Source organism: Melanotaenia boesemani, chromosome 3 (genome assembly GCF_017639745.1).
Source record: "Melanotaenia boesemani isolate fMelBoe1 chromosome 3, fMelBoe1.pri, whole genome shotgun sequence".
In the NCBI taxonomy this organism is placed as follows: Eukaryota; Metazoa; Chordata; class Actinopteri; order Atheriniformes; family Melanotaeniidae; genus Melanotaenia; species Melanotaenia boesemani.
The window spans coordinates 16589655-16733833 of record NC_055684.1 but is presented as its reverse complement, the minus strand read 5'-3'; the positions used below and the strand labels follow the sequence as shown (position 1 = coordinate 16733833).

The window sequence follows — 144179 nt, the reverse complement described above, 5'->3', positions numbered from 1 at the left end:
TAAGAACAATGAAGAGTAGCTCCCCACTGCAACTGTGGACAGAAGGAATACTCCAACTTCCTGAACATTAAAGACCACCACTCCCTCAATTTGCGACACCCTAATAAACACCACCACTGGAATAATGAGTTAAGAACAATCAATCCCTTAACTGACGACGGTGATCATGGGATAAAACTCTTTGTCACAGCATGTAACCTACTTCAACAAAATACTTAAGTTTGCAAGTAATTGTTACTGTTCTGTAAATATATTCATGTCAGATAGAAAGAGCATTTGCATCTACAGCTACTCCAGTTATACCAGTTCTGAGAAAACCAAAATTTCAAATTGTAACCAAAATATTTTTTGTGCCTAAAACTAAACAAACCATAAAATGGCACAACCCAAACGAAACAATGATTTTTTACATATTAACTCTAATTAAATGCTGCTATGGGTCACATTACAAATGTCATCAAAGAAAAATGAACAACTGTTTCAAGTTGGAGGAGTGTTTGACTGCAATGCAAAATGTGCCTCACATTTATCAACAAAAAGTATTCATCAAGTTCACATCCTTAAATCTGTAACACAAAACCATGACTTTAAACAAATTTTCAAATGTAACCAAAATGTTTTATGTATATTTTTTTGTGTTTTTATTGCAGTAAATTAAAAGAGCTTTCTGTTTTAGAGAATAACAAAATGAAATAATAGCAGTTACAGGCAGTGATTTAGCACCTTTTCTTACCTGTGTGTTCTTGTCATGGACCCACATCATGTAAACAGTGAGAGACAAAACAAACAATATGAATAAAAGGTTGGTTATTGGGGTTGCAGGAACAGCTCCCACATTAACCTCCTCATCTTAACTCATCTCCTCAAACCCTCTATAAATGACCTCTCAGGCTCTCCCGAATCCTGGGGAATTGCGTCTGGCAAAATCCATGTGGGATTTGAATGCAGTGTACACTGCATGAACTGGGATGTGAAGAATATTTTCACAAGTACTGGCTAGCAGAAATCGGGATTGTGTAATTAACTCAAAGCTTGGCCTTGGTGAGAAACCCAGGGGTGGAATGTTGTCACATCCAGTAACGAACACAAGAAAATCCTCCAGAGTGACTTCACTTTTACCTGTAAACATAATAAAAAAACACATTAATACACTACCTACTGGTATTTTTATAAAATAATTATTATAGCACTGGAGTGATGCAAAAGAAGCAAAATAGTAGTAGTTTAACTGTCTTAAACAAGCATTCATTCATTTATTGAAAAGATGCTGTAATTTGAAAGTGTTATGTTTATATGACAGAAGTAGTGAAGCGTTTAACAGTAAATAAATGAAAGAAAGAAGAAGAAAAAACAGGAGACTGGAAAGCAAAAACAAATGTGGACAAATCTTGCTCCAAGTCTGTTGGAAGCATAAATTAGCTCTTATTATTTATTTATCAGTAAAGATATTGTGGTGGACATGAAGTTTGTTAATATTTTACATGAAAACTTGTGGGCAAAATGAATGCATGTTATATTAAAATGTAGTTCTAAAGTATTTATGTTACATAAACTATTTTACAAAGTAAAGGAGAGTGATCTAATTAAAACGTATTATTGTCATGTACCACTATGGAAGAATGCAGTCAAAACAATTGAGAAAAAAATATCCTCTGTTGAAACATTCCCAACACCAAACTTACATTCAGCATCTTGAAGATAGTCTTTCCAGAAAGCCAGGGTTTGGCACTCTCCTTGAAATGCATTGCTTCCTCTTTCAGAGTGAATGATCTGGAAGAGATTCTCCACTTCAGATGCTGTTAAACTTGTTTCACCTTTTACGAAAAGGCACTTCAACTGTAGAGGGTATCTCTGAAGAGCATCTAGGAGACCTATAGACCTTAAGCCATCTCTGAACCTAGTAAAAAGGAACGAAACTGTATTCTGTAATGTGTTTTGGAAGGTGTGGTGCCAGTTAGTTTGTTTTTACATGTTATATTATTAAGGTCCCACAATAAATTTCAGGCCGAAAGACTCACACTTTCACTTCCACTGGTACTGTATGCTATGGAACTCTATATCAATTAACATAACATAGTCTGTACGGTAGGATGTACTGGTTGGTTGTACAGTATGGTATCTCATGTATTTCCACCATTTTGTCACCAAAACTAGACTATTTTTTGTCAGACAAGGTTGTGCTCAGACATAACTGCCTGGCCCGCGGTCGGTCTTCTGCGATGAAAGAGAGCCTGAACTTCTTCTTCAGCTGAATTGAATTATGAATTGTGGACGTTTATATTGTTTTGGTTTGCTCATGCATTTGCCAGCGAGTTCAGGACCGTTTCATTTGAAAGAATGGCTGCCACTAAATTTCTTGCTGTCTCACTCATGCTGACATCTTTCAGCTTCGACACAGGATGGCGCATGCACCTTGATGGCCTCATGACTTTCCATTCAATATATTCCATCTTTATTCAATCAATATAGTCAGACTTTCATCATTATTCTCAAGTTTCATTCAATATACTATAGTGTGTAGCCAAGTAGATCAAAAGTTATTCTGAGCTAAATTTTCATGTTTGGCACAGACCAGGAAATTATTTTAATTATTTCATGTAGTGCATTTGCAGGCATTACATACATCATATTTAAATAAAAAATGTAACATCATCGTGCTTAGTAAGTAAAATTTTGTGGCACAATTTTACAATTATAACAATAACACAGAACTAGACATTTCTACCACATCAAGATGCCTTTTATATGCATCATTTCAGATACATACTGGATGGAATCTGTCAGAGGTTTTGTGTCTACTTACCAATTATTAGCAACAACACATACAGGTGAGGTGTAATAACCAGTGATGTAATCAGAATAAGGACTCCCCTTGGGATACTTTCTTCTGTTATATATCTGTTATATCTATAAAAGGCAAAAGAAAACATATGTTAGAATGTAATATCATTAATTTGTCAGATAGGTATTAATGTTAAAAACGGCTAAAACTCACTAAAGTAAAAAAAATTAATTTAAATAAATAATAACAATAAATGTGAAAATTAAATAAAAACCCTGATTCTGTAACCCAGGGGTGTCCAGCTCCAGTTCTCGAGGGCCACAATCCTGCAGGTTTTCGATGTGCCCCTGCTCCAAAACCACCTGACTCAAATTAATGAGTAATTGTGCAAAACTTAATAGGCTGTTGGATCAGTTAATTTGAGTCAGGTGTGTTGAAGCAGGAAACATTGAAAACCAGCAGGACAGCAGCCCTTGAGGACCGACTTTGGACACCCCTGCTGTAACCAGTTCCAAGTGGGAGCACAGTTTCCTTCCTAAAGACTGGGTTTTACTAAGTGTTGGTGAAAGTAAAAGTGGTCCTGTAAAAGCATGAGGAGTGATAAAAATGAAACAACACAATACACTGTGTAACAACACATCCCTATAGTCTTTACTTGTGTACGTTCATGAACTGAACTCAAAAGGAGGAAAGAAACAAGTTTGAATCCTGTAGACTATTTTACCACACAGCTGCTCAAGCATTGTGTAAAGAGAAGGTTTATCTAAATGAAAAGTCTGAACAAATGCTACAGAGTCTTTGATTTAGTGTAATGATTGCTAATACAGTACTTAAATCAGTCATGTCTGAAGTGAGAGAACCCCTCTTGACGAGACTCGACCTTTAAACTGTTCATTTTGACCTGAACAGCCGTTATTATAATGAAGGCCAGCATCGTACAGGAACACTTCATACTGATGATCCTTCTTCCAGTCAAACAGTATCTGTATTGTTCTTGGTGCTGAGAGAGCAGGGCAGACCTACATCACTGCCTTCTTCTATGAACACTTTGATGACTGCTGGCCCTGGAAGATAAAAACATCATAATGTTTACAAGCAGCAAAATCACCTAACGGACACACAATGTGTAAGATTCATCAAAGAACATGACAAAAATCAATAAGTGGAGCCTTTTGGATCATGGCTTTGTTTACTACTGCATTGTGTTTGCAGCATGTGACAGATTTGAAAATGATGTCAATCATATAATTTGACCGTTTCATTTGTCACTGAGCTATACTCAGATCCAGTAGATAAAGAAATGTACAGCTTTTCCACTGCTGCAGCTCCCGAATTACAGCAATGACAGACTGGACCTTGATTGTGTTTTAAAAAAAAAACAAGATGACAAGACAGAAATAAATTAAACATCCTGATTATTTCCATTTATTATATAGCTACCAATACTTTGTAGGTGGAGGTTATGTTTTTGGTGGCGTTGGTTTGTCTGTTAGCAACATAACTCAAAATGTTATGGACACATTTTGTTTAATTTTTCAGAAAACATCAGAAATGGAATAAGGAACAAGCGATCTGGGGGTGATTTAGATCATCATCTGGATCCAGGATTTTTTTTTAAGGATTCTTTACTGTGGGGAGATCGGGATGATGCCCAGAATCATTGGCAAAAAACAAACAAATTAACAAAAAAAGACATGATGACATCATGGTAGTTGTTAAATACACTAACAGCTAAACCAGATTACAGCCATTAGAAAAAGTGTGAATTTCTTCAATAACTTCAAAAGCCATTTGCTTCATCTTGGTGTCCAAAGGTTTCCAGGGTCAAGGATTCTAAATAAGATGTGGTATCTATCTGATGATGGAAGTAGGTAGTGATAATAGTCTGAAGTATACATGTGTGTCGGTATGGGATTGGCTCCTGGGTGGGCTGTTGGGCCTTTCTCAGGTGAGTGACCCTATGGCTTGGCGCTCTCCGAGTTCTTCAGTCCATGTTTGAATCAATCCAATAAACACAACTAAATGTTACATCTGATGAGACGTGAAACCTGTTGTGACTCCGTCTCTGTCTCCTGCCCAATAAAACCATCCAACCTCTTAGTAAACTTCATGCTGTTCATGTTTGACCAAATGATTTCTTCAGAAACTGCAACGTTTTCATCTGCAGGATGGAGACACCAAGTTGTCTTTGTCAAATTGTGCAGGTTCTTTTGCAGAATTTTCACTGTAAAAGCCTCTTTGTGATGAAATGAAACTGAATGAAAACACGACTAAATCTGTGACGTCTGAATTTAAGATAAATTAAATCCAGGATTATTTTTATTTTCCCCCCAATAAATATATTTCACTTTTGTTGTAGTATGAAAATCTTAATGTTATAAAACAAAAATCAAATCAAAGGAACACTCACCTGTTTCCTGGAACAAACACAATTTAAACTAAAACAGAAAAACACAATAAACAGCCTGATGTTTGTCATTTTCACGATTTATTTACACTTTTCTATAGAAGCTAAAGACTTCCTGAATATGTCAGTCTAAAGTGCATTATCAGTAAAAACATAAGAGCAACAATAAAACATCCAACTCTTCTCTCCAAGCTCTTTTAGAGCTAAAATCTCAGCGTAGATAAGCCCTAAAGCATTTCCTTTGTACGTAGAAAGCGGTGATGAAAAATAAGTCAGTGGGTTACTTCTTTCTACAAACAGTCTTGTGGCCGGCCTTCTTGCTGCATACTGTCTCCGTCTATATGATCCAGATAGTCCAAACTGCCCAGCAAATATTTCTAAACATAAGTTAAACTTTCACATTTGAAGGATTAATTTGAAAATCAATTTATTCCAAGTCTCTACAAGCAACCTTGAATTAAGAGAGCTAAAGCAGACATTTTAGTCTGGGACTAGTCTTAAGTCCTGTCTCTGAAACTGGCCCAGAGTCTCTATGAGTGCCCTGGTAAAGACCGGTAGCAGGTCAGACCTGGAACAGCTTCAACAATATAAACACATAAAATTATTACGTGTACACATCACATAAACTAAGCAGACAAAACCATCAAAACCATAAACATCACAAACTAAGACAAAAGCATCAAACATCAGTTTGTTGTCATTAAAAACAAAAGTTGCAATGATCAATCTGAACATTTACAGCCAGATGTGCCACATCAATGTTCAGTGAAAGCTTTAGACATTGTGTGTGTGTGTGTGTGTGTATATATATATATATATATATAGTTATGAATGATTACATAATAACAAATTAATATAAGTTTATGCATGATAAGACTGCATGTGTGTTAAGACTGTGATGGTTTCAATCTTTGGCTTTAATGAATTTTACATTCAGGGTTTTGTTAAAACAGCTTGAAAACCTTTTCAAAAGGCCAAACAGCACACAGATGAGAAGGACTGCATCTATCTAATGGTATTACGATACAAATGGAGGAAATAATAATTCATATTTCATGATGGGTGTCAGGATGTCTACTGTCTTTATGGGCTGCAGATAATCTCAAGCAGACCTCAGTTTTAGCAGTTCAGGAGCTTTCTGTCTGATATGGTGGTGACACACTGAAATGTAAAAATACTGGAATGTGACACTTTCTGTATTTTGTTTATATAAATATACCAAATAAATGACTGAGGGGAATATCTTATAATGTTCACAGGACATGAAACATGTCTTCTTAGTGAGAGCAGGATGAGCTACATGCAGTTCCAACCTTTACTTCTCTGATCACATCTCAAGGATCCAACAAACTGTTTTTCTGTCCTGAACTTTAAAACTTATCTGAACTCTAAAACTGCCTGAAATAAGCAGAAATGTCCTCTCGTGTCTTTTGTCCAAGAGTAAACTGATTTAGACATATTAGATGTAAAACATAAAATGCACTTAAAATTTTATCCTTGAAAAGGTTGTTGATCAAGAATTGAATCCAGGTTGAGGCTTGTTGGTTGTTGTCAGCCTGCTGGAAGAAAACGTCATATTAGAGAAAGTCACAACCGAATTTGATCATTAAATATAAACAATTATGTAAATAAACTCAACTTCAAGACATTATACACGACATACATGCTGTTAATACAAATTTTAAACTTACACTGTCGTCTGGTCCGAAGTTTCCTAACAAGTACACCAATGACAACCAGCAAAACAAGACAGGCAATTATGGCAACAACAGCAACAATCCATCCAGTGGAGGACCCTGAAACTGATCATAAAAAGTTAATAACACTCAGAATAGATGCACAACAGATTCAACATAAAAATGTCTGTATGTTTCTGATATCAAAGCTGACTATTTATCTCTAGATGTAAACATCCAGACTCTCCAGGAACCTCCTGCTTGACGTCACTGTAAGGTTTTAGTTTTGGTCTCAGTGAGAGAACTGATGTTACATCCTCCTCTTTCTGAGACATGTTGTTCATCAGTATAACCGATGTTCCACTTTCTGTTCTGCTTTACTTTTAGCTTTCTGTATTCACATGTGGGATCAGTTTGAGGAACACATTTAAGAAATAAAGGATCATAATTAATACATAATGTGTTAGAAGGAAACAACAAACATCAACCTCATCAAAGAAACAAGCTGCTAGATTTTTCATCAACAGATAACACACCCTACAGTTATGCTACAACATCTTACTAGATGGTGTTTGAGGTGTTTGATGTCTCCATCTTGGCCACTAAATGTCAGTATTGTTTTGCTTTTCTTGCACAGTGTTACTTTTAGAACAGATTAATCTAAAATTTCTACATCACTTCTGTCTACAAGTTAAAATTTTAGTTTTATTTAGTTTATAACAAAATATCCAGATTTCTTTACAAATGTCTGAATGTGATTTAGTGAGTTAGATCCACATTCACTTTCACTGATACAAGGTGTGGTACATTTCTACTGAGCCAAACTTTCACTTCAACTCATTTATTACCGTTTCTTTCTTTTTTTCTGCCATGTTTTTGGGGTAAGAAACTGCCCACTACTCTCCACAAGTGCAAAGGTTTTGTCACACACACAATGCTGCCCTTTGAACTAGGTCATAGTTCACCTAAACTTCACATATAATAAACATTTTTTTATTCTTTTATTTTGAAGACATTGTCATTTTCAAATCTATATAAATACAAGTGTGATAAAAAAAAAAGCCTAAAAAAATTATATTTTAGACGTAGCTCACATGCAAGTTATGCTAGTTTTAGAACAGGCCTGCAGGCGACTTGTTGGTGACTCCTGGTTTACAGTAACTGAATCTGTATTTTATATTTAGGAAATGCTGAAGACGGTTATTTATTTTTCTCTGTCACAAACTAGAACTGCTCTATCTGCTGGTTTCTACTGGAACATCTTTATTAAAAATATATTTGTTTATTTGTTTGCTATTTAGCTAAGAGACGTAAACACACACAGCTGGTCTGATTTCATCGTCTTAGATATATTTCAGACATGTAATCTTTCTCTTAAAGACGGACTATTTTACACACCTTTATCTCATTACTGCTGATTGCTGCAGGAACATTTTACTCATCTAAACAAACTAAAACCTGTTGATGGGACTCCAGACTGGACAGAAACCAGCTGACAGACTTTAAACCAGAACCAGGAGGTGAGACCACACTGGTTCCCAGTATGATTTACAACTGATTTAAAGGTTCATTTGAAGACTTTATGTGGTCCAACATGTGCTCTGAGACTTTGATAAAAGAAGAAGGAAGGAGCTGGCAGAGAGGATCAGGATGACCGAGTCAGGAATTATGTTTTCAATCTTTCATTTATCAAACTTTTTTTCTTTGGAGGGTGAATTAGAAACTATTTTGCTGTCCAGTTAAAACAAACTAACCTGAGGAACATAAGATATTTTACAAAGAAAAACATAAAGTAAACTAAACAATATCAGCTAACAAGAACTGCAGTAAAAAGAAAAAAGAAATCACTTAGTGTGGAAAAAATCTTTTGATCTTAATAAAAACCTTTGTGTAGTTTTCATGTGTCTTCTTGGGATGATGTTGCTCCAGCTGTTAATAAATCTATACATACTCTCATCAGACCATATTGTATATCTTTAGTGACAGCCGCCTCTTATTTCAACCCAGAAACTGTTTGACAGAGGGCAGGAAAAAACACGCTTGAAGAATTCTACTACAAAGAGCATGGGTTCACTTTAAATTAAATCTACAGTTTAAAATGTCTGATACTGGATAGATTTTATTTATACTTTTAAAATATGTTTCTCTGACTTTGGCTCTTACAGGCCATTTTATAAAATTAGACTTAAGAATCTGCTGTTTGTCAGATGTGTCGATGGAATATCTGAGATTTAAACAATGTAGTAATCAATTTCATTAAATTAAGTCTTCTGACTGCAGTTTCTGTTAAACTTGGTTTCAGAAGAGAAAATGGCAAACCATCGTGTAAGACAATAAGCAGGGGACAGGAAGGGTTTGCAAACTTTAATGAGTTCTATTTTAGGAAAATAAAAAATATATTTAGTGGAAAAATGTTGATATAATATTTCCATTCATGTCCAAAATGTCCATTACAAAGACGATGCCTTTTTCATACCGATTCTGTTTAAATATTGGCTTCCTATTAATGGTTATCACTCTATTATTCCATAAAGTGGAAGCATACTACAGACTCCAAGATAATCAAATCCTTTAAAAAATCATTTCTAAATAAAATTTAACACCATTATGTTTATGAAGAAATATTTTGTTGCATATTTTTAGAATCATAACTCAGAACTACACATTTCTACCACATCAATATGCCTTTTATAAACATCAGTGCATCATTTCAGATACACACGGGATGGATTCTGTCAGAGTTGATGTGTCTACTAATCAGTTATTAGCAACATCACATACAGGTGAGGTGTAGTGATCAGTAACGTAAACAGAAATAAGACTCACCTGGTGTATTTTCTCCTGTTCTGTCTTTTAAGTCACCATCTGAAAGAGAAGAAAAAATGTTGTACATGTTTGTATTTTATCATTAAATGGAGGGACACAAAACATGCTAATGAAAATTAACTGTATTATCCTTTTGGGAAACTGCTCCCGAAAGAGAATGAGAAACTTAAACTTATTTATTATTTTTTTAAATAAATGCGGCTTTAATTTATGCAAGACAGCAAAGGTAAGACATATTTTCTGACTTTTACAAACGTAAAACATAAATCAGGCCTTCTTCTGCCTCTGGTTCGGTGAATCTTGAAACTTCCAGCTGTGGAATCTGTGAGATGTGAGCTGTCAGTAGAGGAGTCGTTTGTTCGTGTTCATGGGGAGACACCATCTGTGTTTACATATTTTTTAGACTTTGCTTAGTTGGTATTTGAATTGTTTGTTGTCTAAACTTCTGTGTATTTAAAAAATTCACTTAATATGGAAAAAAGTCACTTGATCTTAAAAAATAATAATAATAACTTATGTGTAGTTTTCATGTGTCTTCCTGCGACGATGTCGCTCCAGCTGTTAATAAATCTATCACATACTCTCATCCTGCCTCCTGTCTCTGTTTACAGAGTTTAATAGAGTCTCAGAGCCTCAGCAGAAATCAGACTTGAGAAATTTTCATCTTAGTCAGCTTTGCTGTCAATCTAAAAACATGAACCACTGAAATTATTCACATTCAAATTATTCTTATTGTAAACATCGCACATCACAACATGATGAGCTCACATTACTAGACTACAATAGTTAGTATTAGTGGAATATATTAAAAGTAGTGATTAAACATCAAGGAAAGAGAGTATTTATAAATCTATGCTGACTTAATTGTTGGTATTGTTTCTTTTTCTTATTCAAATTTAAAGTTTAGCATTTGATAAGTGCTTAACAAAAACAAATGAATATCTTTGTTTTCCTTGTTAGTCTAAGTCCTGTTTCGCTGATTCTTCTTAATATTTCTAACTTGCTTTGTGTAAGAACTAGGAATTTTAAATCTGTAATGTAAAAATCTTTAAGATGTGAAGTAGTCTGATGTATAAATGTGACATTTTTTTAGTATTTATAATTTCACTTCTGTCTCCTTGTTCTACTGCATTGAAAAACTGATTGTGCTAAGCTAAAGTCTGAGTATTTCCACTTTAAACATTCTCTTTTTTTTTTAAACATTTATCTGATTTAAAACAAAATGGCCTTCAAATTGAGCATGTACTTACATGTTTACATTAAAAAGTAATTAGTACACATAACTATATACATTCATAAAATACTGAGACCAAAGAGGAAACTCACCAGGGGGATTGACCCAGATATAATTAGAAGAAATCTCGTGACAAATTTCTGGTTGTTTCACAACACAACGATAGTTGCCTTCCATGGTCACAGTAGCAATGAGGATAATGTTGTGGTGGTCTCCATTAGAGTTCTGATGCTCTTTAGCATCAACACGACTGCCATCACTGCCTTGAATCTCTACTTCAGGTTGTGGAGAAGCACCCAGAACATCACACTGCAACAGCACTCCATCATCTGTTTTACGTGATTCAAGAATTGGCTTTGGACAGGCACCTATAACACAATAAAAACAAGATACCAAAAATAAATTACAGTGATAAAAACATTCTTTTTTATTTAAATTTATTTGAAGATCTGTGAAAATGAGGATGAAGAACAAGCAGAAAAAACACTATACTCATATAATGACAAATACATATAGAGCATATACAGTAATATGGTAAATAAATCCTAAAATCTCTTTGGAATTTAATTTATGGGAAAATTGTGCAGTGTTATTTTTCTTTTTCTGTTTTGTTTTGTTTTCAGAAAAACAAACAAAAGACAAAAAAAACAAAAACAAAAATCAAATCAGAAAGGGCAAATAACTGGGGCTATGGAGTGTGTGGATTGTATAATAAAAGTAGCTCAAAAGAACCAGTTTCCAAAAAAAAAAAATAAAATAAAATAAAATAAATAAAAATGAAATAATAAAATTAATAAAAAAATCATTCATACCTTTCTAAAAAGCACATTTTAACTATTAATACAAGTTATGTGGTGCTGTGAATTATAACACAACTTTCCAAAATGGGTGGACCTATGAAAGTGTGTTTGCTTGAAATTAGGAGTGAATAGCTTTAACACTTTATAACAGAACCAGACAGTGGACAGATTGCTACTGGTTTGCAGTGGAAAAGATGATGAACATTTTCTAACAGCCATGATGAAGATAAACCATTAATACACCATTACATATAAGGTGTTTGTGTATGTCTACTTACAAGTTGTGATCTCTGATCAGTGAAGTAATCAGAATTAAGACATACTTGTTTTCAGGTCTTCTGTCTCACTGTATAATCTTAGATTAAGTCCTGCATCAGTCTAGGTTCATTACAAAATCAGTGACCAATAAAACTACTTTACATATAAAGTACAAACTAGTATTTTACCACTTTATATGTACTTTTTCATCTATTAAATTTTGACACATAGTATTGTAAGATATACAAGTTCAGGAGATGTAATTAATTAGTTTCTGATTATGAATGCTTCGTCACAATACATACAAGTGAGATTATCGATGACGTAATCAGAATCGCGACTCACCTTTTACATTTTCCTTTGTTCTGTCTTTTAAGACACATTCTGAAAGAGAAGACGAAAAATATTTTTTAGTTGTTTGTGTGTTATCATTAAATGAAGTGACACAAAACATGGTAATGAAAATTAACTGTATTATCCTTTTGATTTTACCTTCTTCTTTTAATCATCAAAATGAAAGTTTAAGAGTTCCAGACTTCATTTTCATAAATACTGCAGCTGCTTTACAGAAGAGACCAGCTTAGTGAGTCCTGGATGGGTTATTATCACAAAGTTGGAACAAATGTTTCAATTAATCTTTTTATCGTCTTGATGTGAATCAAACAAGAAAATTCTCAGTCTGCTGTTGTTGGAGTGGAGCTGGTGTGGAAGGTTGTATCTGACTGTTGTCAATAATTGGGCCTTCTGAGTAAACAACTAAGAGATAAACAGATCAACACATTCTTTTATCCACTAATGCCTGAATAAAACATGTAGTTATGCTTTTTAGGCTGAGGGCTTAACGAGCATTATGAAGCTTCAAAATCAACCAGCTGAGGTTCAGATGTAGGACTAGATTGTTCACTAACCACAAGGCTTCCGGTTTGTTCTCTGACCCTCCACCAAAGTGTCCTTACACAAGGTACATGGTCCAGAGCTGTTTCTGATGCTGGTATAGAAGTTCTTTATCTACTTTTTGATAATAAACATGAAGTGCTTGGTTGAACTGCTTGGTATGAAATGTGTATAAGTGAATCCCATATAAGAGAAAAGAGGCTTCTAGCTGAAGTTTCTCTGAAACCTGCTATAAGGCAGGACTTTATCCAGTTTAAATGTGTTATTTCATGTAGAGCTGAATTAACTTAAGCCCATCTGGGACATTTGAACTGATCTCTTCTGTAAATAATCTTTAACTGATCAATGAAAGTACTCACCAACAGTAAGCTGAACTCTGGACAGTGTTGTGGGGGGAGTAGATGCCTTAATACAGGTGTAAGTTCCACTGTCGTCCACTTTTGTAGTTTTGATTTGTATGGAGGCATTACCAGATGTGAGCTGGTCGGGAAAATGAAAGACCCGACCTTTGAACTGCTCAGCTTGTCCTGTAAGTGGAGAACCATATATGTTGCCACTTTCATACAAAAACACCTCCCTTTTATTATATGTCACGTTCTCTTTCTTCCAGTCGAAGGCCATGTTTGTAATGTCCATAGCTCCAAAGGAACAAGGTAGAAGTACATCATCATCTTCCATCACAGCAATCTCGGTGACAGGTGGATCTGGAAGACAAAAACATGTATTAATGAAACACAATTTTGTAAATATTTGGTGGAAAATCTAATTATTCCTCCACCATACTTATTCCAAATTTATTGTGGCTGAAAAGATTCATTTAATAACTCAGTAATTATTCATTAGTAAATAGAAAATGTGTTTAATCAGTGCAAATATCTGCAGTGAAATACTGAATCTTGGATAGGAGACTTGAATAGTAAACAGCAGGGATTCTCAAAATATGAAAAGTTCATGTACACTCCCACTAGTTCCCACTTCTCTGAGTCTGATGCTGAGTAACCTGTCACAGAGAAATAGACAGAATGAGACGAATCACACTGAAATGGAGCTGCTCCATCTTTATAGACTCATAGAGCTTTTGGAGAAATGCTTCCATATTTACAGTAAACTCATTGTTTAGTCTGTCCTTCTGCACAAAATAATAATAATAATAATAATAATAATAATAATAATAATAATAATAATAATAGTAAACTATATGAGAAATTTTATAAAATGTGGTCAGGAGATTAGGTGTGAGCAAAGAAAGGACTCCTTAAATTCTGGTAGCGATTTGAATTATTTTCTTTAAATTTAAACTTCACTTCTAGTTTTTGGTTGTGAAACTTTAAATACCAGCTCAGGAGCAGAGACATCTGTGACAGCTCCTAACTCTTATCAGATCGTCTCTGTTACACCATCCAGAAGCAGAAACACAAACACAGGGTTTGCTGCTTTGTGACAAAACAAACTAACAAGGTGTGTGGGTGACAACGTGGGAAAAACAGGAAAGTGTTTAATTAAAACTTGACTTTGTTTGGCTCACATTTAAATATTAAATAAAGAAAAAGACAAAACAAAAAACAATAACATTTTAACATTAGATGTTCTACTGCAGTACACGTTTGGGTAAATGAAATAAATAAATAAATAAAATAAAATAAAAACATGACATTTCTGTGGTTAAAAGTAAAACAATCACCAAAACTAATAAAAAATATCACCTGGAGAGTTTCATAGAATTTGTAAGCAAACTACAAAATAATCTTTAAAGAGCTGGACTAATGTTTGAGCTTTGACTGCAGCAGATCTTAGTCCTGTGACTTTTAAAATTATTTAAACATGAAGTTTCACTATGACCTTTAATCTGGAAACAAACATCTACAGATTTAGTTAATTTCAAGGCACAGACAAGAAATTTAATCTCAATGGTTCTGAGATATAAAATTATTATGAAAATATAAGAATATGTCTTCATCATAACTAGAATGAAACACACACAGTAAAACTTGACAATTTTCTTTAGTACATCAGAGAGCAAACAACATCCTCATAACATGAACCAGTAAAACCAGCGTTACTGAAGCCATTCTACAGATGAGTAACTGCTGCTACAGAAACGAGTCACAACAGTCCTGCTCCTGATTTAGTCATGATGCTGTAGAACCACTACATGTGGCCTCTTCATGCTGAAGTGACAGTGGCAGAAAGTTTCCAGAAATGGAGTAAAAAATCAACCAGGTTAAGTTCACTTGATTGATAAGACAGACAGGGCGAGTAACTTTGAGAACGATGCGCTGCTAACAGAAATGATAATATTAAAACAAAGTTAGTGAAAAGTGCTCTCTTTTACTGTTGTTAATATCTATTTTTCTTTTTTTAAACGTGTTATTTGAAAGTGTAATGGATTAATTTTTCACTCCACAATGAAACTCGTTTTATGAATAACAAATAAATAATTAGATATAAAAGCTGCGTGACGGAGGCTACAGATTGTCGGTGATAGGGTTTGTTTAAAAGGAAGAGGCTTCCATCCAGTCCTCATATCTCTTGTTACCATCACGAAGCCACACCCAAAGTTAAAAACATCTCCCACTTTTAATAAACAACTAAATACATCTCATATGTTTAGAAACATGAAGATAACATCTCTTCGTAATGGAGGATGGTTCATATCTCTGAACAAATTATGTGTATTTTAACATGACTAAAAGATGGTGAGACAAGTGCAGATGCTCCTCTTTTCTCCCACTAAAGCTGATCTATCTATCTATCTATCTATCTATCTATCTATCTATCTATCTATCTATCTATCTGTCTGTCTGTCTGCCTGTCTGTCTGCCTGTCTGTCTCTCTCTCTCTATATATATACACACACACACACACACACACACACACACACACACACACACACACACACACACACACACACACACAATAAACAAGGTCCTCCGTTATTTATTTTCTTCTTTTTTTTTTAATCTCTTACCGGTTTGATCAGTTCTTGCAGACCACGCTAGGATGTAAAGACACACGAGCGGAAGAAGCTCCATCGTTGTTGAAGTCGTCTGAAGGTTAAACATCGCATTAACAAATGTTAAAAAGATGACAGCAGCCCTCTTCTCTGTTTCAATGACGCATCTGCAACATTTCGCTTGTAACATCCGTGAGCAGCAACAGCAGCAACACTTCCGGTACAAAATCATTCAGAACACAGAAACCACAACGTTTTAAAGCGAAACTGATGGTTTAACAGCTCTCTAAAACGCGCGGAAAGAGGCTGGGTTAAGCTTTTTTATTTAAAATAAATAAATAAATAAATAAAATAAAATAAAATAAAATAAAATAAAAAAAAAATAAAAAATAAATAAATAAATAAATAAAAACCGTTAGGTAAGGACATCTGCAGAGTAATTTTGGATAGATAGCTATTTAGAGATACTTTATTGATCCATCCACCAACAACACAATGAAAAAGTTTACAAATTTTTATACAACTTGTAATAACAGAGTAAGTTGAATAAAACAAAATATAAAAGTATCTGTAAAGGTTTAAAGAGCGGCCATGTTCGACCGTGATTCTTCTTTTAATCATTATTATGAGATAAAAAAATGAATTTTCTTGTTATCTCATGATAATGAGGATCGTTTTCTCATGATAACGAGATGATCAAGGTGGACTCAAAAGTACGTAGTTACCGCGTTACACCTGATTTCATAGATCAAACAGACCCAGTGACAGCTGGGGAGGGGCTACTGTCATGGTGTGTGATTCTATGAATGATTAATGATCAAACTTAGTTATCAGACACGTCGCAGTTTCAGTCTTTATTAGACTTGAAAGAAGTAAAATCGGATTAATTGACCAGTGATTGATGTTTGCGTCCATCCTGGTTTGACTGAGGCATCCCAGTATAGAACAGCTCTGTACTGGGATGTCCCTAGGACCCACCAGTTGATTTGTTGGGAGAGAAGAAGAAATTGCTAAGCTTTGAACCCCATCTTTCTCATCCATGTTTAAGGACAGCCCCTCTACCCACATCCCTCCCGAACACTGACAGTACCGCAGAGCTCCTTCAGTGACAGACTGCTGCATCCAAAGCGAATGTAAAGAAGCTTTTACAGGTTCTTGACTCCTGCAGCAGTTAGACTGGAAACCACTGCTCCCAGTAGACCACAAACACACAAAAACAATCCATTATAATTTATTAATGTACATAATTCTTAATTTTTCTTATTTTTATAATTCTTATAGCCTATATTAACAAGTAGTTTTCTAGAGGAAACCCAGACTTTGCAGGTTCTTCCATGTATACATGGGTTCTCTCCTGGCTTCCTCCCACATTCCAAAGACATGAATGTTAAGCTGATTTGAGTCTAAGTTCTTGCAAGGAGTGTGTGTGAGTCTGATTGAATGTTTGTCTCTCTGTGTTGGTTCTGTGATGGACTAGGAACAGCTCCAGACCCCTCATAAACCTGTATTTGAAAATTCCATTAACATCATGGGATGGAATATGATGCCATGAAGATGGAGGAGGAGGAAGATGAAGAGGAGAATGTCCATAACTCCAGGCAGACCCACATCACTCTGATCCAAAACAATTTCTTATGAGCAATGAGGACATCACATTTAGTTTTTAATTTTTAATTAAATAACAGTAAACACAGCAAAAACCATGAGTTTATTGTAGAGAGATGAAACAGAGCATTATTAGCCACTATAGCTTAATCGTAATTAAAACTGACATTAATTATGTGCACGTTTCTCCTCCTGTGTGAAGAGTTAGTTTGTCTTCATCTTACTTTATAATATATATTTTAATTAAACATGCTCATTGACGACATGAAATGCATTTGACAGCAGATTCTCAGTTCTAGTGGGGTAAACACAGGATGTTACATAAGAGGCTTAGCTTTGCAAAAAAAACATGCATGGGTGTTGGTCTGGCAGTTTGATTGTGTCCATAGTTTTTTTTAATTTCCTGCTCTACTTCCTTCTACTCTCCGTATCTATACTCACAGATGTACTGGACTTCCAAAACGGATGACGCCCTAACGGACCAACTGACATACAGTTGTTCGCAGCTGTGTGTGTGTGTGTGCTTGATAAGGAAGTCCTCCCCAAGAGATCAACCTACATTTCTCTATAAAAGGGTTTAGGGAAAGATAGGGGGTTCCCAGTCATTTTCAGAGGAGTTGGAAGATGTGTAGAATTTGATAAAAATGTTCTAATTTATTTAGCAATAACAGTCTGATCAGAGCATTCAAAGCCATTGACGATCAGAGATTTTATTGTATTTCGTTCTCGTCGTGTTTTTTCTAATCTGCAGAAATAGGCTATAATTTTCTCGCCTTCTTCCATCCACTTTGCTCGTGATCTGATGTTTGCCCCTCAGGCCTTTCCTTCATAGAGTTGATCTAGATTAGTTTGTAATTGCATAAGCCTTATTTGATCACTCTCTGACACCAGTGAGCGGGTAGTAACTGAGAGAATATCTTTTATAATGTTTTGTTCTTCTATAGTATTTTGTCTTTGAAACTGTTTACTAAAGGAAATGGAGTATTGACGAATTTTATATTTATGGATTTCCCATTTCTGAGTATAGGATAGTAAAGATTCATCTTGTAGAATTTGTTGTATCATGTTTTTATACCAGTACAAAAATCATCATTTTTTTAAAATAGACTGAAATTAAATTTCCAGTACCCTTTTCTCCTGTGGGACTTTGTTAGGAGTGTGATAAATAACTCAACACAGCAGTGATCTGTTAGAGGTGCAGGCATTATTTCACAAAGTACAATTTGACTGAGTATGTTATCACTAACTAACCAATAATCAAGTCTAGATTTAGATGAGCCATTGTAGACAGTATGTTTAATTATTTTTGTGTGATAAACATTTATTAGCTTGTAGGATTATATTGTTCAGCTCAGTATGTTGTGTGATACACTTCTGCAGCTTTACACAGTGGAATGTTTCTCATCTAACTCTAATTGTTCCCCCCCCGCCCAAACCATATCCTGTTATGAAGAAAGTAGATAACTAAGTGTCCATAAACATTTCCTAAAATTATTGCAGAGCTGTCTGTTTACTTGGTCTGTTGTCTGTTGTCATGTGTGTACTCCACACATAAAAAAACACACATGTCACAGGATTTCATGTGAAACTGCTGAGAGATTCCTGACATTATCTTCCAGCTCCTTTCCAGCTGCACATCTTATGTGACTGTTTTAGACCAGATCTTTCTGCTGGGTACATGTCAGAGAGCTCGATCCACAGTTGAGAACATTGTGTTTCCATTCATTTGACTCAGGTACTGCAGATGTTTAAGTGGTCTACCAATCAACCTGGGGAACCCATGGAAAAGTAGAGTATGGATTCATCTGAAAGCAAGATCACAGGTTAAATTGGGGAAAACAACTTCATGTCCACTCATGCTGAAAGTGGTACCAGATCTGATGAAGTTTGTTCAGTTTGAAAACTTAAAAACTGGTGGGGGACCTGATACCTTCAGAGCCACTGGAGGACACTGTGAGTTAAACAGGTTATAAGCCAGTGGAATTAAATAGTGTCATCTGTATATGTTCTGTTCATGGGTAGTGGTGCACTTTTAAATGTGCAGGTTTGAGTACCTTACATAACACCAGGGACACTCGCTGCATTGTTAGCTGGCTTAGTCTCCCACAGTTTCACCCGTATCTGCCACGAGAGCAGTTAGAAAGCCAAAGAAAACAAACTGGAGCTCCAGAGATGTATAGGTTTCTCAGTTTATTGAAGCTAGAGAACTGCTTGCCCTCCATCCTCTCTGCCTCAGTTAAAGATTCACTTCAGCTTTGAGTAACTTATTGATTGGTCTCAGCAGCAAATTGAGTCCAAAATCATCTATTTTTTTGTGTTTGAACTGTAATTTATGCTCTGTTGAGAGGCAACTTCTGGAATTCATGCAAATGTGCAGTGATTTGTCGTCAGCTCTGAATTTAATAACTAAGTTTTATACATCATTAACCAAGTCTGACATTTTTATTTTAGAGATTTACACGATTCCAACAGAATAATTTTTTCTCAACCAGGGCTTGTTTCTGATGGAAAGGAACACGATGAATAGAAAGAAGACATTGGCATTACAGAAATAATAATAAAAATCTTATCATTTACAACCACCTGCTTACATCTTCTTTAACAAAGCCCAGACCCACGGAGAGTATTTCTTTGTTAATCAATAACACAACTTCCCTTAGAGTTGGTGATTTAGTCCAGTAAAAGTACTTCACCACAAACCTGAATGTTGTTTTCATGCTGCTTTATGCTTCCTCCTTTCTGTAGTTTAAAGGAAAATACTGTGCATGTTGCTGTTATTCTTAACATTAGTTAATATATATATTTACTTACAAAAAACTCTTACACAGCTGATGTAACAGGTACTGATGTGAATAAGAAATGTCATCTGTTTCAGTTTCTGTTGCTATGATTATTCATCAATCTGAGCTGTACAGTCCTAAAATGTTGTTCAAGTTTTCCGACATTATCTATATTCTACCTCACACTCACAGTGTCGGCCTTCTTTAAAACCTGAAAAACAAGACCTCAGCACTTGTCTTAAGCCATCATAATTATAAATTAACTAATTTAAGTTATGACAGCAGACAGAGGGCATTACCTCTTTTCTTTTCAGTGTTTGTGCATTTTAGAGGCTGCAGAGGTAAAACAAATATTTTCATGTGTTTTCCATGAAATTCTGATTAAAATGGTTGTTACTGTAACATTAAGCAGGGTAAACAAGGGGGGCAAATTTACAAAGAGCATAAACCTAAAAGTAAACTATTACTTTCATAATTTCATGTTAAAATAATTTGATTTTCTATCTACTGTCTATTTTCCATCAATATATCCCAAATTCCAGTTGGTGGTTGCAGAGGGGCTGGAGACTGTCCCAGCTGCTATCAGAGGTAGTGTACACATTGGACAGGTCCCAGAAAGACACACAGCCATAAGCAAAAGCAGCATCATGAAAATGTTTAACATCAGAGAAAATCACAGCTCTGGCTGAACATTTAATGATGCTTAAAGCTAAATTAGTTTAGTATGACTGGCTGGTTAACAATCATGGATGGGAAAGGCCAAACGATGCACATTTCTAAGGTTTCTAAATACTCTGATTCCTCAACATCCAGCAGCTACTGACTGCTTTAGGCAATTTCCTTTTTCATTTCAAATGGACTGTTCACTACCACTCCTGCCTAACCCAAGATAACTTTGTCTGAGGTGTTCATGGGAGTATTTTCTGGTGGAAGGAGAAATATTTTCTCTGATGCTGAAGAAAACCTACTGCTGTCTGTTTTTTTTTTTTGTTTTTTTTTTTTTCTTTTTAGAAATGCAGATAGATTTGGAGATACAATGCAGCTAAATAGAAACATTTTTGTCCAGATCATGCTACAGTCCTATCCTGGATACTTCAGACACTGAAGTAAAACTCAAAGATGTCTTAAAAGTTGCTCATTGCTTTACCAGTTTAGCCAATGCTAATGCAGCTGCCCTGGACAAATTCATAGTTTAATTGAGATTTAAAAGTCAGGAGAGGAAGTGTAATATTAGCAAACCATCACCAAGGCAACAAATTTGAGAATCAGCTATTCAGACAGCTACAAAAATACACAAGTGCTACAAACTCAACCACAACTCACAACCACCCACAAGGGAACCCAGCAAAAAGGTTTAATCGCACCTTGTTATCTATACTGACTTGGATGAGGAGAAAAAGGAGAACTGGAGTGACTATGTAAATGAAGTTGTACATATTTACAACTGCACCACCAGTTGCACCATCAGAGCATGGAGGACCTGGAAAATTGCATTCAAATTGGGAAAAACAGATACATATAGTTGTCTCCGCAAAATGGGAAAACAGTCCAGTTTATGAAGTGAAGCCAGAGGATGGCACAGGAAGAGGCAGGGCTCTCCATCGGAACATGTTAATGCCATGTAACGCAACGCCCCTTCAGGAACCAACTCAAAGTTTTGTGACAGGACAACCCCAGACATGACAAAGAAAAAGGCATGTGATGGTTAAAACAAATAAAACAAGGGATGAGTCAACAAGCTCAGATGAAGAAGAGCTTGAAGGACAGTATTTAGAACATAGGCTGAGATGCCATTTCCACAGGTCTGAGGAACACAATGTGGCAACTCCAAGTAGGACTTCAGCCTGAGTTCAGGCTTCAGGAAAGTACAGAGTGGAAACTCCAGTTGAAGAGCTTATGGACAATGATGAAGCTAAAAATAACATTCCAGAGGTAACACAAACAGCCTAATCTCCAGACCTTCCCAGCGATCAGGAGACTGAACAGACTGTCATGCAGCCATAGAAAATCTCAGAGAGAGAGGCTCCCCAAGGAAACACTGACATATCGCTGCTGTCGGATTCGTGATTTTTGTTTTCCTTCATAAATCAGTGTTTTCCTATTTGTCACCCTCTATGTCTGTCTGTTGTTTTACAAATAGTCAATCAAAGATATATGATTAAAACACAATACAAAGTTTGATGACATTATGTCCAGTTATTACAAAACCATACAGTTATTTTCATTGTTTGAAAAATGACAGTTTTGGAGATAGGAGGTTTGTGCCCGACAGCAGTGATATGAATCATTGGGTCGGCCTTCTTGCTGCCATTGTATGTAAATGCAGCAACACCAGCATATATACCCTACAGTGTGCCGGGGTCACCACTGCCTTTGTTCAGACCACATGTACTTTATCCTACTCGTGTCCCTGTACGATACTACTGAAAGATTGTTAACGGTGTCATTTTGAACTGTTGTGTCTTGTTCTGTGAGAGATGAACAGAGTAACATGGACAGTTTGAGAACTGAGTTGTTACTGTTTAGTATGTGAGATGACACATTACTGGACAGAAAAAAACCAACAGAGGGAATATCATTTCACCTTACTGTAAATTTTGTTTGGTATTGTTAACTTTATTTGACAAATATTACTCATCTGGTTTCAATTACCTTGATGATTAGGATATGAACCAGGGCAGCTTAGTAATGTAAGCAGATTCTTTACAGTATATTATTTAAGTTTGGAGAAAATACTGAGAACAGAAATGCTTTTGTTGGCATCAGTGTGCATTATTTGTTCTGTTATTAGAACTGTAGGAGCCATGTTTTCTTTTTGGTTCTTCCTCCGACAAGTAGGGGTCATGTTTGATTTTGTGTGCACCTGTGCAGGAGGATGGGGGGTCATTTAAGGCCGTGCATCATTCCCAACAGGTGTTGTGATAGAAGTGAGGGAAACAGTTTTCTACTGCACTCGAATGTTATATGCTGAAAAGTTACCTTGATTCTATTGGAATTTATATGACAAATGAAACATGGATATACGACTACCTTTTGAACTACCGAGTCATTCATTATTAAGCAAAGAGTACACGTAGGAAAAGCCGAAAACATCACAACCGGTAGCAAGTTGTAGAAGTAACGCTACATTTAGGTAGAAAACTGTCTCGATCGGATTGGGCTATTGGAGCCACCTGGATAACAGTACCAGCAAGTGTCAAGACGCAATGCGTAAAGAAGCTATTGGAGTTATTGGAGCGTGCGGCGAGAGGATCTGGACTAGGACAAGTGTCGGGGCAAATGGCTGCAGCGGATCGAGCCATTGGAGCCGTCGGGATTCCCAGCAGCGCACGTCGGGACATCGGAGCATCTATGCCGGGCAACGCACCAGTGGGGTATGTGGTTCAGCGCTGAAGTTTGTGAATGGCCATTCTAAGTAGTGTGTGCACACACAATCAATCTACATGCGTAAAGCCAATGCATTGGTAGCAGATGCGAAACAGCTTTGGATAAAACTTTGTGTCACGTCGATACGCGACGTCTGCGTTGACACAAACATTACGTTTCGGGCGTTTATGAACAAACTTCAAACTTTTGGCCAATATGGCAGAAGAAGAATCAACTGCGCGTACGGACTCAGACTTTGATTTTAACTTGCGCGGTGACGTAAAAGCGCACAGTGCTACAATGGAAAAAAGAGAAATAAAACTAACAGCTAAGGCTTTGTTGGAAAAAATAAACAATTTAGAAATGGAAAGAAAGACTAAAATAAATAAACTGTCTAAATTTAAACATGCTATTAATGCATTAAAGGAAGATGAAAGGTGTGTAAAAGAGGTAGAAGATAAGTTTAAAACATTTCTAAGTTTGTCTGAAGAAACAGACCAAGTTCAAAAGGTTTTGTTGGGTTTATTGCCTGCTGAAGAAGCACAAAAGCATGACATATGGTACCGAGCAAAATGTTTGTATGTAAATGATTTTGTTGATGATACCAGGAAATGGTTGGTGCAAGGTTCAGCTATTGTGTGTGAAACAGAGCAAAATATTACAAGAATTCCATTACCTGAATCTGCTGAGTCAAGGACTAATGAAAATGGTATAAAAAAGGATGACATTTTTGGTTGTCCTGATGAGGAAATCAATGGTCAAAATGAAAGGAATAATGGAGATGAACATGGCAAAGAAGTTCAACCTGGAGGTGCAAGTGGAGGCCTGTTGGAAGAGGAGCCCCAAATTGAACCTCATGACAGCATCTCAAACATTTCTTTAAAATCTTTCAGGAGAACAAAACCTCAAAATGGTTCCTCAGCTTCAAGTTCTTCAAGCAGCAGATCATCTACAGCCTCTCAACGCATCATAGCAGAGGCAGAAAAGGCTGCACTCTTGGCTTGTGCTGCTGCTTTAAAGAATAAACATGCTCTGGAGGAACAGGAATATTTGTTAAAAAAGAAAAAGGAACAACTTGAGTTGGACACTAAAATAGCAATTGCCAACGCTAAACTAAATGTGCTGCAGAGCAGAGGCAGCATTACATCTAAACACTCAGATGGGATGGAGTCTTATATCAGAAGAGGAGCCAAACCCAAGATCAAGCCTAACTTGCTCATTCCACCTGCTGCGTCACATGCCTCTCAGACAGCACAGCGATGCACATCTCTTCATTCACAGGAAAAATGTGCAGAACAATTGTTGGTAAAAGATGTAGCATCTGATCCTACTGCATCTCACGAGTGTCACATTCCAGTTTATGCAGACAAAACTGTTTCAAAGCCTTTTGTGTCGCATATAACTTCACCTGCTGTTCCAAGTTCTCTACAGCCTTCTTTTAAAGTACCTAAAAATCCAGCTGTCACTCAGAATACCACACCACCAAGTCAAAACCAACCAGCAGTTCTCTACAATGTGTTAAAGCAACAGAATGACATAACCGCTCTTCTTGTCCAGATGCAAACATCTCAGTTACTTCCCCACAGAGTAATTCCTACATATGATGGAGATCCGCTACAATTCAATTCTTTCATTAAAGCTTTCGAGCACTGTGTGGAAGCTAAAACCAGCTCTAAAGGGGACTGTCTGTACTATCTTGAACAGTACACCAGAGGACAACCAAGGGAAATGGTAAGAAGCTGTCTGCACATGACTCCAGAAAAAGGATACGCTGTAGCCAAAAGGTTACTAAAAGAACACTTCGGAAATGAATTCAGTATAACAGCAGCTTACATGGAGAAGGCTACAGGCTGGCCAAGTGTAAAAAGTGAGGATGTCAAGTCACTGAAAGCATATGGACTTTTTCTTCGTGAGTGCTGTAACGCTATGGAGGAGTTACAATATTTGGAGGAACTAAGTATGTCAGCTAACATGAAAACTCTGATTCAGAAGCTTCCGTATAAGCTCCGAGAAAAATGGAGAGCAAAGGCAAATGAAATTCTTGAAAGAACTAGTCAAAGGGCATGTTTTCCTGACATCGTCAACTTCATTGAGCAACAGATTAGGATTGCATCAGATCCAGTTTTTGGTACCATACAAGACACGACAACTATTAAAGGAACAACACGACCAAGTAAATCTCAAATGAACTCACAGTTCAGAAAGAATAGCTTTGCTACTCATGTTTCTGTCAAGGATTATTACAAAGTGGCTGCCAATGAAAATAAAGTGGTGCCCATAAAGGAAAAAGCCTCCCCTTGCTTATTTTGTTCACAGGATGGTCACATGGTGAATCAGTGTCAACTGTTGGAAAAAAGGTCACACTCTGAAAAATTAGACTTTCTAAAGGAGAAAGGACTATGCTTTGATGGTCTGAACACAGGACACTTAAGTAAAAGCTGCGATAGGCGCATTACTTGCAACCACTGCAGTCAGATGCATCCTAGCATTTTACACATTGGACAAAAGGACAAGGTTAACCGGAAGGATATGAATCAAGTAAAGAAATCTTCTGAAAGTTGCAAAACTTCCTCCACTTGTGGTCATACAGGGGCTGGTCACAACAAAGGCATTCTTCCCATCTTGCCTGTTAAAGTGAAGAGTTCAAAGGGAACTAAGATTATTGAAACATATGCCTTCTTGGATCCAGGGAGTACAGACACGTTCTGCTCTGAAAGACTCCTTCATAAGTTAAACGTTCAAGGTCGGAATGCTCAGATTCATCTTCGCACCATGGGTCACAACAAGACCGTGACAACCTCCATCGTTAATGGACTTGAGATTTCAGGATTATCTGGCAAACATTTCTTCCAACTTCCAAGAGTATTTACGCAAAGGGAAATGCCTGTTTCTACAGATAACATCATCAGTGAAAAGGAGCAAAAAAAATGGCCATATTTGAAAGAAATTAAATTTCCTCGCATAGATGCTGATGTTGATCTCCTAGTTGGTACCAACGCATCCAAGCTAATGGAACCTTGGAAAATGGTTAACAGCCAGGGTGATGGGCCCTATGCAGTCAAGACCCTACTGGGATGGGTCATAAATGGTGCAGTGGAAGCTTGTAGTGGTTGTGAGGGTGACTGCCCATCAGTTCACACCAATAGGACTGCAGTTGACAGAATTGAGGCATTGTTAACCAGTCAATTCAACTATGACTTCAATGAAAGGTCTTCTACAGAAGAAGAAGAAATGTCAAGAGAAGATAAGAGATTTTTAGACATTATGGAACGCTCTGCTCATCTTGAGAACGGGCACTATAAGCTTCAACTGCCTTTCAGAAAAGAAAATATCTCAATGCCAAACAACATTTCCATTGCTCGGCAACGCATCTTTGGTCTCAGAAAGAAACTACAGAGGGATGCAAAGTTTTATGAGGAATACGCCAACTTTATTTCAGAAACCATAAATAATGGCTATGCTGAAAAGGTGCCACAGGATCAGTTAGTGGTGGCAAATGGTAAGGTGTGGTATATACCGCACCATGGTGTATACCATGCTCAGAAACATAAGCTGCGAGTCGTATTCGATTGTGGAGCAGAATACAAAGGGGTTTCACTCAATAGTCAACTTTTGCAAGGCCCAAACTTAACTAGCTCATTGGTAGGGGTTTTGTGGAGGTTTCGGCAAGAACATGTAGCATTAATGGCAGATATAAAGGCTATGTTCCATCAAGTAAAGGTAACTCAGGAACATGTGGATTTTCTGCGCTTTCTGTGGTGGTCTGACGGCAATTTGGAACAAGACTTGGAGGAATTTCGCATGACTGTTCATCTGTTCGGAGCAGTTTCCTCTCCAAGCTGTGCTTGTTTCGCTCAGAAAGACTGCTGAGAGCAACCAGACCAACTTTTTGCCGGAAGTGATTGAAACTGTCAAAAGAAATTTCTATATGGATGACCTTTTGAAGAGCCTGCCTTCTGAGAATGATGCAGTCACTATGGCTAAAGATCTCATAGCCATTTGCAGCAAAGGAGGATTCACTCTAACCCAATGGACAAGTAACAGTAGAGACGTGCTTCAAAGTATCCCAGGGGAACTAAGGTCTCAAACTTTGTGTGAGCTGGACTTGACTAAGGATAAGCTGCCTGTGGACAGAGCATTGGGTTTGCAGTGGTGTACCGAGACAGACAGCTTCAAGTTCAAACTCAAAATCAAAGAAAAACCTACCACCAAAAGGGGCATGTTGTCCATCATAAGCTCTGTCTACGACCCACTTGGATTCCTTGCACCTCTCATTCTCCCGGCTAAACTGCTTTTACAAGAACTATGCAGGATAAAATGTGCTTGGGATGATCCAATACCCCCAGCTTTCCAGGAAAAGTGGAACAAATGGTTGGCAGATCTAAAGACATTGTCAGAGATCCAAGTCAGTCGATGCATCAAGCCCAAAGGATTTGGAAATGTGGTTTGTGCCCAGTTGCATCATTTCTCTGACGCAAGTGAGAATGGGTATGGCACAGCCACGTATATTAGAATGGAAAACATCAGTAAAGGGGTTTCTTTTCTCTTTGGTAAAGCAAGAGTGGCTCCTCTCAAGCCCATTACCATTCCACGCTTGGAGCTAACTGCTGCTGTTGTCGCCATCAGAGTGGACAAAATGCTTCAAAAAGAGCTCCAGCTGCCGTTGAAGGAATCCTACTTTTGGACTGACAGCACATCTGTCCTGAAATACATACAAAATGAGGACCGGAGATTTAAAACCTTTGTTGCAAATAGAATAACAATGATCAGGGATGGTTCAAAGGTTACACAGTGGAGATATATTCCTTCATGTTCAAACCCAGCTGATGTTGCTTCACGTGGAATAAAGGCAGATGGCCTTTGGAAACAAAGATGGCTGGAGAGTCCTGCATTTCTATGGGAACCCGAAGATAAATGGCCAAAATCATGCACAGACTTGAGTGTTACTGCTGATGACCTGGAGGTGAAACCAAATCCCTTGATCAATGCAACCGGCATCAACACAAATGCCACATCTCAGCTGCTATCCTACTTCTCAGACTGGCAAAGATTAAAGGTTGCAATTGCTTGGATAATCAAGTTGCAAAAGACTTTACTGAAAATGAGTCAGAAAAGAAAAGAGTTGCAGAAGCTTGCAAGTACAGGTGCTATTGGTGCACCTGTAGTAAATGTAACAAGGGAAATGCAAGCTTTCAGAGATTCACTGGGAAATCAGAAAGTGACTTTGGATGATCTCACAGAAGCTGAGACATCCATAGTGGCTTTCTGTCAGAAGGAAAGATTCCCTGATGAGATTGCTGCATTAACCTCCAGTAACCCAGTGTTGTCTAGGACCAGTTGCATTTACAAACTGGATCCTGTGCTAGATGAAGGACTTCTGCGTGTAGGGGGTCGGCTGAGCAAAGCAGCTATTCCTGAAAACATTAAGCATCCTCTCATCCTATCAAAAGACCAACACATCTCTGGTCTTATCCTTCATCACTTTCATTTACAGCTTGGGCATGGAGGCCGAAATCATGTATTATCTACTGTAAGAAGAAAGTTTTGGATCACGAATGGTATTTCAGCTGTGAAAAAGGTCATAGCAAAGTGTCTGTTCTGCAGGCTGCATGGAAGAAAGAAAAGTGAACAGAAAATGGCAGATCTGCCCAAAGAGAGAGTGACGCCTGATCTACCGCCATTCACCAACGTTGGTGTAGATTATTTTGGACCTGTTGACGTTAAAAGAGGGCGCAATATCGTAAAACGGTATGGCGTGATGTTTACTTGTTTTACAAGTAGGGCCTTACATCTGGAAATGGCTTACTCTTTGGATACGGATTAATGCATTAATGCATTAAGAAGATTCATCTCTCGAAGAGGCCAAGTTTCACAAATGAGATCAGATAATGGCACCAATTTTGTTGGAGCAGAACGGGAACTACGAGAAGCCTTGTCGACTTTAAACCATAACCAAATCGAAAAGGCAATGTCTCACAGAGGAATTAAGTGGATATTTAATCCCCCATCTGGATCACATCATGGTGGTGTTTGGGAGCGCCTCATTCGAATGATTAGAAAGGTTCTTAATTCTGTACTTCGTCAGCAAACGCTGGATGATGAAGGTTTTCATACTTTGTTATGCGAGGCTGAAGCAATGCTCAACGATCGACCTATTACAAAGCTGTCACAGGACCCCAATGACCTGGAAGCTCTAACCCCCAACCACCTACTTCTTCTGAAGGGAAAACCAGTTCTCCCACCAGGACTCTTTGACAAGGAGGATCTGTATTCCAGAAAAAGGTGGAAACAAGTTCAGTACATCTCCAATCTCTTTTGGAAACGATGGACCCGAGAGTACTTACCGTTGCTGCAAGAGCGACAAAAATGGACCAAAGAAAAAAGGAACTTTGTGCCTGGAGATGTTGTCATTGTTATGGACTCTAATACGCCAAGAGGTTCCTGGGTACTTGGAAGAGTTCTGGAAACATTTCCAGATAAGAGAGGTCTTGTACGTGTGGTTCGTCTCCAAACCAGAACAAACGTTATTGAAAGACCTGTAACAAAATTATGTCTCTTATGTGAAGCCACAGTTTGATATGAAATTCAGATGTGTATGTAAACAATAAGGGGTAAAAGCTCCTACATAATAAGAAATGTAGGTTTTGTTTTGGTATTGTGGCTCCTTTTTTAATTTCGGCCTGTAATTGCTATGTCTTCTGCCACACGCAATTAGGGGCTGGTGTGTAGGAGCCATGTTTTCTTTTTGGTTCTTTCTCCGACCAGTAGGAGTCATGTTTGATTTTGTGTGCACCTGTGCAGGAGGATGGGGGGTCATTTAAGGCCGTGCATCATTCCCAACAGGTGTTGTGATAGAAGTGAGGGAAACAGTTTTCTACTGCACTCGAATGTTATATGCTGAAAAGTTACCTTGATTCTATTGGAATTTATATGACAAATGAAACATGGATATACGACTACCTTTTGAACTACCGAGTCATTCATTATTAAGCAAAGAGTACACGTAGGAAAAGCCGAAAACATCACAACCGGTAGCAAGTTGTAGAAGTAACGCTACAAGAACTATTCAAGGTAAAACTACACTGTTTTAAGTAATACTGCTGGTCAAGAATGGTTTCTGTTCAAGAAATTGAATAGAGTGTAAGATGCTGTAAAGTTCGGAGAGCCATTTACTTGTTTTGTAGGCCATTGCTGTCAGAGTAATGTCTGACATAAGTGTTTAAGATGTGCAACTTTCTATTATGTGTTCTGTCAGTGCTAACATTGAGGACAACATTTTATGTATCGCCTATTAAGCGCCTATTAAGAAGTGTTTCTGTTTGGTGCACAGTGTTGGGAGTAACGTGTTACTTTGTAACGCTTTACAGTAACAATATTACTTTTTTGGGTAACAAAGTAAAGAAGTGCATTACACTTAAAATATTGGTAACTAAATTACTTCCCTGGACGACAGTAACGCATTTCTCTGTGTTACTCGAGCCGTGTTTGCCTATGTGTAAAGTTCTGGGGTCTCATTTATAAAACTGTGCGTAGGATTCTTACTAAAAGTGTACTTACGCCCAAAACCGGAAGTTGGCGTACGCCATAAAATATTCTGATTTATAAAACCGTGCGTACGCACAGGTGCAAGCAATTTCCCCTTTATAAATCACACTCGTCCTTGAAGTTTGCGCAGGTGAATTTGGCTCATGTTCCGCCCACTACACACCCACTTTCCACCATAAATGGTCAATGCAAAGTACCTCAGCGTGTATTAAAATGAGCCAGCTGATCCATGTTGTGATCCATGAACAACGGCAACCGCAGGGAAGCGAACCAAAAAACGCAACTTCACAGAGGCAGAAATCGATGCATTAGTGAGTGAGGTGGAGAGTCGAAAAATTATTTTGTTTGGTAGCCACAGTAGTGGCGTGACAAATAAGAGTAAGTGTCGTGAGTGGCAACACATAGTTACCTCAGTTAACTCTGTGAGCGGGACAGAGCGGACCATGGCGAGATCAAAAAGAAACCATCAATGAACTGAAGGAAATCAGAACAACACTGCATAATTTGTGTGACATTATATTCGACATTTCAAACACATTAAAAGAGCTTGTGAAAAAGTGAACCTTATTGTCTGCTTAATCGCTGCATGACCTCCTCACGGAGCCGTGCCCCGTGTTGGAACTCCCTGTGTCTGGGAGGGGGCTGTGGGTGAGGGTCGGCATTCCGAGGAGGGGGGAGGCCAGGAGGTAGTTAGATGCCGTGCCTCAGTGCCAGGTTGTGCAGCACGCCACACGCCCTCACGATCCTGCGCACCTTTTGGGGGTGGTACAATAATCTACCCCCTGACGCATCCAGACACCACCACCGGCATTTTAAAAGGCCGATGGCGCGCTCTACAGTTGAGCGCGCACGGGAGTGAGCGGTATTGAACAGGGTCTCCTCTGCGCTCTGGGGGTTTGGGAAGGGGGTCAGGAGCCAGCGCCGGAGGGGGTAGCCACTGTCCCCTGCATTTCAATGAAACAGTGCATCAGTGGTCTGCATCTGGCTAAGCTGGTTGTCAATATAAAGTTATTGTCTTACCAAGAAGCCAGCCATCACGTACAGCGCCTGCCTGCAGTCTCTTCTCTACACTGCTTTGCGCTAGGATGTAAGAGTCATGTGTAGAGCCAGGCCATCGTGCAACTACATTTGTCAACATCATGTTGGATTGACATATGACTTGAACATTGATAGTATGCACATGCTTCCTATTGACATACATGAATTCATCGACATATGGGGCCCTTATAGCAATATGAGTGCAGTCAATTGCGCCGATTACATTAGGAAAACCGGACATTGCTGCAAATAGCCTTTTAATGTCGGCCTGTTCTCCTGCAATATAGAGAAATTGGATGTGGAAGAGTGTAGCAGGACGCATAGACAGCGGAGACGGGTTATGAACTCTTGCCGGGTTGAAGTCATGCACGCTGACCAGTGAGCCGAAATCACATCTGCGGTCATACAGCCAGAGCGCAAAATTAATTGGAGACATGGTGACAGGACCCCACGCTGCCACAAGAGGACTCTGGATGCAGTGTGTTGTTAATTCCCCACCTCTCCATCTGTGTCGCCAATTCCCCCAGCCTCCAAAACCAGCGTACGCATGGGTCAGAGCTGCCGTGAAAGACCGCACATTTTCACGTCAAGTTTGTTTTTTATAAATCACAACCTTTGCGTGAAAAGAGGCGTACGCCAGTTTCAGGCCCCATTTTGTGCGTACGCAACGGTTATAAATGAGACCCCTGATCTGTTTGAAGTGGTACGCGCATGCTGCTGCCTGTGTGTGTGCTTGCCTGGGCACGTTGCCATAGAGATCGATTTGCGTGACGTAGTTGATTGTGCACCAAATAAAGGGAAAGAAAAATTAAGCTGGAGAGTCGGAGATACGGGCTTTTGGTCAGTGGCGATATTCACATTATTTTCAGTTCAGTCCAGTTTCAGTCCAAACTTGTGGTGAAAGATCCTGCTCGACGGTCAGTGGAAAGAGTCCTTCAGCAGCCGACCCGCCTGAACAAGCAAAGCTTTTTTCAACATTTCCTGGAACGCAGCAGCCAGTAAGACAGAAATTAACAAGCCAGTTGCAGGTTCATTGTAGGAGACATGCTCCCCCTGTCGACTCGCCCAGGTTTAGAAAAATACAAGATAAAATGATTATGAGACAAGTGTGACCATTTCTTCCCACAGCCAGGGATGCTGTTCTTATGTTTTTAAAGCCATTTTGTTTACAATATACAATAAACACTATGCAGACAGGCAGTGATGATTCGGCTATGATGTTTGTCCATGACTACACGGTAAAGTAAAGTAATAAGTAGTGGTGTTACTTTTTAAATGCAGTAACGAGTAACTAATTACTTTTTTAGAATAACTACCCCAACACTGTTGGTGTATATGCTCAGTGATCTGCATATTAGTAGCATAGTAATAATTTTAATAATATATGTTTAGTTGCACGGCCTAACATTGTCACCCGTAGCGGGCAGAGCAAATAGTTTGTGGCTCAGTGCATCAGACATACAACGAGAAAGAGTCCAAATTAAAAAAAAAGTGTGTTGTAGTTGAGGCATGTGCCCAGTGCTGATGTGTCTGGATGTTTGCTCGGTACGGCAGTCTTTGTTGGAGAAGAATAAAAGAAGGTTTTCTACATCCAGTGCTGTCAGTCTGAATGATGTAACATAAGCAGTAAATGATGAGTGAAGAAAATGATGAGTGGAATTAAAAGAAGACAGGAAAATGATCTTAAACACATGCACTCTCATGTTCAAACTCATATTCAGCTAATAAGACATCAGATTTGTTGGCCATCTGTCTCATAAATTTATTTGGCCCTTTAGTTCGGTCAGGTAGAGCAGTGCCCGACTCAACATGTGGGCTAAATCTCCAGCAGAGAGAAAGAGAGTGTGTTTATAATGTATAATGCATGTGTCATGGGAAGGTCCAAAGACTAAGGTGTGTCTGGGAACAGGATTCATCACATAGCCTCGCTTCCACTTTTAAATAGAAAACCGTACTTCTTGTATCTGTTACAGGAGCTATGTGCTATAGATGTTGATGAAAAAGTTAATGCATGCTAAGACAAGCTCTACAGCAGGGGCATCAAACATACGGCCTAGGGGCCGAAACTGGCCCGCAAAAGGAATAGAACATAAGGCGCCATTATGAGACTCATCATGGTGAAAAGTACAACAGTTCCCAAGGACAACTAAGAAGAGAGAAGATAAATGAACTGTTATCAGGTTTTGGGAAACAGCAGTCTGTTTTTACCCGGAGCCGTGAGGTTGGTGATGCAGCGGTGAACCTTATTGATAGGGAAACAGTATTAGCATCCAAGCCATACTGTGAGGGCAGTTTAGTGATAACTTGTATGCTAAAGGCTGCTGATATTATATGCCCCAAGAAATAACTTAAAACAGGTTTTTTTTGCCAACATCAGCCTGATGAGGAGCACTGTGGCAGACAGGAGTTCAGATCTTTCAGCACACTTGGATGGTCAAATGAAAAGCAAAGTCAAGTCATTTGTTGCATTGCCAGTTTCAGTCGATAAGAGCAATTGCATCCAGAGTTTGCTGAACTGGTCATATTCATATTTGGTGTTGATGAGACTTTGCAGCCAATGACATTTTTGGTGCTCTCGTTGGAGCACTGGACAGGGTCGGAGTGGACTGGTCAGCCTGGTTACTGATGGAGCTTCATCAATGATTGGGGAAAAAAAAGCAGGTGTTATGACCAAATTCAAAGAGAAAGTGCAAGCTTGACTTTTGGACATTTCACTGCATTTTGCACCAGGAAGCAATATGTTGCAAGTCATTAAAAATGAAGCATGTTATAGAGGTGGTTGTCCGGACCAGTTTGACAGCCTTTTGAATGATAAAGGCATTACCCCTGGCCTGCCATACTACACTGAAGTATGGTGGTTAAGTTAGTACGTAGTAAGTAAGTACCGTATTAACCGTATTTTTTTTTTAAACCTTTAAATGTTTTTTTTACTGTCACATGGCACTACTACCAACCAGGGAGGGTTTCATTGACTGACCAATAAGCTAAGAGCAGGCTTGACAGTGTAGTCTGCAAACACTTTCAACATAGAGTAACAAATCATTTTAGCTGTGTCTGACTACTTTACAATACTTTACGCAAAGATTATAGAGATGTAAATAAAAAGGCAGCCACGTGGTGCCAGGTCGTGGAGCTGTGGAGCCTAATTCCTGGAAATTGTTACCTCAGACAATTGTTGCACTCTGAAGTTTATAGTTGTGTAAACATGTATATTTGCTTTGGTTATATTTTAATAAATTTAACATTGTGCATTTAAATATCAGTCAGTAGCTTAAATACAAGTTTGGTTTGGTGGTACCCTGTTGTCCATGCACTGCTACAACTTGTATTAATTTTCTAATGTTTAAATGTGACTCTTTTACAGGACACGGGGATAAATTGTATAGTTTTTATTATATTTTACTTAATAACTCCCACTTATGTTTGTATTATAAGGTGAGTCAGTTCAGGTTGTCAGGATCACTACAGTTGTGGAAATGTGTGTATATTTTAAATCATTTTTAAATCTTGACAAGTTGCTGAAGTCACAATGTAAAATACATTTTCTTTTCTGTTCCAGATTTCAGTGATTAACTATTGTGCCTTCGTAGATCTTGAGCTTGTAATAAGCACAAAACTGATAAACTGACAAAATATTGCTTAAATTTCACTTATTTTTCACCACAAATTCATGTGGTTCGTATAGATTTTGTAAAAGGAAAGTTAAGTAAATGTAAACATCATTAAAGAAATCCTTGTGCTTCTTTGTACTAAAACAAAGAGAAAAATGTGGATTTTATTCATTATTTCTAAGTTATAATTTGTCTGTACTAAAATGAGTTTTGACTCCTCTGCTCTACAGGAAAAAATGAAGCAGTTCCTCACATTTTCTGGTCATCATCAACATCATCTCATCTTGCAAGTGAAATTTTACTTTTCAGAAGAGTGTGTTTTCATGTAATAAATCAGGACCACCTCAGCTAAGTTAAATATTTGAATCCATTTACAAATACAGCCTGGTTTTGTGTGGCACCCACCACCACAGAGACCTCCTTGGACTCTACGTCAGAGTCAAGACTGAATGTTAGAAGTCCCTCAAATATTTGAGCTTAATGACTTGCACTCAACTTTATTTACTGAGTACTTAGACGTGTAACCATCAATGTAGTGTACACAGCAGTTCCTTTACATAATGTATATGAAGAATGGAAAAATGGACCGAACAAACAGTCAGTAAACACAGCAAATGGACTGTAATTATTTTTTAGTCTTGGTGGCTACTCTGTGTTTTTATACATCAAGCTACATTCATCTGTTCCATGTTCACACACACGTATGTGGTGTTTTGTCTATACACATAAAAATGAATGTATTGGAGGGGTTCAGTGTTTTTCTCAGCAACACTTTAACATGTGTGTTAGAAGACAGAAATCAGCCACCGACCCTCAGAGTTGCAGCCAATTTGTCCTTCTGAGCCACTCAAGCATGAATACAGTCCGTAAAACTGTCTTGGGCTTAATGGGTTAATAAAATGTCACACACACAGTGACTGAAGTCCCAATTCAAAAAACATAAAAAAAAGCCCCCAAAAAACCAAACAATTTTTTTTAACCTTCTAAAATGTCAATAAGAGGTTAGGTTAAAGACAAGCTGTATGAGAACTTCACACACACCAAATGGAAACAGTATGAGCAGAGAAGAGAAGTGATCTTTGTATGTTGCTCGTTTTGTGAACATGGCAGACCTGCATGTTCTGTTTATGGCTGATATAGCATGAAATCAAATTGTGGAAATTTTCATGTCACACTCAAAGATGCTAAACGAAAACATCAGAGAGGACACAGCGCTACAGTCTTTCATTTTAGTGGGAGCTGTTTTACAAATATAAACCCTTTTTCCCCACTAAATCATACATTATAATCACAATCATACAGTAATACAGTGTCCGTGCTTTTCTAACCATTCATCCAGCAGACACCAGAAGCATAAGAGGGCATTTCCATCAATGAGTACATGTTCTTTCACTCAAGAGGTGAGTTTCTGGTACACAGGGCTATAGCTACCCAGATACAGTTAAGTTATCAGTCGGCTGCCAGATGCACTGCTTCAGCATTTGGTCTTTTTAATATGGTTGAAATCTACAGAAAGTGAAGACAATACATTTGATATTTCCACTTCTGCTTTTTTATTTTTACTGAACAAGCGGAAGTGGAAATAAGAGTGATCTGCTGATCTCTCTCCATTCACCGAATGAGTTCAAACTATTTCTGTGGCAAACTTCATAATTTCATATTCTGATGAAAAAAACATTTTTAATTGAATTAAACACATGTGCACACATTTTATCTTCTAAATATATTAGATAGCTAACATATTTCTGCTGCTTTTGTTCTAGAGTACATCTAGCAACACTAAACAGAGATTTTGCTAAATGTAAGCTGTTGTTGGCCAAACTTCGTATTAATGTTTACTTTAATCCAAATCGGCTAACAAATGACATCAGGGTCAATATGGTATCCAGTATCTTGAGCAAGGGAACACTGACATGCAGACTTTGACCACTCTTGAGTCTTACCTGTCAGTAGCTGTACAGTTGTAGTTAATCCAAACAGAATACACTAAATATGAAAAAGTAAAAGATCTCCAATTGTTATGCTATAGAAGGATGATGGTTACTCTTAATGTTAGCAAGCATGTTCCTGTAGAAGCTACTGCAAGCAAATCTGTCGTCAACATTTATTAGGATTCATGCAAAAACTTATAACATTTCATTTTAGAACAGATTTCACACTTCAGCCTAGTGGAGTGGTTTATAAGTTCAGCTCATAATAATCTGAGAAAAACAGCAGTGGTGATGAATAAATGTTGTCAGGCTCTCCTGGTTCCACAGTAATACATGGCTGTGAGGTTGTACCCTCCACACAGGCACCTCCTGGCAGTCCTCTCTCACTCCTCTGAGGCCTATATAGGATCTCCCCTCCCACTCTTCTCAGCACCAACTCCTCCTCTTCTCCTCAGCCAAACCCATCCAGACTTCAGCTCCTCCCCTCCTGTCCCACACCAGTAGGTCTTCAGTTCTTTCTCTGTCACAGAAAAGTCCCCTTCAGTCATTCAATGCCTCTTGTTTGTTCCTTCAGTCTCTCATTGCTTCTCACTTCTTTGACTTCATTTGGTGCTCATAAATCTTAATCACAGCCATTGTCTTCAGCGTGTGGCATGATGAGTGATGCAGTTATTACTATTATTATTTTTTATTCATTTATTTTTATTAACAATTGTACATATGATGCAAAGTCGTGCCCTTCAACTGTTTTTAAAATGCATTTGATCTTATCTTGGAAAAGGTCTTTTTAGGCTGAATCTCTGTTAAAAGGAGACAATCAATAATCCTCCTACCTGCAACATCCTTCATCATTCTTCACCATGACCATCATTGACTCTACAGTCCTGTTTGCTCCTCAGTATTAGATGATGGAGGAAATGTTCAGACAGCTCAGTGAAAATTATGAGCAAAATTAAACTAGATGTTTTATCTGGTTTCTACAGTTACAAATCACCTAAGAACTGGTTTGAGCGTTAAAGTACAAGCACTAGTTTGCATGTTTCTAATAAAATATGTTTCACTACTGTGATATATAGGTGTAATAATGCCCTTTATAGTTAATTTCTTTAAGTCCACCACCCATGTTGTCTGTTTCTTCTGTCACCAAAGTGTCCACCTGCATGGAGCAGAGATTTCTCACTTCCCATACATGACGTTTTTTTCATATTGGAGCTAATTGTAACAAAACTTTGCATTTTACAAATTATGTTGTACTTTGTACATTTTTTAAAAGCTTTTCCCAGTGTTTTAACATTTACTATGAATGAGAAGTAACTTCAACCTCAGACAGCCTTCTATATCATTTCTTTTGTTTGTTTTTTGTTCCATTTCCAATAACAAACAAATTACTGACATAATTTTGAAGCTGAAAACTAAGAGAGCTACAAAGGTATAGAGTTTTGTTGAAACATCCTTCCACTCTGATCTTCCTAATGCCAGTTTTTTAATCTTAAAGGCACTATTTATTATGCCAACTTTTGCTTCCTGCAAGGTCTTAAATATTTATAGGTAACAAGGTCTCTTCAGGAGCTTAGAGAAAGGAAATGAATAAAATGTATAGGGGGAATTTCAAAGTGGCAGTGGTCAATTTTTTCTGCATGAACTGAGGCCGAAAACTTGAACAAGTGGTGGAACATGCTCATCTAGTTTCACTTTCCAGTTAAACTCCTGGCAAAACATTTATGTTGGCAGGGCTTTGGTTCTGTATAGACTTTATATTATGTTATATGTGGGTTAATATGCTGATTTCTAGAAAAGGTAGGACCTACTATCCCCATAGAAATTCATTAAAGTGGAGGTAATACCACATTAAAAACAGTTTCATTTGGGGGTAGGGCACCAGGATTTTCTCATTAGGAAGCTGGGTCATCTCTTTTTTATCTTGAAAGAAACTGAGATGGGAAGAAGAAAAGTCAGGAAACAGAACATTTCAATGATAAAAAGCCAAAAATGTCACATGACTTCCTGTTTTACTTCCGTCATGCTGCTGATAGAGAGCGGTAAAACTTAGATCTAAACTTTACAGGTTTCTAATGAACAAAACAAAACTACAGGATGTAACTGCTGCAAAACAGCAGATTTTTATTAATATTATCTTTATTGTTGTTTTAATGGGACAACAAATTTAGTTCTTCCTGCAGAAAACTGCAGTGTGCTGCTGGCTGGATAAAATCATTTTTCTTTTCTTTTTTCTTTTTGTGTGTGTGTGTGTGTGTGTGTGTGTGTGTGTGTGTGTGTGTGTTTACAAGCCATAAACTGATCTGAAGGAAAGAGGAGGAGACAAAGGAACAAGTTTGACTGTTCATGTGTGTGAAATGTGTGTTACTGTACATGTGAGTACAACTGTGTGTGTCCATAGCCTTCCTGTGGGAAAATACTTCCTGGCAGGAAAACGGGTTCACTTTCAGAGTCAACAAAGCTTCATGCACACACACACGAACATAGATGTACACTTTCATTCTGCTGACATGAAATCCTGCATCTGTAACTCTTACACTGACTTCTCCCTGATCATTGCACCACTTCTAACCTCACCAAACCAACAAATGATGTGCTGTTAGTAAGTAAATAATAGAACTGAATCATATGCACTTTCTATGTTCTGAATATTCATCAAAATGGAACTGCACACACCTGGACCCCCAAGATTCATTCAAAAGACACTGAGCTGCATTTTTGTGAAACGCAGTAATAAATGATGAGCAACATGCTAAACTATAAATAATGTGTATCATGCCATCAATACTTGATCACTACTGTCTCTAGTTTTGCAACATTTTCTTTGGAATAATGCAGATAGAATTTTTCTTTCTGTTGTTGTTTTCTTGCAGAAGATTTTAGATCTGAAATGATTTCTTTTGTGAACAGATGAACAGTTTCTGTCTGGTTTTCATCAAACAAGTTACTTACAGATTGGTAGGTATAAAACTACATTGCAGGGACTTTTTCTTTTCAAACTTTTGGACACACTTACCATTAAATCCATTGGGAAAGTGTGCCCAAACTTTTGACTGGTGGTTTACTTATCATGGTGATAAGTGATTGATGGCCCTTCACATCTATTTTTAAAGATGAGGAACCTCTTTAGTATTATTTCCTGATGAAAAGGGAGGTTCTCCAATAGCCACTTCTCCTTCTTTGTTGACTGCACCATTACTAAACAGCTAAGACCTTGTTGTATGGTGCTGGCTTGTTAACAAGTAACAATGATTATGTAAGGAGGTTGGAGGGGAGAAGGGGGATAGAGACTTGTATTTGTATTCAGGTCTAACCTTGAGGTGTGAGTGTTTGCGGTTTGTCTCTGGCAACCTGTCCCGTCCATCACAGGGATAACATCGCAGCGGGACAGACGCTCAACTCTCAAGCATGGGACTTGTGTTAAAGTCCAGTTTTAAACATTTGAACTTAAAAACAGCAACAAACAATTTAAGGATTACAATTCAGCTAAACTTGCATGTTATTGAACTGTGGGAGGAGAACAAGAGCAGCGGAAGAAAACATGCAAGTTCCACACAAACTGACCCAAACCGAGAATCAAACCAGGAGCCTTCTTGCTGTGAGGCAGCAGTGCAAGCTGTGCATTTCTAATAACCAAAGATAAAACCCATGAAGTTATATAATCTTCTGAAGAGCACTACAGTCCCCATGATGCCTCAAAATTTTGTCTGAAAGTACCTGTAGTGGAAAACATGGCCACCGTGGTGTTAACAGGGTCTGTGATATTGTTAATAAAAATATTGACTATATTCTACACATGTACACTCCCATCTCCAGCCTTCTATTAAAATATGATGAATTTCCATTTAAAAGTAGTGCAAGAAAAGAAAAATATAAAACATCCTTAAACATGAGCAACATCAGTAAAGTCCTCATTAAGATGATTTTCATTAAAATGCTAATGCTTTCGTAAAGCAAGGCTTCATGGCCAACATAAACTAAATAAAGATATACATACATACAACCTAATGAACTGGAAGCGCAATATTTCTATTATCAACCTGAAACGTGGGTAAAAACAGCCTGAAAAATAATTGAACTGACATTTTCTATAGTTTTTTTCTTTCATTTGCATTTTTTCTTCTTTTATTTTTGTACTTTGAATGTATTAATGTGTTTTTTATCTGATTGTGTAAAATGAATAACTTTGTGGGTTGATTCATCCATCCATGTATGATGTGGATGTGACAAATAAAGGATATTTGATGTGAGTGTCATTTGTCCTTGTGAGTTTGTCTGATAACCAACAGCAGAACAGCATAAGTTTTTTTTTCTTTCATCTTTTAGTGTGTGTTTGTTGGCTGTGTGTGTGTATGTGTGTTGGTTGTGTGTGTCCTCCTGAAGGTCTTCCGTCACTCAGTTCAGAGTTTGACTGGAGGAAGTGAAGGTCAGCAAGTCTCACTGCAGGTCAACAGTCATTTAAAACACACACAAACACATCATCTTACAGTGGTAAGAGAGCATTAGTGTGTGTATTAAAATGTTTAAAGTGGATATGTGCTGCTAATGGTCAGAATTTATCTTAGTAAAAGAGGATTTAAAGACAAAATAAGGAGCATTGACACCTAGTGTTTAAAATCACCCCCCCCCCCCCACCCCTCTCACGCAGGTTGTGGTTTGTGCCCTCACAGTCACCATGTTTTTTTTTAAATGCAACCCCCATAGATGATGTCAGTTAGCTCCTATTTATATATTAGTGTCATAGAAACATGCTCCTCTAACACATCTGCTTGCCAGATGACATTATACACTTTCTGCCTGCACAGAGGAAACTTTTCTGTCGGTTTGCAATAAAAACATAAAACTATGTGACGCTGAATCTTATATTTTCAAACAAATATTAAAATGTTGCTCAAACAGAAAAGAATGGATTAGATTTATAGATTTAGAGAAACTTTATCAACTTAATTGAAACTCCTATCGCAATACTTCTGTAAACTACTGTGCAGTCAGTTATACCAAACCTCTGGCTTCCTGATGCAGCACTTCCTCTAACTTCAACTAACCAGTAGACCGAGTTGCAGTGGCGTCCCTAGGCTAAAACATTCGGGGCTAAAGCCACGGATGTTTTTTAATTAGCCCCGGATATAATATTTTATTTATTTATTTTTTATTTATATAATTATTTATTTTTTGATGACATTTTCAAAGTTCAAACAAATCTCATACTGAATGCTTCAATAAAACAGTGTTTTTGGACATGTTTTATTATTACTATTGTCATTATTTATTTATTCTATTTCATTTTTTTTGTTTTGTAAGCTGCGACTTTGGCTTTGGCACGCAAGTGGTTAACATGCTTCCAGGTTGCACGTAACGTCATTCATGGCGTCAGGCAAGCACCGGGCGCACAGAGGCAGCCAGGCAGGACGATGTCACAGAAAAAAATATCCCAGTTCTTTACCCCAAAGGTTGCAAGCAGTCAAAGAGGTAATGGGAATAGAAATGACTTTGTAAACCTGTGTAATTTCGCGGGGGGGTGGGGTGGGGTAACCCTAGCTAGCTAGCTAGCTAGCAGCTAGTTGATATTACATGGGACAAAATGATCTGATATTAGCTTCGGTCTGTAAATACAGAGGACTTTGAGGACTTTGTATGTACCTAAAAGTAGGTAAAAGTAGTAAAAGCTTGGGCTTCTTCTAGACTAGGAAAGTAGTAACACAAATGTTAGAAGTAAATCTAAAGACAAATAGGTAGAGTTAAGAACAGTTAAGGCAGAGACCTATGTTAAAGAGTGTTATGTTAAAGAATATGTAAATAGATAATATATGAGTATGTAAAGAGCATTAAATGTACAAAGTAAAACAATGTAAATACTGTACATGACAATATGCCTGGTTTATTAAACATCTCAGTGTTTTCTGTTGCTGAATAGTTGCTGTTGGTATGTTCAACTTGATGAATGGGGCATTTTTGTGCCTGGGCCATTGAGGGAAGTTTGTGAAATTGCTAGCCTATTTTGTATTAACTGGTAACAATGAAATACCTTAATCAATTGAATCCAGATAAACAGATACCTGTAGGGTGTGTGGAGCATGTCTCTACATCGGAAAATTTCAGACCGCGCTTCGCACGCTCATCTGATTTTCTCTTCTGGGCTAAGCCCCAGATGTGTCAAAATCCTGGAGACGCCCCTGCCGAGTTGTATGCTGTGGTAACACTTCTCTGTGGTTTTTTTTTCACAACCAGGTGACTTTCAAAATCTTTGTTGCTTAAAACTTGTTTGACTGTTGAATGATGAAGACTGAAATTCACTGTGAGCTCGTAAAACATTTTTCACACCATGATACGAGGCATTTCATGTCTGCAGAGACTCGTAAATTCTTCAGCTAACAGTCTTGCTCTGCACATGACCCTGGTTGGTCTGGGTTTTTGAGGTGACTTCCTATGATATGCACAAACACATAAACATGCACAGATATGCTAAATGTGCACCACTCCTGGATCATCAGGGTAAAAACATTCACACAGTGTCAGAAGACATTGCTTGCACAATGATACAAGCACATTCACCATCCAGTGATACATGGGACATCATCCGCTGTTGAACTAACACATAATTTGAAAGTCCATGAAAACTAAATAAACTTTTTTTTAATTTTTGTTTTATTATATAACTAAGACAACATACACACATTTCCCTATGTGAGAGTGAACAGGAGGAATGTACATCTGTATTTGTTCTTGTCATGAAAAGACTGAGAGCTTGTTCGTATGTTGGATGCACAGACTGACCCTAATGGACAGAAACTGTCTGGAAAAGTGCTAACATAACATATGCTCCCTGTTTGCTGTTTCTATGTTTCTGAAGAGACCTGCACAGAAAAACATTTGCTGAAACGAGTTGGATATGGCATCAACCCAACCCAAACTAACACGATCATTCAGAAGATTCTAAAGGAGATGTACAGTTTTAATTATACTGACTGACCTGAGCAAAAACACCATAATGAAACAGCTTCTAATAACACATATCCATTTTTTATTTATATTAACTCCTGTACATTGAAAAAGACAAAGAAAGAAAGTTATACCCTTCCTTTTGATGTCATAATAAATTTTATGTGGAATAGGATTTCCTCCCTTTCCACTTTATCTCCAAGGAGTGGCTCCTATGGCACTGATTGCTGGGCGGAGCCCAGCGCCTTTATATCTGGGCAGGTGTTTCCTCAAAGGATGTGTATTTGGTGGTCGACTGCATGCTGGCAGTTGGTGTGGTTGTTATGGCAACTTCGCTAAATCTGCAATCCTGCCCGCTGGCTATCACAGTCACTTGTATGAGAAGCAATTCACCCTTTGGGGATGGGTTGCCTGACTGCTCCAGCAATAGGTCCTTTCAGTGTCTGTGGTTCACTGCTCTTCTCTCTTCCTTCCTGGGGAGGGGCGACACTCGGCCGGTGGACGATTACGCATCGTGGTGCATCACGCTCTGGCACCGAAAGGCACGCTGCTGTTTTGTCTCAATTTTCACAAAACTGGACTCCGCCCACCAGTATTCCTGGTCCAGCGGCCCCTCCCACCTCCTATAGTTACTGTCCACCCTTTAGTATCCAAGTGTTGTGGATGAACTTAGACCGGGCTAGCACTCATCAATACAGCCTGTTTTGGTTTTGCTGGTTTATAGGGCATTATTGTGTGGGTTTGTTTGTTTAGTTGCATGTATTAACCCTCTTGTTTCCAGGTTTGTCATTCATAGTGAGAACGCAGCCATTGCATCTTAGTTATACTTGGGGGTGATTTGTCAAATAATTTAGTTTTAATCCCTGTGTGCATTTTTGTTGTTAGTATTGCTTGTTAATAAAATACGGATTTTTATTTGTGAAGTTTTTTTTTTTTTTTTTTTTTTTAAAGGGCACATTTCAGCTTCACTATGGGGAAACCAGACCACAAACCTTAAAACAAAACCAAACTGACCAAAGGTTGCCAGAGGTTCATCCTGAATATTAGCTGTTCTTCTTATTGGGACTGACAGACTTCTAACGTGTACTCAGCTCAGATATTAACCTACTACACAAGCCACTTGGAAAGCCATCAGCAATGCTCTTAGAGAAGGAATTGCTGCTGCCCATGAATCTAGGGCTATAAGGCAGTTTCCAAACTAGTTGAAGTCCATTATTTTGCAGTGAGAAAGATTTTACAATAATGGGAAACATACAGGACTGCTGCCAATCTTCTCAGCAGTGGATGTCCCAACAGGTTCTTAAAATCAGGCTGAAATGTTTAGAAAACCTCCCGAAACCCAAGAGTTCTATCTCAGAATCCACAAACATCAGTTAGCATGTTAAATGTTAAAGTTCATGACAGCAAAATTAGAAAAAAATCTAGTCATGCATGGCTTGTTAAAAAGAGTTGCAGGAGAATGCCTCCTCTCTCTTAAAAGAAGCCCACACCGCTTAGAGTTGCAAAGATTAATTTAAACACTTCACAAGACTTAAGAAAGCACATACTGTGGATAGATGACACAGAAGTGAAAATCTCTGGTCGTATTTTGAGAAAGCTGATCACAGCACTTACCGGAATCACTTCTCACTAACTATCAGACACAATAGTAAGGGGGTGATAATTTGAACTTGTTCTGCAGCCTCCACACACACCTTGCAGCCACTGAGTCAATCATGAATTCCTTTATATACCAAAGTTTTCTAGAATCAAGTGTGAGGCCATCTGTCTGAAAGTTAAAACTTAGCTGAAAGTGAGTCATGCAACACGACATTGGTCTCAAACACAGCAGCAAATCTATGATAGAATGAAAAGAACAAAGGTGCTGCAATGATTCAGTCCAAGTCCAAACCTCACCATGGCTGGTGCGCTGCAGTCAGACCAATAGAAAGCTGTGCATAAACAAAAGAAATGTTGTAAACAAATTCCTCCACAATGTATACTCATCAAACAAAAACCACTTTCCTGCTGCAAAAAGTTGCCTCTAGTTTTTATTTACACACTGCTTCTGAACTTTAACTTAGATTTGTCTAAACTGTGTATTGGACTGTCAGACAGAGCTACAGACTGTCCACACAAATACATGTTAGAGATCATTTTCTTCTGAATCTGTAGCATTAACTTTCTCACCCACGCCATTATTTATTTATTTATTTTTTGTAAAACTAAAATAGTCTGAGTACATAATATTCATGTACAGCATGCATTCTAGTAAACTTAATTTTTCCCCACATTTTTAATTAACAGACAAGAGAACCAGCTTTCACCTGGATTTAGTGATCCATCAATATAGTATCATTTCATAGAAAAAGTAGGTGGTTTGTACACTTGCAGCCTCCTTATCGTCTTCCCTGAATCCTGCTTTGTTCCAGGACATGTCTAACACTCCCACCTGGTATAATCTCTATTAACTATCATTAGCATTCCTCCCATATTTCCCATGCTCTGTTAGCTTCTTACAATTAGCATTCTGCTCATGCTTCTCTAGCGGCTCTGACAGGAGGATTCCTCACAGACAGCTGCTGTCGCCACCTGCATCTGAACAGCTGGGAGCAACAGGAGATGTGCACCGATGAGCTTGGTCTTCTTCTCTGAGAACACATCAATACTGTCTTAATATCAGACTCATCTATGGCTGGAAGAAAGCTATCAACTGCTGTCTCCACTTGTCTTTTACATGCCCCTTATACCTTGGATATAATTTCCCCTTTTTTCTTTCTTCATTTTTAGATTTCCTGTTTTCAGCTCTTTATGTGTAGACTGTGATGTTCCATCTGTCTTTATTTTTCTTTCATACTTTCTCTCCATTCTCTCCTTTTTGCCTCTAAGTATTCTAAATGTTTTCTCTTGTTTTCGTTCTGCTGCCTGTCCATCACAGTGATGCAGAGGTGATGATATACAGGAAGAGAACTGTAGTAAATCAGAGGAGGCTTGGACAGTAGGCTCCTTTATCCCACTGTAATATACAAAGAGAAACCGGAGGGACAGGGCCCCCCTGACCACACTGTGAAGGATATGAGTGCTGAAACTGCTAGCAGAAGGTTAAGGGCCCCTCCATAATACAGCTACTATACACTCTCACATAGATGTACACGTGTTATCCCTGTGAGGATTCAAAACCCTTCTCTTTGCTCTGTTTTCTTGAACCTTAAACCTAAAAAGTAATGTTTTAACAACCTTAAACATAAATCTAGTCTTAACTCCTTATATTTAGTCTTATCCTAGACTTTATTAATCTTGAAATCTTGAGCTTTATCTTACTTTTCTGTCGCTTGTTATGGATTGGCTCCTCTTCAATCAGTTGTAGCGTATGATACTTTTCCTCTACTTTCTTATACACAGCAGAAACTGTAGAACTGCATCGACATGAATGGGATTTTCAGAGAGGTCATGTAAAACTGTCCCAATGGAGAGAAAGGGCACAAAACCTCTTTGTGTGAGTACACCGCCTGCTGCAAGATACTGACCTGTTACAAGCATTGAGGCTTTAATATAAGTGTGTACAAAAGAGCTCATCTCAGGTCAGAAATTTGAAAATTTCTGCTTTTTATTAATTTATTTACTGGATTGCCATCCTACAGTTTCATTATACTACCATTTTTTTTAAAATTGTTTTTGCTTCTAGATTGCTTTTATAACATGGCTATAATTTAATCTGCTGCTACGTTGAGCCCTTTGCAACATTTGTTCAGAAAAGAACTCTATAAATTAAGTTTTATTTAATTATTTATTAGATTACTATTAATTGGTGAGCACAGAAGGCAGTTTTCTGTAAGAAAAGGAAAAATGTTAATGCAGGAATTCAGCTTTGCTGCATTGACATTTTTAGTACACCTGAGGTAATAATTCTTTCTGACGGGGGTCTTTTGTGCTGTCACATCACCTTTAAGATAAATGAAAAGTAAACAAAGTGGAAAAATAAAAGCTTGTTAACATAGAAGTTGTATTTTTCACCTGTTTATTCACATTTTTCTCCAAGAGGTAACACTGGCTTGTCTACTCTATTATATCCCTAAAGCACTTTTCATACAAAATAATAAAACTAATAAAAATAATTTTGGCAGACTGGCCAGGATCCACACCTCAGCCACGGTGCTGCAGTGCAGGGCCCTCAGCTGACTGACTATATATAGTTAGATTACTATATATATATATATATATATATATATCTAACAATCTAACAATATAAACACAGCCACACAAATAGGTGATATTTAAAATAAATAGAAAAGTTTACAATTAAATAATAGGTAAAATATAAATCTATAAAACAACGAAAAAATAAGATAAAATAAAATAGACAAACAAACAAAAAGAAAAGATAAAAATTTAGTTAAAAGCTATGCTAAAAGGGCAGATTTTGTTCCAGTGTTCCAGGATTTTGGTTTATGACTTAAAACCTGCATATCTAATAATAAAATTCTATATACCTATATATCTATATTGGTATATTTAACAAATGGTAATATACTATAATCACAAGATAGTGAGCATTATACCTTCCTTGAATGAGCTTGTAGCTTGTATGGATGTGTCACTGCCGTGTTCTGTAATTATGTGTGTGTGCAGGTGAAGCTGGAGTGTACCTGGCTGTGCGTGCGTGCGTCAAGGGCCTCACGCACTGCACATATAAAAGACCCGCCTACGGCCAGCCTGGCCGCTCGCTCTCCGCTCCCAGGCCGCACCTGTGCCCGCTGCACTTTGTCGTTTGCTTTGCTTTTAGTTTAGCTTTACACCATACAACACTGCACTCATTATACTCTTTCACACAACCATGCACGCACCTACACTTCTGATTTTGCAGACAGCCACACTTCATGGTTATCCTATTTTGCCTTTGTTTTGGTTCATCTTTCGTTGATAAATTATCATAATTGGCCTTATCTGTTGTTAGGGTAATTTTGTTATAGCCGTGAGCCGGGTTATGACAGATGCTACATCAGCCGTGGGTTACGTTGTACATTGAAAATGTTTTGATATTGACTTGTACTGTGTAGTCCAGACCTGCCTGGTTCTTTGGCTGAATGGCAGGATAGATCTGTGTTTTGCCACATGTAATGTTCCTGAAAACATACGCTCCCACTTAACTTTTCAAAAAGACACTCTAGCACTTGATGTATCTTGGATCAGGTGATGTGGAAAAGTGGCTGTCAGGAAAAGCGTCTCTGGATACCAGCTTTTTGTTTAATAAAAAGATTTATTACAAAAAAACAGGCTTAAAAACAGATTTCTGCAGAAAATCTGGAGGTTTCAGGATCAATACGAAAACCTAAAAAGACAAGGGTGTGACATCCTTATACACCTTTCAATCAAAAACATTCCTGAAGTCCTAAGTTGACCAATCCTGTAGAAAGACACATGTTTACATATGACAAATGTGCTGAGTCCAGTTTCAAGGCCCCCAAAAGCCTTATATGGTAAAACCTATGTGTGCCTTCTAAAATACCTCTACTTGGATACCTCACACCAAAGAGGTCAAATGGTTGATGTGTGTAGAAATGTAGTAGACTAACATAACTGTGAAACAGCACATTTCAGGATTCAAGTTCATTATATTGAGGTCCATATTTCTGTTTGTGTGAAACTGTAATGCCTGCAAGCTTGACATGCTATGATATGAAAATGAGCCGTTAATTGTTGCTGCATTGAGTGTAGCATTGTAGTTAAACCACAGTACTCTAACTTTGAGGGTTTCACCATTCCGAAAATCAGTTTTGACAAACTTGAAATAAACACTATACTTGACATCAAGAAGTCCTTTAAAAGATACGCTAAATTCATCCTAGCCAAGCCAACTTTATTTATAAAGCACATTATAAACAGTAGGTACTGACCAAAGTGCTGAAAAGTAAAAAGACAACAAGTGGCGTTTTATTTAATGATGTACCATCTATAACCAAAACCCCAAATATTTATATGCTTTCAAAGACCAAGAAAAAGAGGTTATTGAAACTCATAAGATAACCATGTCCTGGATAACATGGATGGCCAAAGAATCAACACGCTGCCTTTTATTGTATTGTTTAACCAAAAGCAATTAAAATCGCTGACCGTTGTGATTTTGTGATGACAGTCCATCCTTCCTCTTTCAAGGTGGTTGCAGGAAGGTTATCACCCTGAAAGCTTAAGTCATTGAACTCTTCGTCGTGCAGCAGAGCGGCAGAGGTTAAGAGTTTAAATAAAGAATGCGGGTGTGTTCCACTAGATGGGAATCTAAGAAAGGGTTCTTTCATAGGGCCTCTCATTCATCAGGATGGAGTTAAAACGTGGCGGCTGTCAGTGTTTTAGGCACGTGAATCTCTCAGTTTGAAGTTTATCCCACATGATAGAGATTAGGAGTCCAGATACGACCTGGTCCTGTTTCTAACCCTCTCCTTCCTCCTGTTCTTCACACATGTTTGTCTTTCTAATGATGAGGAAGAGGAGGAGAAAGAACTCAGGAAGAGACACAAGCCTTTCTGTTCCCCTTAGACTCTCAACATGTGAGCTATGAAGGAAAGATGAAGTCCTCCTCTGGCTGACTGATGCCCGCCTGCTTGTCCAGTTATGGACTGTTTTATAGTACATTAAACAGTACAAAGCTCATTAATAGTCTCAGTCTTAGTTGTTGCTGTTTAATTATTTTGTAAGGCTGATCTGCAGAGGTGTGCTGCTCCATATTTGATTTTTTTATTTAGGATTTTTCTTTAAAGACTGTAGAAATTACTTTTTTGGGGGACCATATTTACAAGTGGATTGCTCCATCACTTAACACTCTTTGGTCTTTAAAATTAACTTGAGTTGTCTTATAAAAAGCACCCTGATAAATTTGGAGTAGGAATAGTAAGGACAGTATCAAACTAAAACACTGAAACAAAGAAAATAATAAAATTCATTAAGCACAACAAGGCTTTAGTCACTGTTGTGCATGAATTAACAAACTTTTGAATACGTTCATTTATCTGTAAACGCTGAACTGAATGCAACACATTTGTAAATAACGAACTTGAACTTGTTTGCATTATGTGAGGTCCTGTGAGTCACTGCCTACATTTTTACCAGTGCTACACCAACTTCACACTACGTTACCCACAATGCATTGCACACCCTTGCTGGTGCATTTGATTTGTACTCGGAAATCAGATTTTCCAAGTTCCTGTTCGGGAATTACCCCTTGACCCCCTGCTAACAGTTCCAAACAACCCAGATCACACTGCCTGCAGCCTTCAGGGGTACGACTTCCCAGCAGCAGGTTAGTTGGTTAATTACAGGTTTGTCAAGTTATCATTCTCAGCTCTAACTTAAAAAAAACTTAAATGAAATGAACTTTGAAATAGCTCATTAGAAACATGAACTTGGACAACACTGACTAGTCCAAGTACACACATAAAAATGAAGTACTTTAACCAGAGTTACTGTGTAACCATTAAATCACAGGTTAGCTCATGGAACCCATCGTTCATTAATGGGGTTGAGTTGGATTTGACTTGGTCTGCATGACAGGTTAGTCCCAAGAGTTTACAGACACAAGTTAGACCTGTTCAGAGCTCAGAAAGTGAGACCTAATCACCAGTTGTCAGTAGAAAAAAAAGACATGGAAACATATTCTAATGTGAAGTACAGCATGAACTGACTCACACAGAGCTGTCCACAAATGAATCACCCAAGACGTATGCTAATGCCAGACTCTACAGTCATTTAACAGTCGCTGTTCTCCAAAGTGACAAACATCTGAAGGTTGTTAGACAGTAGTGTTAAGGGTCTTGCCTAAGGACCCAACTGGAAGGTCTTAATATTTGTCCCCGTGAAATTCGAACTCAGGTCTCCCACATGGGAGACGAATACCCATGCAGAAAAATAGAAAACAAGATCTAGTCTGAATCTTATACAAAAATAAAGTGACTTGTCTTTAGTATGTAATTACTCTGAAAGCAGCTGAGCTGAATGAGGGGAAAATGTTCTCAGACCAAGTCTGAGCTTCTGAGGAGCGGCCATGTTACAGTAAGAATGAAAAGTATGCCGGGGATGAAAAAGGGAAGTTTGGATCGGCTATAAAGAAAAACAGCTGAGTGGGAGGTCCTGTCATGCTTTTGTGATTTTTGTCCTGCTTCACTTGTTTGGAACAAAAGAGCTTTTTTGGTCACTTTTTTTCTTAACGTCCAACTTACTATGAACAACTTCTAAAGAAATTTGTTACTATTTGACTTCTGCTGCAATCTGACACTTTAATTTTCTGGATTAACCTACTAAGAATGGGAGCTTAAAGGGACAAATGTCTGGAAGAACAGAATGTCTATCATTGTGTTGCTGCCCACATTTTTCTCTAATTACCATAAAAAAGTCACAACCAATTAATACAAAAGAAAATAAAGTTAACTTTCCTTGTAAACCCATTACTCTTTCAGTAATCAAGTGACATATTAAAGAAAGAAAGCGCATCACTCACATAATACTGTGACATTTCTGCCACATCGCAGCAGTTTCGCTTTACACACCTTGTCATGTGCTAGCAAACAGTAACAGTTTTCTCTCCTTCACAGGGACCTACCAGGCTTAGTGGTACTGTTCTGCTTAAAATGACTGGAAATTAAGATGCTTGAATATAAAAAAAGCTGCTAACAATAGTGCAGTGCTGTAGTCTCATTGAGACTTTATCTGTGATTCTGATGTAAGTCAAGAAATTTCCAGTGTAGGTGACAAGCTGGTGCTGACTGTTGCTGATCTCTGGAAGCCGATCAGAGGGAGCACAGAGATGGATGAGTGGCAGAAAGAAAATGATGGAAGTTTAACTAACTGAGAAGCAGTTAAAATTGTATGTAATATATAGAAATCAAAACACTAATAAACTGCAGCCTACAAATGCTTCAAATCTAGCAGTTTTTTTCTGATATTTAAAAGTTTTTAATATTTGGTTTGAACTACAAAATGAGAAATTTAGTTCACTCATCACTCATGAAACTTCTCGTGATGAACTAATAGCATAAATCTACAAAGATCCGTGAGTATGAACCATGTTTCTCTTTTCATTGCTATACCCACATGAACAGTTACAGCTGAGTAAGAAAGTGCCATTCACACACTTAAGTTACACACTCAAATACAGATCAAATGGGGAACTTTCCCTCTCTGCATTCACCCCATGCACCTCTCTATACATGACTGTTTTTCCTTTGAGGCCTGCACAGTTCATTTTTCTACTCTTTACTGGTTTGGTTTGCTCCCAAATACACAGACTACATTGTGCGTACAGTACTTTATGTCTCTCTGATGGTCACAGAAAATAGTAAAAGTGATTTACAGGCTGCTTGAGTTAATTTCTAAAAAAAAATAAAAAACTTTAAAGTCTAAGGAGGTTTATTCAAGAGAAATATTGATTTGGGAAACAAAAGAATGCTGTGCTAAGAAACCTTTTAAAGGAGTTCCGAACAAGTTTGGAAACTTTTCTCCCCCATATAAGATGATCTGGCAGACTTATGTGAATACAACATGATTTGTACATGTTCATACAAAAAATCTCAGTGTCATTCAGTGTTGTCTTTATATTCCTTATTATGAGGTTAAAGTTAATATTGCCATTCTCATAGTGTAATTTTTACTAATATTACCTTGTGAGCTACATTTAACTAAAAACAATCCATAGAAGACCAGGTAAACAAGTTGTGTTTTGTATTTAATAAGACAGAAAAATATTCATTTATAAGTAATTTTAACAATTTGTTCTTTTCAGGCACTTATTTGTTGGTAAAATATTGTCTAGTTGTTTTTAACCCTGAATATTGATATATATTGAAGACATATTGAAATCCTTTAATATATATTGAGGAAAAAGAACTAGGTTGATCTTTTGTTATGTAACTGAACAAAATGTCTGCTTCAAGCAGCAGCTAAATCAGTAAAGCTTGGAGGATTTCAATTAGCTGTGTATGGCGCCAGTTACTGTAGTCCAGAATAAATGTCAGCAAAATAAAGTTCCAGCATGATGTGTGCACAGTATGGTTACTGTTTCACCTGAGGTTGGAACAGATAAGTTAACTCTGCATGAAGAGGTGAAAATTAGCTCTGGTGAACTCCTGATGTATGGTCTCTAACAGGATGTCCTCTTCATCCTCCTGGCCTTCCTCTGCCCCTCCTTCTCTCCTCATCCCTCCTGCTGCTGCTGCTCCTCGGGCAGATGGAGGCAAGTGAATCTCTGGGGTGTAGGTGAAACTGAAGGATGTGCGATAAATGAGGCCATCCAGTCTGATGAGAGACAGAGGAACAGTGACGATGCGTCGCAGACTGCGCCAGCCTTCACTGAAAACGGACACGTCAGGGATGACACAGAGCAGAGACTTTGGAGACCTGGTGGGAAAAACATGGAGATATAGGAAAGAAAATGTGATGCTGCTCAGTCGGATTAGAAAGCAAACCCTGCAGCTGCTACTGGATGTTTGTTTATCAGTTGTAGGCAAATGAGAAGATGAGAACTCAGCGGCAGATGTGAACTGTTAGCAAGCAGCAGACGTTGTAAATGCCACATTCCAACAGATTTTTAACTACAGTTCTGGCTGTGGGGTCACACTTCTAAGTGGCTGCTGCCTCACATACAAACAGCACTTTGTGGATAGCAGAGAGACTTGTTCAAACACAGCTTTCCTCCACTGAGTTTCTGGGACGAATATTTGCAGAAACTTATGGCGATTTGTTCTCAGCCAGAGACCCTGAGTTACGATGCCTCAGCACTTTAGGTGTGGGATCTGAGGTGGGATCTGACGTCAGAGCTCCTTTGGTCTGAGAGGGATTCAGTGAAGGGATGCATAAATGTCCAGATTCTGTAGAGACTGTAAATTACAGTCCCAACAGAAGAGTTAGACAGAGGACTGTCCCCTGTAGACTGATCTGAGTTACTTTAATTGGTGTTTGACTTTAATAAAAGATTCTTTATGCTTCTCTGGTCCAAGTTTGGTCTTTAATAACAAATGAGTACAAGAAAAAAGTCAATAAATTCCAGGTCATGTTTTGAATTTCCAGAATAATTAAGTAAACTTTTTTGGGAAGTGTCAATTCTATTTATTCTGAAAATGTCCAAACTTTGTCCTGAACAAATGAAAAAAGAAACCACAGAAAGCTTGAAACAGAATAAGGAAGCAAACAAGGAAAAACTTTTAATAGAAGTCTAACCAACCCAAGACTGCTGGGATCTGATGCAGCTCATTCAGCTGGTATGTATTAGAAACTGAAGTTCTGCATTAACCAGTAGATGAACAAGTTTTCTTCTTTGTTGTGTCTCATCTTCTGCTTCAGTAATTCTTGGTGCAGCGCCACCTCTGGAGGGGCGTGGAACACGTTAATTAAAAGGTCTGATTCGTGTGAGAAGTGCAGCGTGAATGCAGTTTTGGTTCACAAGAATGTTGTTTCATCTCTTTCTCTATATTTAGTTCCAGGTTTATTTTGTGTGTCTGATCGTCAATAGTCCCAGACTCCCTTATCTACTCTGCTGAGACAATGGCTGGCTGAGTTGGGGTACACCTTGGTGGACAGGTCATTTTATTTTTGGACCAAAGTATTATGCAGTGGCAGAAAGTGGGGTTAACAAATTTTCTGGTGGGTCACACTAAGATAACCATATGGCTTATCAGGAGGAATAAGAGGAAAGGGGTGACGTCATGACATAATTTCTAAACTGGTGTTGTGAGATATCCGGTTGGATTGCTCTCAAGTTCTTTACACAAATAATGACTCTCTTAGGATTAGTAAATTATTAAAACATGGTACTGCTATGTTGCTGAAACTGAAATGACATTCCATCTAAGATAAGATGCTTCTTTCCTAAACATCCGGCAGTTTTCAGCAATGATAATAATATGTTGTGTTTTATTGAAATTCCTCAACAAACAGCTGAATAACTGCTTTTAAAATTCAGCTCCAAAAGAATATAATTTTCATCTGTTCTGCTTGGTTTCACAACATTGGGTCTGGAAGTGGCACGTAATATTCTGATGTGAAAACACCACGAAAAAACTAAATCTATCCCCACCTTTATGATTGGCCGACTTTGCAGGTCTGAGGAGCCTCACTTCTATATTTCATCAAATGTATAATTTTTATAAATGAGTTTCTGAGACCCCTGAACCTCTCAAATAATCAAAATGTTTCTTAAAGTAGCACTACTGTACTTTGGTGGATTTTCACACTGTGGCGTTCCCTAACAAAAGCTAATTCAGCATCTATCTTGCATCTGGTCTTTTCTCTGAGCTCTCTCCAGGTAATAAAATCAATCCAATGGTGACTTGCCTTGATCCAGGAGGTGATGACCCCCAAAATCTAATCATTTGATCCTTTTTTTCATTTCACAGATTTACTAAAAAAAACTTTTAAAATCCGTCCGTAATTTTTTGAGTTATGGTGCTAACATACAGACTAACCAACACCTTGGTGGAGATAATAAGATTTTTATAAGTTTTCATTGATAAAAACTTTTGCTAAGTCGATCAAAATATATAAAAACTGAATATGAAACTAAATGTAAGCAGCATTTTCAACAGTTTGACGAACATATTTTGTTTAAAGATTAAATCTGCCAACAGATCAGTTGAACAAAAAAACAACATGAAAACAAGGTATTGTGATGAAATCTGTTGGTGTCTACTGGAGGATTTGTCCGGGATGGTTGCTGGGTTTTCTGTGTTTATGTTTTTTTCCTCATGTTTGGTTTCAATATTTTCTCAGAAAACGTGTTTTGCTTAAGAAATGTTTGTGTTAAAAGTATGCATTATAATCCTTTCCAGCCTCAATCTGCCCCATCTTACAATATTAACCCCGTTTTTATTGTCCATTCAACTCAATGCACCTCCCCGTTTCCACATCTAATTCTGCCTTTTTCTAAACTCACTTAAACATGGTCTCTGCTTCACTGTTCCCAAACCAGACTTTGAGGTGTGGACTGAAATTTTCTCCGTGAATCTCCAACATGGCAACATGTCCTCCACCATTCACCTGCAACAGCATAAAACCAAATATGACTCTACATCTCCCCTAAATTTCCCCTTTAAAGGTCCCATATTATACACTTTATTCCCAATCTGAGACCATTCATTAATATCTAAATGAAATATTTCCGCCATGGTATGGACAAATCGACCCTCAGTTTGAGTGCAGCGGCTTCTCTTCACCTCCCTCTTTTTAGCAGCTTCAGAAATGTGCCGTTTATGGTGGGCGGAACCCTGGTGGAGCAGCTCAGCTGTTGGCTCCGCCCATCGCATCGCCCGTCATGAGGTGATTGACAGGTTAATATATTTTCAAGCTATCAGACTAATAAGGCCGAAACGATAAAATAACTGCCAGCTCTTACCTCTCCAGCTGTGTCACGGACAGTTGGTATTGAACCTGGCTTCAGCTTCAAACGGTTGGCGAAGCCTGCTTTCCATGCCCCCATGTTGTGGAAACAGTCCTCTTTGAAATGCTGGCCACAGATATGCAAAACCTTTGGAAGTTTTCCGGGTACATTTCCTCCAATAATAAAATTAATCCACTCAGTCCTCGTGGGTTTAGTGGATGGAAGTAAAAAAACGTTTTCGTGTTCATTTATGCAGCCACAAACAGAACAGTGCTTCTGTCGCTTAGCCATGTCCGCTAACGAGGGGTGCCGAAGAGGGAAAAACACTGGGCGCTAGGTGATTTTTAGAGGGCGGGCTTTGAGAGCCGGTAGACGGGTCCATCGCTCTGTGGGGAGTGGTTATTGTCCCTTATGACGTCTTAACGTACAGGCTTTCAAACAAGCTCATTTCAGCGCTTACTTCCCTAGAGGTGGAGCAGGGGGGAGAGAGAGCGCCTGAAAGAGTTTCACACTTACGGGTCTCCTACACATGCGGGGGGACCAGTATGACTGTTCCAAAACCATTAAAAAGTGAATTTTGCATAATATGGGACCTTTAAAGGATCAATCAGAAAAAATCTTAAGAACCTGGTCAAAAACCTCACCTCTAACCCAGTGATAACAGGAAAAGGGCTAACTGGTGTCTGAATACAAGCCAGACCCTGGTTAAAGGTGAACTCCACTGCTTCCACACCAATAATGGTCCAGCAGGATCCATCGTTCAGCACCACTTTGCTGGGGTCCCTGATGCTGGATGGGGCCTAAAGGTAAAGAAAGGGTGGAAGGGATAATTGATGAAAAGAATGGAGGAAAGAAAGGGAAAGCAACTGATCAGTGTCAACAGGCAGGAATAGATGCGGGCATAAGGAAAGGGAGGAAATGAAACTAAGAAGAAGGAAAAACAAATGTAGAAAAAGTAGAAAGAGGCTGTCTCACCTGGTGCTGTATGATGGTGTCATTTGATAGGCACAGATAAGTGTTGGGATTATCTCTGAACTGAAAGGCGCATTTGTGGAGCTGAGAAACTGGTTCGTCCACGTCTAGGATGGCGTGCTGCTTGTTGACTTTCCGAATCACCTGGAGACATCAAAAATCTCAGGAATGTTTTCAGAACACTAAACATAATTTCCTCTGAAGAATCAGAATTTTCCTTTCTGCCATGTTTCCTATGCATTAAGTTCAAGGGGCAGTTTATTCCTTACAACTCCAGCCAACAACACGCTGAAGAACTCTGGTGTCTAAAATGCCATTTTAATTATAAATCTTAACAGCACTGAGAATCAATTTAGCAGCTCTGTGAGGCTGTGTTTTCAACTAAACGCTGATATATACATGCAAATTAAGACTATTTTTAATTGATTTGGAAACCACAGAACCAGGCTGATTTTCAGTCTGGTTATGACATTGTGTGAAAGTTCAGGGAATTAAAAAAATCTGTTTTAATTCCTCTTCTAAGGGATTCGGGGTAAACATACCAATCAAATTTTACGCTGATTGTTTAAGTTAGACTAAGATATATTTATTTATTTAGAAAGGACAGACTTAAAAAAAAGGATAAGACTGACAGACATATTTTCACTACATCAAACAATGGTGGGATTCTGCTTAATGACTTCACTTACATTTTTAACTTACTTGGACAGCTTAGGCTGGGCTTACACCAGAAGACTTTTAAAAGATTTGCACAAGACTCTGAAAAACTACCAGCTCACATCTAAAGACAAATGTTTAGAGTCTTAAGTCTCAGCCTAGTCTCCGACTGAGATTTGACAAAGATTGTGAATCTTTTGGGGTCACTATTTACAAGACTACAACCAGATTTTTTTTTAGCATTTTTTGTGATATGTTGGACAGTTAATATCAAACAGGGCTGATCTGCCCACAGTAAAGCAAACAAGGGGAGAATTTCACTCAAGGAGGGAATTACACATCATCATTATTAAGTGTGGCTTTACATCTCCACCAGGTGTTACATGACTCATCAAAATCTGGAGGGATGAATGAGTTTTTAATTCTTTTCTCATTTGTTAGATCATTATACTGTAACACATAAATGATCCACAGCAGACGTTTACTTCTTAATAACCATCCGCTCTTTTCTCTCTGCTTTTATTTATTTTTTTTTTCTTTTGTTTGTTTCGTCTGTTTTTGCCGGTGTTGCCGGATTCCTGTTTCTGCTTTTGTCAGAGCTCATCTATTGGTTGTTGATCGTGTTTCGTCACTGCGACTTGCGATAATATAAAACATGTTTGATAATGTCGCAGATCCAAGACTAGGGAAAGACTGATGTTAAACCGTGCAGATTACCAGCTTACACATAATGACCCAGATGACGGGAACGCGATGTGACTCCAGTAAAACTCCTATGATTTCCTAAAGACTTCCGTTTTTAGTCTGCGATCGTGAAAATCGTTTGGTGTGAGCCCAGCATTAGACAGAGACAATCATGAAATGCAGGCAAAGAGATTCCCAGTGAAAAACATTCCCGTTTCTAGAAACCCAAGTGTCTGTTGTCTCCCTCCATCTTGTCAAACAGGCAGTTTATGAGGAACATGCAGGTTTTCCAACTAGTGCATTTAAGTAAAGAAAACAAAAAACAAACTTTTTTCTTAATCTAAGCTTTATTATATTTATCATATAAATCTAACCAGTTTCGTAGCCCAATCCAAACCAAACGGTTGAATGTTTTTTTTTCTTGTACTTGTGTTTGTGAGCCAGGGCAGGACTTTGACAGACAACTATAGGCATACCTAGATGAGCATAAATTGCTCATTAGCTGTGCATTAAGTTTGCTGCTTCTGGAAAGGCTCGCCGTGAAATAGTAGCAACAGGGCTGCTCCAGTTTAATGACAAGCCTCAAAATTTTAGAGCTTGGAAGCGCTCCTTTGAAAATGCAATAAGAGGTTTAGACCTAACAGCTAGTGAGGAGATGGACTTAATGCTAAAGTGGCTTGGCAAAGAATCTGCTGAGCATGTAGAGCAAATCAGAGCTATACACATTAACAACCCAGTCAAAGGTCTCAACATGATATGGGACAGACTAGAACAATGTTACGGCTCAACTGAAGTGATTGAGGATGCGCTTTTCAAAAGAATTGACACATTCCCAAAAATCACATCCAAAGATTACACAAAACTAAGAAAGTTTAGTGACCTGCTCATGGAAATGCAATGTGCTAAAGCAGAAGGAGACCTCCCTGGTCTTGCGTTCCTAGATACAGCAAGAGGAGTAAATCCAATCGTTCAAAAACTCCCCTTCAACCTGCAGGAAAAGTGGATTACAGTTGGAGCAAAACACAAACGCACACACTGTGTCCCCTTCCCTCCATTTAGTGTTTTTGTAGACTTTGTTACACAGGAAGCTAACTCTAGAAATGACCCTAGCTTTCACATTGCATCAGCTCCTGATGTACCCAAACCAGACAAATCACCTTGGAAAGCAAACAGACAAAGAGAGATATCAGTGCACAAAACTGAGGTCATCTCCCATTCTGGCTCAAGCTTACATGCCTCCTCAAACCAAGCTGCAGTGAGTGACAAACTTTGTCCCCTTTACAAGAAACCTCATCCTCTTCCAAAGTGCAGAACATTTCGCATGAAAACACTGGAGGATAGAAAAGTGTTCTTAAAAGAGAACAACATTTGCTTCAGATGCTGTGCCTCATCTACACACATCGCAAAGAACTGTAAAGTTAAGGTACAGTGTACAGAGTGCAGCGATGAGAAACACTGCACTGCTCTACACCCAGGACCAGCGCCCTGGCTAAAAGAAACTGAACCTGCAGCAGAGCATGGCGGGGAGCCCGACTCTGTAGAACCAGAGGAGATCACTTCCAAATGCACTCAGGTTTGTGGTGTGAAGCAAGCAGGTAGATCATGCTCTAAAATCTGTCTTGTTAAAGTATACCCAGCAGGCCACCCAGACCAGGCGGTAAGGCTCTATGCCATCCATGACGAACAAAGTAACAGATCATTAGTACATCCTGAGTTCTTTGAACTGTTTAATGATCATGGCCCTAGTTCTCCTTACTCACTTAGGACGTGTGCAGGTACTAAAGAGACAATGGGTAGGCGAGCTACAGGTTATGTAGTGGCGGCCTTAGATGGTACAGTCCACATCCCACTGCCTAGCTTAATTGAATGCAAAGACATCCCAAATGACAGAGATGAGATACCTACACCCAGTGCAGCTATGCATCACAGCCACCTAAAGTCAGTAGCTCACCTCATCCCTGATCTAGACTCTAGTGCCCCCATACTAATGCTTCTTGGACAGGATGTTATTAGAGTTCACAAAGTCCGTAAACAGATAAGTGGCCCTAACAACGCACCCAATGCACAAAAATTGGACCTGGGATGGGTCATAGTAGGAAATGTGTGTTTTCAACATAAAAGAGAGACATTGTGAAATACAAGTCCCATTCAACTTCAGCACCCAGCTCGCGGACAGCACATGTGAACCTGATCATTTCGGATGTAACGTGTTCAAACAAACCAGGCACGACAATTACATCTCACCCTCCATTCAAGACAATGCCTTCTTAAAAATTATGGAGGAAGGACTTACAAAAGACACGGATAACAGCTGGACAGCTCCGTTACCATTCAAATCAGCACGCCAGAGACTCCCTAACAACAGGTCACAGGCCCTGAACCGCCTAATGTCTCTTGTTCGCAACTTCGAAAGGAAAGAGGAAATGAAGGAACATTTCATCACTTTCATGGACAATATTCAAAAACAAACATGCAGAAATTGCCCCTCCACTTAAAGACGGAGAAGAATGTTGGTATTTACCGCTATTCGGTGTCTACCACCCTCATAAACCCAAACAGATTAGGGTTGTCTTTGACAGTAGCGCCAAGTACGAGGGTGTATCACTGAATGATGTGTTGCTGACAGGACCAGATCTTAACAACTCACTGCTAGGCGTCCTAATACGCTTTAGGAAGGAAGCAGTTGCCTTTACAGCAGACATCGAACAGATGTTTTACTGTTTCAATGTTCGAGAGCAAGACTGGAACTACTTGCTCTTCTTGTGGTTCCGCGACAATGACATTTCCAAAGACATTACAGAGTATAGGATGACAGTCCACGTCTTTGGGAATAGCCCATCTCCAGCAGTGGCCATATACGGCTTGCATCAGTCTGTCCTACGCACCGAGCCAGATTGCGATCCAGATGTTAAGCAGTTTGTCACACGCGACTTCTACGTGGACGACGGGCTCAAATCTCTTCCCACTGTTGAAATGGCCGTGTCCCTACTCCAAAGAACCCGTGACACACTCGCAAAATCAAATCTAAGACTGCATAAAATAGCAGCTAACAGGAAAGAAGTACTAGAGGCGTTTCCCCCCCAAGATCATGCTAAAGATCTAAAAGACTTAGACTTTGAAGCTGATTCAGTGCCCATGCAACGTAGCCTAGGTCTCCTGTGGGACCTAAGGAAAGACTGCTTCACCTTTAAGGTATCAGACGAGACAAAGCCCTTCACTAGGCGAGGTGTTTTATCAACCATAAACAGTCTTTATGATCCGCTAGGCTTTGTAGCACCCGTCACTATACAGGGAAAGTCCATTCTGCGTGAACTCACAGTTGAGAATGGAGACTGGGACGCTCCATTGCCCCCAGAAATGGAAGAGTCCTGGACACTCTGGAGAGACTCACTTAAAGAACTGTCTAACCTGACCATTCCCAGAGCGTACACAGACATTTCACCCTCAACAGCCACAAAAAGAGAGTTGTGTGTTTTTTCGGACGCATCTACTAAGGCCATAGCCGCAGTGGCCTACCTAAGACTAACAGATACAGTTGGTAACTGTCAAGTAGGCTTTGTTATGGGTAAGGCGAAGCTTGCACCACGCCCAGATCAGACCATACCAAGATTAGAACTTAGTGCCGCTGTGTTAGCAGTAGAGCTTGCTGATCTAATCTCAGGAGAACTAGACAAAAGCCTAGACTACACTACATTCTATACGGACAGTAAAGTAGTCCTAGGTTATATCTACAACGAGACAAGAAGGTTTTATGTCTACGTTAGTAACTCTGTCACTAGAATCCGTAGATCCTCTCAGTCAAGCCAGTGGCATTATGTAGCTAGCAGTCAGAACCCCGCAGATCACGCCACTCGTTCTGTCCCTGCATACCAGCTGCCCCTTAGTAACTGGCTCACTGGCCCTGACTTTTTGCTCCAAGTCCAAAGCCCTACAAGTGACTCTTACGACCTTGTTGAGCCTACCCTGGACTCAGACGTTAGACCTCAGGTGACCACACTCAAAACTACAACCTGTACCAAAAAACTTGGCTCTGACAGATTCACTAAGTTTTCCACCTGGAAGTCACTCACACGTGCTCTCTCTCGACTACTGCACATCATACACAACTTTAAATCACCGCCAAGCAAAACCAATCACTGCTGTGGTTGGCACTACTGTGAGACAGGACTCACTGTGGATGAGTTCAACCAAGCACAAAACATTGTCATTCAAGCAGTACAACAGGATGTGTATGCTGAAGAGATCAAGTGTATACAAAAACATGAGAAACTACCCAAAACTAGTCCTCTCAGAAACTTAGACCCCTTTCTAGATGAAAATGGACTTCTTAGAGTAGGTGGTCGCATCAGTGACTCAAACCTAAGCCAAGCTGAAAAGAACTCACTCATAGTTCCTGGCCACCACCATGTTTCAGCTCTTCTCATAAAGCACTACCATGAGCAGACTCACCATCAAGGTCGCCTGTTCACGGAAGGAGCTGTTCGCTCTGCAGGATGGTGGGTAGTAGGTGGCAAAAGAAAGGTGAGCACTATCATTTATCATTGTGTGACTTGCAAAAGACTTCGTGCACCTCTGAGCACACAGAAAATGTCAAACCTCCCTCCAGACCGTCTCACGACAACAGACCCTCCATTTACAAACGTGGGCTTAGATGTGTTCGGCCCATGGTTCGTGTCTTCTCAACGCACCAGAGGAGGCGTTATCCAAAACAAAAGGTGGGCTGTCATATTCACATGCTTAAGTATTAGGGCAGTTCACATTGAGGTGATAGAATCACTCGACACATCTAGCTTTATTAACGCACTTAGGCGGTTTCTGGCAGTTAGAGGACCTATCAAAACCATTCGCTCTGATCGAGGTACCAATTTTGTCAGTGCATGTAAAGAACTCAAAATCCCCTCAAATCTGGACAACACAGCCGTACAGACCTATCTAAAGGAACAAGGATGTACATGGACTTTTAACCCACCACATGCTTCTCATTTCGGCGGGACGTGGGAAAGGATGATCGGTCTAGCCCGGAGAATTTTGGACTTTATGTTTTTTCAGCTCAAGACCACTAAACTCACACATGAAGTTCTTGTCACCTTTATGTCGGAGGTGGCAGGTATAATAAACGCTAGACCCCTTGTTCCCGTTTCATCAGACCCTAGTGACCCTTTCATTCTGACTCCAGCCGCTCTTCTAACTCAAAAGTTAACCCCTCTTCAGGCTCCAGCTGGCAACTTCACAGAGTCAGATCTCTTCAAACACCAATGGCGTCAGGTCCAGCACCTGTCGAACACCTTCTGGGACAGGTGGAGGAAAGAGTTCCTTTCCACTCTCCAGCCACGTTGCAAGTGGCAATCCAGCCAACCTAACGTGAACTTAGGTAGTGTTGTTGTACTCAAAGACAGTCAAGTGCCTAGAAACGAATGGCCTCTTGGACTCATAACTCAGGTGTTTCCAAGTAAAGATGGTAAAGTACGTACAGTAGAGATTAAGGTAGCCAAATCAGATGGTACAAAGGTGTTTACTAGACCTATCTCACAGATTGTACTTTTGGTTCCTTCTTAAGATGTATGTTATCCCTAATGTTTAATTAGTGGCGTTCATTCACGCCAGACGGGGAGTGTTCTGTTATGACTATAAATTCTAAAATGTTGTTTTATAAGTACAGAATCCTTTGCCAATTAGTTCATCATATCCCTTGTGTTTATAGTGCCATCCAATGGTCACTTTGGGTATGCACCTTAAAAGGAAAAAAAAAAAAAAAAAAAAACGCCCTAGTTTGAATAAACCTTTATTTAGCGGAAGTAGTAGTTCTCAGACAATAAACAAGTGGTGTCGGCACGCACTTCGTGGTGTCTTCTAAGAGAAATGCTGGAAACATCTTGTGTCTAAGGTTGCATCGCCGGTGTGTATCAAAAGTATAAGTGTGTAACTTTATTTTCTTACAAGTTGTTACCTCCTACTGCATTATTTGACCGTAAAACGGGTCTTTTTGTTATGCTAATTACCCACGATCTGCGTGGTCACCAAGATGGCGTCTGAAGTACAAGTTCATATGTTTAGATATATTTTATGACTGATACAGTAGCAATACAGGGTCTTAAGTGCATATTTGTAATACATGTGCATATTTTGATTGTATTGTTGTCTTTTTTTTAGTTTCACCCTTTTGAATGTCATTAAACCTGCTGACAACGTTCATCGGTCTCCAGAGTCGTGATATGAATTTCCCTGCAAAGGGATTAATAAAGTATTTTTCATTTCATTTCATTTCATTTCATGAGAAAGGTGTTAGATAGCCCTTTGCATCAGACATGCATCAGTAACGGCACAATAAATGTGTTGCAGCATTATAAAATTTCTCCCTCACTTCACCCATAATTGAAGAGCTGAACAGGAACACACAAAAAAATGGCAACATTATAAATATTGAAAGTCTACACATCCAGAAAAATAATAATTTTTACCTTCCTTCTGCTACAGAGTTTACAGGAAGAAATAAAACCCCGTATGGCTGCGATGTGGGGAAAGAACAGTGCAATGCTTTTCAGTTATTTTGCATTGTATTATATGTGCAAAAGAAACAAAAACAAAGTGACTTGACTTATTCAGTCTCAACTGGACAATGATGGACAAATATTCAGACAGAAAGCAACAGCCATTTTTTTGGTACAGTGAACTCTTTTCTTCTATTTATCAGTGCACTGGTTTATCTTTGACGGTGAACACATTGTTCATGTCATGTTAAAAAATTTGGCTGGCTTCTTTGATGACATTTGAACTGTGGTAGACTAGGGGACATGACGCAGTTGGATAAAAACAAGCTTTATGACAACCAGGTGGCCTTTGTTCACATGGAGATACCGTAATTAATTACCTCTGGTGGGAGTATTAACACGCTTAATAACATCCCAGAGTCCACAGCACACAGGATATTAAATGTTTGTTTTTTTTAAAGTCTGCTTTCCTCCTCCACAGTCACTGAACACTGAGCACAACAGAAATCAGAGCCAAGCATCTCATCACATCAATGACTTAGCGGGTAAAATCTCTCTAGCTTAAAACAAACCATGCAGCAATAAGTCTCAACTACGAAAACATATAAATGTACAGCATGATGTGGGTATAATTATCTCCCAGTTGACCTGCAGCTGAGGGTGTTATGTTAGCAGCTTAGGAGGTACAGAGAAGAGGTCTGCTCAGCAAAATGTGAAGGATTCTGCTAAGAGGTTTGTCTAAGTATAACCTAAACTGGACGATGAGAGGAACACTATCAACATTTTTGGGATTAGCAGGTTATATAACACCTGCATAGGCACACGTCATCTGACCTACAGGAACCATGCAGAAATTATAACTTGACTCAAATTTATGGTAGAAAAAAAGCTCCTTTCTTTAATTTTTACTGGTTCAACTTATACTTATGAATCTTTCTATAATGTTGAATTTTCAAGAATGTTATCTCAGTGGTAAACAGTTGTTATGTAGCTTTATTTTGTCCATAACAGGAAGGTTTAGAAGATCTAATACACTAGAAAACAGGTGAAGCAAATAAAACTAGTGACTTCAACTTCAGAGAAGCTTCCACAAAAGGTCCGAGTCTCCACTTAACTGCTGGTAGGGTCAGAATTTGGTGTAAACAGTATGAAAGCATGGATCCATCCTGCTTTGTATCTCAATCCAGTAGACCAGCCTTTCTTAAACTAGGGATCCCAAGATAATTTCAGGTGGTCACCAGATCATTTAAAAAATAAATAAATAACTATAGCCTACATTCATCAAATTATTTTATTATTATTATTTAACTCCACTAGCCACCACCTTACCACAGTGGAGAGTTTTGTGTTTTCTGATGATCCTAGAAGCTATCTTGTTGGGGGCTTTATGCCCCTGGTAGGGTCACCGATGGCAAACAAAATGTTTCCCACACATGGGTCACCAGGGCCCCCCTCTGGAGCCGGGTCTGGAGGTGGGGAATGGAGGCAAGGGCCTGGTGGCTGGGCCTTTGCCCATGGGGCCCGGCTGGGATAAGCCCAAAACAGCCCCCTCCCCCCCATCTCTTGTGGACTCACCACCTGTGGGAGCAGCTGTAAGGGTCAGGTGTAGTGTGAGTGAGGGACCCTGGTGGTCTGATTCTTGACTATAAAAGGTATCTCTACAGATGTGGAACGTCACTTCCTGGTGAGGACGGAGCCTGAGCCTGACGTTCAGCAGTTATAGCTAGATTTACACTGCTCAAAAAAATAAAGGGAACACTTAAACAACATAATGTAATTCCAAGTCAATCACACTTCTTTGAAATCAAAGTGCGCTTAGGATGCAACACTGATTGACAATCAATTTCACATGTTGTTGTGCAAATGGAAGAGACAACAGGTGGAAATTATAGGCAATTAGCAAGACACCCCCAATAAAGGAGTGGTTCTGCAGGTGATGACCACAGACTACTTCTTAGTCACATCAATGCGAACTGTGGCAAGAAGGTTTGCTGTGTCTGTCAGCGTAGTGTCCAGAGCATGGAGGCGCTACCAGGAGACAGGCCAGTACATCAGGAGATGTGGAGGAGGCCGTAGGAGGACAACAACCCAGCAGCAGGACCGCCGCCTCTGTGCAAGGAGGAACTGGGGAAGCTCTGCCAGAGCCCTGCAACATAACCTCCAGCAGGCCACAAATGTGCATGTGTCTGCTCACACAGTCAGAAACAGATTCCTTGAGGGTGGAATGAGGGCCCGACGTCCACAGGTGGGAGTTGTGCTTACAGCCCAACGCTGTGCAGGATGTTTGGCATTTGTCCGAGAACACCAAGATTGGCAAATTTGCCACTGGCGCCCTGCACTCTTCACAGATGAAAGCAGGTTCACAATGAGCACATGTAACAGAAGTGACAGGGTCTGGAGATGACGTGGAGAACGTTCTGCTGCCTGCAACATCCTCCTGTATGACCGGTTTGGCATTGGGTCAGTAATGGTGTGGGGTGGCATTTCTTTGGGGGCCGCAAAGACCTCCATGTGCTCGCTAGAAGTAGCCTGACTGCAATTAGGCACAGAGATGAGATCCTCAGACCCCCTGTGAGACCATATGCTGGTGTGGTTGGCCCTGGGTTCCTCCTAATGCAAGACAATACTAGACCTCATGTGGCTGGTGTCAGCAGTTCCTGCAAGTCGAAGGCGTTGATGCTATGGAGTGGCCCATTTCCATTACCATTTCCATTGGTAATATTTGTGCGATTTTGTTGTGAGCACATTCAACTATGTAAAGAACAAAATGTTTAATACGAATATTTCATTCATTTAGATCTAGGATGTGTTATTTTAGTGTTCCCTTGATTTTTTTTTTTTTTTTTTTTTTTTTTTTTTTTAACAGTGTAGTTGGACTCACCCCCGCGCATAGCTTTGGCTCTGGCACCAGTGTCCTCAAGAAGGGTTGGACCCTCTTCCACTCTGGGGTTGCTCATGCATAAGAGTGTCCACATCTGCAACTGGCACAAGGACACTCTAGGCTGCAGTTCTAGGACTGGTGGTGAGTTGGCTCAGATGGGGGAGGATGCTAGTCAGGCCTGGCAGGCCCAAACGTGTTGTAAGGGTTTGCTGAGAAAGCCTGGTGAGTCCCGTCAGAAAGATCTTCAACTTTAAATTCCACCCATGGCAGAGCTTCAACCATATGTTCATGTACAGGTGTAACAGTAGGGTGAGGCGGGAGACATCCGAGTGGGCTGTGTTCCACACCTCTGTTGTTGAGGCAACTAGCTGGAGCTGAGGTCATAAGGTCATCCCCAAACTCATTGGTGAATGAGTAAAGCACATTTAAATGAGCCACCGCTGTCCAAAGTGCTGTACATAGGCAATACACAGTAAAATCACAAAAAATAATTGACTATATATATTGACTGTTGCTCTGCAGAAATGCAGTAACATCCTCACAGTTCAGAGTAAATATGAAAGGCCAAGACACAGGCAAGAAATGGAGAAGTTACAAAGCCAAACTACTAAGCAGGAAGAGTGTGGGTGAAAAGTTCTTGCATATATATCTTAAAAGGTAATCATATTTCACACCCACATTTCTGCACATACACAAGAAAAAAAAAAAAAAAAAAAAAACGTATATGCAGAAAAAACTTTCCAAAGCAGAAGTGGTTTAACCCCTGTTTGAAACTAAAAAACTGTAACTGAGCTTAAAAGTCAAAGCATCTTGATGTAGATAACATGTTATTTCTCTTTCAGTTAGAACATGGTTGTGGTTAGAGGCTAGACTTAGTTACACGTTATAGTTAGAAGACATTTAGGGTCATGCAATACATCAAAGGTGAAACAATACGGAGATAGAAAAAGCAAAGAATGGATGTATAAATAGATGTGTGTGTGTGTGTGTGTGTGTGTGTGTGTGTGTGTGTGTGTGTGTGTGTGTGTGTGTGTGTGTGTGTGTGTGTGGGTGGGTGTTACCATGGGTGGAAGAGCAACTCCTGACTCAGTACAAACTAATTGGACCACAGAGCCGTAACAGATGAAGGCTTCACTCATCACAAAACCTCCTTGGTCAGCGCGCTGGTCATCCACTACACACACACACAGAATTACCATGAATATTAACATTAATAGACACATTTACAACTTAACACACACACTTTGTAATTTAATAGTTTAATGTTTGCACTTTTTTTTGTTTTCTCATTAAATAATCTTTTCCTTACGATGGTTAACTTTTCTCCCAATAGATGAATAAAGACAAACAGATAGTAGGTGTGTGGTGATGAAGAGGATAGAGTGCTGATGGATGAAGCTGAGGTTTTGGTGGTGGGAGGTCCGTGGACTTTGAGCACTGTGCTACATAAATAACTTCACAGAACTTTAGACGGCCCTCCAGACATGTGTGAGGAAAAGGCTGGTGAATAACCGTGTACACAGTGACTGTATTAATGCAGGGTGGCCGGGGAGCGACTGGAAGATGCAAGTTTGATGCCAATGAAGGCCACAGTCCATCCCTGTTTCAGTGTTTTTGATGCAAACTGACCTGATGACGACTTCACCCCTCATGACACTTCAGATTATACAGATGTAAAAACTTCAGGTTAAATTATAAAACTATTTGTTGTAGAGCAGCGACCGATTTTGTTGCTTTCTACGAGAGGCTTTCATAAATGCTTTGTTACACTATGGAAAATACTTAATACAATACTTGTCATGAAAGTTCTTCTTTGAGAAAATGAGAAGACATCTGCACTTTTGTATTTAAAGTCAAATTTAAATCATAGACTGACCGTGATAGCACAAGACATGTCAGTAAATACAAATGTACAGTTACACTGCAAGCTGTGACACACACTCACACATGGTGATGGTGAAGGCCGTCCACTGTCTGGCACTGGCTATGAAAGCTTCTCTGTCCACAGAGAGATAACGAGTGCTGACCGTCTGAGAGCGTAAACGGTTGAACAAAGCCACTCTGGAGCAAGATGAGATGCACACTGCAAACACACAAAAACACTCTGTAAAGGCCCTCAGCACAACACTGTATCAGATTATAGGATGAAATCAGGATGATGTATCAGTTAGTAGAGTGTAAATCACATTTGTTTTTGTTGTTTTTTGATTGCTATTATATCACTTTTCCTTTTCTTTATCCTGATGCCAACTACCACTAAAAAAACCAAGTTATGTCTGCTAGAGTTTGGGTTATGGGAATTTTGTCAGCTGTTATTGGAGATAAAAAACAAGACAAGACATCACAGACAGAAGGAAACGACCCTTCAATCAACACCATCACCAGACAACAAACTGTTACACCTGTACATGAACACACCAGAAAATTTCCTACAACTTTTACAAAAAAAACCCCAAAAAAACAGAGCTGCTAGTCATTAAGAGTTTTTAAATAATACCCAAATCAAAAAGACATCACGATAGTAGGATAACAGCGACCAGATACTAACTCACAGGAAAAATAAAAAAAAAAGAATTATCTCTTAGTATATAAACCCACTGGACAACTCAGTGACTGTGTCAGCATGCAGAGGATGAGGAATAAGGAGTGATTAGTGATGAAGAGTGGTGAGTGAGATCGTGCAAATGCGACCACGCCTCTACGGATGTCAGAGGCAGACCAGGGCAGCCCAGAGACCCGGGCCCCCAGCAGCAGCCCCGAGCACTAACCCAAGCTACCCCATTGACAAAAGTCTTTACATGTCCCACAGAGAAATTCAAATGTCTCAGCCGCTACTGAAGCAGAATGGTGCATAATAACCTAGCAGGGAAGTAGGAAAAAACAATACAGTGCAAGTCAGAAGGAAACAAAAATCTCTAAAAGAATTATAAACTATATAGAGATAATAGAAATAAAATAATGTAGAATAAAATAAAAACAGATCCATGCGCAATAGCTGTGCAAATGAATAGTTCACTGGTTAATTGTGCTCATTCAAGAGTTTAATTGTGATGGGAATGAAGGACTGGTGGAAGTACTTCTTTTTACACTTTGGGTGTATGAGTCTTTTACTGAAGTGCCTGCTTGTTGCTCCCACATACAAGGGGGGAGAGGTGTTGGTCATGATAAATGTCAGCTCAGCCAACATCCTCCTCTCACACACCACCTCCACTAAATCCAGAGGGCTGCCCAGGACAGAGTTAGCCTTTCTCACCAGCTTGTCCAGCATCCTCCTGTCCTGCTCAGTGGACCCACCTCCTGAATAGACCTCTGTGTAGAAGACGGCTGAAGCAACTGTGGTGTCAGAGAAAGTCTTCAGGAGTTTCCTCCACACTCCAAGGGACCTGAGTCTTCTGAATAGGTGAAGACAACTCTTGCTCTTCTTACACAGGACATTCGTGTTGCTCCACCAATTTAGTTTATTATTTACTCTGGTACCTGCACTCTTCCACCAGTTTGATGTCCAGTCCCTGGATGTTCACTAGAACGGGGTGGGATCTACTCCTTCTGTAATCAACAACCATTTTCTTTGTTTTGCTGGTGAAGTTTGTTGTTTCCACACCAGTTGACAAAGTCCTTGATGATCTCTCTGTACTCCAGATTTTCCCTTCTCACACAGTGTCACCTGGAAACTTCTGGAGATGGTGGATGCTGGTGTTGTGGCTGAAGTCTGGCATGTACAGATTAAAGAGGAAAGGGACCAACACACAGGACTATATCCTTTCCACATGAACACAATCATTAGAGATAACTATATATAAGAGATAACCATAAAATAGTTGCAAACGTAAGCTTAAGCATATCACCCAGTTTTTATTCTGCTTTTGTCTCAGTCACTCTTACTGTTCTCTACATATATTAAAACTGTACTTCTTTCAAAGTTCTAAAAACATTTAATGTTACAGCCTACAAAAATATAACTGTTGTTTAATTTTTGATGAAAGAAAATACAACTAGAAGCAGCCAGTGCCACCCAGTGTTCCTTGTCTTTTTTCTACAGTTCTTTCTCTGTGTATTCTGTTTTACTTTCGGTTCCTGTTATTTAGTACATCTGGTTTTATCTGTGTGTATATATATCCCTTGGTTTCCTTTCAGTTTATGAGTTCATGTCCTGTTTTGTAAATGTCATGTCCCCGTTGCGTTTCCCGTCCTATATTAAAACCTCGTTGCTGCACCCATCTGTCTCCTGCCTCTCAGTTCTGCATTTGCATCCTCACCTCCGCTGCACCGTGACACGCAGCGAGCAAAAACCTGCGTGACAACCCAGTGCTCATGTGCCATGAACAGCTTGCCTGTGAAACCAAACCCTGCATCACACCAGCGTTGGTGCTGAAATGTGCAACATGTTCTCATAGTTTTTTTTTTTATTTTAGATAGAAAATTATCCATAATGTCATACAGTTATACTGATACCCTCAGTATCAAGGCTAGAAAAAACAGGAAACTAATAAATGTTTGTTATTGTTACTGTAAAGCAAGCGCACCCTGATGAAGGTGGGGACAATTTGCTCGGTCATCATTTATCTAGTATTCTATTGGCTGGAGGACGTTTGACAGACAGCTCATTCAGCAACTCAAGAGACAGGAAAAAACATCCAACAGCACAAGAGAGCAGAGAATGAGTCTGAGGGAAAGAGACCAAGCCTGAGTGCAGGAGATCTGAACCTGAAACACTAAACTTGAAAAGAGGAACAGAGTTTTGAAAGGAAGAGGGCAAGAAGGGATTTTCTGAGTGTGAGAGCAGAGTTTTGAGAGAAAGCAATATGGTATATGCAGGACATTTTGCTCTCAAATTAAACAGTTATGCTCTTGATTAAAGATAAATCATCCATCCATCCATCCATCCATCCATCCATCCATCCATCCATCCATCCATCCATCCATCCATCCATCCATCCATTTGTTATTTTGTTTCTTTTTCATATTTTCTTATCTATTTTCCCAGTTGTGCTCCATTTAAATTAGCAGTAAATGATTACAGTGCGACTCACAGTCAGCATTCTTCATAGACTGTCTCTTCTGGGAGGGTTTGGAGATGACTTTGATCATCCTGCTCTGGAAAGACCCCACTTCATGCCTGTTACCCAGGAAAAGTCTCAGCAGCAGGCTGAAATGCTTCCTCTTATCCTGATCGGAGATGAAGAGGGACTTTGCACAGGCAAACATCTGCAACAGAGACACAATCAGCCAATCATTGTGTGATGGAGGGCAATTTTATTTAAAAGCTGGTTTATATTTCTTTGTGTATATGCTGAACTTAATCGAAGCCCTCAACAAACTCTAACAAAAGGCTTTAAAGAGAAAAAGCAGGTTGTCTTCAAGTCATGAGAAAAATGGTCTGTGCAAATATTATATATTATGTTCCTACGTTAGTGGGATACTTTGATAGCTCAGTTGTGACTAATGTAAAGGGCAACTGTTATAATTCATCTTTTGCTGGTATTGTGTCATCTCTGTCGAGGAATGTTTTCTTTTAACAAACTTTTACTGTCTCTAATTACTGGATGGTTTACTGTGACCCTATACTGACCTCTCACTACAAAGCTTAGAACTGCATATATTGAAGACAGCTTTTTCTTCCAAGAATTTATTGCAACACAAACAAACAAACCCAGGAACACTCAAAAATGCACAACTCATCGTTTTAGGCTATGCTGAAGATTTCTAGTAAATCTGTGGTTCCTGAAACGATCCTGGCTGTTCACATCAACTTCCTTTCAGCTGCATGTAACAGCTTCAATATTTTTCCAGACCTCAGAAAAGTGATTATACTTCCCATTAACTTGTATTTATGCACAACTGGAATCAGTAGTTGTTTAGAAATGGCTCCAAGACATTCCTGACTTGTACAAATCTACAATCATCTTTGTCAGATCTGCATTAAACACTAGATTTTCCTTTGATGCTGTGATTTGTTCCATCCAGTGAGTGCAGCCAACCCCCTTTCATTTCTTATCTTTTCATTTCTTTTTTTAACTTTGGCAAAGTGAAGCTTTGAGTCAGTCACGGAAAAGAACAGGAAGTGAAAACCATTAATGTAATGAACTTTATGTACTAATGAATTATTTAAAAACTATGTTGAACAGATCTTTCCAGGATAAATAAAAAAGGGTGATTGTATGTAAACTTGCAACCAAAACGGCACCTTAGATAATGAACTGTACACTAAGATAATATAACTGTAGGTTTTCTAAATTTCTGTTTCCTCTCAGTATATTAATTAGAGGCCAGTAAACTCACAGCTTTTTGCAGAAGTGCAGTTTTTCTGACAAGACTGTGGAATTAATAAGGATTTGTGAAAAAAAGGAAGATGACATATTTTGCTCAGTACACAAGGTTAAAACACTACATGCCTGAAGTTAGTGATGGCTTAGGGTTACGAATTTCACCAACCATAAGGTGTCACTACATAGAAAGGTAGGCTCAGCCTCATCCTCACATGCTTTAGCTTTAGATTATAAACCTCTAGTTTAACTCAGTTCAGCTAAGTTTTATATATGTATAACACTTTTGATGCACAAGTACAATATAGAGTAGTTTCTGCAACTGTAATGGTGAACATATCTGCATATGCATTTCTTGTGTTTTCCCAGTTTTCCTATGTATGTACTTCCCATGTTTCTCCTGCTGACTCTTAGCTGACTATTAGCTTAATTGCTAATAGTGGTTTCTACCAGCTTAACTGTTTCCATACTTTTTAAACCCTAACTTTTCATCACAACCTGTGTGTGGTAGTGCATCCTTTGGACTCCTATCTTGTGCAGCTGTAGCTCAGGAGGAAGAACAGTTACCAACTAACTAAAAGGTCAGTGGATTTGGCTTAACCTTTTTGGGCAAAATACTGAATCCAAATGCCTGTGATGTGTCCATCGGAGTTTAAATGTGTGCAAAAACCACTTAGCTTACTAGCTGTATGAACGTGTGTAATTCAGTGAATGCGGCATGTATTGTTAAAGTGCTTTGAGTGGTCAAATAAGAGTAGAAAAGCATTAGAAATACAAATACAAATCCAGTCCACATGCTGATTGATATAATTCCATCTCCCTGTCATTCATCTCAAAGTACATTTGCTCCTTTCCCACTTTGCCTCATCAGAGCATTGTGTCCACCAAACCCTAGACCAGACTCCACCAAATAAAGATCTTCCAGAATTACAAAGAAACTGTCCTTGCACTGCCAGTTTGAGTCTGTGGTCTGTATGTGGGTTCACTTTCAAACATACAGCAGTTTCCATTAAACATTTCTTTAAAACAGTCCCTAAGTATAAATCAAATTTTATCTACAGTGGGTTCACACCAGCAGGACATGATTTATTTTTCATCAGCAGAAACTAGTTTGAACACCTGGATGAATCTTCTGGATGTGAAGAAAAACTTCATGTGCTGATGTGCTGAATTACAGGTTAAGATAATTTCAAATGCTGCTACCTTTAGAAACAGTCAAGTCGAGGGAATCTGTACGAATGAAGCCCAGAAGGCAAAATTTCACTTCTTCTGTGATTTTAACCTTCAGCTTGGAATCTGGCTGTTGTGTTTTGAGCAAACTGGCTGCTCAAATGTTCCTAGGAGACAGTTTTACTTCAGGATTCTTAAAGGATTTTGACCCCATAAGTCATTCATTCCCGTGGAGGGCAAATAGCACATGGTATTGAACTTCTTGTCTTTTGTGAACATTCTTCTCCTGATGGATGACTGACTGAATTTACTTTGTACTCAAAACAGGTTTCACCAACCAGATGAGTGTGGGAAAACTTCCACGGGATTCCTCTTTTAGTCACAACAAACCAAGTTTGTTCTTGATGTGATCAGTTTAATTTATCAGAAATGTATTAACATACTCAACTTTTAAAAGATAAAACTTAATTAGCCTACTATATGTATAGATGAATATTTTGTATAAAGAATACAGATAGAGATTTCTGTACTTCGAGTGGCACCACATCACCACAGACTGAACACCTGCTGCTTGGACAGGATTTCAGAGGATAACTTTGCAGGGGAAAAAAGCCAATACTCACCCTGGAGTTTGGGTGGTCATCGAAGACCAGTTTGAATGTGTCTGCCTGTGACTGACTGGAGCTGTCCAGACACATGTAACCACATACTCGGTATACTGAGTCTCCATAACCAGCAGCTGGAGAAAGATGACAAGAAAGAAAATAGAGAGGAAGGAAAGAAGAAAAGGAATTTTAAAAAGTGGGCAAGGAAGTCAGGAAAAAAATGTCAGAAACTGAGCTGTAATTGATATGATTATGGATTTAATAATCTGAAAGGAAGTATATTTGTGGTACTTCACCTTTTAAGTGGTCCTGCATGACCCTCCACCCATGACCGCTGATGTAAACACAAGGAGGAGGACAGAAGAACCTGCAGACAAAGTGGCAGTTTGAATTATAACAGCAGAAATAAACACATTATTCATGGGAATCAAAGTCACATGTGCAGATTTTTCAACTCAACATTAAAACACAGAACAGCACATTTCTTTTCATATAACAGCTTTTCGAAGCAGGTAAATGGGACATCACATTAAATTACAATTTATTATCTACCTAATCAATGCAAAAAAAAAAAATAAACAGGTCAAAGTTAAATAACTAGTTAGTTGTTCATTTAGCTGATTAAGCAGCAATAAATTTGACATTATTGTTGGGTGATATGGCTTATAAATAAAATCCAATTTCTTCAAACCAAATCCAATTTCTGATTTTAATAAAATAAAAAAAAATTCTGTTTCTCTATTAAAATATATTAAAGTAATTAAAAACAATATTAAACTTAAAGATTTAATGCAAAATGTGTTTATTTATTTATATGAATGAATGACAGCAAAGAAAGTAAATAACGTCATAAATGTTGCACCATATAAACGGCTTCATATATGCATAGAGAAATACAACACAACTGCATCCGTGACCTTTTTCCATCTGGATCCTCATCATATGGGATTCATTACGAAAATAATTCCCCTGATGTTGTTTGTCTCTTAACCAGAGTTTATGGGCTGAAGTTGTCTTCTGCATTTCTAACTGTAGTTATATTCACGGCTAAATTCCAGGCTAGGGTGACGGCTCACTTCACCGTTAATCTGTTTCAGACAAACACCGTTCTGGTGTGGACGGAGGGCTGCGTCCACCACTAACTATGGAAGCCAGAGTGGAACATTTGCAGTGCACATAAAAAAGGAAAATAAATAAATAAAAAAATTCAGATTTTCATGCAAATGAATCCTCAGAAATTTATTTGACTTGTTGATATTATCGATTAATCGTCTAGTCATAATCACAGTATACAAAAATGCTAAATGTTGAAGCTTATCAGCTGTAAACCTGGTTTTGATGTCAAATTTGCATCAGGAACCTTCTTACTGTAAGGTGACCGTGTTAACCATCAAACCCCCGTGCAGCCTTTAAACCTGTTTATTTAATTCTCTAATAAAGGAGAAGCACTGTCGGACCTTTTCTCGTTGCCGTAGGACTTCTGAGCGACCTTGGCATGCTGGATGATGATGCTCTGGTCTGCATGAGATTCTCTTCCTGCCTGCATTGATGATCCCAGTAGCTGGCAGCCTTGAAACCCCAGGTCCAGTCTCCTGATAGGATTAAATTTTTTTCAGTTCCAAATATCCAAAGAAAGTGAAGATAGCTTATAGAAATATTATATCAACAGAGGTGGATACTGTTGTAGGTTTTAGTCAAATACTCAAAAAATGTAAATGCTCTTCCTTCACTTAAATACTTTTTCATCACATGCTGGAAAATGTTATTAAATTCAAAGTAAGATGTGGAGAAGAATATAAAAAGACTGAGGAGGACAACAGCAGCAGCACTACGACCAGACTTCAATTAAACTATAACAGCACGAAAAGACAAATAAAACCCTACCTTTGCTCCAAGAGTTTTTACCACATTGTTTCATGCAGAAACAAAAACTCTGTAAAAATACTACTTCATTACTGAGGTTGGAATAAAAAAAATAATAAACAAATGTATAAACTGACCAGCCACAACAGAACATTTAAAAAAGGTCACTCACATTCATATCTAATAAATAGGATTGTATGCGGCAAGCCTTGTCGTATTGATAATGTGATGGCTGCTTTGTTTTTAGATGCTTCATAAAAGACAGTATTTAACTGCATATCTCATAATAACAAAAAACTGAACAAGTTACATCCCATGACTGAAGGAGTGATGGCTAACCAAAAACAGATATCTTTAAAAACACACTAGCAGCTGCTATCATACTGTACACTAACACAAGTGGAAAGTAGTGACAAAAATATTGACGCGTCAGCATACCGGAGTCACTTTTACCACCCTGTAATAAAGAAAGAAGTCCTTCTGTACTTATTATAACTTAGTTTTCTTCTTGCTGGCACAAAGTAACTCAGAAAAAACACTCAACAGACATCTCCATCCACCTTAATAATGGGCATAGCAATAGGGGAATATAAATAAAGACATGACGAAGATGATAATGATTTTTAAATTCAGATTGAGATAGTATAAGGAGGAAGAAGGCACAATTTTCTTATGTGGATTAAATTAAAATAAAACTTGTTTATATGTTAAAACCATAAATATTTTTAGTGTTTTTACTGGCCAACTTAATCGTATTTTTAAATATAAACTAATCTTTGATACCAACAAAGTTGGGAAAGAAGGTTGTTTATTGTGTCACAATTGTTGCAGTTTTGCAAAGGAATTTCTATCAATTGTTTGTGGTCCTCATTATCTGATTCTCCTCTTGATGATATTTTACACAACTTAAACAGGAGACAGATCAGGACTGCAGGCAGACCAGTGATACACACACACTCTGTATATATGAAGCTACGCTGTTGGAGGTCACGTAGAAAAAAGTCTGGCATGTCCTGCTGAAATAACCACACACCCCACAGGAAAAGAAAATGCCTTGGTGGAACTATATGTTGATTATAAAATGATTATTACTACATTTTCCACCTTCATACATATGCTACTCATCCATACAATTAGCACAGATGCACCTTATAGCACTACATATGCTGACGTTTGTATTTTTTTTTTTATAGCAGCCTGGATAAACTTTCTCAGCGTTTGCATCTTAAACTAGACATTTTTTTCCCAAAAAGCAGCTGACTCAACTGGCCACAGCACATATGTCCATTGTACATCTGAGATGAGTTTGTGCCCAGACAACTTGGTAGTGTTTCTGCACACAGCTGATATGTGGCTTGTTTCTGATGCATTTGTGGACTGTATCGAGCTGAATGATTTTCTAAGGTCCTCCTTAACCTAGGTTGTTGTATTGATCATGATGGTGTCTCCTGAGAACTTAAGAGACATGTATATCCAACAGTGTTTTCCAATCTTAGCCCTCATAAACTGAGATTTCCCCCAAACTCAGACTCTTTTCAAGACCAAAGTTCTTTGTAATCTTGCACTGAGGGATTTAATTAAATATAGATTTTCTTACTGAGTTTGGCACAAGGTAGTGAGTCATGACTAATTCTTGACTGAAAGACTAAGCTTTTGATGGAATCCATTTTTATATCCAATCCTGACACCCTCACCTGTCAGCATTTACTTGGTAGATTGTGGAATCTACTAAAATGCTGTTACTTCTAAGATCTATAAATTCTGTTGGCTTTCTTTGGCTTTCCCAACATATTTAGATTATGTTGCTGGCATAAAATCAAAAATTTGTTAATATTTCCTAAAACAATGCAGTTGGCAAGTGAAGACACAAAAAATAATTTCTTCATGTTCTTTTAGTAACAAGTTAAACAAAAGAGAAGCCAGAGATGGAATAAGACTAATATAATTAGGACAAAATATTTCTAAACTGTATTTTCCATATTTATTCTTTCTTTCCTCCTACTCACGATTACTGATGCATTTCAGGTATATTTTTTGGCAAAATAACTGAAATGATTTAATCAAATAAATTAAAATGGTAAAGTAATACGACATACTATTTTCCAGTCATGCATGTATCTGCTGATTTGATTTCAGATGCTCTCTTGAACAGCAGGTAAACGACTAAGCGAACCTGCTGAGTTGCCCCGTGTAGCGCTGCGAACAAAAGCTGCTGTCACATTTGCTGTGTTTTTCTCCACTGTAAGGATGTAATGAGGAGCCAGAGGCAGAGTTATATAACCCTGGAGCCTGGAGTCTGGAATGTTTCTCATAATGAAGACTGTCAACATGATATGAGAAGAGAAAGAAAGCAAAATAACATGAAGGACTGAAATGACATCTAAATTTTGTAACTGATGAAAACACATTTTCAAACATAAATGTGTGGATGTAATTTTTTCCTTGAGGACAAACACATGTTAGGATATAATCATGATAATTAATAAAAAAAATGAAGAAAAAAAATCTTCCAATCAGTCTTTTCAATTTATATTTCTATCGCAGAACATGTAACACAGCAGACATATGAAGCAAAAGCTAGAGGTGGAGTGCTGGGTTTCAGGCCAGCCTAGCAGGACAGCAGTTACATTGTCACATGAAGAACAGCTCTGATCAGACACACCTGCATCAGACCTTATACAATTCATGTACTTTTCTGCTAATAAAATCCTAAAAACTTTACGTATCTGTGCTCTTACATCCACCCATCAATTTTCTATACTGCTTATTCCAATTCAGGGTCACAGGGAAGCTGGAGCCTATCCCAGCAGTTAGCCGGCGAGAGGCAGGTACATCCTGGATAGGTCACCAGTCCTTCACAGGGCCAGACTCCAATCCAGTGGGGTTTAACTGCTCTCTCACTTCGCAATCACATTATTTTTAACAAACTTTTGCAAGAAGTTGTTTACCAACCACAATATTTCCAAATGAAATGACCAAAGTTTAGTTGAAACATATACATACATAAAGGTTTGTGTACAATTTTCAACATAACTTTTTGGGATTGGTTAACTATATATATATATATATATATATATATATATATATATATATATATATATAAACAAAAGAAAACGTAAGTAAATGAAAGTATTTGTACACTAATGAATCTTTGGTGATGACCATTGATGGTGTCATACTTGCATTAAAGTCTTTTTCTGAGAGAACAGATGTTGATCCAAATGTGAACGTGCATCAAGTTATAATGAAATTAGTTTTTGTTGACATTATGAGCTTTTCCTTCATTTTGAATTCCATGTCTGACTGGATGATTAGCTTGTATTATAGGCACATAGGCAATCATTACAATACATAGCTCAAGGTTTGTCTGATATACCACCTACACAAGTTCACCATGCAGAATCTTATGTTTGATTTTTTTCTTACTAATGATCATTAGCTAAGACTGTTTGTATGGGAAGTAACTAAGGCCTGGTAGAAATAGCTAATTCTGGCTAAATTGCATTACTTAGCTTTAGCATTACCTTTAATTTTTTTCTTTTTTTTTTTGCCATCTTCCTGTTACATTTGCATTCGTCCTAATCTAAGCCAACCTAAATAGTTACTTTCATATGTACAAGGGTTCCTCAGACTGACACTCTCTTTATTGTTTTACTCACCCAGAGCCCTGACTTATTTGAGTAACAAAGTATAAGAATTTTACTTATACCGCACAACTTCTGCTTTCTCTGACATTACTAGTGCAGACTGGATGTTAAAAGAAGTGGTCCTTAATCCAGAGATAAAGAGCTTCCATTGGCCAAGTCTGACAACTTGAAAGATGAAGCTATTTGGTCTTTAAATATATACGCAAAGACACTTATTTGACAATAGTGGGTATGGCAAAAGCCTTTTGAAATACATGATAAACCAATTACACTTGTATAGCACCTTTCTATCTGAGCGTGTTTCTCAACTTTAGAACACATTTCTCATTTACCCTGTCATACACACTCAATCATCAACAGCATTAAAGCTGCCATGCTAGCAGAAATTATTGGGGGTTATTAGGGTTCATTGTCTTGCCTAGCCTAGTGATGACTCAGCACATTTATGTGCTAAAGATAAAACGACAACCCAAGTGATGGACTTGCCTTTCAACCTGAGCCAAACGTGGCAATCAGAGCACAGCTGTGCTGCTGTCTGAAAGCTGATGTCCCTAAGATGGCAAATACAATTACACAAAACCTTAAAACTTGGTTAAATCATTTGATGAGTTGTTTCTCTTTAAATCTCAATATGACACCCATTATAAAAAACACAAAGCAAACAAATGGTTAACATATGCCAAAAGGAGTGAGATAGCTTGTTGGCTCCCACCTCTTTGTAAAACCAAAAATAGCATATACAGACTTATACAGACTTCCCTGCCTCTATTTCCATGCCATAGCAATTAAGCAGTAATGAAAAAAATAATAACAATCACTTAAAATCATTAATGATTATTGCCATTAAACCCACTAAACAGCATGTTTTTGTACATTTTCTTGAACTGGTTGATATTTGGACTTTGCCTGAGCACCTCACTCCGGTTATTCCATAGCTTGACACTGGTCATAGAAATACAGAAACTTTCAAAGTTGTTCATATCTTTAAGATTTTAAATTTATTTTCCTCTATTAATTCATAACCTCACTCCTGATTCCTGAATAAATTTAGAATATTTTCTAGTAATTGCTTTTTGCCATATACATGAGGATTGCTGTTTGGTAAGATACAGTGAACTTTAGTAGTTTTGACTGGATAAAAGTGTGTTCCAAGTAGCTGACCTTGTGAACAGCCTATATTTCTCTGTTCTACAGGATGATAAATTACTGTAATGAAGTTTTACAAGTTTCCACAAATTCCAGCACAATAATGCAAATACGGCAAAACCAGTGAACAGTAAAGTGTGTGAAGTGAAGAGTGATCTAATAATTGTTTTGCTTTGTGTATGACTGCAATGCTTCTAGAAACTTTGGATTATACATGTTTGATGTGCGATTTCTAACTCAGCTTGTCATCAATTGTCACTCCAAGAAATTTGTTTTTGTGCACCCTTTCGATTTCAACACCATCTATTTCTATTCACACCTTTGCATTCACCGTGCTTTTGCCAAATAAAATAAATGTAGTCTTACTTATATTTAATGATAATTTGTTCCAAACCATGTTTTCAGGTTTTTTATTTCCTTGTTTATATCTGAGTCCACTTAATCAATACTTTCTCCTGAAACAGAAATATTTGTGTCATCCACAAAATTGATCAATTTTAACTACAGATACATTTTACTATTATCACTGATACAGGAAAAACTATGTGGGGTTGTTGTGGAGTACTTTCTGACTCTGGATGCCATGGTGGGGTTTATTTTGTGGAAGCAGGTGTTGTGGAGAAATAGTCTGTTGTGGCATTTTGTAGTTTACTGTCCTTAATAACATTCTATAGCTTTGTGAAGCCATCATCTGGATGATAACTTCTCCTCTCTCTGTGCTGTACGGTGGTTTCCCCTTTAGTGTCCTCGGTGTCTTCGTAGCTGTTTCTGTGATATGATGACTTCATCATATGAAGATCTTCTTCTCTGAATATTTTGTAGTAAATTACTTTAGGCTTATGCTGTGACAAAAATACTTTCAGGTAAAAGAAGAGCTCCGGACATCAGCTTTATGTAAAAATGATGATGGTTTATTATGAAAAGTGACATCGTAAACAGATATGCATCTCTGTGAGGTTTCTGAAGCCAATCGTAGAAAACCCCTGACTAGATGTGTAAGTTTCTCATTTATAGTTTTCAAACAAAGAACATTCCTCAGTCCTGAATCGGCCAATCGTTAGATCAGATACAAGTTTACATATAGGATGTTCATGTGTTCTTCTCCGAATTTCATGTTTATAACCTGTGCTGGGAACGTTTCTAAGTTGCACAGTACAGTCCTTTAAGACAGACACTTATAAGGAAACAATCTACTGTAAGTGTGTCTTACACAATGCTGTTTAGATACTCCTAGAGGCCTATAAGCCTGTCCATGCTTGGATCGTAAAGCAAAGAGCAGTCTGCTTACAGCTGCAATGACGTATAGTTCTAATCTATGTATTTTAAGTAACCCTAATTATGAAATGTTGAGAATAAGATACTTCAGGGTCAAACACAGACTCCTGAGGAAAACCACAAGCAACGTTCAAACATCCCGAGTAGTAGTTACCCAACTTTTAAATAACTTTTTACCCAGTCCAATAAAAGTCCCCTTATCCCATAGTTTTCCAGATTATTAAATAATGTGATATGGGTGATTGTATCAAATGCTTTTTTGAAATCGATGAAAACTCCTATTGCATATTCTTTGTAGTCTGTTGCATGTGATATTACTTCAGGTGAATCCATTATTGCCTGTCATGTTGATCTGTTTGCCTCTAAACCCACTAACTCAAAAAATAGTTCATGATTTTCCAAAATTACATGTAATCTATTGTTGAAAATCTTTTCCAATATTTTTTTTAGAGTTGTAGTAATATTGTCAATAATTATTTGTTTAGTCAATAATTTATTATATGCATTATTTACATCTGCTTTCTTGTATATTGCATCCCAGTCTTGTGCCATTATTTCCTGTTTCAGAGAAGCTATTACCTTCTCTGTCCTGATTCTTCTATATTGTTTAAATTATGACTAATAGCCACTTATTGTCTCGTTTTCTATTACATTGGTGAATAACTTATCTATCAAAGTAGCACTAGGCGTTATTCTACTGGGTCTAGTGATCATAGGAAAGTGTATGAATTGTACTGTAAAATCTTCAATATTTTTCTGCTTGTTGGGATTTAGTATGTCAATATTATAATCCCTGCAAATAAAGATATTTTTGTTTCCCTGTTTTTTTTTTTACCATGTTTTCCATCCATTTCCTAAACTTGTCAATACTGGAACCCAGAGCTCTATGCAGTATATAGGAGCTCTATATACACAACTAATGATAATCCATACAGATCTGTAATGTGAGACATTCAAGGAAGCTGTCAACCATTTCTGTCACAGCCTCCACCACCTTAAATTTCAAATTCAGATCTATATATATTGCAACACCACCCCCATCTTTGCCCTACCTGTTGTTATATATAAATTCATAGCTTTCCATTTAAAAAAAAAAAGTCCTTTTACATTTGTAATCCAGGTTTCAGAAACAGCAGTTACACTACCGTTCAAAGGTTTGGGGTCACTTCCCTATTGAATCCCATGGCACAGTGACCCCAAACTTTTGAACGCTAGTGTGTATTAAATGGACGCTGAAATGTGTGTAGATAATCCCTGATGCTATTAAAGTTTGTATATAAACTTTGAGTATTGAATTGACTTATTTAAGTTTAAAAATATAGTCATAAGCTATTAAAGCTGGTCAATGTACAACTAAGTTCCTTACCAAGAACCCATTCCACCTGATGGTGCGTGGCTGTCTTAATGCTAATTATTAAGAAGAAGTCATTCTTCGCACTTTTGAACTTTTTGACCTACTGAGTTTGTTTTTACTAGTTCAGTCAGCTGACAGTATGTGATCCAAGCAGATATCGAACAAAAATAGCCCAGTTTTTGTGTGCAATCTTTAGTTTAGCACAGATTATGACACTTCCACATGTACATATTCAGACTAAGGCAGCCTGCTCAAAGTTTGGGCTTAGCACTGTGTATTGAATATTTTCTCCATTTAGAAGATCCTCCTGACACATCACTCCTCAGTTCAAGGTTCAAACCTGAATGGCTGTGTGTTTCTGTGAGTGTGTGGTCAGTCACTAGGGTGACAGCTGCAGTCAAAATTAGACCTTCCCTTCTTCAAAGGTCAAAGGACAGTGTATCAGGAGCTCAGACTTTCTGGTATTTCACACAATGAACACTGAATAGACTGAGGACAGAGAAAGGGGGAGGAGTGAGAGGAATGCACTTTCACCTCCAAAAAAGTACATCTTCTTGTCCAGAAGTCGCTAGAAGAGACAGAAAGCTGTAATAACTGCAATTAAGTTAGCCTGTGAACATAACTTAACAGGTGTCAGGTCCTTACAGATGGACAAAAAGAAACTTTCTAAAGGTGGCGTTCTAAATCTTCCTTCAAAGAGACAAGCAGGAGCTTCATGTTCGTTACCATGGTGAGCTCAGGTGTGACAGGAATGTGATGACTTGCAGAGACAATTTAATGATGTGCACAAAATATATATGGTATTTTTCTAATCAGGGCAGAGTAAAAATACAATCAGGTTTTTTTTTATATTTCTATTTAAATTAGTATTTTTGTATTATTATTTTATTAAAGACAGTTGAAAGATGATCATGATGTAAGGCTACTGCTGAGGCTCTGCATTGTATAGAGATCAAGGGAACATAATAGCTTTATTTTTTATCATAAATGAATAAATTAACACGAAGAATAGTAATAATACACTGTTGTTACTCTGATTCGTGCGCCACGGTGCGCGCCATGCGCCATGGCTCACCTCACATCGCCAACCTCCTCCAAAACTTTCCCCGTTGTTCGGATTTCAGTAGCAGGGGGTGGGGTCTCCCCCTCCCCTAATATGTCTCCTCCTGGCATTCTATTACCTCCACACCATCTCTCAACCCTGTCATTCCACTACTGCGTAAGTCCTGAACGCATTTTCACGTCCAAGCGCTCATTCCTCATAACACGGTGAGGAGTTTCTCTGAGAAAGGTTGGGGATAAACTACAACAAAACGTGGCCTCTTCTCTAAGCCGGGGCACTGTGTGTGTGTGTCTTGCGAGACCTTTTGTGGCGGAGGTGAAGAAGCCAGCTGGTCATCGGTCTTACCTGCTCCATCCGCCGGTCCTCGGTACGTCGTGTCCGACCTGCAGCGTCCCCAGGTGAGTGAGCGGGCTGATCGGATCGGGGGACAAAGGCAGTGGGTATAACAGAGCGGGGTCTACCTGGTGGAATCCATGGTGCAATGGTGGCTCTGGCAAGACGAGACAAACAGTCAGATTTGTTTCACAGACAAAGCTGACTGAAAAACGGGACACGTTCTACTTTTTGACCATTAAATACATTTTATTTAAAGTAGCCCACAATTAAAAACAAAGAGAATACCCAAGACATATGGACTAAGCAAAATGGTGCAGAATGAAAAATTATGGAAACAATTTGTAAATTAAACACTAACCATAATTATTGTGTTGCCCTAAATGCAGTACAATAGGCTACTTAACTTAATAAAGTTTTGTTCAGAAAATTAAAATTAATCTTTGGGATTAAACTTTTCTGCCTTTTGCGTCAACGTCTGTGAGTAAACCATGAACCCAAAGACCCCGTTGGATTGCTCTGGGCTGCAGAGATGGATTAAAACACTGATTCCTTTGATTTGGTTGTGAAAGATATTTCATTGCAGGAAAGATCTGATAAAATGTCCAGTCAGATAGCTCCCTTACTAAAAAGCATTAAATTACAGAACATATATGAACAAGTGACAGTGAGGTTTAAAAGAGGTGTGAATGAATGAATGTGAAAGAGTGCAACACTTTGGGTTCACACTGGTTGCCTGGAGGTGATGCTCTGTCAGAGTAAAGCAAATGGATCAGTAATCAGCCCGTCTGAGCTGAGACAGGCAGACAAGTTTACAGTCATACAGCAACAGTCAGTCAGAAACAGCACATTAGCCTGTAAGAATATTAGTTCTGGTCATTTAGACATATAAACAGTGGTGATACAGTCAGACTTGGATATGAGGTTAAACAGAATTGGTTTTACTAAAAAAAAGGATACTGTTGACAAGTGTGGTGTTATTCAGTCTTAATATCCTTTGATTAACTGATTTAATTGAAGCTATTTTCACAAAGGTAAAGGTGAAATTTACAGTCCTTTCCATTCTGTATCTTTTTAATTGAGTTGCTCATGATTATTATACACATTTCTCACTGTATTAACTTCTGTTACTCTTTATTAAACTTTAACAAGATGATGCTCACTGTGAGAGAAATACACACCATTATTTAGCCATCAGGGACACACATGCTGCTTTTTAGATTCAAAACAAAAGGTTGTGTGTTTGCGTGCACATGCCATCCAGTGGTAAAGGCATCTAAGGAATCTCTTAGATCTGGTCAAGAATTTCATATGTGATTTTTTTTTCTTTTAAATGCAAAGTATTACTTTGTAAACCCACACAGGTGGATTGAATCAATCAGCCTAACTCCAGACTAGTCCTAAAAACAATAGCTGTTTCCATGGTAACCATTAATGACACAGCTGCACCAAATGGCAGAAGAAAATACATAAATTACTTGATGCTGGCTGATGTAGTGCAGGGATGAGAAGAAATACTTTCATGAAGCGCTTCTAAAATGAGGCACTGACAGCATCATCGGCCCGTTTCATTTAGTAGAGGTCAAACCTGGAAGAGTAATTTCCACATTTAAATGTTATAGGTGAACTTGAGTTCTTCCAAAAGATAAACCCCCTGTTGTGCTGTTATGATTTGCTTTCTGCATCTGCTTTGGCATTGGAATTGGAATTGGTAAAGTGGTTCTACTGAAGGTGACAGAGAATTAGACATTTTTGTGCAATGAATGAATTCCAAGCTCCCTCATGCTTGCAGTTTACTGTTGGTCACAGTAAAGGTATAAATCCACCCTCAGGTTGATATACAGTCAGTGAGGCAGGCAGGAAGTAATTCAGTGAGACAGGCAGGCAGGTAGACCGTCAGTAAAACAGCCAGGCAGTCAGAGAAACTGCTAACAGTAGCAGAGTCAACATCTGTTTCTAATCTAAAGCTACTAACAAGAAGTGCTGTGTCTTCATCTCAGTATGGGCTCCAGCTGTCACTCAACTCCCAAACCATCTAAAGGACGGACCACAGCTCACTGCACAAATCTGCTCCTCTCTCTTTGCTCTGCACACTTTTCTACCACTTTCTCTCTTTTCTTTGCATCAGTGTGTATGAACATATGGTGTACATCTCTGCAGTCTTGCTTCCTGCTCTCAGAACCATGTTTTTACCTCCATGTGAATCCAGCCTGTCAGTCAAACCTGCAGAGAAACTACAAACATGTACATGCAACACCTACTTCTTTAACTATCTCTTTTTTTCTGTTTACCATGTCATCTTTTAATTTCTTCCTTTAATCTCGGTGTTTCTCTCTCAGCCTGAGGAGAAACTCATCTTTCATGACATGCAGATAAGGAAGAATATTATCAGAACTATTAGTTTCACTTTTCAGCCGTGGTGACATCCATAAATGCTTCCAGGAGGTTCAACAGTTATAGTTATGCAAATCAGTCTTATGACAAATTGTTAAAGATGCACAACTATTTTAATGTAACCACTTCATATTAACAGATAAAGAAATAATTCACGTGATAGGTTATATGTGATACTTAACGGTTCACATGGATTTACACAAAATATCCCTCTGGCCCAGCATTGACTTGTGACTCTGGTGCATTGGGCCCTGTGACACTTCGGCCTTGCCTGGTTTTGTTTTTACTCACACTTGAATTAAGTAGCTAAAGCAGTTTTTTTCTGTTCACACGTTAACTTTCCTGTAAGACTATATTTGCCTTTTTATTAAAACTAATTTTTTGGGTAAATTTAAATTAACTTTTGCTTTGCACATTTTGTTTTTAGATTTTAGTTGTATTCCTTTATTTAAAGCAGACAAAAGTTGAAGGATGCAGTAGCAACACGAGGAAACAAAACTATGGCATTGCTGAACAACAGTGATTTGAGATAAACAATATGGTAATGACTTAATTGGTAAATGGTAGATGATACAATAGGTGTAATTCTATTCATATTGAACAGGTTAATCTAATATTCTCTTTTTAGCCAAAGGTACTGAAGGTAGGGAGGCCAAGGCACCACTGGATTCCCCATTATATTTGTTTCAGTTATGGATGTCTGTGTGTTTCCCTTATCCCTATCTGCTGTTATACACACAATACAATGAACAGTTAAACATAAAACCAGGGAATAATAACATTTTACATTTCCTGCTATCTCTCCAGGATAAAGTTAATTTTTATATACTTTTCCTGCCTCCATTTCTGCTGTGTCCATTTTTGATTTTTTGTTTTTTTTTTATTAAAGAAGACCAGCTGGTGTGCTGCTGCAGTTCCAAATCTCTGCATGATCCACCAGAGATTTAGCTGCTGCATCATTAAACAACATGAAACAGTGACTTTAAATCCCAGCATGCCTCTTTTCTGAATATTTTACATGTAATCTCAACATATTTTAAGCTTTTCACTTCATTTCACACCACTCTCTCTATTTGTGAAGTATCAGGACTCAATCATTGGCTTTTGATCAACAGATAGAACTCCCATTGCTCAACCACAGACTTTCTCATGGTTGTTATTATAGTAATCACCATAAAAACTGTCAAGGATTTGACTGTCTAAACCACATTTGATCACAATTCTCCAAATAGCTTTTAAGACACATTGCACAGTTGACAACCAAAGCTATTAGGATTCCTCCTCTGGGCACCACAAATACAACATTTCATTACAAGCCATACATTACTTGTAATGAAACGTGAAATACATCCATGTAGAGAAGATTGATGGGTTGATGTAGCATCTCTGCCATCATAACTAGAAACCACACATGGAATGAAAACCTCACTCAGAGAAATGGTTTTCACCCTTTCATCCCTCAGATTTATCAAGCTAACTCCATCCATCTGGACCCCTGGTTGGAAACAAAGGTCTAGTGTACTGGGCAGCACTGGGGGTTTTTTGTTCAGAATGCTTAGATTAAGCTTGACTGTCAGGCAGATTCAGTATAATGTTGAGTTAGTAAAAGCAAAAGGAAAACTAAGGGATTGAAGGCAGAGAGAACAGCATTATGTATCTACTCTGTCTCACATTAATGAGAACACCTTCTAGCAGTCAGATGACTGTTAAAGCTCTCAGCACATTAACTTTTTCCTAAACACTTCACTGCACTAATACTTCTAAAAATGCAATATTCTTTCCTCAGAGAAGTCCTCAGACAAAATGAGTTTCAGGAACTTTTCAACAGGGCGTCAGCTGAAGGGTCAAATATCTGTCATGTGTCACCAGTTCTCAACCTCAGGGTCAAGACCCCAGTAGGAGGATGTGGGTAATTGATATAATGCTGAAAAAACTGTGAAAAAAACAAAAGTAAAAACTGAACAAAGCATTTCTTTTTACAGTAAGGGCGCATTAAAGTTCTTTAATTGTTAGCTAATCACTTCAAGTAAGTCACATTACCACAAACAGGATCAAATTCTTTGTGATGGAATCTTTTTTTAGGACTAAAAGCATTTTTATCAGAATTTGTGAGGATTGCTTATATGCTGCATCACGTCACAGGATTCATAATCAAGCAGGGGAAATACCTTCAGTCAGATATCAGATATATATTGTTTGCTTAGGATTAATGAACTAAAACCTAATAAAAGTAATCATGTTCTTTACTGGGTCACTGTTCAGTGTTCCTTACATGTAGTTGATGAGATAATGTGAAAGAGTCAGATTAAGGAATATTAAATGCATGATACTTGGGCCACTTTTTTCCATTCGTAACATACCAGTCTGTAATCTGTTGGCTGTAAAGTGATACATTATTAAAAATCTTTTCAGTAGTGGAGTAGTTCATGAATGTAAGAAGCTGCACGGCTGTCAAGTTATTCTGGATTTTTTTTTCTTTTGTTTTTTTTTTTTGCAGCCATTTAGTTGGTTGCAATTTGCAGTTTAAGCCACTAGATGTCCCCATATCCTGTAAAATAGGCCTTAAATACACAACAGAGCTTCTCCCCTTGGTCCCCAGAAAACTGCTAACAAACACAGTTATTGAAAATAGGAGATTACGAAATCAGCATCGACTCACCTTCCCTGCTATCATTCCCAACGTCCAGCTTATCCATGATCGTCTGCTGGTTTTAGGATAGGACATTCTCCAGGTCCATGGTTGCTCTGCTTTTACAACATTTTTTTTTATAAACAGTGTTAATATCTTACGTAAAGCACTTTTGGTTGCCTTGTACACAAATAAACCTGCCTTGCCTTGCCTAAATAACTTCAGGGTTAACCATTTACACCAGTTCATACGGAACAATCTAGTGGACAAACAAATGCACACTTTGCCAGGTATGATTAAAGGAGAATAAAATAATGCTTTCACTGTCTAGTAAAGACTCCAAAGTCTGGGGAATTTAATTCAGGCTGCTACTGATTAAACATCAATTTGGCTTTGAGTTCCAGCTTGATGGTCTGTTGAAATCAAATGTCTGTTGTGTCCAGTATCTGTGTAAGCTCATCTTCATTGTAATTAATAAAGTATTCTAAGCCAAAATACTCTGACGCATCAAATTTCATTAACATTCATTTTTAGCAGAATAATTGCAAATGAGTAACAATAACAGTTTGTTGTTGTCATGGCGCTTACTTATGAAGTTTTCTTGTACCTTCTTGGTTAAGATGTCCCCAGTTGTTTTTCTGGTCTAACAGTAAAACTTTACAGTGCAGCAGGTTCAGTTTTGGTCCATCCAGAAGTCGCCCATGCTACAGTGCAACATAATCCTCACTGAGTTAAATATTTCAGCTCAGTCAAAACCTGTCAAAGTGAACCAGCCAGTAAAATGATCGATTAGCTTCACCTGAAAAGCTGATGCTACGTTTGTACCTTACAGTTAGACTACAGTAGGAAGGGCTTTGATGGAAAAGAAATTTAAGTGTGTGTTCCTGTTTGCTTTGCATCCCAGATAGGTTATCTGGCCTTGGTGTGTGTGTATGTGTGCAGATATTACTGTACCTCTCAGTTTGTGTAAATAAGGAGATAATCACCTGTTCTTGGTGGCAGATTTCTCACACACACCTTTCTCTTTAGCAAACACATGAAGACAAATTTCTGAATTTTATTAAGTTATTATTTTGCTCTAAAATACAACCCATCTAGTTTTTCTATGTTTAATCACAGTTTTTTCTATTCATGATGCTAAGTCATTTCTAGAAATATGGGGAGGAAGTCTGTGAAACACACATTATAATAAAATCCAAAAATCCAACAGGAATTTCCTTATTTTTCAATTTTGAGAGAGAATTGAAGTTTCATTAGAATTTTTTGTTTGTATGCCTCATTTTATTATACCAATATCAAACATATTCATACAAAAAGGGATTTGTATCTTCTGACACTGGTTTCACATTAAGAATATCAATTCCCTGGTCAGGAATTCTTAAAATGATCTATAATGGGACTAATTAATAACTAATTAATACTAATTTTATTTATAAAAGAATGAACTGTTTGTGTCCTCTGACATATCAGTATTGTAACTGTACTTGAGATGCACAGCATTAATGGGATGATGGTATTGACTATAAATCTGTTACGTTTCAGTATAAATATTGGCCATGAAAACTTTTCTAAGCCTAACTTTGGTCCATTGTAGGAAGAGCTGCAAAATATCTCAGTTTCACTACATATGGGATGTATGACCACATATAAATAATTTAGCTTATGATCATATCTGTATCAGTGTTGGTAGTTTGTCTAAATTAGTCTTTAAACAGTTAGTAGTAAAAGTCTTAAACTGGTATTGCACCTTAACACAATTTAGAATTTTTAAGTAAAACTGCAATTTAAGTATGAAAAAATGCTGTTTTAAGGGATAAAGGATGAACTTTCTCAAAACACTTTATACATATTAAATTTCTTTCTGTAAATGTATTGTTTTGACATTTAATCTTTTAAATGAGTTAATGAAACAATACATAAAGTTAATAAGTAAGATGAGCTCACTGTGGCATCAAACTGAAGGACAGAAATGAAAACATGATCAATTTAACTAAACTCTTAGCAACACTAACTCATGCAGCTAAACAATCCTTATAAGTGTGGACAAATCAACACCAGCAGCTGATGACACACAAATCTTCAACTAACCTACTAGTTTTTACATAAATGGCAGAGCTGATAAGTCTGTAGCTGCAGTGATGGAGGAAGTTTTTACCTTTGAGTACCTTTATCACACGGACGGACATGTTCTGCTGTAACTGTTACAGTCAGGTCTGCTGGTTGCTAAAAACACTTTACATTGTGATAACAACAGGGCTGTGTTCTCTATCAGTCAGCACAGAGAAAAACAACAAGCTTGGTGACAAAAAAAAAAAAAAAAAAAAGCATATGGGGAAATTACTAAGTAAAAACAAAAAAAATAGAATCTGTAAAAGAGCTTTGTTTTATTTCAGGTGATGTTAGATGCCAGTGGAATAGTTTGAAGTCGTATCAGTCAAACTCAACTGAGTAACGATGAACATACTTTGGAAAGTCGGGAAAAGGACTGATCCAAAGCTAACTGAAAACTAATCATGTTTTGATTGAATTATGTCGACTCAGTCCTGCTTTAGGTCTGTAACACGAGCATGCGCTTTGATTTAGTCTTTTTTTCAAGTGAAGATCTGTTGAAATATCATATGAATCTTGTCAATTTTAATTAAAAACATAAACTCACTGACATTGAGGAGTGGAGAGTTGAAGCTGAAAACAGAATTTTATTTAAACAAGACATATAAACGTCAACAAGCGAATGGACAGGATTTCTTTCTCTAGAACTCAAAGGAGTATTTCATACAGCAGAGTTCTCCAGTAGCATCAGGGCTGAGGCAGCTCAACATCCTGTTCAGTGCAATGTGTTCTGCAGAAGTCACATAGTGATCTCGGTGTCAGGTGAGGGCTCCTTCTGTCCACTGCCTGCACTTTTAGTGAACATTGGGGAAAGTGCAGGGGAAATCTGGAAAATGCATTAACGTGCTCATCTCCCCAGGGGGCAGTGCTAACAGGAAACACAGGTCTGATATTGTGTTGTTGTTTAAGTTGCTTCTCCGCCCACTCTTTTTAAAGAAGTGATCACTGATCTTATGTGTGTTTGTTTATTTGAATGAAAATAAATTGCTCAAACAAGAGAGATAACTTAAAAAAATCAGGCAAAAAAGTAAATGTAAACTTAGAGTCAGAGGAAAGGCAGGAGTCTTAGGGCCTGAGCTGACAACCAGTGGAGCATCAGTGATGTCTTTTGCATAATGTGGAATGTAAACCCACATTCAGTGCTGTTGGATCCTGTTAAAATGCTACATCTGTGTTGTGTCTGTTTTTACCAGAGGTCACTGATTAGTCTGTCCTGCATAATGAATGAATGCATGATAGAAGAGACAGTTGTGAGAGCAGAAAGCTAATCGCTAATACACATGTCATGAGTAGTGTATGTACTATACTGCATCTGTAAATCATGCCTTCATTGTTAGGTTAAAGTCTTTGCAGTGTGTTTAAGTGTTACTTTATTAGTTTAGATGCTTGAGGAGTTTAGAAGACACAAAAAGGGCCTTTCACTGCATTTTTCTTGTCAAGCTGGGGTATAAGAGACTTAAAAATATCTGGAATTGGAGCCTGAATTAAATCTTTTTCTTGGAGATAAGAGCACCTTCCATGACTGAAGTTACATTAATCGACAACATGTAAAGATGGAGTTAAATATTCCCTTTTAAATTACATTTTTAAGAACAATTAATCAAGTAATATGTCTCTAGATTAGTTTATAAACCATTTTACTTTTGTATCGTTTAAAAACAAAGGACATAATTGTCTGATGACACCAACTGTCATGTTGAAGCCTGACATCCAGCAGTTCGGTCTTTGAGTAGGCAGGCTGGCATCACTTATTTGTCTATCATGAAATGCTTTCAAACTATTTCACCCAACTTTCTTTCTTTGTTCTTATAACTACCAGGGAGGTTTCTCTTCTTCACTGTGTCCATGCAGCAGGACCTGAGGCAATTTGTAGTTTGGAAAACTTCTTTAATGGTCTTTTTACTTCCTGTTTCACAGCAGGAATCATGAACAACAGCTCTTAATGTTAGGCTCTAATCACTTAAACACAATATGAGAAAAGGACTGACAATGAAGCTCAGGTTTGTTGAGCCAATTGCAATGGAGAAAAAATTTGACTCACTAATCGCTGGCCGTCTATTATATGACTGAAGTGATAAAATGTTTTTGTGAAGGGATGCTGTTCTTCAGGGAGCTCCCATGTCCCCAAAACCCGTAACGAATCTTTCAAACTGGTCTAAACTGGTCTAAATGCACATGTTGTGATTTAGTTAAAGCCAGGACAGAAAACCTGGACAATAATCAAGTTGTTTCAGTCCAATCGTGTATGGTTGGTCTGTAGGAGAGAATAGTTTCCCTTGGGGTGGATTTTGGACCCTGTAACTTTGTACAAAAGCAATAAAATGACTTTTTTTTTTTTTTTACCCTTCCGTATGTCCATTAAAAAACAGCCTGATAGAAATTTAAAGGTTTATTTTTACCTTTGGGGCTTGAAAAGACCTTTTAAGAAACGGCCTCTGTTTCATCTATGGTCTTGCATGCCAAAGTCAGCATGGGCTCCTGCATTTCTCACCAAGTAGCTCTATAAACTAAATGGTTGGTTAATACTCCAGTATGTGGCATCAAACTGCTCCACAAACATTTGGCTACTGTTGTCCTTAAATTTCATACTCAAAGCACATTTTCTTTAAGATTTGAAGTTGAGTAATGTGACCATCCAGTTGACCACTCTTTCATCTTCACAAGATAAAAAACCGTTCAGTGGCTTAAATGTGCATCACAAGTGACAGTTTACGTTTTGTTTTATAAATGAATAAAGCTTATTTTACAAGGTAACAAGGAAGCACATAGTTGTAATTTGTTTAAAGTGGTAATTAAGGGAAATAGGATCTCCATTTCCACATTTAACAGCTAAGTAAAACACACTGACATGTAGCTCAGAATCACCACAAATAGCAGCCTTCACCGCCGTCCAGTCAATGAAATGTTTGACAAGAAAATATTGGGTTGGAGCTGAATGATTCTCTTTGTGGATAATTATAGAACATATGCTGGTCTCTGAGTGGTGGCAGCAACGTGTGTGTCTGCAGTGCTGAGCAGCAGCAGCGGGATCGTAGTGGATTATTGTTTGGTAAGTGGATGCTAAGGGAGACAAGAGGGCTCAGAAGGGGGCTGGCTGCTGCCGTTCAGGTACAGAAAGTCCTACTGAGGACCCTTTGTCTCACACACGTACTCACATGCATATATAAGTTTCAAGTTTGTCTCATTACTGACACCTATGGTGAAAAGACATATCTGTTTAGCTTTAAAGCATATTTGAAATTTATTGAAAAATTTCAGGATCAGTCTATTTGATCCTTTCCACAATATTTTCACTGTGGTTAGTTGTCAGGTTAAAAAATACACTAAGTCTCAAGATACTGCAGGTTGTGGTTGGCTTTAAAAGTAATTATTTTTAAAAAGAGAAACCAATTTTAAGGTTTGATATGCAGTACAGTGGGAAGTAAGTGTGGCTGTAACCTAGAAGAACTGTCATCTGACATTTGGAGGGCCTATTTATTATTATTATTATTATTATTATTATTATTATTATTATTATTATTATCTCTGGCTACCCCAGACCACTTGTCAGAGGCAAGACACACACCACATTGCCTTAGATGGGTTCATGGTTGCATATGTTTGATGTATGATGGAGAGCTGCATACCTTGTAAGCCTGCACAAAGTTCGAAGTGTTTTGTAAGTGTGAATTAGTGAATGTGGCTTGTAATGCCAAACATGTTGAAGTGGTTAACTGAAGTAGATTTATATTTAACAATAATTAAATATTGATGATACAAAATATAAGAGATGAAATAATATTTTTGTCAAAAAGTTCTCACCAGTTATAATTTTTCTGCTTGTTGGAAATCCAGCTGTGAAGCAGCAGCTGGTCTGGTGCACCTGCATGTTAGTTTATTTTCATAAACTCAATAAAACACTTTTTTTTTTTTTATTAAAAATAGTCCTGTAACAAAGAGAAAGACAGGACCAGGGTCAAACCGGCTCTGGTCCAAAACACTGGTACTTTGTCATTAGATGCTTTTAAAAAGCCATATAAAGCTTATCAAGGTCTTGAAAAAGTGTCTAATTTTCCCAAAGGTTGCTAGGTAAGGTGAACATAGGGATGGCATTCACTGCTATGGAAGACATGCATATGTTAATGTGTAACAAGCAAGTAAAAATCTAAATAGCAGAACTTGTGGGTCTAGCCTTTCTTAAAATACAGCATTCTGCAGAGAAAACCTTGAGGACTGGCATTCATGTGCATGTTAGAAAAAGTTGTACCATGGAACTAATATTGTTGCAGGCCAAGCACACCCTCCTACCCTGTGAAAACATTCACAAAAATTGGTTATGGGACATGAACAAAAAACCCAACATATTGTGTTGCCATCTAAATCTCCTCAGAACCCAATCTGATTCACAATCTGCAAGATGGACCTGATTCACTGAGGTTTCAACATATACCCTAAATGAGCTAAGAAGCTAATTTGAGATGGTCACTGCCAGAATGTAGAAATAAACCTAAAATCATAAATAATGCACTTCAGATGTTTGGCTGACCCTCCATTAACTGCGGAGATGCTCCTGAAAGTATTTGGACAAGAATGGAGGTGAAGAGAGAAAGTGGGCACAGAGAAAAAGAGCAGATGCCGCAAAGTAAGACAACGAGACAAACAGAGATATAAACAGAGACATAAACAGAGAAAAGAGCCTTTGTGCTCTGCTACATCTGTTGACTCATGGCTCTGATCACAGCCTGGCATGACCATAATCTCTGGCTGCCAGTCAGGCAGTGATAAAGTCCTAAAGGAGCGTTTCTGTGGACCTTAAGATGGGGACATGACTTTCATGGTGCCTGTTTGAATTGACCGAGTGCCCTGAACATAAACACATTCCAGACATTATCATTACCCCTCTGCTGCTGAGCTGATAGCCTACAGGGATACTGAGAGACATCCAGGCAGATTGAGGACTCTGTGTGTGTGAGCCTTCCATTATGAGGAATTGCTGTGCACCTTAACCAGGTGTTTGCAGCCAAATGTTTTATGATGGGGCAGGACTGGAATGTCCCACTGCAACACATGCCTGCCTTGGCCATTATTATCATTACACAAACATTGAGGGCAGGAATTTCCACACTCTCCACTCACTTTGATAGCACTATTAGATCAACAGAGCCAAAATGGCACAAACCTCAAGAGATACTGATGAATAGAACAGAAAAAAAACTTGTTTCCATATTTTGCATAAAAGCATGGAGGAGTGTTAACAAAGTGAAAAAAGCCTGATATTCAGTATATTCAACAAAAGATGCATTTGCATTGCTGCCAGGCATCCACAACTTCCATTGTATAACATTAGGAGTCATAGAGATGCAATTGAGTTGTCATGACTATGTTTTAATTATTGTGTGAAATTAGGATTTTTTGTGTGTTTTCTTTAACCTTCCATTGAGTAATTAATATATGAAAAACATAGCAAGTGGTCTCCTCAGACCTCCTTCTTGTTGCCCTGCTATGTTATGACAGCAGCAGAAGGGACAAATACTAAACGCTGCCTCTAGAACGAGGCACAGCCACCATCATGTAGTGTTATAAAATATGAAGTTAAAAAAAGGGAGTTAAGAGGAGTTTGAATTAATTTTCAAGTGTAAAGTTCATATAAAATTTCTAACCATTTAAAATGTAAAGAAATTTCCAATTAAAATGGATTCATCTGTTTTCAAAAGGGTACAATGACATGCATTTTTTTATGGAATAAAAAAGATCCGAAATGACAAAAATGGTTGTTGTTCCCATTGGCAAAGGCTACTTTTGAGTTCTTCCTATTAAGCTACTTCTTTATAGGTCAAATTAGAATTTGACTTATGGTAGTACTTCTTGGAAGTAATTATTGTCTCTTTAATCCCAAGTATGGAATTATACCAACCCCAAATCATAATTTTCCATATGAAACCCTTATAATTGAATCAAAGGGTTGCTATAACTTCTGTAGTTATGCACTTCTTCTCTGTTGAGTCTCTAGGTAATCAGTTCCAGACTTCTTTTAAATTAAAAATGGGCATGTCGACAATAAACTTGCACGAATTTTTACAATGCTTTCTGCTTTGCCCCTGACTCACCCACCACCATTCTTCCTCACAGCTTGATCCAGTTCCAGCTGAATTGAGCCCAGTTGCAAAAGACAATCGGCATCTGCAGGATGAAGATGAGGCAGCTCAGAGCATTAAGTTGCTTTATTCTGCTGACCGTGGTCGTCCTTGCCACAGCAAGACCAAAAGCAGGTCAGTCTGTCGATTCTGTGAAGGCATTACTGTAGAATGACAAAAATTTAAGAGAGTTCGTTTATTAATTTTCATCAAAATGTTCTAAATTTTCTGCTTTTTTTCAAAGGGAAGTTGTTAAATCAATACAAAAACATTAAAGATTTTTTTCTATTTATGGATCTTAGTCACATATAGTCACAAGAAGTATAATGAATGTAAAATAAAAGAAACTTCTTTAGGAGGTGACAATGGCGCGGTCTGTAACTTAAGCACCCGACCATGGGAACCATTCAGGACTTATCAGTCCAATGCATTTAACTGAAACTGCAACTTTACATCGTACTGCAACAAAGTTGAACAAACGTATACAGTGTGCACATAACATTTAAGTGTGATTTACATTATATCAGCAGCTGGCTTAATTAAAATGGCCAGACAGTAAACTTAACGACTTCTAGTAGTTATACAATGTTAGAAACCAGCTATTGCTCAAGTCTGTTCAAAAACCAAAACCAGATTACACAACAATCTCACGTCTTCTCATTCCGACATCAAGTCTCTCCTGTTATTACTTCCAGTTTAAGCTCTCTTTGTGGAGAAATTCTGGATGCGTATTAATCAAACAATCCATTTCCAGCTCATAAAGCCACATTACAAACCCAGGCTCGCCTCATACCTCATCCATAACTGTAGAGGTTTTTATAAACCCTGATGATGTTACAAAAGTGAGTCAGAAAAATTAAAGACAAAAACAGGTGCCCAGTAGCAGCTGAAGCCATGGAAAAGTAGTTCAGGTGGTAAAAGTGGTGTAAGTTATACTCGTGCACAAGTAAAACCTCTGCTGCTTCTTTGTTTGAGACAAGCATGAATCTGAAAATGACATATTTCTATAAAAAATCAGCTTATGAACAGTTTATTGTGCTCAGTGGGAGGACACTTTGTTTAAATATGTATACTTTTTTCACCATAGAGATGTTGCATCCAAAGCCACTTTACAGTTACAGCCACAAGATCCAGCAGAGGAGTTAAACCTTTGTTCAGGAATAATGAGTAGAACTGACGTTAGAGTCATGCTAAATATCTTCAGTGATTTCTTGCTAACTACTCTGCCATGCATTTTATCAGCATATACAACATTTTCGTTCCTTATTTTAATCAATCTTTCAGGTCTTGACCAAAAGTGCAAGTCTGGTCCGTTGGATCTGGTCTTCCTTATCGACAGCTCCCGCAGCGTTCGGCCACATGAGTTTGAGACCATGAGGAAGTTTATGATTGACATCCTGAACACTCTGGACATTGGACTCGATACTACCAGAGTGGGAGTAGTTCAATACTCCAGCCAGGTACTGCAGGCCCACATAATCATAGTTTCTTTTTTTCTTTCACTGCACTTCTTTAACAAGCATGTTTAAAAGCAGATAGACAAGAGACGTTCACCTCCTTTGTCCTCAGGTTCGCAGCGAGTTCTCTTTGAAGACCCACAGCAAGGTGGAAAGCATGATGAAAGGCATCAATGAGATCATTCCCCTCGCTCAGGGTACTATGACTGGGCTCGCCATCAGATATATGATGAATGAAGCTTTTACCGTTGAGCAAGGAGACAGACCACGGGTAATGAAGACATATTACACCTCCCATGTCCCACCCCAATGTCTTAAATCATAACAAAGCTTTTATTGTCTCAGTTTAGTGTTATTTACCTTGATTTGCTTAATGGAATCCGAAAAACTTTGTATATTGTGAACATCAAATATCTTACTGATGCAATAATACTATTCCATCCATGTGATCCCCACCCACCTCCCACCTTCTTAAGGTCCCTAATGTGGCTGTGATCGTGACAGATGGACGTCCTCAGGACCGGGTGGCAGAGGTAGCAGCTGAAGCCAGAGACAAAGGTATTGAGATCTTTGCTGTGGGCGTAGCCAGAGCTGACATGACATCACTGAGGGCCATGGCGTCCCCACCTTTTGAAGACCACGTCTTCCTGGTTGAGAGTTTTGATCTTATTCACCAGTTTGGACTACAGTTCCAGGACAAGTTCTGTGGTAAGACTGCTGGAAAAGAAACAAACTCACTCTTTGTAAAGATCTGAAGAGATCACCTAATACAGAAACAATATTTCTCAGTTTCTGGAGTCTTTAAAAGGTTGTTTGCTTTTAAGGGAAACTTTCTATCCACAGTCACATATAATATATAAAGAGCTTGGCGTCTGATTGACTAGAACCAGCTCATTCTTTATCTTAACTTTTTCCTAACATTACATTGTCAGGGAGCAAAGTAAAGCACTGACTGCTACATGAACAAAAACTGTACAAAATTAAATCACTCTACTGGAATGTGAAAACTAAAAACCCAAGACAGCATTAAAATACAGACTTTAACACATAAAACACCTGAACTTTGGGGAGTCATTCTTCCTGGATTTGACATAATGTTTTTTTTTAAAGTCCCATCTGAACCTGGCCTTCACATTTAATTCTGCTAATGTTTTACTTTTATTTGAAGTCATCTTAGCATAAGACATGTAAAAACCTGAGACCATGACTCTAAAATTGAAAAGTCATGCAGTTGGCATCAGATAGGGCAAAGCTGGATTTTATGTAATGAAAAACACAGAATGTCTGCCTGTTAAAAAAATAAAAAATAAAATGCCCCTGTCCATCTCACCCCAAAGAGTGTGATACTTTTTCATAACGAAACTCTTCAAATGCTTAAGTACCAGCAATATATATATACCTCCTAAAACAAATCAGTATGCCAAAATAAATCTGCTTTAAAATACCAAATGAGGCATCTGTGGCTGTGAAAAAAAATGGTAAGGGAGTTAAAACATCTAACAGCAGAAATCCATGATAGATGATAGAGCTGAAGCTGATAATGCCCTCACTGGGTTTGCAGACGGGTCATAAAAAACAGGAAATATATCAACTCGGAGGAGTCCTTTTTCTTGCAGTTTTGAGAAACAAAAGCAGCTGCTGCAGTTATTTAAGCTAGAGCCTCTTTTGGATGGGAATAAAAATGAGAAAAGACTGATAATTACCACTAAGTTAAATAAACTCAAGCCGGCATATATGCTGATTTTGGTTGCATCTGTGCTGCAGGTGTAGATCTCTGTCTGGAATCGGACCATGGATGCGAGCACATCTGTGAGAGCTCCCCAGGCTCCTACCACTGCCTCTGCCTGCCAGGATACACCCTGAACGATGATGGGAAAACTTGTGCCGGTAACAAATAGATTGCCAAAGTCAAACATGTACACATTCATGGAAAATATAATAAGCCTTTCCATTACTAATGAAACATGCTCAAAAACTGCATATAATCAAACATTACACTATTGGTATGAATAAAAATGTAAATTTGAATTCATGTTCAGATTAATTCAAGATGAGATTTATTTGCTATCTGTAAAGGAACAGCATAGAACCGGTGCATGGTTCCCAGAGTCAGCTTTGTAAAATATGTCAAACTGCGTATGCATTTAAATACACATTATATAAAAAGATATTTACAAAAGCTAGAGATGGATCTTCTTACTGATTCATTCAGTAAAGAATAGAATTTTGAATATCAAAAACAAATTAGCAAGTATTTATTTAGCCAATGTTCCTGATAATCTTGCATATTGTGTGTGTGTGTGTGTGTGCATGTGTGTGCGTGTGTGTGTATTAGCCATTGATCTGTGTGCTCAGGGAAAGCATGACTGTGAACAAGTCTGCGTCAGCTCTCCTGGTTCCTTCACCTGCGACTGCAAGAAAGGATACCAGCTGAACGACGACAAGAAGACCTGTTCAAGTTAGTCTCACACAGACATACCATCTTTAAACACAGCAGTGAGACACATCTCAGATTAACTGATAGCTCCTGGTATATTAACAGCTAAAGCATGCTTTAATTATTATAAAATTCATTCGTGCTAAACTAGATTCTTCCTCTGCTTCTTTATCAAGCTGTGTGTGGGATTGCATTAAGTTCTTCTATTCCTCTTGTTTGTCATAATTTAAGTGTTTTTTAGAATTACATTCAATGGAAAATGATGAAATGTAGAATACTCGTAGAAAACTGCCTAAAATCTTTAAACTAAATACAGTCAGGATGCTGTGGTTTTTATTTTTATTTTCTTTTTGGGGGTTAAGTGAAGTGTCAAGCAAACAAGGGATGTATCCTGGACATCTTTATGTCCATTACCAGTTCACACTGCAACATCCTGGTCAGGATGTTAGCAAGATGCCCTTAACAAATGGTTGTGTATGAGTAATTGGTGTTTCACCTGACGCCAGTCAGAGCACTCTTTATTTGTAGAATCAGGGGCAAAGTCTGATGAGGCAGAAAAGAGGTTCTCAGCAGAAAGCCACAGCAAACTTAAAAAAACTGAATGGCTGCTCAGATTTAGTCACTTTTGCATCAGACAGTTGTTTTACTTTTTCAATATTTCTTGTAAAAAAATATAAAAAAACTCTTACTGCATATGCACAGTGGCTGCACTGCGTCCTTCTGCTGATGGTCTGTGACTAATAATGCAATCCTAAAGTACCAAGTAAGAGACAGGGATAATTGGTGGAAAAAGGCCTGAAAAATGCAACCACTTGGGTGTTTCAAGGTTATGCTAAAGTAATGCTCAGCAGTAGGAATCCATAGTCTGACCCAACTCCTGACTGATGTGGCTCATCAGCAGCATACAGATAAAAACCACCATGTGTAATGAATCAGAGCAACACACATTTTCCTTTTGAGATCTAACTTGTTTTAAATAGTGAAATTTTTCCTGCATGTGGCCCCTTTTGATAAGCTTTTAGCTTAGTACCCCTGTCAGAAGTCCCACCTGATTCTCCAAATGGAGAGAGCTCAGATCGATGTCTATTGCATGTATAGTTAATTTTATTTGTTTTGTACTACATCACCATAAATACACACCAACTCCAAATCAAGAAAAATGTCCAGGTGAGATGAGAAAGCTCTAAGAGGCTTATAAAAGACATCTCACCAAGATATTCATTGTAAGTTATTCCATATAATAATGTAAACTGACATAAAACACATAAAAGTAAAATGAGATTACTTGGTGGTGCATAAACTTTGTAGTTATAAGTACTTCACAGAACCACACTTCACATTTTCCCAAAACACTACAGTATTCAGAATGTCAGGAATAATAAATAACTTAAAAATGTACTTATTTACCATAAGTAAAAAACAATATATAAATAGTTTATGCAAATAAAAAAAATAGCTGAAGTTGCTTCAGCTTGGATGTTTGCTTTTTTTGTTTTAAGTAGCAGAAACATGAATGCACTCCCACACATTTTGGTGCTGCTTTTTGCGCTCTGCTGCTGATCGGCCTGCTGCTTTTCTCCCTGCAGGGATCGATTACTGCTCGTTCGGAAACCACAGTTGTGATCATAACTGTATGAATGTGCTTCTTGGCTATATCTGCAGCTGTAAGGAGGGATACAGGCTAATGGGTGATGGCAAAAGATGTCAGGGTAAGTGGGAAATATAAAAATACAACCATGATGTGCACTGTAGTTGTAATGGAGGTGAGAATCAGAATTCATAAAGAAGAAAAAGAAAGCACCGCCTAACCCAGCAACTAACATCAATGCCTGTTTTGAAAAAATAATATTTTCACCTCAGGCCCATTATGATTATAATATTGTATTAACAAACAATTTCACAATAACATTATTTTTATTGATTTGTTTATTGCTTTTAACTATTACAGCAGTAAGTATTCATTGCTTCCAGACTCATAATGATGCCAAACTGTAGCAGCTGCAGTGTGTGCTTGCCTTTCCTTTTTTAATCTGATGAGTGCTCACATGATGACAATTAAAATGACATGGTTGTTAGTTCCTGCTGCATTTGGTTGTAGCGTCTACCCAACCAAAACAAAAATCTGAGACAGGGTTTCTCAATGGGGACGCAGTAGAAAGGAAGGAAACGCCAAAAATATCAAACCACTTCATGCTGTGTTATTCTTTCACCTAAAATCGTTATTATCCAACATCAGGGCAACTTGGAAGTCTCCTACCATGGACTCTTACCAGAGAAAACAGGAAATGGAAATGATTAATGTAGCAGATATTGTGAGGATTTTATCACTGCTTGACAAGGACAGCAGTTCATGATATTTAAATCATTTGAGTTGGCAAAATTAGGCTATAAAAGTGAAAAGGATTTCTCATTTCCTGTGTACCAATAATAATTAAGTACTGTTGTGGAAAAAAATTAAAAACTATCATTTCCTCAGGATACAATAACTGATGCATTTTTTCATATCTAGCAGCACTGTTGGAAATTAGGGGGCAATTATATGCAGTAACAAGACATTTCAACAGCGACACACAACTTGATACGTGTCCACCAGGCCTCCCGCCGGATGCACGACACTAACATGTTGGTACATGTTCATCCTGCAGACTCATTCACAGATGCTGCAGAGTTACATCGAAACACCTGCAGCACAGGATCCTGTTGACAGGAAATTAAGACAATTTACAACCTCTGAGTAACCAAAGACTTGCTGTTCCCCAGAAGTCATGCACACCTTCAAAGCAAAAGCGCCATGTCATGCTATAGTCAGTTTCAGCATAAAAATGTCACCTTTTCTGATTAATCACAGTTTAAATTCAGGGGTCACGTAGAGGTTCATGTATGTGTGAGCCATAGTCAAGTTTATTTTTTACATTTTCACAACAGGTTTGATTTGGCCATCTAATGACAAACTATGATTTTTGCAAGATTTGGTCAATGGAATATTGTTTTTATTATTTGGTATTGTGTCAACCCATTTTATCTTATCAATAGCACTTTCTACAGAATTCATGGCTCAGTAAATGCTCATGGAAAAAAATAAAATTCAACACACAACATCTTTAACTTAATATCTTTGTGTGTGTCATTCAGCCATTGACCTGTGTGCTGAAGGAAAACATGGCTGTGAACAAATCTGTGTCAACATGGCACCGGGCGTCTTTACCTGCGACTGCGACGAAGGATACAGACTAAATGAAGATGAGGAGAGCTGCGCACGTTAGTCAGGCCTCTGCATAAACACACACATGCATAGAAGTACATACACCAACAAAACATTCAATGAAGGTGAAAGGATTCTCTGAACAATTTTAAGACAGAATATAAATTATTCATTATTTAAAAAAAACACAGTGTCATCATATGATCCTCTTGCTTTGCAAGCGCTTTGGCTTAGACACATGTAGAACCTCAAACACACACCTCACTAAATCACAGATAATGTTCCACTTTACATTTATAAGTTATAAATGGGGAATAACTTTTCATGTGTGTGTGTTTTCCTTAGCCATTGACCTGTGTGCTGAGGGGAAGCACGACTGTGAACAAATCTGCATCAGCGCTCCGGGTGTGTTCACATGTGACTGCAACAAAGGATTCAAACTCAACAAGGACAAGAAGACTTGCACAAGTTAGTGAAACATAACATTTTGTATTTTGTATTGGCACTGAATTTTAAGACAAATTGCTCAACTATTTTAAATATTTGTTTACTCTGGATAACGTTTACTCATTCAGTGATAGTGGATTAGAAGAACTGAATGTTCAGTGGTTTCCTTTTAGCCTCTCTGACTACTGAAAATAGTCACAGTTTAGGCCAAAGTCAAACTTTTTCATACATAGGCTTACGTACAGGCTACATTCACTCACTGCTCACTTATAGACCATGAGGCCTACAGTATGTACTGGGAAAAAAAATTGTTTGTTGTAATTTCTACAGATTGCAAGGAAGACCTTCTTTTAAATTTGAACAATTTATTAGATTTTTTTGCAGCATAAACACATAACTTATATAAACTTGTATGACTTTATTTAGGGTCTTTGTTAACATGAGTGCAAATTTCTATCAAAATTTAGAAACATTTGTCAGCGCTAACACAGTTGTTGCTGCCTAGTTGTGAGCATGTATTGCTTGGTTACCATTGTAATTTTCTGGCTATATTCAATTTATTAAAAAAATAAAATATCATGAACAATACCTGTGGAGGCATTTTAAATCCTTTGACTTTGCTTGCTGTGACTGTGCATTCATCTGTAAAGCATCTGGGGTAGCAAAAAAATTTCTCAACTCAGGAGGTTTTTGTTATTATTTATTATCTACTCAGTTTGTTTACCACTGTTTTGAATGGTTTAGTTTTGTTTCTATTAATAACACATTCTTGGGTTTTTTCCTGCTGGGAGCAAAGATGTCCTACATTGGTTAAATGTTGTTGTTGCCATGCTTGGTTTGGATACTTCTGTGTCTCAGCAGGCTTTCTGTAATTTGTGTTTATTTACTTTGTGGTTTCAGACATGGAAATGTGTAACTCTGTGGAGCATGGCTGTGAGTACCAGTGTGTGAACACTCCTGGATCCTACTACTGTATCTGTCCTGAAGGGCAACTGCTCCAAGAGGATGGCAAAACCTGTGGCAGTGAGTCAACTTGCTGGACTAGAAGATGATCTGTATACGTATTGAGTCATTTGATCTGTTTGAGCAATTGCTGCGTAAAGCTAGTGTGTACAAATGAGAAAAAGTTGAGTTTGGACATCATTCGGATACTACAGCTGCAGCTGTTTCAGGCTCAACATCATTGATAAGCTCATTAAGGATTCACCTGCAAAGGAAGGGTCAGTGGTCATGAACTTTAACTGCCAACTGGCTGATTACTAACAGCTGTATGACCTGAAGTTTCTGGTACCAGGATGTTAATCCGTTTGCTTCCTGTGCATTATGGAGTGGGACCATGGCATCCTATCAGACTGAAATCTGGGGAGTATTTTGTGGGAAAAAGTTTTAGGTGGCAAGTCTCAAGTAAAGTAGCATTCATGTAAATGCCAGAACTCTTGTCTTCCCAGTAGAAAACAAACTACAATGGTTTAAATGTTGTGGGTTATTGCTGTATGTTCCTATAATAACAAAATACAGCTTGTCCTTTGCTGACCTCTAGATAAACAGGTCTGCAACTCTGCTGTATGTCCTGGAACAGGGATCTATACTGCTTATATTAAGAGAACTCTTCTTATTAATTAATGGGGAGAAAAACGGGGAAAAAAGACCCCAAATAAATCTAAACCTGGGATTAGAATCAGAATAAAAATAGAGGCAGTAATGTCTCAGAGCTGAAATAAAGATGGATGACAAAATGAATCAGATGATTTCTAAAGCAGCTCAGCTTTGTCTGGGAAAACTGGCAGGACACTGAAGATCTTTTGAATGTTCTGTCCCTCTGGAGAGGACACAAGAAACACAATGTGTCTGCTAGCAGCCTCAGACGGTACATCACATGATCTTTGAGGCATCGGATATCCATATTTGTACTTTTGGACCTAGAGTCTAGACTTTTTGTCTTAGAGTTATTAGCAAATCAAATCACAGTTTAGTGAAAGTTTTTAATTTAAATATTGATTTAAAAATCTGTGGCAAATAAAAATAATTTGTAATATTATCCAAATAAAAACACTTTCGTACTTAATATTGTTATTAAACACCAATAAATCTTTAACATAAATAGAAAAACTTAAACAAACCATTTAAGCATTTAAGTGAGTTTTTATTGTTGAAAAGACACATATTTTCGCTGGAATATAAATGTGTTATATCTGTTCTAAATGTTGCTGAAAACTGAAAAAAAAATAGAAGCCATTTTATGTTCTTATATCTGTTTATATTGTCAGTTAGATAAGACATGGTTTGCTTTCTCTGGTTTGATTTGGGATTCTGGCTTGTTGATTTTTGAGGGCTTTTTGTGTTGAAGCATTTATTGAATGTTTAGTGTTTTATTTTGATTTTTCATGTCATATTTTTGCCATCGCAATTAAAAATTATTCTGCACTATCTAAATAAAACCTACCATTCTGAAGAGTGTAAATCCCCCATCCCTCAGTATTTATTGTCAGCCTACACTTCTCTTCTTCAGCCTGCAAGTCTGCAAACATTGACCTGGTTCTTCTGATTGATGGCTCCAAGAGTGTCCGCCCTCAAAACTTTGAGCTTGTCAAAAAGTTTGTTAATCAGGTAGAACCTATTTTCATACAAATCTTCTTAAGTAAACTCAACAATTTGACTCACAGGTCTGTAAAGTATATTAGAAACAGAAAACCGTAAAAACAGTACAAAGTGTTGATGTGCTTCCTGTGAGACTGGTATTTCTCATCTCTTTCTGTACTCCAGGTTGTGGACTCTCTGGATGTGTCTGCTCACGGTACCAGAGTGGGTCTGGTTCAGTACTCCAGTCGGGTTAGGACAGAGTTCCCGCTCAACATGTACCACACCGCTGAAGAGATCAAAGCTGCAGTAATGAAGGTAACAGCACAGACATGTGTAAATGCGTTTAACTTCGAAGTATAAAGGAATCAAAATTGTAGCTCTAACCGCAACAATTTTTCCACATAAGTGTGTTTTGATTTCAACTTTTAAAGAGGCTGGACCAAACAAGTAGCCTCCATCACATTTTGTACCCTGTCCAGCCTTATTTTTTGTGACTCACAACATTTTTACGTTTAGGTTGAATATATGGAGAAAGGAACAATGACAGGTCTGGCCCTCAAGCACATGCTGGAGAACAGCTTCTCAGAGGCGGAGGGTTCTCGTCCAGCCAGTCGGAACATCCCACGAGTCGGACTGGTTTTTACTGATGGACGATCCCAGGACGACATCAGCGAGTACGCCAAGAAGGCTAAAGAAGCAGGTGAGACCCAGTTAAATCCTAATGTCTATACCTTGATTGACTTTGAATATTAAATTTCTGACTCCATGTTTTTATGTTTCTGTGTACATACACAGGCATCACCATGTACGCTGTGGGTGTCGGGAAAGCTGTGGAAGATGAGCTTCGTGAAATTGCATCTGAACCTGTGGAGAAACATTTCTATTATACTACTGACTTCAGCGCCATCAGCACCATTGCTGAGAACCTCAAACTCAACGTCTGCCCAGGTACAAAACTGCAATGCAGAACATAAAAGAGGGATAATTACATCTAAACATTTCTGCAATTTCTGCACAGCATAGTATCAAATGAAATAATTATTAACCTATTAATAAACATTAATTTATTTTACCAGTTCATTATCAATTTAAAATAGAACAGAAACATAAAAAACATTGTCTTATGCTTTATATGTGTTATGTCTAGGCTGAAAAATCTCTTCAAAGAAGCAAATTTGATATTTTCAAGTACTGCATCAGGAACTAAAGCAGAAGTAATTAACTCTAGTGCAGCCCTACTTCTCTTCCCCACATCTCAAGAAAAGCCTTGTGTTTAACTTCAAAACAATAGATGCAGTTCATTCTTATTTGCATTACAACAACTATTGTCATTTTGTGGCATCTCTGAATTACACACAAGACAAAGGTCCCTTGGTGTCACTGCCATTATACACAGGCCTCAGCATTATCAAGCACAGACAACAAACTCTCCCACAAAACTCTGAAGTGTTCCTGGATGTTTCAACACTTTCATGCATAGAGGTCACTGTACAAAGCTGTCTTCTAGTGAATGCATGTGTGAGGATGGTATATTTGTAAGTTAGTCACCTCATTAGACATTAGTGAGTTATCCAACACTGATGACAAAATAGATATATAATATAATTATAATATAATATAAATTTATAAATATATTATAAATAAATTATATATACACACACACACACACACACACACACACACACACGCACACACACACTGTAATTACCAATATCTGCCTTAGTGTTAAACAGGAAAAGTAAATGAGACAGCTATATTTTTAAAGAATAGATAAATATCACATAAATAACATATTTTATTTTATAAATGCTTTCATTGAATAGAAAAACAATAGATAATTTTTTATTTTGTTATTTTGATGTCAGAATCCCAGTTCATTTTATTTTAGGGATGCATAATGATTCCTTGGTCTGTGGCGCCATCTATTGGTGAAAGTACAACATGACAGAAAATAAAATGCTATGACTTAAGTTTTCACTTTTTAGGAGGTCCGAGCTATCATTAAAATGAACTAAATATCTAAATAAATAAATTAAATATCAGCATTGTTAAAACAAATATGTTAATTTGCAGTTTTAGAAAATATGAAGGATATATATATATATATATATATATATATATACACACACAGTATGCACCTAAAATATATATTTGTGTGAATAAATGGACTATTTACCTCTCTGCAGAGGAGAGTCAGGGGGAGATTGAAGTGAAGGATCCATGTGCTTGTGAGAACCTGGTGGAGTTCCAGCAGGCCACCACGAACAGCCTGGAGCAGCTCACACAGAAACATATCCTTTAAGAAAATTAATTAAAAAAAAAGAAATAAATATATATATATATGTAACCCAATATAAGTTGCTCAGATAAGCAACTGGGATAGCTTTTCTGATTTTTTTTTCAGTGATTAATTAGAATATTTTGAAGGTGTGAAACAGTAAAATAATCCATGAATTCAGTAGTATGACAAAAGCTTTGATATCTTTTAATCTTGTAGTTTGATGTTAAAATATTTAGTTTAAAAATGATGACCTCGAAGTTGAGGTGCTGCCTGCAGTTGTTCTTATTTCTCCTTCCCTCTTCCCAGTCTCTCAGTTCTTGATACATCTGTGCTTGTGCAAAAACTACATAGGGTTTAAAGCTAATGTCACAAGTATTTAGATGTTTAATTACAGTTGACGTTTGTATTTTTTGTTTTTCCTTAATCAACCGTTCACTGGCCGCAATGACCACACGTCTGGAGCAGCTGGAGAATCAGCTTCTCTCCAGGAAGTGATCTGGTCGTCACAGTGAGGTAACAGGATGGCACAGAAGAAGAATAGTGAAGAAGAGGAAGACGCCACATCCTGGCAAAATCATGTGCCCACCCCCTATGTGTCTTAAGGGTGGGTCTTAAGATGTGGATAGAAGAAATCAGAAACATTTCACATCAGTTCACAAATCTTGGTGTGTTTTCATAAAGCTTTTGTAACATTTAGTAGCTCTGCTGCCCTTCGTTCATGCAGGGGTGTGAAAATGATCTTACAGTCTGTGATATAGATCCAGATGTTTGTTCTGTTGTAGTAATAGATGACATACTCTGCACACATTTTTCCATCTAACACTGAACAAAGTAGTTTTTACAAAACACTATATTTAATTAGAATGAATGCACAGACATTAGCGTTCCTCATACCGTATTCCTACAATCTACATGCACCATTAAAACAAAGAATGAATTCAGTTTTTTTTTATCTCTTTGTCTCTCATCTGTTCAGTTCTGTAGGCATGCTGACTGACTGTAAACAAGGTATAATAGGTGGTATGTAGATATAAGAGATCAGTGTAGAGCAATAAGTTTCCCTACATGGTGGTACATCAAAGTCACAATCTACCTGTCTGCTTCTCTTAGTGCCCTATTTATGCTTGATCTGTTTTATACGTTTGTTAAATGTGATGTATTTATAGCAGATTTTTTTTGCTTTACCCAACATCAGAATAGTAAATAAAGAATTCTTAGAGGGAGGAGCAAATTAGAAAATTTTATTTGATTATCCCCAAAAATATAAACCTGGCCTGGGTCACTTTAAAAAAAGTTTCTTTTGTTTAATTTTTAGAAATCATTCTTTAATCCCAGACCTGAAGAGCCAGAACTGTTTAAGAGGAAACTGACTTAAAATTTGAAAAGGGAATTTAGGAAAGTATTGTTGCTCTCTAAAGCTGAGGTCTGTTTTCCGCAGACAAAAATGTCTTGCAATTTGCCTTAGATTGTTTTAGGAATTAGGAATAGGGATCAGTAGGAAATGGTCTTTTACTACTATTTGGCCTTTCTTTGATACACCAGATATTTCCGTCACCCTGCACTTTGAATTTTTATTTTTTTACACTTCATGACTATGTGTAAACTACATGCAGTTAAAATCCCCAAAGTTTACCACTTTATTCTTGACCATTGCAGCTGGAGAGCGCACCACCTGTCAGTGTAAACATAGTTATCAAGAGGAAATCTTAAAAGACCTTTTATAATATACAATTAAAATAAGTTTAAAAATTAACATAAAATCAGTGTCTCTGTGTGTTATCATGGAATCCTTCATCATCCATGAGAAGCTTTACTGTAAATTAATATAAATGACTTATGCTAGTGTAGGATGTCTAACTTTTGCAGTTTTGTACTAAAAGACGACAATAAATTTATAGCCATTATTATTTGAATTTCTGTATGTTTTTGTATATTTTCTAATAGCTACACCTTTTTGTATTTTTCTAATAAATCTCTGTATTACAGCACAGAAGGCAATAAAGGAGTGAACTCTGTGCTTGTGTTTCACTGACTTCTCATATGTTTAAGGGCATGGAGATGCATGGTAAAGATTAATAGTTTCTATATATAATGTAGTATCTTTATGGATTTATAAATTTAGACCTTTGCATGTATATTTCTCATTACTGACGTTATGTAAGACAAGATCTGTTCCACAGTGGGGGAATTCAATTAATACATAAAAATGTGATATAATGCAATGTAATATAAAGATGTAATATAAAAATGTGAGAGAAAACGTACAGAGACAAAATGATAAAGCTTAGTGTCATCAGTCTCAAAAGTAATGCCATTGCTTAACTACATAAATGTGTGATACTGTGATGGTTGAAGGACTCTGTCATAAAACAGAACAAAACAAAACACCTCTGATTTGAACTGCTTTAAAGACAATAACTTCTCCCATCAAATAGTTTACAAAGTCAGTGCTTCTTTACATTAGTTATGATGATGTCATCATTTAAATTCACCCACTACAATCAGTGTATGTGAACTGGTGGTTGTTCAGAAAATAATTCCATAACTAAATATATATATATATGCACGGAAGTATATAAAATAACCAACACATATTCAAGCACAGTGCTGGTTTATAAATGATCCGCTTTTGATCTCAGCAACTAAGATAATATACTTGAGATTCCTTTGAATTCCTTTGAATCTATATATCTATATATGTATAAATGTGTGTGTGTGTGTGTGTGGGTGTGTGTGTGTGTGTGTGTAGTATATATACTAGGGCTGTCAAATTATTCAAATTTTTAATCAGATTAATCACAGCTTTCAAATTGCTCATGATTAATTACAGCATACAAACTAATCATGATTAATCACAATTCGCAACTAAGCCTGAAATTTGCCTGTTTTTACTGTATTATATCAACAGAAAGAGCCAGTGTTTCTGACCTTCCCTTAGGTAAACGTCAGATGCCAAAGGGTCAGTAAATGCAGCATGTAATGTTGTTCTAAATCATCTCTACCATGCTCTAGATCAGGGGTGCCCAAGTTCGGTCCTCGAGATCTACCATCCTGCATCTTTTAGATGCAACCCTTCTCCAACACACTTCAATCAGATGTCATCTGCATGTCATTCAGCTCTGGAGAGGCCTGGTAACGAGCCAGTCATTTGATTCAGGTGTGTTGGAGAAGGGTTGCATCTAAAATTTGCAGGATGGTAGATCTCGAGGACCGGACTTGGGCACCCCTGCTCTAGATCATATCTGCCATAATATCTGCCATAAAGTCACTAGATGTGACGACTGAAGTTAAACAGCTAACAATGATGAAGAAACGTGATGGTGTGAACCATGAACCGCTGGTTTCCTCCTTCTCAGCTGAACAATAACTGCAACAAAAGAAAAGCTGATCAGCTGATCACTGACAAACGTCACTGCAAATAAGGAGATGACCAGAGATCCGCTACAGCAGACATGTTGGTGCAAAACCCAGCTGGACCCAGCTGTACATTATAAAAGAATGTGGGAAAAATGTGAGGTGTGGAACCATCTCACCGGGAAAAGAGTGTATGTAACACTCAAATTCTCCACGGAGGCGACGTCCAAGGGTTGCTCCATTATTGCTGTTTTTATTCTCAAGTCCATCCATAGAGCCACCTGGCTCATCTTTTAACAGAGAAATGACGCATGTATGGGGCTTAATTGCGTTAAAAAATTTTAACGCAATTAATTACATAAATTAGTTAACACCGTTAATGTGTTGTTTTTGACAGCCCTAATATATACATATATATGTATATTTATCTCGGTTTAACAGGTAAACATGGGCAGAATCAACAATTTCAAAAAGTGCAAATACTGTCAGTTATGTCCACATATGTTGATTATTTTTATTTATTTATTTTTATTTTACTTTATGTTTTTGGTGTGTGCCTTTTTTTATAATCTTAGCATGCACAGCTTATCTGTGCACTGACTGAGTAGTCATAATAAATTAAATGTATATGCTTCTCTAAACATCATCATCATATGTATCACCGCGCTTACATGACCATGTTAATTGTATAAATGTGATAACATTTTTATTAAGAAGGATCAATAAGCATAAAACATCTCAATAAGTTAATTATTAAAACTATGTTGGTTAGTGTAAAAAGCTTTAATAGAGGAATAAACATAATTAGTTAAAAGCAATTGCTCAGGTTTGCTGTGTGACTACTGAAAATATGAAAGAAGCACATCAAAGCATTTAGAAACTGATGGAATAGAGACTCACTGGTGGATCAAAACTTCAGTTAACTTTCATCAACTTTCATTAAATTTGCACACTTTCTTTCATGACTGATTTAATAGGAACAGTTTGCTCTCAGTGGAGCAACAGAAGTTTTGTTTTCTTAAAAACACATAGACATCCAGGGAGTGAAACACAAATGGAGCAAAGCTAATCCTTTGTGGGTTGTAATTTGCCGAGTTTAAAGAGCAGCTCCATGGGGATCACTTACTGCGTTTGAACAGAGCATCATTACTGACAGTGACCTTTACCACAAATTCTCAACAGACTGTGATGCATGATGTGTTTGTTCCAGCAGATTATTGTGAACAAACTTCAATTAAAACAATTTACTGAAAGTGAAGTCTAGTTTTAAAAATAACGTACTTAGAAAAAGTTTTTAACATTTCAGTTTAAAGAGGAATTTATTTTGTAAAATGTCTGTAAATATAGTGACTATCACTGAAATTCTCTACATTTTATGAAAGATTACAACAAACCTTATTTCCTATATCAATATTAACATATTTCCAAATGATTTATCAGATACTTCATGTTATGTGTGTCCACAACGTGACTTGCGTGTCTTCACACAAACTTGTCCATTCAGAGACACTGTAGTGGGGGCACAAATATGGCAGCTGCCATGTATGAGGACCCACAGCAAGCAAATATCAATGGATCATTTTATGACAATAAAAACACAACAAGTTTAGCGTCACAGTTTTAAATGATATTTTCAATTTTTCTGTCACTGAGCTTTGATTTTATTACATGCTGCACATTGAAAAGTTATTAATCAATGAAAGTGCATGAAGAGTTTTTCTTAGTGTCCGCATGCAGGACCTGGCAATTAATAAGCTTGTGTTGTGTCTGACTCTGATCCATTCAGAGTCTGACCACCATTTGTGGCTCATAACAACTGTGAAACTTCGAAGAAAATCCATGTAATTGTTATTGCGTGAGAGACAGCAGGATTTATTGAGTGTCACAGAAATGTATTATTGTGTGTATTATTAAGTTATTGGTAGGGAAATATGAGGTGACAATTTATCCATAGCCTCCTGTTGTGTGTTTGGCAGCATCCCTGCAACATAAAAACGTCTGAATAATAAAATGTGTAACCCTTAAACAACTCGCAACCATGTGGTTTTTAACATCTTTGCTTAACAATATATGTTGGAGCTTATGACAATGTAATTTTAATGCTGGAAATAGAAATAGAAAAACAGAACATGCAGTAAGTCTCAAATGTATGATCCGTAGCATGGAGCTTGCTTACTAAGGCCTCCATCTGCCTCCTCTAACTCCTTATAAGAAGTTGTGCTAAAAGGTTTCAAGTGTTTACTGAGTGAAAAGTGTGTTTTAAAAGGACTTTTAATTCAAAGCTATTAGTGTAGGTAATAAATGTTCTTTTGCTTCTGCAGTGTCTATGTTGTCATTTAGCAAAATAATAACATTGTGACAGACATAGTGAGATATTGAACATGTAGATGATGGCAGAGCCAGACTTATTAAGCCATAGCAGGATTCTGGACATCCACATCATCACATAAAGTTGTATTTCTGTTGGGAATGAATAAGGGAATAATATAATTTTTGGCCCTTTTTAAAAAGCTAATATTTTTACTCTGGACCAAATAAAAGTCTGTTGCTTTGTTTTTATCAACTGTTTGAAGCAACACACATCAAAATCAAGATTTTATCGAGTCTATTAAATTGTTAAAAGCATCTTATGTAACTTGCAAGAGGACATCTACTTACCAGTTTATGTCAAATATAAATGGACTGAGACATGGTTTTATGGAAAAATGTTCATATCAAAAACTGCTCAACAACGTATGAATCTGAACACAAAATATTATCTAATGTCCTGTTTTATTTCAAGTCAAAACTGAAAGCTGATAAAGACAAGAAAGAAAACTCACTCTGGTTCTCGAGGGCAATTGTCCTACCAGTTTGAGATATTTCTGCACTCCAACACACTAACACTATCCATGAAAAAAAATCTAATGAACTCCACAGCTTGTAAATTTCTGATCAATGGCTTGAGTCAGGTGTGTTGAAGCAGGTAAACATCTAAAACCTGCAGGACAGTGGACACAGAGTTTTACTTCTGAGACATAACTTATAAAAAATAAATAAATCAAAGTTATGACTGAAGTTTTCCACTGTGCTGATTGTTTACTTACATAGACCAAACAATACACAAGGTTGTCGTCCAGGTGAACAGTACAGCTGTTATCCTGGTGGATTTGTCCACTGGGTCCAAAGAGAATATTTATGATATTTATGTTTATGATTTAAACGTAAATGACTGTCAACACAACTGCTTCAAACTCCTAATTGCAAATCATTTTAATGGCAGAGATGACAAACTCTCAGAAGAAATACATAATAGATCCCTTTGATGCTGTGTGTGTGTGCACTGTTTGCTGACTGCTGCATAACAACCTACCCTGTGCGTGTGTGACCTTTACCATTAAGGTCTAATGAGGATTGATGTGCTCATTCTGTGTCCTGCAGGATCAATCATTTCCTGAATACTCAACAGATTGCTGAAAATGTCAGAATATCCCAAAAGACATTGCTGTGGAAAGTAACACAAAGTCTTGTTTACAGTAGGTTTACTGAAATGTCCAACAGAGCTGTAAGTCTTCAACACTGAGATTGAGAAAAATAGGAAATCTGACAAAACAGATAACAGTTATGTATTCAATTTATTTAAAACTTCACTTTATTCAACTTGAATTCATGTAGACTTTGTGTGTGTGTGTGTGTGTGTGTGTGTGTGTGTGTGTGTGTGTGTGTGTGTGTGTGTGTGTGTGTAACACAGTGTTCTCTCATGTTTACAGAAGGAAAGGTCTCAGCAATCGAAAGTCACTTTTTATTGATCAGTTTCAGTGGCTTGCACCAATCACTATGCTGGTGACTGAAGTTGGCCAGTTTTCATCTTGACCGGCCATGACCAATGGTCAACACATCAGGTTTGGAGAAATCAGATTTTTAAAGTGTTCAAGTACAAACATCATACACAACATTAAATTTGGTGTGGATACGTTTTGATATCTAAAAAGTGAAAATAAGTCAAATCAGAACAACCAACAACTCTAACTACATTCTAACGGTAGCTTCACCCTGTTGTTCTGCTCAACAAGCCTCATGTGGAAGAGTTAAGAAAGTTGAAACAACTAAAGTTTAATCCAGGGAGAGCACACACCCATTCACAAAATCATGGAATACCGAGCATTATATGGACAGCCATTTTCCATCCTAAATTCGTTTGTGACCTCAGCCTAAAATATGTTTGGTTACCAGAACTGTTTGTTCCTGTTCCGCACCACACACAGAACTCACTGAAACTAAAAATTCTCAATGGAGTTGAACTCTGAGGTATTTGGCATTAGCTTTAAGTTCAATCTGTGGTTGTTGACCCTATTGAGATGGAGTTAAAGTATGGTTTTATGGTTTCGCTTAATTTCGGAGTGGAATACTTCAGGCTGACCGCAAAGGATGACATTTTTAATTTATTTTTTTGTTTAAATGTGTAAGAAATTCAATTTAACTCAATATCAGCTGTGGTGTGCACCCTCAGTTTGGGTCTACTTGGCATCATTCAGCAACAGTCACTGAGATAAAATTTGTTTTTAAGTCCTATTTGTGCACTTTTTACACCGATTGTAGCATTACAAGTGTTTTCTCATCTAAGGTAAAGGTTAGGGTTTTGTTTTTAGCATCTTCCTGATGCTATCAGTGCAATAGAATGCATACATGTCCACATTAAAGCAACCTCACCAGATTTATTCTCATATACCCAGAACTGCTAACTGAATGTGATCTCCCACGTCCCAGGAGCACACGACTCCTTCACCTTACTGAGCAGGGGTATGTACCTTGAAAAAGGAGCGTCTGGTGACGCATGGTTCATTAGTGCATATCTTTGAATAATTAAGACATTCTACAGCAGTGGCTTTTGATAACATGCCCTGACCCCCTGGTTAATAACATCACTGACTTTTTCATATGGCTCCCCTCTGTGTTTGCATATGGCCCTTCAGTCTTTTAAGAAGTCTTTTTAGATGTTTACCTGTAAATGAGGAACATCCAACAATCAATTTTTAAGGAGATTGGCAATCTAGGAGCAAAGATTCAAACTATTTAATTGTCTAAGAACACACTGATAAATCAGATGTAGCGCTTTCTTGAGAAATTTCTTCAAAACCATTTGAGACAGAGTTTTTTAAACTAATGCTAATACCAACATCTTTTTGCTAATAGGTTGTAGAGAGGGTATACAATCCAGTGTAAGAGCCAAACAATGCTAGTCATTAGCTTCTCCAGTTATAACGCACAACCAGGATAATAGATAATCCAGTGTGTTGCTGCATTTGATGGCAAAGCTGTCCAAGTAGAATGAGTAGTTGCCTTCTCATTTGCTACTGTTCAGTCACCATTGTGGCATATCATTGATCAGGTACCTTTGAAATATAGTCTCCTGCAACAAAAATGTAGCCATCACTGACAGCACAAGTCTTAATTTTGGCCCTTATACTGTGGTCCATATGTGTGTCCTATATTTTGGGCTTTAAAAATTATAACAAAATATAATAGAAATAGAAAGAATAATTTCTGTTTGTAAACTTTAAAGCAGGATATTGTGTAAACCTTGCTATTTAAACCTATTTAGATTCTCAAACAAAATATGTTCATGTAGTAAACTCTGGCTGTAAAACAACAACAATAAAAAAGAGTACAAACAAGACTAATTAGAAAAATAGCTATTTGGGAAAAAAAAAATGCAAGCACATCTTACAAATTAATATAAAGACATCTGATCAATATTTTTAATTTTAGATTGACTCTATTGGCTTGTTGATCAATGACTCAATCTAGCTGAATATATTTGTTACGACCCGACTTAGGGGTATGGAAGGGCGTAACAAAAAAAACACGGTGAGGACAGATGGTAAGTTAAATTAAAAGCCCATTTATTTACAATTCCCGTGACACAGTGAATGACAACCTGTAAAACAAAATAATGAGCTGGGGTTAGCGGACCTGCAGAAAGAAACAAACCAAAACCTATACCAAACACTCACCGAGTGCACACACAGACACAACCGCAACTCGGTGAGAAAACTAAAACCAAACAAAAGCAACAGGCCCACAGGTTCTTTTTTGCAACTTTCAACCAAATAAAAATGTGACAGTGTCTTATGATGTACTTCTACTACGAGTATAAAATGGTAGAAATGTAGCACTAAAGTAGCACTACATTCTGACTTTAACATTCTGCTTCTGACTTGTTTTAATGGCGCAGTGACATTCAGTATGTACATACAGTCATTGCCCAACACTGTTCATAGGTTCAGAAACCGCACTTCACAACTTTTTCTCCAACACATTGCTTTACAGCAACATTTTACTTAATGGCACTGTGTCACATGCCAGCTGCATATGAACATATTTCTATCTGCACCAAAAGGACATTATCAGAGGAAGCGAAGAAAAGAAAGAGAAAAAGGGACAGAACAAGAGATAGGACAAGGGTCAACATGGGACAATTTTTACTCACTGGAGAGAACTCAGAGAAGAGACATTATGCAAGCCAGATGCCAAATTAGCCTTCTTCAACACTAGAAAAGCCAATATCCCAATAACCCCTAGAAACCCCAGAGGTGTTGTTTTGACATGCTGTCAACACAGCATGAAAAATGATGAAGGTGGTGTTTACAGAGGCTGCATTTTTTCCATTTGAAGCTTTTTTAACATTCAGAAGCAGAGAAAGCTTCAATAAATAAATAATTAACTGATTATCATGTTGGATTACTTCAGGCTCATAATTCAAATAACAAATGTCAAATACTTACTAGCTTACAACATTCACCAATCAGGTGACATCAAACAAAAAATGATTTTTTAAAATACATTTATATATTTTTGATCAATTTAATCAATAATCAAAAAGCATTATTTCATGCTGGAGCAACAGGGCAGCACACAGGGAGTTTTATTATAAACAAGTTTACTGGATTATGAATAATACGTGTTACAGATAGTAATGGAAGGGTTGACAAAATTACTCAAATGAATAAGAAAATGTGTGGTGACCTACTCCTCACATTCAGTACACATGCACCCCACAATAAATAAATAAATAAGTAAATGTGTTTGGATTGAAGATAAAGCATGTCATCTTGTGGTATGAGTATGTGGTACTTTGGCTTTTAGGGGGTTAATAATCATGACAGCATTGATCACACATGTAGATAAACACATCTGTTCTGCACTTTAAATACACACCTCTTCAACTCCTTGGATACACGTTCAGCCCACCATATAAAAGCCAGAGTTTATCTGAAGTCATTTTAATGTCCTGGTTCAATCTGGGGAGGTAAGATCTACTAACTTTAAATCATACATGGACTGCATTCATGTAGTTTTTTTCTGGCATTGCTAGCTATCAAACTGTTTTACACTGTCAGCTGCATTCTCTTCTTCACACACATTCATACAGGGCTTCTTAGTGTACATACTGTGTGGTGCTTTTGTTTATCACACACTGAGGAACATGACAGATGCAACGTGAGGGTCAAAGTTGTAAATTAAACCACCAACCTTCTAACTGGCAAACAAGAACTCTATCTAAAAAAAATGTCATGTTAAGTATCTAAAGAATTTTTTATGCCTATAACTTATTTTGCTTTTACCTTTATCTGTCAATTCCGTTTTTAATTAAACAGTTAATATAATAAACTGTATGCTTTACTCCAGCCTCAGCTTTTACGAGATGAACACATCATCTACCAATGTGACATTAGAGGTTCGATATCAAGATTCCTTCAGCAAAGCTGTGACCAAGAACATGATCGTCATCATTCTGGGGATTTCCATCAACTATGTCAACACCTGTCTCATTCACACCTTCTGCAAACACCAGGTCTGATAAGCCTTGTATCACATGCTAAAAATATGAATTCATTTACTGTTATTATTCAGTATAAATTAATATTTACATAATTCTCAGCTATAGGAAACATACATAAAAGGAAGATGCCACACCTACAGTATTCTGAAAGTACACATGTAAAACTTGGTAAATATCTAAACCATTTAGCTGTTACACTTAAGAAACACATCAGACTGACATCAGACTAACTATAATTTAAAAGCACGTTTCAGCATATTTACATTTTATGTTAGAACATTTTAAATCTCCAGCTGTGCAGAGCATCAGTTTGTTATGGTTATAAAACGGTAATGATAAGAGCTGAAATACATCACAGTTTACAACAAAATTCTTGGTTGCATGTTCTTTGAGTGTCATTTTGGCCTGCACAAACAAATGTCTGATGGTGTTGTATCAGGAAGCACAGAATCTCCAGGGGTTAGTAATGCGCTGAATATCACTTTTGCATTGCAATAGATTTAAACCTTTTCAGAACTCAATCTCTCGTTTTAAAGCTGACTTTATGCATATTGTTTACCACCTAATAATCTCACTTTAGACTGGACAAGAGGCTTCCAGCAATTCAATTCACCAAAACAGTGTAGCACAATTACCACTTTAAGCATTTCATGACAGTGTTTGTGACAGTGAATCATAAAGAAGCTGAACAGAACTTCATATCAGTGTCTTAACAATACAATGCAAATGCTGACATGTGGAATTTAAGTCATTCACACATTATATTAAAACCTCTCGTAATTCATATTGAAATCATTCATACACTTTAGTGAAACCTTCACACATACACTATACTAACATAGTGTGAATATCAATGCACATATACATACACACTTTACATCTCATACACTATACTGAAATATCTTCTTATACACAATACTGAAATGCTCTCATACATAATACTGAAATCATTTACACACTATAGTGAAATTTCTGAAATCACATTTCACTAGTATGTATGACAGGAATTCTACTAGTGTGTGTGTGACAGACAAATTTAACTGGAAATGGAAGTCACGTAGTAGAAAAAAAGGAGCGCATTTTCAAAACAAACTGAAGAGGAAGAAGTTGGAGAACACCATGATAAATGTTTAATGAGACTTATGCTGTATTAATATCTGCTCAGTTGCCTGGAAGTGATTTCAGTATGATATACAAGAGGTTTTAGTATAATATGTGAATGACTTAAATTTCACATGTGACTGTGAGAGGGTAATTCTGAATAATGTCTCAAACGGCCCCTCATAATAACCTGTCTATGTGTAGGTATTTCTATTTGCTACCTTACAACATATTCTACATATTTTTATCTGTAATTTATTAAACTTTCCCTCTGTTCTTTTCTTTTCTTGGTTCCCGCCTCCAGATTTTTAACATGAATCCTCGGTATATCTTTTTTATTCACATGGTGATTAATGACATGATCCAAGTGACTCTGTCCATCACACTATTCATCATCAGCTACACCATCTACAAACTCAGTGTTTCCATCTGTTGTATTCTGATTGTGGTCACTATCTTCGTTACTGAAAACACCCCTCTGAACCTGGCCTGCATGGCAGTGGAGTGCTACATCGCCGTCTGCATCCCGCTTCGTTACGTTCAAATCTGCACCGTCAAGAGAACATTGATGCTGATCGGATTAATTTGGGCGACCAGCTTGTTGTCTGTTGTCCCTGATCTGTTCATCACTATGGCAACAGAGCCTTTGGATTTCTTTCATTCTCAAGTGTTTTGTATCAGAGAAACTGTGTTTAGAAATCCTAACTTGATAAAAAAGAGAGACATCACATATTTAGTGTTTCTAGTTTTAGTGTGGTTCACAATTTTTTACACTTACTTTAAGATTTTATTTACTGCAAAAACAGCAAGCAAAGATGCGAAGAAAGCCAGAAACACAATAATCCTGCATGGGTTTCAGGTGCTGCTGTGCATGACAACGTATGCATCTCCTATGTTATTAAGTGTTTTGCAGCAATTGTTCCCCAAGAACCACAGTGACTCTCTTTTTGCTTGCTATATTATTGCACAGATTCTGCCAAGAGCCATAAGCCCAATCATCTATGGAGTGCGAGACAATACTTTCAGGAAGTACTTAAAAAAGTATATTTTATGTAAAGTCAGAGTACCATAGAATTATCATGTGGAGATAATTCTAATAAAAGACAAAGTTTTCAATGTTTTTGTTGTAAAGTGCCACATTCAAGTGATATTTAGATATTTAAAACCTAATCCTTGAATCAATGAAACAAGGCTTGTTTTTCATTGTTTCTTTTTTATGACACTAATGTTTAAATCCTTTAGCTGTAAGAACATGTATGGTGGTATAGTGAATTAAACATCCTGGACTTTGCTTTGACTTTTATTTTAGATTTCTATTATATATTTGTGGTTAGGATGAACCAATAAATATAATAAGCAGATATTTCCACATGTGTGGACACTCAGTCTGACAAGTTACCTTAGAACACTATCAAAACCCCACTTTGTAACAAAAGGCAAATCTCTTTAATTTCATTTTGAACACTGTTTTCAACCATTTTAATGTCGTTTTCAACCATTTTAATGTCATTTTCAACCATTTTAATGTCATTTTTTTTAACATGGATATAAAAAAAATAAATGTTACAAAAACGATAGCATTTCCTACAATCCTGACATTGTGCTACTTTAAGCTTATTAGTACGGCACCAAAACTGCAACTATTCCAAACTAGGAGTGTCCTTTTGGTCCGTGGGGACAGTTAGTAATCAGTTTATCATCAGGTTGTGTTCTTGATGCGTTTAAACATACTGCTATGCAGCCTCTTTGAAAAAGAAAAACCTCAACCCAGCTGTTCTCTCCAACTACAAGCCAATATCTAAACTAGCTTTTCTCTCCGAAGTTTTGGCAAAAGCAGTTTTTAATCAACTCCAAAAGTTTTTAGAAACACATGACATTTGTGAAGAGTTTCAGTCAGGTTTTAGGTCAGGCCACAGCACAGAGACAGTCCTTTAAAGAGTTTTTAATGACATTTTTAAGCTGTAGACTGTAGTTTTAATTCTTTTGGACTTATCAGCCGGCTTTGAAACCACAGATCACAATATTCTATTATTCCAATTACTATTTCATTGTTTTGCTTAAAAACACTGAGACCTATATTCTAGTTAAGCTAAGCAGTGGTAATGCTGCCCAGTTATTCTGACACTCTTATTAAATTGTCTGGCAAGAAATTGAAACCTGGATGAGGTTATATTTTCTAAACCTTAACAAAAAGAAGTCATCTGCTTTGGAAAATGTAACCTCATCATCCACACACATATGAGAGCACTCCGGTCAACCAGCCAGTTTCTTCTTGATGTCCCAAGATCAAAGTTAAAACGTAGACATGACTGAGCATTCATTGTGTCAGTCTCATGACTGTGGAATAACTTACTTCTACATGTTCGCACCACTCAGCGCATACGATCATTTAAATGTCTGTTAAAAACATATCTATTTTTTCTGGACTTGAATTGACTGAATGTGATATGCTAAATAGTTTTTAGAAATTATAACTCTTCTGTATTTTATTAGCTATTGCTTTGTTCTATTTGCTATTTTATGATTGTTGGCGTAACGGTGTGCTCGCCTCCCTGTTTCTTGCCTCCTGTTGTGGAGGATGATAATCAGCGTGTCTTAACAGCTCCTCTTCTTCTGAGTTGTCCAGAGCATGTTCCTCCACACTAGTTCAAGCGCCTGTGACAGAGTATAATACTTTGGAAATGATTTATTTAGAAAAAAAAAATAGATAAAAGGTTATCTATTACACATTCATTGTAAATTTTTACTGTTGTAATCTATTGTAAACTAATATTTTCTAACAGAATCTTCCCAAACAAGGTTTTTACTCATACTTTTTATGCTAACATTGACCTGTTAGCTTTACATTTTTAACAAAGCTAAATCCCAATGTTCACATATGTGGATCTCAAGTTTAGCTGCATACCAGATCTTTACTGTTATAAACTTGTGTCATATTTGCATGCCATATTGAACAAACAACACAAATATGCTTAAATTAACTAAAATCAACAATTAAATCTTATTAGATTTTTCACTTTGTTGATGTTTTAGTGCAGTGGTCACCAGACTACGGCCCCCGGGCCGACTCCGGCCCGCCACCCCTTTTTGACCGGCCCCCAGCTGATATTTATAAAAAAATAATCATAAAAATGAACTGTTTACATTTGACGAATTTCCCACGCCTGTCATGCCTGAGATAGCAGCATCAGTAGGCAGACAGCGCATGCGCAGGTAACTGTCAGCGTTGAAGACGTCAAAATGGCTAGTGTTAAACGAAAAGTTGACAGAGAGTGCAGAGTTTTTAAAGAACAGTGGACTACCGATTATTTTTTCGTTCCGTGTAAGGACCGTGCAGTTTGTATTATATGTAAAGAAAGCGTGGCTGTGTTTAAAGAATACAATCTGCGTCGTCACCACGAAACACGCCACAAAGAATATGCTAGCTTGCGAGGGCAAGCCAGAGAAGACAGGATTCGGAGGATGAGAGGCGGGTTGGCGGCTCAACAGAACGTATTACTTCGCCAAACCGAGATCAACCGGGCTGCTGTCCGAGCAAGCTACAAGGTAGCTCGCTTACTAGCTACCCATGGAAAGCCGTTTATTGGTGGGGAATTTGTTAAGGAGTGTATCCTTGCTGTGGCCGAGGAAATGTGTCCCGACAAAAAGGATGCGCTCAACGCGGTGAGTCTCTCAGCAACTACTATTTTACTGGTTAGTTATTCAATTGCTCACATTATTATTTTAATCTTATTTTAATTTATTTATATTAATAGGCCTATTTGTTTGACCTTTATTAAATGCTGCGCAAAATTATTGTTTGTTAATTTCAAGGGCGGCTGTAGCTCAGGAGGAAGAGCAGTCGTCTTTCAACCGGAAGGTAGGCGGATCGATTCCAGGCTTCTACTGACTACATGCCGAAGTGTCCTTGGGCAAGACACTTAACCCCACGTTGCCTCCCGATGTGCCTATCGGGGTGTGAATGTGTGTGTGAATGGGTGAATGTGATAAGTAGTGTAAAGCGCTTTGAGTGGTCAAACTGACTGGAAAAGCGCTATATAAGTACAAGTCCATTTACCATTCCATTTACCATTCAACAGGCCTACCTACAATATACTTTGTACTTTTTCACTTTTGCCATTGTCAATCACCTCGACTAGGCAGATGTTTCTTATTTTGACAGCTTTGATGTTATTCTTATTAGAAAGTAAATAAATGGAATATCTGTGGTATTTCAAATCAAAACAAAGTGTGAAGACCTCAATTACTACTTTTAGAAAACACCAGTAAAGATAAACCAATTAACATCAAACCACTGCAATCTACTCCAGAATGAGCCACAGACATCGCCACTAGTCATCAATACTTGATTCCTTCAGTGGTTCTGGAACTGCATCCATTGAGGATCTTTGGTAGAAATTATGGTCTAATTTCCAGCATTTTAAAATAATAATGATCCCATTGGCCTGCTGGTGGTCATTCTGGTCTGGGTCATACAATTTTACGTTACAGCTGAGGTGGGACTGGCCCCCCATCATCATCCGGAACCATAATGTGGCCCCCAGGAAAAAAAGTTTGATTACCCCTGTTTTAGTGTGTGGCTGTCTGACTCTTCAGAGATGTTTGCTGCCATCTTGAAATTAGTCTGTTGGGTGTTTTTCTCTTCTGACACCAATAGATGGCAGTATAAGTGTCCACGCATGTGTACAACAGGTTTCTGTTACAAAAACTTCATTGTTATAGTGCAAATAACCAAAACTGTGCTATCCACATTTGTGGATGCCAGGGTGTAGGAGGTACAATGGCTCATTTCTTGTGTCTGTGTATTAAGAAAAGAAAATCACAAGCTTTCTGTGTAAACTAGTATGGTACTTTACAGATATGTTGTGACTGAAAAAAGGATGTAATTTTTTTCAGTATAGGGAGACAAAAAAGAGCCTTCTGTGTGTTTTTAAGTAGATGTGATTCTTCTTTGGTCAGCACCCACATCCCCGTGATTAATTCAATCACCAACTGCTGTAAAATACTTAACAGTACTTAAACTCTTCCATCACACTCTGCCAGATCTTACAGTTTTATAGCCATTTCAGGCTCCCTTGCTCCATTTCTTTAACAATTTAGAACTTCCATCTGTAGATCCTCCACAGTTTCTCCTCAGATTATCTCTTCCCCTTCCAAGGAGCTATGTTGCCGGGGGTTTTATGCCCTTGGTAGGGTCACCCATGGTAAACAGGTCTCTAGAGGAGGGACCAGACAACGCGTGGCTTAACAGACCCTTGTGATAAATAAAAACAATGGATCCAGGTTTCCATTGCCCAGACGTGGGTCACCAGGACATTTTGCACCGGATGAAAACTAGACTAGATGACTAAAACCCCTATTTATAAACAATAACTGGGACTAAATCAGAATGCATTTTAGTGGACTAATAAAGACGAGACGAAAATGTAGTTCATTAAATAAAAACTGGACCAAAATCTATGAACACTTTAGTTCACCAACAAATACAAGATGAAAATGATATTATTATATCCTATTATTTTGTCAAATCCTGTCTCCTCCGCCGCCTCCTCCTCGGCTCTTTCGCCACTCACACACACACACACACACACAAAAAACAAACATTAATGGCCATGCTTTGCACAGGGCCCAAGAGAAAAAGAAGACGTGATATATGGAGCCATTTTCGCTACATTGAAGTTGAGGGAAAAAAAAAAAACAAAACGTACGCTTGATCGAAGGAAGGGAAGGAATGTGGGCACAAGTAGTTGGAATAAACACAACAAACCTGAAGAGACACGTCGCAGTTCACCACAAAGACATCGTGGTAAGTTAACAAAACGTTTGGTGGTGGTTGTGTATAACATAACATTATAACCAACCGCTGTGATGTTCCAATGATAACGTTAAACAACTGCAAACCGCTGGCTAACTTACTAGCTTTGTAGCATGAAGCGATAGTAGCCACTTGTTAGAGAATTGTGTGTAAAGTTGAATTTATGAGAGATACGTTACACTGGTCGGGCCACTATGTTTTCAGTTGGATTGCAAGTTTAATTAGAGCAGACAGAAGATTTAGCTAATCTAGAAGCTGAGAGTGGACTATAGTTAACACCTGGGCAGCTACACATGGATGCAAACTAAAAACTGAAACAAATCATCAAGATAAAATAAAAAAAATATGCCACACTTAATTCAAAACAACTTTACCCTACATTTTCATACATGAACTAACCTAAATGCCGTATAAAAGTAAGTATTGTTTATTGAATGTCTGGGGTCGCCAGATTTTTTGTGATATCAAATAGTTCCAAGCTAAAAAAATAGTTCCAAGCTAAAAAAGGTTGGGAACCACTGCTCTAGGAGTTCGTATACCAATGTATTTATTTGGTGACATAAAATGCTGTTCTGTTTGTCTTCAGGTTACCATCACAAGGACATTTGATTGGAATTGGCATTAATATATTAATATAAATAAATGCATGTAAACATAAAAATGTCTGCAATTATTTCTGCATAAAATAGGATAGTTATCTTTTAAGTATGAGTTTAAATGGATTGTTAAATGGAGTTTAAGAATGCTTAACTTTATTTAACAATGTTCTACTAACTACTAACAATGTTCAATATTATCTGCTGCCAAAAAAAAAGTAAAAGGGTAAAATGATTCTCCTGACTAAAACTAGACTAAAATGTTGACAGTTTTTGTTGACTAAAACTAGACAAATAAAATTATGTTTTCTTGGACTAAAATAAAGACTAAAATGCTCGACTTACAGTCAACTAAAACTTGACTAAATAAAAATGACATGAGGTTGACTAAATGTGATAAAAACTAATAAGTGCTTTTGAAACTGGATTAAAAGTGAGACTAAATTTAAAAATGGCTGATAAATTTAACACTAGCTCTATGGATGTGGAACATCACCTCTCTGGTGGGGAAGGAGACTGAGCGTGAGGTTAAGCAGTTATAGCTAGATATAGTTAAACTCACCTCGACGCACAGCTTGGTCTCTGAACCCAGTGTCATCAAGAAGGGTTAGACCCTCTTCCATTCTTGAGTTGCTATGTCCACATGCGAACTTAGCACAAGGACACTCGGGACATTCTAGGCTGTTGTTCTAGGACTGGTGGCCACATTTCTTGGACATTCAGGTTAAGAGAGAGGCAGCCCTGCCAACTGATCACCATCTGTTGGTGAGTTGTCTTGGATGGGTGAGAGAGTCTGCTTGGAGAGTCTGGCAAAGTCCCCTGTCAGAAAGAGTTTCAACTCCCATCTCCGGCAGAGCTTCAAACATGTTCCAGGTGAGGCAGGGGACAGTCTGAATGGACTGTGTTCTGTGCCCCATGCATGTCGCGGCGGAAATCCCCAAACTCGGTGGACAACAGCAGTGAGGGATGCCATCAAGCTAAAGAAGGATTCCTATCAGGCCTTTCTGGCATGAGGCTCGCTATCCTCTGGTCTGCCAGGGATGTCTCCCACAGTGCACACCCCACCCAGATACAACAGACTGGACATCCCCCCAGAGCCACCCTATCAGCACAGCCAGTCTGGATCCTGGCCTGGCCCCTGGGACAACCACCTCTCTTTGCCCACACCCGGTAGCGCCCAGGAAATAGGGGTGTGAAAGGACCCCATTGCCCTCACCTTCCCCGCTCATGACTGTTTGTGTGTTGTTTACAATTAAATTTTGAAGGGCATTAACCACACTTTGCTGGTAGCAAGACCACACACGAACCAAATCTTTGAAAAGAACTTGATCTCATCACTATGATGAATTAAGCAAATCACTACATTTCCAATAACACTTTTCAATGACATATCATACATCTGTGGGCTGTGTGCCTACTTTATCATGTGCTGTGTCCTTCACAAGCTCCAGCCTGAACAAAATGCAGCTGAATGAGGAGTGAATGAAACACATTTGAAAGGATAAACAAAAATATGGTGATGGGTGGACAATGTAAGCAACTAGGCTAGTTATTAACTGGTTAGTAAGTTGTTTCTTGCTAAAAAAAAGACAACATTGAGAGAATATTGTTATTATTATGTCACTTCATGAAAAACAAAATAAAAACAATATAAGAACACACTTATTGTTAAATGCATGCAGTTGCACTTAAAATCTGAATTATTTTCCCTAAGTGAAAAAAAATGGTTTGTGGAAATTTTGATTGGCTGACAGAAATTTCTTTTCACAATGTGTTTGTACTCACGGGTACCATTTTTACAAGTTCCCAGAAATATGAACAATTAAACCATTAACCACAATAACTATTAAAATATCATAATCATTACAGCCACACATACACACACACATGCATGCACACACATACACACACACACACACACACACACACACACACACACACACACACACACACACACACACACACACACACACACAAAGATCTAAGCTATACACAAAGAACACATCTCTCTGAACCATGGGATGTAAAAGCAACATATCATATAAAAGCCAGAGATCATCTGAAGTCATTTTACTTTACTGGTTCAGTTGGATCTTTCAGGTAAGTCCTATTAACATATGATAACATTAACTATGAAATAATTAAGTTGTTTATGTAGCTCTTTTCTAGCAAGTTAGTTTTAAAGGTTAATTCCTATGTAATGTAACTTTTTGTCTCATGTATATACTCTGGCTGTTACCACATTGCTGTTTGTTACATCATGTTCTGTCTCTGTGATATATTTGCAGGTAATGTTTATCTCTCTTTTAATATATTTTCAGTAAATGTATTTAAATAATGCTGTTACAAACTGAAGTAGGAAAGTTGATTAAATCTATCTAAAAAAAAGACCAGAGTAAATGAATATCCTTTTCTATAAAAGAAAGAAAGGGAGAAAGAAAAACACTACTCTGTATTGTCTATTTTTCCCCCAGAACATCAGATTACATAAAATATTACATAAAATGTTTCAGGTTGATGTTCTGTCCTCCTTAATGAGGTGAGAAAAAATATGACAGTTTATCTGTTTACATGCTATTAAAAATTTACAGATACATTGATTCATTATTCAACTGCCTGCTAATTTCTTACAGAATAAAAATGTGACATTTATACATAGAATTAAAGGTGCTGCTGCTTCTTTGCTTTAATTTTCATGATTTATGCTATAATTTGAAGAATAGAAACATTTTTAATTTACCTTTTATTACCTTTACCTTTTATTACCATGTCACATCAGAGGTCAAATTTAAAAAGACATTTAATTCTGATGGCGATGTGCTGTCCTGCATAATAATGTATTTTTGATAGAAACTAAAATTTATAAAAGAAAACCTTAGAAAAGGCTTATGACCACTTATGTTTACACATGTTGTTTTTAGACGCTTTCAAAAACAGCACTTCAAGTTAAGAGTAATAATTCAGCCAATTTTATTTAATATTCTTTAACAAAGATATTATACTTAAAGATTTCTCATCTTTAAAAAAACATTTAAAATGTGCTGCAGAGCTATTCTCTGTTAGAACTACTGTAAAGACAGAATATTTAGTTAAAGTAACTTTGTTCTGTGCTGCTCTATGCTTAACTTCAGCTTTAGCTTTTAAGAGATGAACACATCATCCACCAATGTGACACTGGAGGTTCGATATCAAGATTCCTTCAGTAAAGCTGTGACCAAGAACATATTTGTTGTTGTTCTTGGGATCTCCATCAACTATGTCAACGTCAGTCTCATTGTCACCTTCTGCAAACATCAGGTTTGATACAGCTTTTTTTACATGCTACATATATAAATTAATTCACCGTTCTTACTTGATGTTGAACAGTAGTATATATATATATATATATATATATATATATATATATACACACACATATATATATATAAACTAATATTTGCCTTATTCTTAACTGAACCACAGATTAAAAAGGTTGATGTTGCATCTAATGTTTTCTTCGAACTGTGCAATAATGACGCACTAAGTTGTAAAACTATCATCTATTAGGAGCAAATAATTATAAAAAAAGAAAGAACAAACAACAAAAACAAAAAACTAATTCATTTCAGGTCTTACAGAAAGTTATAAAATTCCAGGATAACAAGTAAACAAATAAAATCCCAAATATTTAGTTGGTAACCTACTCTTACTGGTTACTTTATTAGTTAGACCTGCTCATTAGATTGTTAAAACAAACAGCTAAGTAGTCAATGCATTTAGTCATGTTAACATGGCCAAGACAACTTGCTGAAGATTAAACTGAGCATCAGAACGGAGGAAAAAGGGATTTTTGCTGCTACTGTAAACTGTCATTATATTTGCAGGTAGATATTCAAATGAGCCGAGCTTAGAAAAACTCTGGGTTTAAATTATGAAAACTTCCCAGCCTCCTAGAGACAGAAATGTGGTAGAAGGGAAATTTGACTCATATGAGCATGTTCACTTTGGAGCAAATGTCATTCTCTGTTTCTTTGAACAGGCTATAAGCAGGCAGAAGTGGTGGGGGGTTATGTAGAATGGCATTCAACAGCATGAAGAACAACTGTATTTCAAGATCAACCATCTAATAAATGTTGTTTTGTTTTTTTTATTTTATTATTATTATTATTATTATTGTTGTTTTTATTATGATCAATATAATGAATTAATCATTATTAAGCAAAGTTATGAGCATCACTTGGTTTGGGTAAGACAACAATAATGTTAAGGACTGAAATGTGTTGGAGTTGATAGCACAATTGCTTCCTTCTAGTAGGCATATACTTTCAATGTTATTTTGACCTACTCAATCATCAGGAGTTTGTAATACTCTGAATATCACTTCTGGATTGCAACATGTTTCTATGTCTTTAGAACTCAATATCAGTCTCTTAAATCATATTGAACTTGCATTAAACTGGCTTTATGGACACTGTTGACCCCAAAATAATGCAGATATAGATGGACATGTGACATCCAGCAATTTAATAGACTGAGACATAGTAGCCAAATTACAACATTCATAATTTGTAAAAACTGTTAAAACTAAAAGTGAATTATTAGGATAATAAAGAACTTGAACAGTATGTAATATGAAGTTTAGAACTAGTTCTTTGACTTAACAATATTATAGATGTATCTTTATTTGCTACCTCAATCCATTCTACATTTTTACAGCTGTAATTTATTAAACCCTTTCTCTCTTTGCTTTGGTTCCACCCTCCAGATTTTTAACATGAATCCTCGGTATATCCTTTTTATTCACATGGTGATTAACGACATGATCCAAGTGACTCTGTCCATCACGCTATTCATCATCAGCTACACCATCTACAAACTCAATGTCTCAGTCTGTTGCATCCTGATCCTGCTCACTCTCTTCGCCACTGAAAACACCCCTCTGAACCTGGCCTGCATGGCAGTGGAGTGCTACATCGCCGTCTGCATCCCGCTTCGTTATGTTCAAATCTGCACTGTCAAAAGAACATTAACGCTGATTGGATTAATTTGGGCGACCAGCTTGTTGTCTGTTGTCCCTGATCTGTTCATCACTATGGCAACAGAGCCTTTGGATTTCTTTCATTCTCAAGTGTTTTGTATCAGAGAAACTGTGTTTAGAAATCCTAACTTGATAAAAAAAAGAGACATCACATATTTAGTGTTTCTAGTTTTAGTGTGGTTCACAATTTTTTACACTTACTTTAAGATTTTATTTACTGCAAAAACAGCAAGCAAAGATGCGAAGAAAGCCAGAAACACAATAATCCTGCATGGGTTTCAGGTGCTGCTGTGTATGACAACATATGCATCTCCTATGTTATTAAGTGTTCTGCAGCTATTGTTCCCCAGAGATCACAATGACCTCCTCTTTGCTTACTATATTATTGTGCAGGTTCTGCCAAGAGCCATAAGCCCAATCATTTATGGAGTACGAGACAATACTTTCAGAAAGTACTTAAAAAGGTATCTTCTATGTAAAGCTGGAGTACTCTAGAATTACCATGTGGAGGCAATTATAAGACAAGACAGAGCTTTACATGTTTTTTTTTTTTTTTTTTTTTGTTTTAGCAAAGTAACATATAGAGAATTTGACATTCAAGGATCATTTGTATATTTAACACCAATTATCTCTTTTTTTCTTTTTTGTTCTTTTTTTGTTTTGATTTGTTTAAATGACAACCTTATGTTTACCTCCGGTTGCTGTAATATTGAAAATAAACAAGTATTGTACATAAGATGTTATGACCGATGAAAATGAAAATGTCATCAAAATCAGAATTATCAAGCCAGCTAATTTTCACAAGAAATTAAAACAGCTAAAGTAATACCATTATTCAAACAAGGAAACAACCAGTAAACCAACCACAGATAAATGATAAATCTTTTAATACTTTATTCATTTAATACTTCTTAATAAACTGCAACTCTGTGCTGGTAGGGAAGTGGCACTGAGCTGAATTACAAGTCATTTGTCTGAGTGATAATTTGTGAAAATGGGTAATATGTGATGTGTGTCTGGGTAAATGGAGATTGCTTGTGGTCCCTCAGGGGTCAGTATTGGGCCCCAAATTGTTTAACATATAAATAAATGATATTTTCAAAGTCTCTAAATTATTCTAAATAATTAATTATTATATGCTGATGATCTTAATATTTTTTATTTTAGAAATGGCTATAAAGAACTGGTTATTACTATGACTGAATAGAACCATTTAAGGATCTTTGATTGCTGCAACTTGAAATTAAAAAAAAGATAATGTGTTTTTAATCAGTTTTCCATGAAGAAACACCAACAAACAGCCTGGATTTGTGTGATCAGCTAAGGAAAATTGCCCAGGAACTGGACTTAGTCAACATTTCGTAGCGAGAGACTCATACTACCTCTTATTTGGGCCGCTGTCTCTTGACTTCTCTGTTCACATCTTTAGTGACATCACATGGACAAACAGAGACACTAAGTCAGCACTGCCAAAGGAATTTTGCCTGGCTGATCTCACAAATCCAGGCTGTTCGCTGGTGTTTCTTCATGGGAAACCAGTAAAAATGCATTCCTTGTTCACATGTCTTCTTGCCTGAATGATTTGAACAAATACAAAATAACTGTCCAGAATCACTCTGATTTCCTCAGTAAAGACAGATCCACTGTATTCAACTGACTCCTTAGCTTTATGACCGGCAGAAGCAGTTGTGAGCATGCACAAGTGACATATGCATAAATAATGACAATCATCCATTGTAGTGGGGTATAAAGGTTATGTGTGTTGTGAAGAGAGGAGGGGGTTGTAGTGCAGTGAGGTTTGGGGGGACAGAAGAGGAGTTGGATGGCCCTGGGAACAAAGGTCATCCTCCTCTTCTGTGTGCTGCAGCATGTGAAGCAGAGTCTGTGTCCTAACGGGAACTACTCAAACTCAGGGAACAGAATGTGGAAGGGATTATGGAGAATCTTCCATGCTGTCCTCAGAGTCTGAAGCTTGCACAGGGATAAAAGCGCTCTGACTGGGAGCAGACTTTCAACATGTTGTACAGAAATGTTCTGTGCTGCAGGCTGATGGTGCTTAACCAGCAGGTAATGGAGAAGGCAATGAGGCCTTTGATGAAAGGACTAGTACAACGTCCTGAGGATGTCCTTTGCTCACCCCAAAGCTGCTTCAGTAGGTACTGCCACTGCTGACATCTCCATAGAATGTCATCAGTGTTGGAGGCAAACTTTAAGGTGCTGTCCAAGATTGTACCCAAATATGTGTATTCTTCCACCACCTCCACCTTCAGCCTGCGAATTTTGCTCACGGATCCTGCAGCCAGCTTCCTCCATTTACTGGAAAAGGTTACCACTATGTCTTTGGTCTTGCAAACATTTAAAGGTCCCATATTTTGCAAAATTCACTTTCTAAAGGTTTTCTAACAGTCTTGTGTGTCCTCCTAGTCTGTGTATGAGGCCCAAGAATTATAAAATTCTGTCACCTCTCTCACTTGCTTGCTCCACTTTTTAGCAAATGTGTGCTGAAACGGGTGAATCTGAGATCTTTCTCCTTGTGACATCACCAAGGAAAAAAAAAACACTCCTCCCAGCAGTGGATATTGTCATTGACCCAGCCCCCCAGCTTGCTGAGCTTACCCTCTAAAATCACCGAGCAGGCGCCAGCGAAAGCCGGATCTTCTTCCATTGAGGGGTGTGGACAGGCACCACTCATTAACATTTAAAGGTTCAGACACAGAAACAGCTCATTCTCAGTAGAGCTCACTAAAGCAAGGAACCAGATAGCAGCAGATGTTTGTGAATTGTGTTTGTTATAAATACTTTGCCTCCATAACCTCCCTGCCTGCCTGATACTCATACTGGAGAAGATCTATGAGAGTTTCAGTTACCCTGATGAATTTTTTATGACCCTCTCCATGGCCTTTATTGGAAGTGAGGTGAAAGACACAGGCTAAGGTCTTTTAGGGTTTTAACCAAGCTCTGCAGAGCAATGCAGGAAGCGACCACCAATGTTGTCTGGGCTGGGTGCAGTCCTCACCTTAGTTTTTTTTGAGGACCCTCACTATCTTTTTTATGCTGAAAAAAAGTGGCGGCTCCTTAGAAATTTCTCAGTTGGCTCAGTTGTTATGATTAAAGGCCCATTTATGCTGCCTTACATGCATAAATAGGGATGTCCATTTCAAACGTCATACATTGCCGTACTTATACTTCCATGCATTTTTTGCATTGCCAAGGTTGTTGAGTCAATTCTTCCACTAGTGGGCAATGCTAAGTTCAGAGTTTGCATTTGGCAGCGCTAATGCACCGCTATAAAGTGATGGAGGAGAAACCAGAACCAAGGGTGGAGGAGGGGCAACCCCCCTGAATCAAGCTGAATAAGGAGCGTCCCATCATGAAACCCCTCAGAAACATGAACTCGAGCTGGATGAGAAGCATCCCATCCTGCACCCCCTTGCAAACAGGAGCAAGGCTTGGCCTGAACAGTGTCAGCAGCGAGGACCACCAAAAGCTCTAACAGGATGTCAGAAGTTGAATCACTGGAAGAGTCCTGCACGCCAGCGTGGGTCTCTGAAGTGCAGGAAGGGACCTGGGCTTCTGATTTGGGTTTCTGAAGTGCTGGAAGGGACCTGGGCACCGATTTGGGTTTCTGAAGTGCTGGAAGGGACCTTGACTTGGGCACCAGCATGGGTGCTGAAGCATTGGAAACAACATAGACTTGGACCATGGTGGCACAGGAGACGTGGGCCATGGCGCTAGTGGTACCACAGGACATTTGGGCTGTGGAGCTGGTGGTGGTGGTGTGAGGGAAGATGTGTTGGACCACCAGTCCGCCTTCCCAGAACGTTGACCTTGCTGGAGCATGGTCCATCTCTGGGACATGACCCAGAAGCCAGCTCTACAGAGGTGATGTAGGGATAGCCTGCTGGCTCCATGGGTGGCCAGTTCATTCTGTCAGGGTTGCGTGGCATGCATTGTAGGGACCCAAATGTAGGCTTACAAGGTGGGAGGCAGACAGGTGCAGGAACAAGACTACAAGAATGAAACATGGCATGAAGACTACAAGACAAAAAAGACTACAGTGAACTACAAGTGACAACAGAAACCTAAAGAAGGTGGTGTTGTCATTGTGGACGGTTGCTGAGCTGCGACCTGCTACTTGTATGGTCCTATGAGTGGAGGAAGCAGTGTTCACAGCGGCCATGTGTTTGATCCCCTGGCAAGTTGCACTGATGTTTCTCCCCCACCTTGTTTTTGTATTGTAGCTTGGCAGTCTATAATCAATCAATCAATCAATCTATCTATCTATCTATCTATCTATCTATCTATCTATCTATCTATCTATCTATCTATCTATCTGTCTGTCTGTCTGTCTGTCTGTCTGTCTGTCTGTCTGTCTGTCTGTCTGTCTGTCTGTCTGTCTGTCTGTCTGTCTGTCTGTCTGTCTGTCTGTCTGTCTAGGTGAATACGGTTACCAAGCAATGTTTTGTTGCCTACAGACAACAAATACACAGCAGGGTATTCCAGTGACATCACCTTTGGACTTTTGGATCAAGAGGCTTCATATAGCATGACTGTTGTTTAATTCATTTCCATTCTGGTCAAAATGGAGAAGTGGTATTTCTGAGGTAGAGAAGCTATCTATTCCTTGATATTCAGCTATCACAGTGTGTATTTTCTGTCAACCTTCTTCAATCTCTTTCATGCTTAAGTAAGTTTTTTTCTGTAATTATAATTACTTGCAGATACATTTAAATGTTTCGGTGTGTATTTTACAATGACAAAATGTCTGTCTTTACGTACAGCTATTTTTTTTTTATTTGAATCTGAACTTGTTTATAAAGCTTACCTTTTAGAAACAGAAATGAGACATTTCCCTACTGTAATGTCAGCGAACTATTTTTTAGTTATCAGTAACTGCTATTAAAGTAAACCTTTTTATTACTTTTTTAAATATTTGGGAACTCTGTGAACTGATTTAAGAATAGTTGGATATACAGAAGAATGATTTTAAACACAGAATACTTCTCATTGTTCTTGATAAAAAAAAAACTAGAATACTTTCCTTGCAAAACAAACTTGAAAAACATTCTAAAAAAGGTAACATTGTCAACAAAAATCAGAAAAACCTAAATGAATATTTTCTCCATTGTCCTTCTCTAAAGGAGGCTTGTGGGATATAGTCATGACATCCATGAATTCCTCATCAAATGGCTATAATGTGTCAAGCAGCCTGACTTCTCGTGATTCTCTGAGCACAGCTGTGGCCAAAAATGTGATTGTAGTGGGTCTTGGCCTCACCATCAACTATATCAATGGTACTCTGGTTCACACCTTCAGAAAACACCAGGTTAGAATTATTGTACGTTATAATGTCACTAAAATATGTTTGTAGTGAAAGTTTTAACATCTTTAGATTGAAGATAACAACTAAATGAATCAAAGCATTTTAAAGAAACACAAGCTGTGTTTTCTCCTCTCTTTCAGGTATTTAATATGAATCCTCGTTACATCCTGTTCATCCACCTCGTGTTGAACGATATGATCCAGCTTACTGTAACAATCAGCTTGTTCATATTAATTTATGTCTTCTACATGATTAATGCTTCTCTCTGTTGCTTCATCATTACCTTTGCTGTTTTCACTAATCTCAACACCCCACTAAATTTAGCTGCAATGGCAGTGGAGTGCTACATTGCTGTTTGTTTTCCACTGCGGCACTCTCAGCTGTGTACCATTAAAAGAACATATAGTCTGATAGGTTGTATTTGGGCTCTGAGTGCAGTATCAGTTCTGCCAGACATCTTTATTATTCTGGCAACAGAGCCTGAATGGTTATTTCACTCCACTATATTTTGTGAGAGGGACAACTTGTTCCGACATCCAGTCAGTTTAAAAAAGAGAGATGTTTCTCACCTGCTTTATCTAACTGTAGTTTGGCTCGTCCTCCTCTGCACCTACTTCAGGATCTTCTTAGCTGCTAAAACTGTTAATTCAGTAGAGGGAAATTTTAAAAAGGCCAGGAATACTATCCTGCTACATGGCTTTCAGTTATTGCTGAGTATGTTAACTTATGTAGCCCCTGCATTAACACAGATTTTGTTTAAGTGGTTCCCTAAATATTACGTGCAAATACTCTTTGTTAATTACCTATTTGTTCAGATTTTCCCCAGGTTTGTCAGTCCTATTGTATACGGACTACGAGACAAGACATTCAGACAGTATTTGAAAAAGCATCTGACATGTACCATGACAACAGAAAAACTGATTTAACTAAATTTAGTTCAATTAGATTTAGTAGATTTAACTAAAGGTTAGGCTGCTGTGTTGCTTTTCTGTATATCAGGGTAGTTGAGAAAAAGGAAGAATGAATCACAAGACACTAAGCCACACAAGATCAATGAAAATAATAATACAGACACAAAATTTGTTTCTCCATAAGATCTTGCAAAATGTGACTATATTGGACATGA

The 144179-nt window shown here is 37.9% G+C and overlaps 6 protein-coding genes and 1 long non-coding RNA gene across 14 annotated transcripts in view; 4 read left to right on the top strand and 3 right to left on the bottom strand.

Annotated features, from left to right (window-relative positions):
- LOC121636569 (CD276 antigen-like) overlaps positions 1 to 16091 on the bottom strand; it is a 43678-nt gene extending 27587 nt beyond the window's left edge. For 2 of the 3 annotated variants that reach the window (XM_041980165.1, XM_041980164.1), the window contains exons 1-5: positions 15846 to 16091; positions 13237 to 13581; positions 12329 to 12367; positions 11018 to 11293; positions 9692 to 9730 (exon numbers count right to left, since the gene is read on the bottom strand). In XM_041980165.1, coding sequence (XP_041836099.1) covers positions 9692 to 9730; positions 11018 to 11293; positions 12329 to 12367; positions 13237 to 13581; positions 15846 to 16062 — 916 coding nt within the window. In that variant the 5' untranslated portion in view covers positions 16063 to 16091. The remainder of the gene's footprint in view (positions 1 to 9691; positions 9731 to 11017; positions 11294 to 12328; positions 12368 to 13236; positions 13582 to 15845) is intronic. The other variant, XM_041980167.1, reaches the window with a different exon arrangement.
- Positions 211 to 4724, bottom strand: LOC121636571. The gene is made up of 5 exons (XR_006009748.1): positions 3663 to 4724; positions 2804 to 2907; positions 1683 to 1897; positions 1026 to 1119; positions 211 to 963 (listed from the first exon to the last, which is right to left on the bottom strand). It is a non-coding gene; the product is annotated as an uncharacterized LOC121636571 (long non-coding RNA).
- A 37701-nt stretch (positions 16092 to 53792) lies between the features above and the next one.
- On the bottom strand, positions 53793 to 94208 carry rbpjl (recombination signal binding protein for immunoglobulin kappa J region-like). 2 transcript variants are annotated; one of them, XM_041981056.1, is made up of 13 exons: positions 93988 to 94208; positions 93430 to 93521; positions 88389 to 88533; positions 79153 to 79287; positions 77992 to 78062; positions 77714 to 77829; positions 74688 to 74862; positions 71603 to 71740; positions 70719 to 70831; positions 58951 to 59091; positions 58620 to 58775; positions 57532 to 57635; positions 53793 to 55001 (listed from the first exon to the last, which is right to left on the bottom strand). In XM_041981056.1, exons 2-13 carry the CDS (start codon positions 93464 to 93466, stop codon positions 54689 to 54691), a joined length of 1644 nt encoding a protein of 547 aa, XP_041836990.1. In that variant the 5' UTR covers positions 93467 to 93521; positions 93988 to 94208; the 3' UTR covers positions 53793 to 54688. The 2 variants fall into 2 exon arrangements, with proteins under 2 accessions (XP_041836990.1, XP_041836991.1); XM_041981057.1 differs by having other exon boundaries at positions 93430 to 93515.
- Positions 88202 to 116040, top strand: matn4 (matrilin 4). 5 transcript variants are annotated; one of them, XM_041981051.1, is made up of 18 exons: positions 88202 to 88441; positions 98470 to 98557; positions 101617 to 101756; positions 102906 to 103081; positions 103191 to 103349; positions 103555 to 103786; positions 104843 to 104965; positions 105414 to 105536; positions 107102 to 107224; positions 108648 to 108773; positions 109063 to 109185; positions 110065 to 110187; positions 111674 to 111771; positions 111928 to 112059; positions 112261 to 112444; positions 112540 to 112692; positions 113931 to 114035; positions 114462 to 116040. In XM_041981051.1, exons 3-18 carry the CDS (start codon positions 101675 to 101677, stop codon positions 114518 to 114520), a joined length of 2121 nt encoding a protein of 706 aa, XP_041836985.1. In that variant the 5' UTR covers positions 88202 to 88441; positions 98470 to 98557; positions 101617 to 101674; the 3' UTR covers positions 114521 to 116040. The 5 variants fall into 5 exon arrangements, with proteins under 5 accessions (XP_041836985.1, XP_041836984.1, XP_041836986.1 ...); XM_041981050.1 differs by lacking the exon at positions 98470 to 98557; XM_041981052.1 differs by lacking the exons at positions 98470 to 98557; positions 107102 to 107224.
- A 9023-nt stretch (positions 116041 to 125063) lies between these two features.
- On the top strand, positions 125064 to 127374 carry LOC121636813 (odorant receptor 131-2-like). The gene is made up of 2 exons (XM_041980629.1): positions 125064 to 125213; positions 126607 to 127374. Exons 1-2 carry the CDS (start codon positions 125064 to 125066, stop codon positions 127372 to 127374), a joined length of 918 nt encoding a protein of 305 aa, XP_041836563.1.
- An 8486-nt stretch (positions 127375 to 135860) lies between these two features.
- On the top strand, positions 135861 to 138255 carry LOC121636812 (odorant receptor 131-2-like). Its single transcript, XM_041980628.1, has 2 exons — positions 135861 to 136010; positions 137458 to 138255. The coding sequence occupies exons 1-2, from the start codon at positions 135861 to 135863 to the stop codon at positions 138223 to 138225; spliced, it is 918 nt and encodes a 305-aa protein (XP_041836562.1). The 3' UTR covers positions 138226 to 138255.
- Positions 138256 to 142900: 4645 nt separating this feature from the next.
- LOC121636949 (odorant receptor 131-2-like) lies at positions 142901 to 143979 on the top strand. The gene is made up of 2 exons (XM_041980817.1): positions 142901 to 143056; positions 143194 to 143979. The coding sequence occupies exons 1-2, from the start codon at positions 142901 to 142903 to the stop codon at positions 143977 to 143979; spliced, it is 942 nt and encodes a 313-aa protein (XP_041836751.1).
- Positions 143980 to 144179: the final 200 nt, after the last annotated feature.

What these genes read in the sequence shown, in the direction of transcription:
- rbpjl (XM_041981056.1), bottom strand. Translation starts at nt 93,466, where the DNA reads ATGGATAAGCTGGACGTTGGGAATGATAGCAGGGAAG. An exon ending in AGGACCGGCGGATGGAGCAG is followed by an intron (nt 79,288 to 88,388) that starts GTAAGACCGATG and finishes TAATCCTATCAG; the next exon opens with GAGACTGGACCTGGGGTTTC. An exon ending in GTCTATGAAGAATGCTGACT is followed by an intron (nt 71,741 to 74,687) that starts GTGAGTCGCACT and finishes GTGTGTTTGCAG; the next exon opens with TGTGCATCTCATCTTGCTCC.
- matn4 (XM_041981050.1), top strand. Translation starts at nt 101,675, where the DNA reads ATGAAGATGAGGCAGCTCAGAGCATTAAGTTGCTTTATTCTGCTGACC. An exon ending in TAGTTCAATACTCCAGCCAG is followed by an intron (nt 103,082 to 103,190) that starts GTACTGCAGGCC and finishes CTTTGTCCTCAG; the next exon opens with GTTCGCAGCGAGTTCTCTTT. An exon ending in CAAACTCAACGTCTGCCCAG is followed by an intron (nt 112,693 to 113,930) that starts GTACAAAACTGC and finishes ACCTCTCTGCAG; the next exon opens with AGGAGAGTCAGGGGGAGATT.
- LOC121636813 (XM_041980629.1), top strand. Translation starts at nt 125,064, where the DNA reads ATGAACACATCATCTACCAATGTGACATTAGAGGTTCGATATCAAGAT. An exon ending in ACACCTTCTGCAAACACCAG is followed by an intron (nt 125,214 to 126,606) that starts GTCTGATAAGCC and finishes TCCCGCCTCCAG; the next exon opens with ATTTTTAACATGAATCCTCG.
- LOC121636812 (XM_041980628.1), top strand. Translation starts at nt 135,861, where the DNA reads ATGAACACATCATCCACCAATGTGACACTGGAGGTTCGATATCAAGAT. An exon ending in TCACCTTCTGCAAACATCAG is followed by an intron (nt 136,011 to 137,457) that starts GTTTGATACAGC and finishes TCCACCCTCCAG; the next exon opens with ATTTTTAACATGAATCCTCG.
- LOC121636949 (XM_041980817.1), top strand. Translation starts at nt 142,901, where the DNA reads ATGAATTCCTCATCAAATGGCTATAATGTGTCAAGCAGCCTGACTTCT. An exon ending in ACACCTTCAGAAAACACCAG is followed by an intron (nt 143,057 to 143,193) that starts GTTAGAATTATT and finishes CCTCTCTTTCAG; the next exon opens with GTATTTAATATGAATCCTCG.